General features: G+C 36.1%; 1 long non-coding RNA gene across 1 annotated transcript; it reads right to left on the bottom strand.

Annotated features, from left to right (window-relative positions):
* Positions 1-25,425: 25,425 nt before the first annotated feature.
* On the bottom strand, positions 25,426-108,191 carry LOC131383270 (uncharacterized). The gene is made up of 3 exons (XR_009213167.1): positions 107,728-108,191; positions 102,070-102,189; positions 25,426-25,521 (listed from the first exon to the last, which is right to left on the bottom strand). It is a non-coding gene; the product is annotated as an uncharacterized LOC131383270 (long non-coding RNA).
* Between the last annotated feature and the right edge of the window lie 35,988 nt (positions 108,192-144,179).

Genomic DNA, 144,179 nt, shown 5'->3' with positions numbered 1-144,179 from the left:
CCTATTGTTTTTTTCCTACTGTTCTTCTGGGAAATGTTGTTATGAGAAATGTTCATGTTAGTGTCTCTTTAAGAAATTGTTTCTTTTCGGAGCAGGATGCCTGGCTATGCCTGATAATGGTAAATAAGATGCCAGCCAAATTGGAATTAGAGGGAAAGCATATGCAGGGACTCCCTGGATCCATCTTAGTCTTGAGCTTCAGACAGTGAAATCAAAGGCAGTTGACGAGGAGGGTCAAGGCTGAGCGTAGGTAAGTACAACTGCTCCTTCCAGCCTGATCCTCCTCTGGTCATCAATGGCAGTTGCACATGCATCCATGACCAAGGTGAGCCTGAGGGATGTCTCGGACTCTAGGATAGCAGAGGGAAAGAATGAGAGACACTTTTTTCTCCCCCTCTCTTCCCAGATGGTTAGCACACCACCTTCAGCCTGCATTTTTCTCGAGTACATCTTGAGACATTGGGACTCCTCTGATACTCAGACTCTGAAGAGAAAGTGCTTGCAATTTTTCAGTACCAAGGCTTGACTTGGCTATAATTTGGAAGACAGGGAGGCCTAGCCAACTGGGGGATGCATCAATTGTAATACTATCCTACAGCTAGATCTCTTCTGCTGGAGAGAAGGAAAATGATCTGAAATTCCACATATACTGGCCTTCTTGCCCTGTGGGATAATCCCAAGCTCTGTCAGCAATGTAGAATCGACCCTGCACTTATAACAGTGATATCTATCAAGGCAGATTCAAACCACACATAGGAGAAAAACCAATCTGCATCTTTAGATAAGGAGTCAAAGGCACCTGCACCAGCCCAGGTCCTAGCTCCTCTTGGATCATCTTGTACCCTTTATGTAGGTCCCCATTTAGACCCTCATCCTATTAGAAGAGATCAATATGGACTCACTCTGGAGTCACTTCCTCCTTTACAGGAAATGCCTACTGGATATGATTATTTCAGAGTACAAGTCCCCCTTCTTTACAAGATTTGAAGCAAATGAAAGGGATCTAGGAAAATTTTCTGACAGCCCTGAGAGGTATATTGAAACATTTCAGAACCTTACTCAAGTGTTGGAGCTTTCATGGAAGGATATTATGTTACTCCTCATTCAGGCTCTTACAGCTTCAGAGAAGCAGGCAGGCTTACAGGCCGCTGAGACATTTGGAGATAAAATGATTGTTCATTATTGTGGCACCTCCGAAGAAGGGGAATAAATTAGGGAGCCCTTTCTGATAGGCAAGCAGGCAGTACCCACTGATGATCCTGGATGGGACTCAGACACTGTTCTAGGAAAGTGGCAAAGAAAACATTTTCATGCACGGATATGGGAAGGTCTGAGGAGAACTGCAGCCAAGCCCTTCAATTACACTAAGTTATCAACCATAAACCAAGGGACTGAAGAGAATCCCTCCATGTTTCTGAAAAAATTGAGAGAGGCTTTAATTAAACACACCTCTCTCTCTTTTCTGACTCTATAGAATGACAATTGCTTTTGAAAGATAGGTTTATAACCCAAGCAGCCCCAGATGTTAGAATAAAGCTGCAAAAGTTAGCTATTGGACCAGACAGTACTCTACAGAGTCTCCTGAAAGTTTCTACCTCATTCTTTTATAATCAGGACCAGGAGGAAGCCCAAGAAAGGGAGAAAAGGAACTAAAAAAAGGTGGAGCTACTAATAGCCACCATACAGGCATATAAACCCCAGGGTCCCCAGGGAGCTTCTCCTTCTATTAGCAACTGTTATTGTTGTGGCTTCTTCATTCCCATAGTTTGGTGAGTGGAAGGAAGGATTACCCAGCGGCTTTTTCACTCCCACTGCTTGGCAAATGGGAGGGTTGCAGCTCTTTTATTCCCACTTCCTGCAGCTCAGCAAATGGAAGGGTAACAGCTCTTTTGTCCCTGCTACCTACACCTCAATGAATGAGTGTTCACTGAGGGTTATAACTCTATCATTCCTATCACCCAAAGCTTGTTGAGTTTTGGATTCTTGTCCCACAACCAAGAGGAATAAGGTATGCCGACACCAGAGAGTGAGTAAGGAAGAGAAGAATTTGTTTGAGTGACAGAAATAAAGCTCTCAGTGGCAAGAGGGAACCCTGAAAGCAGGTAGCCATTTGGGAAGCTGATTCTGTGATTTTTATAGGCTTAGAGTGGGGCAGTGTGTGCTGATTGGTCCATTGGTGGCCTTGAAAAAACACCATTCAATTGGTTAAAAGGCATCATCCAGAAGGAACCAATCAAGGGAGAGTGGGTGAGACAAGGAGAGAAGTTTTCACTCTGGTCATGGAATCTATCCAAAACTGGCAGTTTGGTTTTCAGGTTCAGGCTGTCTTTGGCTTGAAGGTCAGGCTTCACTGGGGACTTGTCCTTGTCTGCCTAGGAATTTGTCTGTTTCCTGTTGCTGTCATGATCAGTGTGACCAAAGGGGCCACTATGAAAAAGACTGCCTTAGAAATCAGAAGAAGCCCCAACACCCTCTCCAAGCTATAAGGGAGACCACTGCAAGGTGGACTGTCTCTGGAGATGTAGGTCCCGAAGTTCAGAGCCAGCTTCTCAAAAGGTCTGAAACGACCGATAAGTCCCAGGGCTCTCCTCCCCAACTCTGATGGCTCAAACTTCCATTACATAATCCAGGAGCCCCAGGTGACTCCTGAGGTATTAATAGAAGAAAAGAAGGTAGACTTTCTACTCAATACCAGAGCTGCCATTTCTGTTCTCCTCTCTAATCCAGGCCTTGCCTCCTCTCTTGGCATGGCCACGAGGGGCATCTCAGGAAAGCCTTTGAACAATATTTTCCTCAACCCCTTCATTTTAGCTGGGGAGACCTTTTGTTTACTCATGACTTTTAAATCATGCCTGACTGCCTGACTCCTCTGTGAGGCAGGGATATTTTAGCTTGTATGGGAACCACCATCCTTATGGCTCCAGGGAAGATTCTTTGCCTCCCCTTGGTGGAGACTGATATTAATCCAGAAATTTGAGCAATCCAGGAAAAAATTGACCAAGCCACAGTGGCCATACCAGTCCAAATCAATCTCAAGGGTCCCACTTCCTTCCCTAACCAAAGACAATATCCCCTAAAAACAGCAGCTAGGAAAGGGCTAGAAGTAATCATTAGTAACCTAAGGATTCAAGGCCTTATTAAACCCTGCAACAGCCCTTGTAATATGCCAATATTGGGGGTACAGAAACCCAGTGGGGAATGGAGACTGGTCCAGAACCTCCACCTTATTAATGAGGCTGTGGTTCCAATTTATCCAGGGGTTTACAATCCCTATACTTTGTTAACTCAGATACCCAAGGGAACTAAATCATTTACAGCCTTGGATTTAAAAGATGCCGTTTTCTGCATACTGTTACACCTCAACTCCCAATATTTGTTTGCATTTGAGGATCCCTCCAACCAGACCTTTACTCAGGTAACCTGGATGGTGTTACCTCAGGGATTCTGAGACAGCCCTGACTTGTTTGGGCAGGCATTGTCAAAAGATCTTTCTGAGTTATTTCATGCTCAAAGGTAAAGTCTTATAATATGTAGATGACATTCTCCTCTGTGCCTCAACTAAGGACATTTCTCAGGAAGGCAGTAGGGCTCTTCTCAATTTTCCTAGTTGATAAAGCATATAAAATTTTAAAGTCCAAGGCTCAGCTCTGTCAGACTTCAGTGAAGTACCTTGGCCTGGTTTTGTCAGAAGGGACCAGGGTACAGGCAAGGAGAGAATTGAATCCATTTCCTCCTTCCCTCTTCCCAAGACGCTGTGGCAATTAATGGGATTCTTGGGCATTACTGGATTCTGCAGGCTATGGATACCTGGGTACAGAGAAATAGCTCACCCTTTATACCAATTAATAAAAGAAACCTAGCAGTTAGGAACTCACTCCTTCATCTGGGAACCTGGGGCTTTATCAGCCTTTGACCAATTAAAGCAAGCCCTACTTGAGGCACCAGCCCTAGATAGTAGAAGAATATCTGTCTGCAGGTAAGTAGTGTGCAAAACTTTTGGCACCAATCAAGTGAAAAGTTTGCTCAACTTTAATTTTTCAGAGTTGTGTAAGCTGAAACAGTTGAGATGTCTATGGTGTCAGCTATTGTTTGTGCTATTAATCTTCAGGCCTCTTCAATTACGACACAAGCAAGATTATATTTTTTCTCATAAGTTGATGTGGATGGCCTCTCACTGTGAACTTCATTTTCAAGATTATCTTTTCCCTTCTTAAAATGAAGTATCTATTTGTAAACTGATGATTTCATTGTTCCCATAAACTTTTTGTAAAGCATCACTAATTTCACCATTCTTCCACTCAAACTTCACTATACAGTTGATGTTTGTCATTGCTTCAATTTTAGCAGAATTTGTGTTGCTCTCATAGGGGCCTTTTTCAAATTGATGCCTTATCCTCAGTGCTTCAAACTAGATCCTGTTCAGACATGTCATGACAAATTGTTGTGTATTTATTTTAGTATAAGTAATTGAAATCCATGCACAGATTTTTATAATAGCATTTTCCATAAAATTTTGGCTTGTATCTACAAGAAACACACTTTAAATATAAACATATAAATAGGTTAAAAATAAAAGTATGGAAAGAGGTGTATACCATGCAAACAAAATTAAAAACAAAGCCAGAGTAACTATATTACTATCAATGGAAGCAGACTTTAGGAAAACTAAAATTAAAGAAAGACAAAGAGGAATACTATGTAATGATAAAGTGGCCAGTCTTCCAAGAAAACTCAATAAATCTGAATGTGTATTCACATTATAGTATAATTTCAAAATACATGAAACAAAACCTGATAAGAACTGAAAATAAAATGTATCCAATTCACAAAGACAGTTGAAGACTTTAATAGTCATCTTTCAATAACCGATAGAGTAAGTACACACAAAATCTGCTAGCATATAGAGAGACCTGAACAGTACTATCAATCACCTTAACATTGATAGAATATTCCCGCCAACAATAGTAAAATACACATTTATTTCATGTACTTCAAATATTCATCAAGATCTGTGTATTAGGAGCCACAAAACATATGCTATTAAATATTAAGAATATAGATATCATGCAAAGTTATGGTTTTAGACCATAAAGAAATTTAAAAGACTATAAAAGGATTAAACTAGAAATCCATTACAAAAAGATATCTAGAAAATTATCAAATGTTTGCAATTTAAAAAATTCATACTTCCATGGGTCAAAGAGGAGATCTAAAATAAATGTAAAAAGTATTATGAAGTAAGTGAAAATAAAATTACAATATATTAGTGTGTGCGGGATGCCGTTAAAGCAGTGCTTTAAGAGGAACTTACGGCATTAAATGCTTACAAGAGAAAAGATGGAAGTTGCAAATCATGAAGCTAAACATCTTTCATAAAAATCTGGGAAGGCCAGGCACAGCGGTTCACACCCATCATCCTGGCACTTTGGGAGGCCAAGGCGGGCTGATTGCTTGAGTCCAGAAGTTCAAGACCAGCCTGGGTGACATGACAAAACCCTGTCTCTACCAAAAATACAACAATTAGCCAGGCGTGGTGGTGTGCACATATAGTCCCACCTACTCAGGAGGCTGAGGTGGGAAGATAACTTGAGCCTGGGTGGCGGAGGTTGTGGTGAAATGAGATTACACCACTTCACTCCAGTCTGGGCAACAGAGGGAGTCCACAACTCACAACAAAACAAAACAAAACAAAAGCTAGGAAAAACAAAATGAAAGCAAATTACACATTAAGCAAATCAGGAAACGAAATAATAAAGATGGATAACAGCAGAATCAAATACATTTAAAACTAAAAAAATAGAAAATTCAACCAAATCAAAAGTGGCTCCTTTGCAAAGATCAGTTACAATAATAAACATCAAGATTGTCCAAAAAAAGAAGAAAGAAAAGAAAAAAAGTCACAGTATACCAATATCAGGAATGTAAAAGAAATCATCACTACAAAGTCCATGGACACTGATAACAAGGGAACAGCATGAAAAACAAATAGATAAAGTAACTATTTGAAAGAAACTGTAATGAACTGCATATTTGTGTCCCTGCCAAGACTCACTGTTGAAACCCTAGTTCCAATGTGATAATAATTGAAAGTGAGACCATAGTTGATGAGAGTGGAGCCCTCATGAATGGGGTTAGTGTTTTTATAAGCAGAATCCAGAGAACTAGCTAGGCCTTTTTTCTGCCATATGTAAAAATATGAAATCAGCAATCTATAATCCAGAAGAGGGTTCTCACCAGAACTCGGACATGCTGGTACCCTGATCTTGAACTTTTAGCCTTCTGAACAATGGGGAATAAATGTATATTCCTTACAAGCCACCCAGTCTATAGTACTTTATTATAGTAGCCTGAACTGATTAAAACAGATATGATCTACAAGACTTCACCCAAGAAGAAATAGATACCCTAAAGATTATTACAATAATTGAAAATCTGGATTACTACTTATAAATCTTCCAATGAAAGAAAATTTCATGTACGCACAGTTTCACTGATGAAGTCTAGCAAACATTCAAGAAAGAAATAATTCAATTTCTATACAATCTTTTCTAGAAAATAGAAGAGCAGGGAATGCTTGTAAGTTTATTAAATTATTTTATAAGGCCATCGTGACATCAAAACCAAAGATAATAAAACATTACAAATCATTATAAGTATGTATGAAAAATCTTCAAAATTGTTATAAATCAATTCTAGCAATATACAAGTAAAGTAAAACAACACTTCACGACCAACCATAGTTTATTCTGTGACTGCAAGACTGGTTTAATATTTGAGTATCAACCAATGTATTTTATCATATTATTAGGTTGGTGCAAAAGGTATTGGGGTTTTTGCCATTACTTTCAATGTCATTACTTTCAACGGCAAAAACCGCAATATCTTTTGCACCAACCTAATAGACTAAATAAGAAGAGACATATGATTATTTCAACAAATGCAGAAAAAAAACTTGACAAACTCCCAATTTCATTAATGATTTAACACTCTCAGCCAACTGGGAATGATGTCCTCAGCCTGGTTAAGAGCATTAACAAAGGACCTGCAGCTAATATCATACGTAAAGACTTATTTTTCTGCTCTAAGATAGAAAACAAGAGAAGGGTGTCTTATCACTGCTCTTATCACTGGTCTTATCACTGCTATTCACCAACACACTGGAAGTCTTGGCACAATAAAGCAATGAAAGAAAATAAAGGCATCCAGATTGAAAAAGAATATTCAAAACATTCTGCATTCACAGACCATATGATTGTGTATGTATGTAGCCCCAAAGAGTCCACAAAAAAGTCCTAGAATTAAATGAGTTTAGCAAAATTGAAGTGCATAGGTCAACTTATTTAAAAATCTATTGTATTTCTCTATACTCGCAAAGAACAATTGGAATTCAAAACATTAAAAAAATACAATCTTCAATAGCACCTTCCATAGCCATTATTCTTACCCCTCTGACACACACACAGAAAAAATACAACTATTGCCCCATCTAGCTATATATTTTATTCAATTTATGCCCAATTACTGCCAGATAATGAATTTCATATTGTCTTCTTCAACACAGCAGCCTAAAATTGAGTTGTGCTTGTAAGAAGATCAACCCACTAGAGACCCTTTTATTATGTATGAGAAAGGCCTGAGGACATAAGAGACCTGAGTTTCATCTGGAGAGTTGCCTGTTACAGTGCAGTCTCCAGCTACCTTATGCACATCTTACCAACAGGCAACTCATGTTTTAGTTGGTTGTAATGTCTCTGAGTAGATAGACACTGGAGATAAGGACAGACACAGCAAGGCAAGCACAGCAAAACACCATCTCATATTTTCCAAAGGAAAAATAATATCACTTAGGGAAATAGAAATACAATATACACACACACACGATATACATGCACAATCTCTCTATACACACAATATATATACACACACACATATAATATGTATGTATATATAAAACAGCTTTTCTGTCTCTTCTTCACTGAGTATTCCTCAAATACGAGAAAAATAAGATAAGATAGAAGTGGAAAAGAACAAAATTGAGGAAGGTTACAATGGAAGTTATAAAGGTAGCTAAGAGAAATTACTATTTGAAAGACATCTACCTTATTATTTAAAGATTATTATGATTTTTATGTTAGAGTGGCATTATCCATTTTACCTTTTTTAAAAAATAGAGTCATACTTAATTTTGTTATCAAAGAGTGTCACTGAAAAGTTGTATTCTCCAAATTCATTCCGAGTTTGTGACAGTAGGGAAGGCTGCCACATTGTGGTAAAACAGGATCCTCTTCCCTCAATAATATCAGTAAAATGTGTGTGTAATAGTATCCCATTAAGACAGATGTTATGCTCGTGACTTCCCTTCTTAACACCAAGATCTTACAAAATATACCAGGTTTTGTTTGTTTGTTTTACTCTTAGCTGTGTTCATTTATACCTCAGCAAAAATAAAACAAGTGTTTTCAATATTATGTTTCTTGATAAAATCATTTACTTTCACAAAAAGATATTCTCTCTATATGACCTTTAAAGTACTTCTCTTAGAAGTGTTTGCAATAACTGTTCTCAAAATTACTATTCCCTGAAAATATTTATTTTTGTTCACATTCAAGATACACATACACACACAAATAAATCCATAGTGTATTTAAATGTAAAATACAAAGAACAGCTGAATTTCTTACACAATTGAGCAACAATTCATTTTTGAGCAAATATTATGTACTTGGCTCTGTGAAGAATGAAAATAAATTCAGATGGTGGTTTATGCCCACTTCAGGCTTAGTATCTAATTAGAGAGACATGTTTAATATGTGTTAAGCACTAACAAAGTAAATATGTGTGCCATCTTTCATACTGACCAAGAAATCGATGCATCCAGTTTCTTCCTGGAGGAACTTCACATAAAGTGATATCCACAGCTTCTCTCTGACTCCAGAGGAAAAGGAGAAGGCTCGTCTGACTGGGAAATTTAGGAGAAGGAGTTCAGCCTCTTTCTCCTTGTCTTATCCTATCCAATCTGCCTGCTGGCCCAGAGCATGCCTAACGATCAGGTTTCTGTCAGACTGTATGTTGTAGTTGTCCAAATTTGTGCTAAAATAATAAGTTAACAGACTCAAAATTAGCTGCAATCTCAGTGCAGCTTAAACTCTAGGTCAAAACTTCCAATTCAACATTTTCTTGTAATAAAGATGATATTTCAAGCCTTATTCATCTCATTTGGTTCTAAATTTGTGTGGGAGGAAGAAACATTAACTTCTGTCACTCTAAAACATCACTTCTGACTATTAACGCAAAGAGAAGCAACAGAAACTACAGAGCCCTAGGACATGCCAAGAGAAGGTAGAGCCTGACATGGTTTCTACCGGGCCTGACACGGTTTCTACTGGGCCTGACACGGTTTCCACTGGGCCTGACACGGTTTCTACTGGGCCTGACATGGTTTCTACCGGGCCTGACATGGTTTCTGCTGGGCCTGGAATGGTTTATACCGGGCCTGACATGGTTTCTACTGGGTTGGAAGGATGAGCAAAACTCAGTTAAGTGTAAGAGAAAAGGAATTCAAGGCATCTGGATGACACGAGGAGGAAAAATAACCACAGAGGTAGAAATGAAAGTGCTTTATAGGTTGGCCAGGGAAGAAACTGACCTGGCTTTGCTGGATAATTCTCAGGCATTTGTATTGACCATATAAAAACGAAAGCCTTGAAAAAGTAGACCAAAGAATAAAACTTGATTCGACAGGTAACAAGTAAATATTTCATGTACTGGAAAGGGGGAATGAAATGATGAAATAGTTTTTTTAAAGATAATTCTGTTCATGATATAAAGGAATTGGATGGGGGAGGGAGGGGAAATGGGCAGATAGACCAAGGGTAAAAGTAGCTGGCAGAAACCGCATAAAGTCTCAGACTTGAACAATCAGAGTGGAATGGAAAGAAAGAAGGACTTTCTTACACAAACTGCCTATGTTTCATGGGAAAATTTGCTCTGTGCACATAGCACTTTTAGAAGAGCAGAGAAAATTAGTCCATACTACGGACTTAACCTTTTTTTTTTTTTTTTTTTTAAGACAGAGTCTCGCACTGTTGCCCAGGCTGGAGTGCAATGGCACCATCTGGGCTCGCTGCAACCTCTGCCTCCCAGGTCACGCAGTCCTCCTGCCTCAGTCTCAAGAGTAGCTGGGATTACAGGCACACACCACCACACCTGGCCAATTTTTTGTATTTTTAGTAGAGGCGGGGTTTCACTATATTGGCCAGACTGGTCTCAAACTCCTGACTTCATGATCCACTCGTCTTGGCCTCCCAAATTGCTGGGATCACAGGTGTGAGCCACCACTCCCAGGCGGACTTTGTATTTGAATGGTGATAGAAATCACTCGGAAAGAGGACTGGATTACAAATGTCCTGATCTGCAGCTTTGATTACCAAGGATTGATTTAGAGAAATTGAAATTTAAAAACTTAAATAGGTGTATGGGATAGTTTTGATCTGTGTCTACATATAAGGAAACTAGGTATTAAATGGAATTTGTTCAGGTTATATAAGTTGTGTACAGCTGGGATGATACCAGGCATATGACTTTCTATGCACAGTTTTCTGTCCACTAAGCCTTGCTGCTATGGGCTTACTAATCCCAATCACATGTTATGGCGTGAATACCTAAAATAATATACAAAATAATTGTGATAAATACCAGGATAGGTTGCCCCTTAGTAACAAGTAAACATATGTGATACAGGAAGAGTTCAGGTTATTCAAAGGTAATGCCATTGAGATGTAAAAGATTGATTTCATGTCCCACATAATAATCCTGGATACCTTTGCTATTTTATATTTGTTCTCTCATTTGAAAAGGCTACATATTTAATCCAGAAAGGAATTTAATCAAGTTGCTTTGGTAGTGATCTGAGGTTTTAGCAGTCTCACCAAATGATACACAGGCCCTGTTATAGCTAATGCATCAGTGGAAATACCCCATATGTAGCTGGGACTAAAGCAGTGTAAACATGTTTGTGTAATGTTTCTAGACCCCCACGCAGCAGTACAACTCGATTGCAAACATCATCCAGAAATCTGCAGCTCCTTTTAGTCACTCTACAAAGAGCTGCTGTGTCTTCGGTTTTAGTGAACAAACAATTTGCTATGTGAACAGCTGAAGCAAGCTGTGTCAACAAGACAGAATTTGAATTATGACATGCTGCTGTGTCTATGAAAGCAGAAGAAGGGAGTACATGATTACGGCCTAGAGCATGTGGTTAGGAAGGGAGTAATGGTATTTCTCCAGCATCAGTTGCTGATGGAAAACATCTGCTTCCTTCCCTGTCCCCTTGAAAGATTCTCTTGGAAAATAGGCCCCGATGCTATCACTCAGAACCAGGTCAGTTCCCTCATTAGACTTCTGGGGCAATATTTGAATCTGTTGAGAAATCATTAAAAAATAATATGAATAACGTGTGATGGAATAAAAGGCAACGTGATAGGAAAATGTGAAAGCTTACTGCATTCTCAGCCTTAAAATATCGTCTGTGCTTTAGCTCCTAATTTTCACACTTCACAGCTGCTAATGGATCTCAGCGGAACTAAAATAAGACTGTTGAAAGCAAGATAGGTCTTTTTGTCATCTCTGTCATGTTTCTTTCGTTGTTCTCACACAGAAAGTTCTTATTTGCCTCCAAGTCCCATGATATCAGCTTGGTTGCTTTTCTTTTCATTTTCTAACGTGAGGCTCTGTCTTCTTTTTGGAGGAAAAACAGTGTCTTCTGCAGCCACCAAAATGATGGAGATAATAAACGATGATGGATATCGATTGCTTTCCATGTCTGGATTGATTGCTGCGAAAGTCATTGGAAACAAAGCAAAGTAGTGAATTTGGTGAGGTGACCTGGTACCAAGAGCTTGAGGCAAATGTTTCAGGTGTTGGAAGACTCCATAGTCCCTCAGATTTGATATGTTTCCAGACAAAACAAACAGCATTCACACAGGCCTCTTCAGATGCTTAACTAGTGTAAGGAACAGAAAATTCTAGCTGATTCATTAATAACACAAGAGATATGAAATTAAAAGGAAAGTGAGGCAGAGTTCACTGTCTTTAAAAGCACTGGTGGCTTTGCATAACATCAACCTTTCTGAGAGAAAGAAAAAACCTTTCTTTCTGAAAGAAAGCATAACATCAACCTTTCTGGGGTTTCTCAGACAAATATAGTCTCCAAAAAAGTTTTAAATTCCTTTATTCATCCTTTGCATTTCCTGTTAGGAGTCTAGAGTTAAATGTCATTTAGATATACTGACAAAACCTCATTTGGAGGTTTTAGACCTTATAACTCCATGGCCAAACTATCCTACTGTACAGTTTATCTTTCACATTTTTTCCTGAGGATGTTTCTAACTGCTGGAGTCAAATACTACTTCCCTGACCAGTTTTGTTGTTGTTATTTTTGCCTGTATTGCTTTTCTTGTTGTTCTGTTAAGTTTCTCATTTTTTCCTTCATGTTAAGGATGAGGAAATAGTTTATTTGCACAAAGTACAATAAGAAGTTTTTAATGACTTTCTTTAGCCTATTTCTATTTCCTATTTTTTCAGATTTTCTACTAGGTAAACATTATAATGTCTCCTTTCAAAAGACCTTGTTAGTAAAAGGCCAACAACGTTCATCTCATCCAACCAATGCTAGCAGGCATTCTAAATATTCTAGTTTCATTATTTCATTGTCTGTCATTATGTAGAAAATTTTTCTAGTACGCCTTCACCGTGACTTATTATCAATAATTTGAACTTATGGCTTCTGCACCAAATAATACAAACTGTAACTTTGATTACGTGGAACTTCTCATGTTGCAATGGCACTTCTGAGTAGAACAGGCCAGAAAAGATATTCACTGCCAACAAAAAATACCAGAAGAAAGAAGATTCTTTTCAGAATGTAGACGCAAAATTAGGCAGAAGGTTTATATATAAATACTTCATATCATACTCAACCAACTCAAAGTCTTTTCATTTAAAACAATCACTTCACAAGTATTTGGAATCTTCTAGGTATAATGGAAGGATTATGGGCTTTGTAATTGAACGTAGTTGATTTTGATTAGCTACATGACTTTTGAGATTTACTCTCTCTGAACCTCAGCTCTCGTTTATTAAATGGATTTAATAACAACAACTGCAGAGTGTGGTGGTGAGGATTAAATGAATTTAGGATAGCATCTGGCAACCAGCAAACACACTGAGTATCTATTTCAGGCACTGTAAATGTGCAATTAAAATATAAGTCTACTTCCCTTCTGTCAATAAATATTTTAATTTAATAAAGCATCTGACAGCAGGAATTTTATAATTGAGTTGAAAAAAGTGAATAAAACAACATTTGTGTCCAAATACCCAGTGATGGCACAGAGTAAAATTTACCAGAGAAAGAAAAGATGAGAATAATTGGAGAATCTTTGTTTGGTGAATTGAGACTTGAGTTTGGCCATGAATAATACATAGGATTAATAATGATGAAGACAAGAGGGAGGAAACATCAAAGTGAAGTAAACCACATTCAAGAAGGTGTGCTGACAGAAATTGTCACACTGCATTGGGGCAGTGAAATCTGTGTGATGAAAGGACCACTGTGTGTTGGAATAAAAATAAGATTGATATATAAATTTAGTCCAGTTTATGGAGAATTTTGAAAACTATGAAGAATAATTTAGAATTGATGTGGTATATGGTTGGGAGTGAATTTGATTCATTGAGCAGAAAGTAATCTGGTTGTAGTTTAATTCTTATACAGTTGGCAAAGAAGAGTTAGAGAGCAAATAACAAGTGAGGCAGCATTTGCTTAGAGTAGGCAGCTCTAAATTTTAGCTTCAGTTGATGGGGAATATTTGGAAGTGAGAGATGGGAAACCACAGTGATAAAATTCCTTGGACTTGTGCAATAGCAATTATAAACAGAAATAGCTATGGTATTTATGGATTCTATGAGTCGATGTGGAACAGGCTTTGTTAATATACACTGAGTTTCTAATAAATTCCAGACAAAGAGTTCCAAATGAATTAGAACTAATATTTCTCTCAGAATAAGACAAAATGAAATGACATTAAAAATAAGACAATGGAAGATGCATATATAGCAGTACTGGGACCCAGATTTAGTAAGAAATAACCTTACCATTACCAGTGTGTGACAAACATATTGGAAATAATCGGATTACTTGGGTGTTATGGCCAAACATATTGCATAATTTTCTCAATTTCTATTGTCTCACAGATATATATATATATATACACACACACATATATATACACACATATATATATATACACACACATATATGTATGCCATTTTTGTGGGTATATATAGAAAAATATTATGGTAACCACCAGCAAATAAAATATACTTTATTCTACACCTTGAATTAATTTCTTCTTGAATTTTATATAAGTTCTCATTACAAAAAGAATTTCATTTTTAGTAAAACATATGTAAACTCGGTGAGCACAACTGCTATGGCTAGCCATTAATCCTCTTAAAAAGAGAAGCAAGATGAAAGAGAAGTAAGCAGAGAAAGTGGAGAAGGAAAATACATTAGTTAAAAGAAAAGTAAGGACAAAATGCCACATAAAATGGAATCCAAGTAATGCAGTGGCATAGAAGCCATGTCAAAGATAACATTTTGAAGTAGGGAGTAAGAGTATCCCATACCTTGACACTCAAAATGGAAGCAAATTGAGAAAAAAAGCAGCATTGATTTTGGTGGCAGGTCACAGGTGGCCTTCCTGATCGCAGTTACCACAAATGGTGAAACTTAAGTGGTAGAGAAACCAGGAACTGTGAATCTAAACTTAGATAAATACAAGTGCTAAGTGCAGACTTGTCCCATAACTCATTAGAAATAACAGTTTTGGGGGGTACCATGGAATATATTGTTTTGAGGAGAAAGGGGTATTTATTTCTGAAGTAGGAGATCTGGGTAATCTTATGGGAAGAGGGAAAGGAGCTAATTCAAAAGATACTGAAAATGCATGGGGATGTGGGTCGGAGGAGTTACTGATAAAACCTAATCTTTTGTAGATGCCAAGATAAAAAGGAATCAAACATTAAAATATGATGCTGGAATAGAAGAGAGCCATTGTTTTTCTCAGAAATGAAAGGGGATTAGAATAAAAGTTTGAATACTTTTTTTAAAAAGTCAGAGTATCTACGATGGAGAACAGAGTAAGAATGGAACAAGAGATGAATATAAGGACGATTGAGCTATAGGTAGGGTTCTCTGAGTTTAGTTACAGTAATTATTATATGTAATCAATTATGTGTATGAACTTTATACAGCAACTTTCAACAAGGTGGAAGACAGAACAGAGGAAACCACAGGTATACACATGATTAAGCATTCAGGAATGCAGTGTAGGCCAAGGAGATGAGTGATTCGAGGGTGCTTTAAAGGGGACCTTGGGATGACAGATCACAATGTTCAGCCAAACCAGAGAGGTGAGTGGACTCAATTTGGTTTAACAAACATTTATGTAAGGTCTCCAGTTTCAAGACCTGGTGCTAGGTCCCAACTAAGTGAAGAAAGAAAAAGACCAGGAAAATGAACAGGTGCTGAAGGATCAGAGGTCACAATGAGAGTAAGTCAAAAAAACACAGAACAGATATGAAAGTGGAAAGTGAAGCGAATTAGAAACTGTAAGTCACAGAAAAATAATTCAAGTTCCAACTCTAGGCAAGGTCTGAGATAGGGCTTTGTCAGTTGGCAACTCTTGAAGTCATGGCAATTGAGAAAGTTAAGAAACTCTGGTGCTAGGATGCCATATAGATATTCAAAGTAATCCATTAAACACTAAGTAGAAAGGTGTAAAATAGTCTGAGAAAAAAAAACTTATCAATAAAATCAACAATTTACTTTTATAAAACAGTCAAGACTAGTGGCCACAGGAGTTGCAGATAAAAAATATGGAAGACATCATGGACTTCAGGAAAGGAAGTTTTGAATAACAGCAATGATTTCAAAAAGTATTCTAAACCAGCAAGAAAAAATAAGACCTATACTGACCACTCCTCCTAATTTACTCACTCTGAAGGGTCATAGAGTAGATTTGTGTTCAGCTTTGTAAGAAATTGCCAGATAGTCTTAAAAAGTAGTTGTACTATTTTATAATAGCACAAATAATTAGTGAGAGTTGTAGTTGCTCATCAGCTTTATCAAAATTTGGAGTTTTTATTATTTTGAATTTTAATCATTCCAGTGGTTATGTAATGATATCCCATGGTGGCTTTAATTTGCATTTGCCTGATGATTATTGATTTTTAGCACTTTTTCATGTGCTAATTGGCCATTTATGTACCTTTGCTTTATGAAATGTTTGTTTAAATAGTTTGCCTACTTATAATGAGTTGTTTGATATCTCATTATTAAATTGTAAGATTTCATTACATCTCATTTATTATTGTATCTCTCTTCTTTCATTTAGGCATTCTTTAATTTTCGTCAGCAATATTTTGTAGTGTTCAGTGTAAAGCTATTGCACTTGTTTTTTAGGCACCTTATTTTTTATTACAGATTCAGAGGGTATCTGCGCAGGTTCTGCAGGTTTGTTACATGGGTCTATTGTGTAATGCTGGGGTTTGGGCTTCTACGGAACCCATCACTCAAATCGTGAAGAGTGAACAGAGTACCCAATAGTTTTTTGATCCTCACCCACCTCTTTCCCTCCCTGCTTTTGGAGTTTTCAGTGTTTATTATTTCCATCTTCATGTCCCTGTGTACCCATTGTTTGTCTCCCCCTTAAATGAGAACATGCAGTATTTGATATTCTCTTTCTGGGTTATTTCACTTAGGATAATGGCCTCAAGCTCCAACCATGTTACTGCAAAAGACATTATTTTCTTCTTTTTTATGGCTGTGTAGTATTCCATGGTGTATATGTACCACATTTTTTTCATCTAATCTACCACTGATGGGCACCTAGGTTGATTCAATGTCTTTGCTATTGTGAATAGTTCTGTAATAACATGTGAGTGCAGGTGTCTTTTTGATACAGCTTTTCCTTTGGGTAGATACCCAGTTGTTAAAATTATCCTTAAAATTTAGGTTTGTTTTGATGCTACCATAAATGCATTTTTAAATCCTTCAGCTTTATTTCTTATTTCCTATTATTTATAAATACAATTAATTTTACACCAACCTTGTATCTTGTGACTTTGCTAAATTCACTTGTTAGTTCTATTACTTGTTTTCTAGATACTTTAATATATTTTACATTAAAAAACAATGTCATCTGTGAATAAAGAGTGCTTTACTACCCCCTTTTTTTGTCTATTTGCCTTGTATTTCTTTGCCTTGCTTTATTGCATCAGGAAGGACATCCAATACAGTGTTGAATAAAAGTGATGCAGGCAGATATGCTTTGCGCATTACTAATCTTATAGGAAAAGTGGTTAGTCTCTGACCTTTGAATATCATATTAGTCATAGTTATTCTACATATTATTTTCATAAATTGAAGTTCTTCTCTCCTATTCTTATTTACTAAGAGCTATTAGATAAATAATTACTGAATAGTTTCAGATACTTTTTTCTCCCATCTATTGACTTGATAATATGATTTTCCTCTTCCTTCATAAATATGGAAAGCTATACTCACTTTTTTTTTAATGTTAAACCAACTTTGCATTCCTTGTATAATTTCCCAGTTGGTCATTATGTGGATTTAACAGGTATTAATGAATTTGATCTGCTAATATTTTGTAGAGAATTTTTGCATGTATGTTCACAAAGGATATTGGTTTGTAGTTTTCTTTCCTTGTCTCATTTTGTTATCAGGGAAAGTATTGTTTTATTAGACAAACTGCAAGGTTTTCCTATCTAAATTTCTTTAAAAGTTTGCAAAAGATTTGCATCATATTTCCTTTAAATGTTTGATAGAATTTACCAGTAAACTCATCCTGGATTGCAGATTTCTTTGTGAGAAAGTATTGATAATTTCATGTGTGTGTGCGTGTGTGTGTGTGTATGTGTGTGTTTGAATTTTTTTAGAATTCTGTTTTTGTGTATGCATTTAATTTAGTTAATCTTCTTTGCAGTATTTTCTAGTGGTTATTCTAAGGAATTGCAATATGTATCTTTAACATTTCACCATTTGCTCAGTGTTAAAACTGTACTACTTCATGTAAAATTTAAGAAATCCCAGCCATATAGGCCCTCACACCTTTCATCCTGTCTGCTTCACTTTTCTGCCATGTTACAGTTATATAAACCACATAATACATATCTATACTTTTAAATAAAATTACATATATTTTAAAGAAATTAAGAGGGTAAAGCCTTGTATTACATTTACCTTCATATTTACTATTTCCACTGCTTTTCGTTCTCTTCTGGACATCTGGGCTTCATTTTGTTATCATTTCCCTGTCTTTTAAGAATTTTTTTACAACCTTCCTTATAGTGCTATTCTTCTGATGATGAATTAGATTATGTTTATCTGTAAAAGTCTGTATCTCCTTTTTTTTCTTGAAAGTTATTTGCAACAGGTATAGACTTCTGGGTTGACAGATTTTTCTCTCAGCACCTGAAGTGTCTTTCCACAGACTTATGCACTCCATTACTTCTTATGAGAAGTCTGCAGTAATTTATATTTTGGAGCTCTTCTTTTTAATGTGTCATTTTTTTCCTCTGGCCAATTTCAAATCATTTTCTTTATGATTTTGTTCAGCAATTTGACTTTCACTAACTTTGGAGAAACTTCTGCATTATTTCTAAATTTCCCCTCTTTATTTATCTTCTCTCCTTTTGAAACTCCAATTAAATATCTGGTAGACCTACTCTATTCCTCCAAGAATAGATCCCCATTTAATTTCTGCCTTTGCTTGATTTCCAGTGCTTTCAGGTAGTGTTTTTATTTTTTTCCCAGTGCTTATAAGCTTTATTATATTTTAAAGTTTAAGTTAGTGGCAGCATGCATGCATTCTCTGTGGAACATTTTTCTTTTTAAATACTTAGTATATTCTATGAAGTCAAATCCCTACCCTCCAAAAAGATTAGGTGAGTTTATTCAATAGTTTTACTAATTACTTTAGCACTATGGTTTCAGAAATTTCAAAAATCTCTAAGATTACATATATGCAAAATAATAATAATATTACCCATCTCAAAGTATTGTTATTAGAATAAAAGAGGTTATACGTAAAACTTATATAACTGTGTCTTGCACATGCAAGTTACTATAAACCATACATTAGGATGATATAATATTTACATCATTGTTAATATTCTCAAAAGGCAATGCTAATCTACTACTTAACAAAACATAATTTTTTACAATTATAGTTCTACTTTAAAAAGGCCTTTTCCCTAGCAATATTTGAAACTTTTATTATTTTTATCTCAGTGTGAATGAATTAATCACATTCCTTTGTAGAAGCAAGTTCTGCAGGGGTAGACCAGACCAAGAGGACTAGGTAAGTTCTCAGTGTGTGTCGGCGAGACAGGGGTAAAAGCCAGGGAGCAACAGCTGGTTTATTTTTCTTTACTACACACTTCCGTGTTACCATATGACTCTTTAAGACACTATTCTTCATATAACAACCTTTCTCCCCTATACAGATACACACACACACACACACACAATCAACAACTGCTATTCAGAACACAGGAAGTGGCTAGAGTTTTATGTACTAGTGGGAAACTTTTATCAGAATGATGAGTTGGAGGAAGATCATGAAATTTCATGACAAATTGCAAGCCAAGGACAAAGGAAAAAGAATGTGCTTTATACAAAACTTTATCTTATTCAAGTCATCTGGCAGAAACAGCCACAGTAGACAGAGCCATTAATTTCTTGGTTTAATAGTTTGAGGTGAATTGCTTCAAGGAATGTTCTGCTCAGAATCAAAGCTATCGCAGACCTTTTGAGGCAGCATCATTAAAGGCAGAGTGATCACCTCAGTGGTAATGACTGAATTTTGGATGTAACAGTGAACAAGTCATGTTGGGGATTGCTATCATCATATTTAAAGAAATAACTCTTTAGGCTAACGAGTTTATTAATGGTAAAAGGAACCAATGATCTGAAACTGGGTGGGGAGATTTAAAGGAATTAGTATTAAATGATCTAGCAGAGAAATAAAATTAATTTCAGACCCAAACAGCCTTGGGTTGTAGTAACCATGTTGTGAGACATTATAGACTAGAATAAATGTGACAGTTCTGCTCATTAAATAAGCAAAGAGTAAACAAAAGTAGAAATTCTTTAAAGTTATTCTTAATATTAGAGTCAAACACATTTATTTATGTAGATGGTCATAAAATGTACAAAAGCTTCTCAACAATTGGATGTCTTTTGCATGTTTTTACAACACACAGGACATGTATTACATTATAATGTGTGTGTGATTTGTAATTCCAGTAAAAATTATGATTTTATTTTAGAAACTCTTCTTCAAAATGCATAAACTTTGGGAGGTGTTACTAAATGGAAAATGTAGACAAAATTTATTTTACTAATTGTATGAAGGCATAAATACTAAGTGAAGAGCATGAAAATATTAGTCAGCACACGTAGGATTCCAGTAAATAGGTGAAAATATGATTGAACAATGTATTTGCAGCTGTAGCTTCTAGCCATTAGCTTCATAAATTCATGCTGAAGTTGTTCTCATCTTTATTTAGGATATTTCATATAATGCTGGAAATTGACCAAGAATACAGTTTTAAAAAGTAATAAATGTCTGCTTAAAATAATCCCTCTGTCAACAAGTGATAAAAAGGGCTTGTTCATAAAAATAATAATATTAAAATATAGTAAATATTAAATGGTGATGAGTTAAACTGCTACTGATAAGAAAATACCATTCAAAATATGAATGTTTTTGTGGTTCAGAACAGATGTTCTACAAAGCTAAAATTCATTAAATAGTAAATGTTTTTTAAGTTGATATAATCAAGTAATAATAATGGACATCTCTTCGATTTTGAACTTTGATAACATGCAGTCCTCAACAGCCTAGGCTCACAGAAAAAGAAAACTAAATAAAAATCAACTGATAAAATCATTTTAAGTTAAAATGCAATTTACACATGCCAGTGCAATAGGCTAAATGTTTACGTCCCCCCAAAATTCATACGTTAAAATCCTAACCCTTCATGTGATGGTATTAGGAGGTGGAGCCTTTGAGGGGTGATTAAGTCATGAGAGTGGTGCCCTTATGACTAGATTAGTGTCCTTATAAAATCAGCCTCAAATAGCTTCTCACTTTTCCCACCAGGAATACTAGAGGGATTAGCATTAAATAATCTAGCAGATAAATAAAATTTATTTTACTAACTGAGGACACACTGAGAAGGTTGCATTTTTAAACAAAAAAAGTGAGGCCTCACCAGACACCAAATCTGCTACCACCTTGATCTTGGGCTTCTCAGCCTCAAGAACTATGAGAAACAGATGCCTATTGTTTATAAGCTACTCAGTTTATGGCCTTTTGTTATAGCACTCCAAATGAACTAAGCCAAGAAAAGTATGCTGAATAATTCAGAGAATAAGGCAACTACAAGTATCTTTTTGTTGTTGTTATGAACCTTATAAATTAAGACTAATTTAAAAATTGTGATTTTTCTCCTACATAATAGTCTCCATATTTGTTCCTTCCCCTTAAATACTACCATCCCAAAATCCTAAACATATTTTCCTTAGGAGTCTGATATGGTTTGGCTGTGTCCACACCCAAATCTCATCTTGCATCGCAGCTCCCACAATTTTCACATGTCATGGGAGGGACCCAGTGGGAGGTCATTGAATCATGGGGGCAGGTTTTTCTCATGCTGTCCTCATGATAATAAATAAATCTCATGAGGTCTGATGGTTTTATAAAGGGGAGCTTTCCCACACAAGCTCTTCTTCTCTTACCTGCCACCATCCATGTACGACGTGACTTTGCTCCTCCTTGCCTTCCACCATGATTGTGAGTCCTCTCCAGCCACGTGGAACTGAGTCCATTAAAACTCTTTCCTTTATAAATTACCCAATCTCAAGTATGTCTTTATTAGCACCGTGAGAACAGACTAATACAGAGTCCAGAGTGTTGATGCCAACACACATACTGAAGGCATCAATGTAAGGGGTGGGCAGACTCCTTTCTTCAAATACCAGGACAAGGAAAACCTTTAACACCTTCAGAAAAATCAGACAATGTTACTAAAAAGCAAAAGCTGCTTAATGACCAGAAGGAAAAAGCAGGTATCATTTCAGAACAAGAGCCCTTATTTTAAGCAATAGAGATGCTTGTTTCTTTAAATAAACTTTTCAAAAATAATGATCAAACGTACGCTAATAACAACCACATGATAAAGATTTTTTTCCAGGTAGAATTCAGATCTTCTTCTATTAGTAATTTAAGAGTATGTTGGTAGAATTTAGCAAACTTTAAGTTCACAATCTTAAAAAGATGCATGAATTATATTTATCTCCCTGTCTTTTCTTTGAAAACAGCATATTTCACTTATAATTTATCAATTTATTCTTTTTATCTTAGGCTATATGAATGAGATGCTGAAAAATCCCATAAACATGAGAATATTGATGTTAGATAATTCAGGATCAAATTATCCGATGGTTTTCAGGTTTTTTGCCTCATTAGGAGGGTTTAATAGTGACATGTTCTCAATAAAGAACTTTAATTTTGCTGGCATAGATGTAGCTTTTGTCATTATATCTTAGAAAGGATCTTTTACAACTCTTAAGAAGTCATATCAAAACTTATTATTATTATTTGTATCATAAGAGAACAGAAACATTATTACAGAAATACAAAACCAGGTGGCAGATATTTAACAATAATTTATAGAATTACAGATTTTATCCTGTCTGACCCTAAGTTCATATCTTCTGCTCTCTACATCTAGCTCAGGGGGCCAACACCAAACCAAACACAGGAATGAACAAAGAAACCTGGGAGGGTTTATGCTCTCATTTTCCCAAATATCTGATCATAGGGTAGGTTAACTGGCAGACGATAACACAAAGGTGCTTATACAGGTTAATTGGTGATTAAATAAAACTATTAGAGGGTTTCTTAGTGAATTCCTGTCATTTTCAAAGTATTTTAAACTGGATGGAATCTCGCCAAGACTTCAAGCTTATGAAACAACGATTCATGGTTATTAAGACCAAATGCCCTAGAGAGATTAATCTGTGCTATCCCAACAGGCTGACCTTTTCCAAAGACATAGCAATTTAATTATCTACTTTGAAAAGCACAATTATAATAAAATTCAAAACCTGATTTATAATCTCATCTATAATGCATGTAAATAAGAGACTTTGAGTTCCTTTTTCTAGCACTGTTATACATGTATTTGTAACTAATAAGTACTAAATGGTTCTTGCTTTTTAAAACTATGGGGTTTTTATTAAATATCAATATTTAATAAAAATAATATTTCAAATTATGAGTGCTTTTCAGTATGTCTTTATTCTAAATTTTGTATATTACTTACATGCTGATAAATAAGAGGGTGCTTCTAAAATTTGTGAACCTGGAAACTTGACCTGGATAGAATTTCTGCTCAAGCACAAACTCATTAAATGACATCTCCCTTCATTTTCTACTTAATGATTCTGTATTTTATTTCATAGAAGCATAAATTAGAAACCACAGTAAGGTCTTGAAATTTGTGTCTCAGTATAATATGGACTTGTAAAAAACATAAATTGTGCTCTTATTCAGCTAATCAATTTTAAATATTTATTGAAGACCTATCTACTTACCACCATAACATCCCCTCCAATCAGAGAAGGGGACATACTTGAAAGCGTACACACACACACACACACACACCCCCCAAAGAACAACTCCTGTGGTACCAGTCTTCACTAAATACCTTAAATACTTCCACAGTGTGACGTCTGTTTCCTTATAACGTGTTTGAATATTGGAGGAAAAAAATTAAACGTGGTAAAAATAAGTGAAAGGATAAAAATCTAAAATTAATTTAATTTTACCTATTTTCAAATGCTTTATGAAACATTTTAGATACATGTTAGTCAAAAAAGGTAGTAATGATAAGTGTATATAGAATTTTATATACCAAAGTATAGGGTAAAATAACAACAATTCTGAGTTGTTTGGAGAAGGGAGATAAAGAATGCTCTTATTAATTTCCCAAAAAAAGTTTGTGTTTTTTTTTTTTGAAAATGCAGCATCACAAAGTAGTTAATAGCATACATTTATTTTAAAATGAGATAAAGCATCAAAAAAGGATATTTAACATATATCTAGGAGGTCTTCTAGAGGATGGAAGGGCTATGAGGGAGACTGAGAAAATGGAAATGAGAAAATGATTTTAAAAATATGAAGAGGATTTTCCAGAGCTGAAAAAGGGATGATTTAGACTAAAACATCCTACCAAGGGCCAAGCAGAATAAAGTTTTAAATGCCTTACACCATACACATCACTGAAAAATTTCAGAATACTAACACTAAATGAAGGTATAAAAAGCTTTCAGAGAACAAGAACAGGTTACCTCCAAAGGAAGAGAACAGAATATCATAGACAAGTGATTAGAAACAGTGGATTTGAAAGTCAATAGAACAGTGCTATCAAAAATTTGATAGAAATGATTTCAAACCTAGAATTCTGCATGTAAGCAAGTCCCTCATAATTTATGAAGGGAAAGTAAACATAATTTTAGAAATACAAGAAGTCAAACAGTTTATGTTCTTTGAATAATTTCTTTAAATAATTACTAAAGAATATTGCCTAGAAAAATGCAAAAGGAATACCAAAAGAAAAAAGCATGATATATAAGGAATGGTAGCTTGAAAAGAAAACCTGGAATAATACATGTTCTGCAGATAGAAAAGTAAAAAAGCAATTGGTCTAATTATAGTGAAATCATGAAAATTATAACTGAATGGCTCAGAGAAGTGTGTCTTCAAGAACGAAGTAAATTCCATTAAACAAACTTTAATGATTAAGATGGTGGAATATCTTAGCAATATGATGAGGAAATCATAATATATTTTTGTCAACAAAGAAAAAATCTTTCATAAACTCTGGAAAAAAATGCACAAGAAATTATTGGTCCAAATAATGAAGCAAATTAAATAGGTATTAAAATATGATATAACCTGTATTTCTGGGCTATGCCTTATTCTTATTCTTTTTAAATAAACAATTTGATAGAAGTTTCAAGACATCAAAAAACAGAGACCAGTCAAGTCTAACTTTTTTTTTCTAATAAAACAATGCCATATGAGTCAGGCAAGGCTATCGTATGCCACCTAATAAACCCTGGTTTCTCATGACTTTTAACACAATACAAGTTTATTTTATTTCTTGATTTCATCACAGATGAATAAACCCTGGTGTCTCATGACTTTTAACATAATGCAAGTTTATTTTATTTCTTGGTTTCATCACAGATGAATGTTGATCAAGTTGCCCTTCTTTGTACTTTCCTGCAAAATTGCTACCCAGAGAACTATGCTCCTTCCATTGTGTGGGTCTGCAATTCAATGTTCTTGATTTCTAGATGCACTGACAAGAGAAATATTGCAAGATATTTGAGAGGTCTGTCCTAGAAGTGATATCTATCTCTTTCACCCACATTCCACTCAGTTCTATGGCCAACCCAACTTCAGGAGCATATGGATGTGGGTGAACATGACAGTTTCAACTATAATTGCCAAGGAACACTATGGTATTATCTGTATTGGTTGACACCTTTTAGTCTAAGGAGGGAAATCACCAAGTGGCACAGTTCACTTGGTCTTAAAGAGACATGAGTTTATCTTCACCTTGACACAGAGCTTTGCAAGATTAGCCAGTCAACTCTGTGAAAATAGTGCAATTGTTTCAATCTCATCTATTATTCCCAGGAGCATTAATTATGAGCTATGATGACCCCTAATCACAGCTCTATGACCTCATTTGAGATAGTGTCACTGGGTAGATCCTTCTTTATTCTTAAACAGAAAATCTTAAAAGGCACAAGCATAATATGTGAGAAGAATTAGATGTTTCACATGAATTCCACATTTTAAAATCTTTCCCCCCTTAATACAAAATGCATAATATTTTTTCCAGAATGCAGAAAAAAGATCTTACTGAGACTCATATTTAAAATGATGGTTTTCAGTTCCAATCTTACTCTCTTTCACGAGAATGAAAAATATTATTAATTATAGAGAGTGCTAAAGAATTTCAATCTTCCAAATCAGGCATGATGTTGAGCAATGGAAAATATAAAATAAATCCATCTGACCTTAAAACGTGCAACATTCTCCTTTGAATGCCCCAAAGGATAGCATTATTTTTTCTTCAGGTCCAATTACTCTAGTTAGCTGCAGAAGTGGTATGTAAATGAACACCAAATTGGCATCAGGGTTTATTGAATTTCAATTTTTAGATCCTATAGGTGAAGCCTAGAATAATTAATTAAAGTGACAGAACAAAACAAAAATGCTATAAACTTAGGTGATGTAAAAGTGAAATGAGGCAAATTAGGTATTTAATTATTCAGGTTAAAACTGAAGAGTAATTTTTTTTTAAATTTATAGAACAAGGACTAGAGCTTAGAACCAGAGCAAAAAGTAACAAATACAAGTAATAAAATATAATATCTTACATGGAAAGTTGGTAGCAGGAGACAGGTAATCATGGTGAATTGTCTAGTTTTCTTGTTGGAGAAACAAGATAATGTACAAATATAATAAAGAAAATATATAGATATAGTATGTTATTCAGATTTTGGTTGTTAACCAAAAACCAAATAGCAATGATTAAATCTGGCCACTTCTAGGAAATGAGAATGAGGCGATGAGGCAAATAATATTATTTTTTACTTAATAATCTCTTTATTGTTTAATTTTTTCGCCATGTTAATATCTTACCTTACAATAAAAAGTAACAACTTTGTGATTATAATAATGTCATAAGGTATACACCACACTGGCCTAGGCACTCTTTCTTGGCATGGATTCAAACATGGCCATGAAGTGATTGCATTCATAATTCATGTGAAATATTAAAAGGTAACTTGTTGAAGCCTCTTTGAGATAGATGAATCACTACTAGAAATATATTTCTTAACACTATTTTAATGCCTTTGATAAATGAAAGCTCACTATATTCTAAAGTTAGGATTCCACTTAGTATAACTCTAATCATTTTTATGTTCCTTATTACATATCAAAAGCTACCTTATATCAATGTTGTCCATCTATTCTTGGGTTAATTACTAGCAAAAATATTTGAATTGGGAGGATTAAATATTAGAAATTAGACTTACAGAAATATTTATATTTCAAAAGTGGCAATAAAACACATTTATACAAATTATACCAGTTTGTTAACAATTCACTAAATCCCATTTAACCACTATAAATGAGCACCGAGGGATGCATCAGTTTTGTCATCTGGTGGAATCGCTCTCCCCTGCTAACAATAATAGACATTGTTATTAAAGTGTACTATGATCCGTGAAGAAGTGCCAACAGCGTATTTTAATTCAATAGAAAATTACCTCCACTGCTACTTTAAGGACAAACAAAACTAAGAAGGGACTAATCTACATCTCCATACTGTTGAAAATGTGTGGTCATTTAGAGGAGATTTATGCTATTGAATATCTACTTTATAAGCTCTTCCAATAGCAGTATCAATCTTGGATTTTCTCTATTATTATGAATTTACGATCATCTTTACTTTGTTGTAATTGCGGGAGTTTTGCCTCCTATTTAACTGCTCTTTATCTCAAGGACAAAAGAATATGTCAGTGATGTTTTCATTCTAATAATCCATGTTTACAGATTACATATATCCTTTATAATATGTGTTATAATTTATCTGCAAGAAGAAATCTAAACATAGAATGAACTATAAACTGATAGCTCAGCAAAAGTCCTTTGTGCTCAAACATTTTACATTCCTTCCAAGGGGAAAGAGAGCAAATAGATTCAAAAGTTGATAACATCCCCTCTTGCTTCAGTATTTAGGAGAGACTCTGGCCGCAGTTTGTAAGTGCCTACACCAGCACAGCAAAACCACGTTTCACTGCAGCTTTTGCCACCTGAGGAAGTGGGCCTCACACAGGCCTGCCACCCTCGAGGTCCTGTGGTCCAGTTAGCTGAAGCCTCTTGACTCTTACCGTTCAAAAGCAGCTGGACAGGACACATGCATGTGTGTGTTTGCTCACATTCACATGTTTATGGATGTGAAACTCTAAATATCATCAAAGCTTTCATATTTGATGGTTAAACTTTACCTATCACCCCCGAATTCCTTAAAATAATCAAAATGATATTTGCTTTTAGGCAAGCAAACATATTATAAGAATAATTTATCTTTTTCAAAAATAGACAAGGGGGTTCTGGATAGATTGTAGAGGTAAAGAAGTAGTTTATTTTATTCTCCCCAATATCCCTATAAAAACAGATGGATGACATCTACTACAAACTCAGACCATCATTTATCTTCACAAATGAAGAAATGAAAGTAGCTAGAGCCAGGTGTTGAACCCAGGCAGAGCTACTCCAGAGCCCAAGCTCTTGCTGACTATGCTATGCTACAAAATGCGTAGGAGGCTCCCATCACCGTTTTAAAGTTCCGTGGGTTTACTTGATTACCTTTATATAAGGATGGTGGTATGATATGAGCAGAAAAGTAGGATCACTTCCTTTTCAGTGTGTTGTAGGCAGGAAGAAAAATAAGCTTTTACCAGGCAACTTTCTCTTAAAAGTGTCATTTATGTACGTGTGTTTGCTTGTTTGTGTTGTTCCCGTTACTTTCAACAGGGACCACTGGAATATGTTCTGTGATCATCTGGGATCAAGGGATTGCTCAGGCAGATGCCAGCACAACTTATCACCAGAAAGTATCCCTCATCTCTACAACTTCATGGTGACAGGAAAAGGAAATGGTTGAAAATGAATGAATCCGAGCATTTAGAGTTGCAATTCTATAATTTGCTGTACAGTGCAAAATTAGAAAATTTTTGTAAAATTTTGCAAAATTATGTAAGCATAATTACATACAAAACCCATAAAAGAGGTACTGTGCATTTCTGATATAAAGCTGTGGTGACCTGTTATCAGAGAACTAGTGAAGGATTTTAACCAATATGAATGAAGGAATTGCTATCTAATTTTTCTTTGTTCCAGGGACTGTATATTTCTCATTGTTGCTTCAAAACTTCTATTCCTTGATTGGCAAGTTTTCATTTCAGTACCTTTATTACTTGTTCTTAGTCTACATTTCCACATTTCCACACTTTAAATCTATTTTATTTATTTATTTATTTTTAGACCAAGTCTTGCTCTGTCGCCCAGGCTGGAGTACAGTGGCATGATCTTGGCTCACTGCAACCCCCGCCTCCCAGGTTTAACAATTCTCCCTGCCGCAGCCTCCTAAGTAGCTGGGATTACAGGCACCCGCCACCACGCCCGGCTAATTTTTGTATACTTGGTTGAGACAGGGTTTCGCCATATTGGCCAGGCTGGTCTCGAACTCCTGACCTCAGGTGATCTGCCCACCTTGGCCTCTCAAAGTGCTGGGATTACAGGTGTAAGTCACCGCGCCCAGCCATCCAGACTTTAAATCTAATTCTGTCCTTATAGATGTGCAAAAATAACTGCTGCTGCCTGCCTTATTACTGTGGAAACAGCGTTCTGATTTTAAAATCTGAGCTCTCTTTGTTCATCTGTATTGTTGCAACAACAGCCTTCTCTTTGCTCCTAGGAGTGATGACGTTTTTTATTCTTGTGTCTTTGGCACAGAGAGACACACTTTTGCATCTAACCTGAACAAAGAATTTCCTTGAGATATTTCCTGTGTTTCTGAACCATTAAACTTCCTCCTAGAAACACTACTTCAACATTAATTAATTTCCAGTTAATTCACTTGTGAAGTCACTAAGGCAAAATGAAAACATCAGCATGAGTTTTCATTCGTTCTTCCTTCTCACCAGACATGAAGGGCCTGGCCATACAGCTTGCTCAGGGGGTTGGCCACTATACTGGACACCAAAGCTTAGAGTTAGGGAACGTAGAGCTGTGAGAGTCAAATGCCAATGCACCATGTCAAAGAGTACCAGATTAAAAACAGGTAGATAATCACACTTCAAATCAATAGTGCAATTCAGGCAAGGAAAACAATGGTTCCTGGTTTGAAAAAAATGCAAGATCAATACCATGAGAACTTGGTGAAGAATTTCCAAAGCAGACAGTGGTGAAGAAACAGAAGAACATCAACAAAACAACACACAGCTAGGAGACTTAACTCATTCAAAAGCGCCTGTACCTGGGAGATTTAGAAGTGTTTTTGAATGAGGACTGAAATAGACATTTTTGTTTCTTTTTTTTTTTTTTTTTTTGACTCTTTAAGCAAGAAAATCATTTCAATGGTAAGAAATCAGGGTGAGACCTCTGTTATGAGAATTTAAATTATAATTTGGCAAGCCAATTGGAAAGTACATTTCTGTAACAAGGATAGAGTCAATATAAAAATATAATAACTTTTCTGTTCTCTCGTATCAGCTGCTCTTGGTGAATTTAAGATATGTAAGAATTCCACAACCTTTCTGATGCTTTTTCTTCATTTCAAAAATAAATTTGCGCATTGATGAGGAATTTGTGTGTCTTTCAAAATTTCACCTAGAATTTTCAAATATATCTAACATCTCATGAAAGGAGAAGCTGTGTATTATACCTATATAAACACAAAATGGAACATAATAATTACTTTTGTCTTTACATGGCAGAGTTAGTGTATTTTTCAGGTATCATATTAACACTAAAAAATTTCAGCCCTTCCCTGAGCCTCCTAAACAGAATCTGTTTTTATTTTCTATTTGTTTATATTTTTAAGTATATCCCACTTATGAAACACTTACATTTGAATAATAAAATTTACCCTTCTGCATTTGAGTGAAAAAGGGAGTCTTTTATTCAAAGTATTTTTAAAAAATATATAAAACATGTTTCTTTTGGCCTAAAAATGTAGAAAAAATTAACCAACATATGCCTAGTCTTGAAGCCTAGCTATTCAAGGATAAAAATAATAATTTAATTGAAAATTCAATTCATTTAAAAATGTTATTTAATTTTATTTCTGAGGCAGAAGAAAACATTCATAGTTAGTTCTGAATTATCATTGAAAAGCTTACTCTTCTCTCTAAATTCTCATTAACTTTACCATCATTATAATGTCCTCCAATCCTGCTTCACGCAGGAACATAGAGAGCTACCAAGTCTACCAGATGGGACTCCTTCTTTAATGGTCTGTTGAAAGATGGGAATCACTCTTTTCCCTCTAGGATCTGAGCAGTCTGCTGCTCTTCGGGGCCCACATTCTGACAGCTAAGGAAGTGAGAGGCCAAGATCCGAATTACTTATGAAGTGTAAATAGCATATCTGGCACGATGGCACTAAAAATGCCTGCTGAGCTATTGAGTCAGCTGTCGAAAAATAGTGATGTTGGAAAGATGAGTGCTTGACTTTTAATTGTAGCTACCCGTACTGCTTTCACCAGAAATAAAAACTGCACTAAAAGCTTAGCCATTTCTCCACTCCCTACCTCCCACGACAAGACAAGAAAGTGTAAAGGGAAAATACAGAGCAACATGGCAGTGTAAATCCAGATTTGTAAGTTTACCAGGTAATAAAGCCACCAGAAGAGAGAAGTGTACTAGGGAATGCTTTTGTACTATTGTAGACAAAACAATGCTTGAGGGAATAAAATGCTAATAAAAAACCGTGAGTTATGATTATTCCACATGATCATAGTAGCAGAGCTCTCCCAAGGAGATGCATTCATACTCCAATAGTTAGGGAGGAATATTTCTCCTTTCTTGTGAAAGAAGTACATATGACACTGCAAAATCATATTTGAGCCATAAATTCACCCTTCCTTGTCATCTTTTATAAACATGAAATAATTGTTTTGGGTTAGCACATTTAGTAATTCATGCAGCCAGAATCTAAATATGTCCTTCAAAAGACAAATTCAAATTTGCTCAATTTCTATCTGCATAGATTTTTGTCACTGTATCCTGTAACAGCCAACTTATGTAATTGATGAAATTTCTAGAGTGTCTCTGGATAATAACACAGCTACACAGCCCATGATTTTAGTTCTTATCTAGTCATGATTTGGTTATTTGAATAAATCAAAGCAAGATTACACTTACTGTCTGAGAAGCAGTGGATATCGTGGAAAATATTCAGACTTGGAAATAAGTTAGCAATAGTTATTTTCAAATCTTTGCTCAATGATTACTTGATGACAACTTTCTGTACATAAACCTTAATTTTTACATTCATAAATTTAGGATTATTTTGGCAGAGATTTGTGAAAACTGAAATGGTAAATTTTAGGTTCCTAGCACATAGCAGATGCATAATATACACTACACAATATCTTTATTATTTTGTAGTTGTGTTATGACAGTAAAAGTCATGATAGGAGGGTTATTTTATTGCTGCTATGACAATATCAGAAACTTAGCACATAAACCAACAGAAATTCATTATCTTCCAGTTCTGAATATCAGAAATTCCACAGCAATCTCAGCAGGCTAAGGTTAAGGTATCATTAGCAGGGAGTATTTTTGTCCGGGGCCTCCAGCAGATAATTCATTTTCTTTGCCTTTTACAGGTTCTAGTGGCTGCCCACATTCCTAGGCTCATGGTCCCGTCGTCTGTCTTCAAAGCCAGTAACATCAACTTTGTCGTTTGCTGCTGCTGTCTCTCTGGTTCTCATCTCCACTTCTCTCTTCTCCTTCTAAGGATCTTTGTGATTATATTGGGCCCTGCAAGATGCTCTACCTATTTAAGATGGGTTGATTAGCAACCTTAATTACATCTGCAACCTTAATTCTCCTTTGCCATGTAACATAATATGTTCACAGCTTCCAAAGATTAGGATGCATTAGGGCCATTATTTTGCCTACTGCAGATGGCCACAGATACAAGCAATGTCTAGATTGTGCAAATGCAAACAAAGCCAGATATGCGATTCCCATAGTCAGACTGATTGTTTATGTTGTCTGAATTATTGTTGAGAAAAACAGTTTGGTCTAGTTATGGCCTGAAGACTTATAAAATTAAATTCCTGTTTTCTTTTTTTCATGACTGAATCATGATTCCATTTTCTAGTGATGCCTCTGTATTTACTGCCCATCAATAATAGGCCTATTATAAACATATATACCCACCTAAACCAGCTGTCCTTTCTTACTGCAAATCAATATTAATTTCGTTTTGGGGCTTTCACCAGATCAAAAAGACGGGTAGAATATAGCTTTTTCCCTTCTCATTTTTTTGACCTTATCTTAAGGAAGCCTCAGGGAAAAAGAAATCTATTTGATTTATATATTTATGACACATGGTAAAAGATAAAGGGAAAATCAGTCACTATTCTAAGCAGAATAAAAAACTAAATTTTAGTTTTCCTTTAAGATACATGAGGCCATTCTCTTAATATCCAAATTTTTTTTCGTTAACATCGATGTGATTCACAAAAGTAACTGACAGCAAAAAATAGTATTTGTCACATATTTTCATAAGTGAATTGCTTAAAAGATGTTATAGAGATATCCCATTTTAGCTGAGAAATTTCTCCCAGGCAACTTCTGTCTTCAGGCAAAGGACAGAAAGAACAATTCTCATTCTACCGCCTACTGCAAATAATACTCGGAGCCTCAGTTTCCATAGCTTTCTGGCAGCTGACCTGTCCTGATAAAGAAATGTGTTTCAGACACCTTCACCAGATGACTAAACTGAACAATCATAAGTCAAAAATTGACCGGACTCCAGGAACTGAATCTCGGGGTTCTGTGTAGTCTGAAGAACTCTGTAGTCTATGACAACCACTGCCATTTGGAGAACTGATTACAGAGAAATAGAAAAAGTCTGGCAAATTTATTAATTTTCTCAATAGCCATTAAAAGCTGATAACCTTGGGTAAATTAGATTGGAAATTTTGTCATTCTCCTCTCTGGATTAACATGTGGCTTAGTATAAAACCCAAACAGATAGGGTTGCACATTTGCTTCCTCAGTTGGGGCCTACACAATTGCTCTAGAATTCTTATAGGACCCTTTGACTAAAGGCTTGAAGTCTTAGTTCAGTGCTCATCAAAAGTAAATGAGCATGAAACTCACCATGGAATCTTGTTGAAATGCACATTCAGTAGGTGTGGGGTGGTGCCTGGAGTTCTACATTTCTGACAAACTCCCAGAAGAAGTTACAGCCAGAGCAACACTTAGTCCACTAAATCCACTGCACTGTGGATTTCTCTACTTTTATTTCTGTTAAATGTTCTTAATGCATTTTGTCTTCCTCAGTCTGTCCATAGCATCTACAGTAATGCAAGACATTTTCAATTTTGCTGATGGATTTCACAATGTAGAATAGGTCATAACCTAAATATGTATTAAATATGTGTTATATTTAACATGAAGAAAATATGGCTGGCATATACCCTTTTAAAGAAAGTTTTCTTAAAATCTACTTTCCAAGAATCTCTGGTTTCAATTTCTAAACTGTTATTTTTCTATGTTTTAGTATCTAAGTCATTATAAGACACATTTGAACATGTATTATGTATCCTGAGAATAAAAGATGAGCAAGATAATTTTATTGTTTTTAATGATTATAGATGAGAGGATGGGAAAAGGAACTCTGAATCATTGGAGAGAGCTAAAAAGATCTCCCAGCAAAATATGTTCCTAACATTTCTAGATGGCACAGTCTAGTTAGGGGGTACAAGTCAACCTTCTACGAAAGCCATCAAAAAAAAAAAAATCATGATTCATAATGATTGCCATAAGGACAATCTAGAGGTTCATGGTTCAAAACTGACATGATCAAGCCAGAGGGTACTATCTAAAGAGAACATGTATCCAAAATGGAAAGAGAACAGAGCCTTACTAAGACTCTTTTCACCATTTGCATTGACTTATATGGGGATAAATTCAGTGTTAGAGGGGGCCAAGGATGCATCTCTAAGGAGTTTAAAGACTTGAAGGAGAAAATAAAAACATTTAACTCTAGAAAGAATTTGTAATGCTGTAAAAATAATGTCAACTGATATACTTAAACTGGTTTATAATAACAGATTAATGACTAGAAACGAAGTATACCTTCCTAGATCTATTGAAGAATATTTTCCCTTGGATAAGAGCTTACTTCATTTAGACTATAATGACTAGTATATGACTGTACAAATATGTTGTTTTAAAACGCAGGCATATTAAGACTTGAGGTCAGGAATCCTAATACACCAGGCAGTTGTAATCCTTTATAATTTAAAGTGTAGCAGACATTGTGGGTGAACCAAGCACAAAAGACAGAGCCATATACAAGAAACTATTTTATGGAAGAGACGGAGTGCACGTCACATAATAAGTAATATTTATATTGTGCCTTTATGAAGGATAAAATTTTGCCATGTGGCATTAAAAGTAATTAAAAGTAATACAACTTAATAATAGTTTAATGAAATGTATAGTTAATTGAGATGTAACGTGGGCCAAGATACAATTTTGTGCAGTGACAATGTTAGAAAATGAATTTCTAAAGAATGTTAACTATTCAACATGCCATCTTTCCTTTTATAGTTAACATCATCATAATGCTGAAGAGAAAAACTTTCTGGGTCTTGCCACTACAATTTCTGATACAGAAACTGTGTCCATATTTACTATAGATTTTGGATATCTCTGGAAAATTAGAATTGGGATCAGAGAACACGGATACAGTACAGAAAGTTTTTAATACTGTTCAGCATTGCCCAGTATGTAACGGAATTGAGTAGATGCTCAGAGTGTGCTGCTGCTCTATGAGACCTTCAAGAGGGTGGACCCCTTATTTGTTGTGCAGGAAGATAAGAGTAGGATGTGTAAAGTAGGTTCATGGTGCACTGATTACCAACTCGTCTAAGTCTGGTAAGATAGAACACACTCATACACAACAAATTACAGGAAATGGATTTATTCCTTACAGAAAAGCAGCAAAACAAAACAAAACGAAAACAGAAGCCTAGAATTTATTATGAGTCAGCCTCCAAAGCTCAGAAAAATGTCAGGGGCAGATATTAGTCTCAACTGTTTGTACTTCACAGCTGGGGGACCCTGGAAAGTAGCTTTCTCTAGGTTTTATACCACACGGTCATCTGACTCACTGAGATACATTGTTGAAGGGCATTCTTTTTCTAGAGCAACCATGGAATGGATTCCAAGCTGTTCCTGCTGGTCCCTCTCAATCTCAGGTTGTTAGATTCCCAGCACATTCTAGTTATTCTTGAGAACTACAAGTGAGAAAGAGAGAACTGGGTTGGTCAAAAACTACCCAGAGAACTGTCCTTCAGGCAGGTGTAGAAAAAGAAAGCCTAGTGGTAATCATAGGGACTTCACGTCTTCATCAAGATTCATATCCCATGTATTAATCCATTCTCACACTGCTAATGAAGGTATATCCAAGACTGGATAATTTATAAAGGAAAAAGGTTTAATGGACTCATGATTCCACATGACTAGGGAGGCCTCACAATCATGATGGAAGGCAAAGGAGAAGCAAAGGCATGTCTTACATGGCAGCAGGCAAGAGAACTTGTGCAGAGAAACTCCACTTTATAAAACCATCAGATCTCGTGAGACTATTCATTATTATGAGAACAGCATGGGCAAGACTTCTCTCCATGATTCAATTACCTCCCACTGGGTCCTTCCGCCGATACATGGGAATTACGGGACCTACCATTCAAGATGAGATTTGGGTGGGGACACAGGCAAACCATATCATCCCACCTCTGCAACTTATTAAGTATATGACCTCCGGTAAGTTACATTTTCTGTACAACTGAGGATGATAACAAAAGTTTCCAAGACATAGAGTGTCTACAATAATTTTTAAATTCCAGAAAATACATGTGCCCAGATTGTAGTCTGTGCTTTAAAACAATGTTAGATATTACCGGGGTCTCCTGTTGTAATGTAGGTTTTTCTTTTATTCATGTATACATCCCCTGTATTATCTTGTCATTTTCCTAAAGTGAGACTTTTATAATTCTTGGTTTTCTTTATGTTATTTATTTCCGTTCTTTGTAAAAACTCTATTTGATGAGATTTGTTGTACAGAAGCAAAGTCTTCCATCTTGTTCTCATGCACAGTGACTAATTTGCATTTAATGCAAGCACAGCTCTTTTCAAGCATAAGCACAAAGGCCCATATTAGAATGAACACATCCGTTTATCTGTCCACGAACAGATTTAACTTTGGCTTAAAATATGGCCTGTTTGGTTTTACTATTTAGCTTCTTAAACCAATCACTTCTCTGTAAACTGGCACAATCAATTATCTTTTGGCAGTTGCTTCCAGATTTAAAAATATTTCAAGAGCCATATTCTGCATCCACAATTCTCAAGTTAACTGTGTTTCAGAATGAAGCTGAGGCTATGAACAGAATTATGTTATGTGACAGACTAATTTTTATTTACAATTTATTTATTACCATGTTTTTACAAGTTTGCTTAATTCTCTGTGGATTGACAACAAGACAAAGAACATGGAAGGACTTAGGCATAACACCTTTCCTCACCTGTTTTATCAAGGACAGAATTTGGCCTGATTCATTTTTCAGGTGGTAGGATATATTTTTCATAAGACAGTGATCTCTGTAATTCCTATTCATATACCAAATTAATATCTTAGAAATCTGTTGGAAATTACCAAAGATAACCCATTCTGAAAATAATTACTTGCTATAGCTTTATGTGCATGTATGTGATTAAAACATAAATCAAATGTAAACTGTTTCTTGATGTTCTTCAATAAAGTTAAAAATCACAAGCAGTCAACTATCTCTTGAGCTATAATAGAACAAACACAATATAATAATAGTAATACTAATAATAAATATATCGAATATTGAAACAAAAACTTTATCTCATAGTTTAAAAGTCATTTCACTTCTATTTAAATATATGTTTAATGTCTCATTTTTTTCATATACATTTCAAGTAAATTTTATTAAGGTTAATTTACCCATAATAAAACGAAACCATTCTAGAATACAATTCTGTGAGTGTTGACAAATGTATACAGCCGGCTAATTACCACCACAACCTAGAACATTCCCACCATCCCAGAACACTTTTCCATGTTTCTTTTCTGTCAGTCCTTGCTTCCTTCAGGTTCACCCCCAACCAACAACTGATCTACTTAGGTCGCTATAGATCAGATTTATCTTTTCTAGAGGAACCATATTACATTATGTGTACTCTCTTTTGTATGGTTTCTTTTCCTCAGACTAATGATTTTGAGATTCATCCATGTTAAACATTGTTAGTTTATTCTTTGTTATTTGTGAATAGTATTCCCTTGTGTGAACATGATATAATGTGTTTATTCATTAATTGATAGTTTTTTGGGGTTTTTTTGTTTTTTTGTTTTGTTTTGTTTAGTTTTGCTATTAGGTATAAGACTGTTATAAACATTCAGTACTAGTCTCTGTGTAATCATAGATTTTCATTTACCTTGAGGAAATATCACTAGTGAAATTGCCCAGCCTTCTAATAATTATATGTTTAATTTTGCCTTTTGCTCCACATCTTCACCAACACTTAGATTTTTTTTAAAAATGTTACCCATTCAAGTGAATATTTAATGCTATTGAACCATGGCTGCATTTTCCTGTTGACTCTTGTGATGTGCTGATGCAAGTCTTTCGCCCATTTTAAAATGAGATACTGTGTCTTTTTCTTTTGAATTGTGCAAGTTCTTTATATGTTATGTATACACATCCTTTGTCACATATATTTACTAAAAATAATTTCTCCCAATCTGTTGTTTACTTCTCATTTCTTAGCAGTGTCTTTGAAGAGCAGAAATCATTAATTCTAATGATGTACAACTTATTTTTTTTTCCTTTTGTGATTACTGCTTTTTGTTTGGTGTTTAAAGATTCTTTACTGACCTCAAGTTTAAAAAGATTTTCTCTCATATTTTCTTCTAGACGTTTTTTAGTTTTAGCGCTTAACTTTAGGTGTATAATCAACTTCTAGCTAATTTTATATTTGAAGTAAGCCAAAAGTTTCTTTTGAGGAAAAGAAGCCAAAAGTAAAAAATCATATTTTGAAGATGGATATCTAATTTTTCCATCATTTGAGGGAAGATAATCCTCTCCTCCACTTGTTATATTTGTTAAAAATCAATTGGCCATATAGATATGGGCCAATTTCTGTACTCTCTATTCAATTCCATTGATATATTTTTCTGTATTTATGCTGGTATCTCATTGATTTTAGTTACTATAATAAGTCTTAATATCACCTATTAAAAGTCCTCAAATTTGTTCTTCCTTTTCAAAATTATTTTGGCTGCTCTGAGTTCTTTGAATTTCTGTATAAATTTTAGAAGCAGTTTGTTCATTTTTACAAAAAAAAACTATAATTATTTTTTAAAATCTTGTTTTGGGTTACAATACATCTATAAATAAATTGGAGAGAATTGACATGTTAATGATGAATTTCCTAATAAATCTTCTTGACATTTTATCTTCATTTATTTAGGTCTTCTTTAAATTATCTTAGCCGTATGATAGTTTTCAGTATACAAGTCTAACATATATCTTGTTAAATTCATACAGAAGTATTTCTTGATTTTAGATGTATTTGTAGATAATTTTGCATTTAAAATTTTATTTTTCAATTGTTCATTGCTATAATATTGACTTTTATATATTAATCTTGTATCTTTGTGACTTTGTTAATCTCAATATTTTTTCAAGTTGCATAAAAGGTATTTTGTAGCTATTTTAGAATTTTTCATGTATACAATTACATCATGTGCAAAGGCAATTATAACTCCCTTTAATATATCTTCTAAACTTACTAGACACTCAAGCATAGTGTTGAATAAAAGAGGTAAAAATGGATTTTTTTTGTCTTCTTCCCAAGAGAGTGAGTGGGTGAAGGGAATCATTTGGTCTCTCATTATTAAGTTTGATGTTAGCTATAGGTTTTCATAAATGGCCTTTATCAAATGGGGGAAATTTCTTTCTATTCGTAGTAGGCTAAGAAGGTTTTTTCGTTTATTACCAATGAATGTTTAATTTTGTCAAATGCTTTTGCCACATCTATTGAGAAAATTATATTTTTTCTCATTATTTTATTAATACCATGTATTATTTTTTAATACTTTTTGAATGTTAAGCCAATTTTACATTCCTGGGATAAATCCCACTTGGTCATGATGTGTTAACAATTTTGTGTTTTGCTGGATTCACCTTCTTAATATTTGTTGAAGGGTTTTGAATCTGTTTTATAATTTTCTTTTTATGTGATGCCTTTTTTGTTTTCATTATTAGGGTTATGTTAATCACATAAAATAAATCAGAAAGTGCATCGTAATCTTATTTCTTGAAAGAACTGTGTACATTGATTTATTCCTTAAATGTTGGCTGGAATTGATCGTTGAGGACACCTGGCCCTGAAGCTACCTTTGTGAAAGAGGTTTTTTAGTTATGAATTCAATTTCTCTAACACATATGTGGTCATCTAAGTTTCGTATTTGTTCTTGTGTTAGTTATGGTAATTTATAAGTTTATTTCTAGGGATTTGTCCATTTCATCTATTTTTTCAAGCTTATTGATAACAATTCTTAAATTCCTTACTATGTTGTAATGACTTTTGGAACCATGTGATATCTGCTCTTTTACTCTTACTACTGATGACTTTTGTATATTTTTTGTTTCCTAGTCTATCTAGATGTTTATCAGATCTATCGATTACAAAAAACACAAGTTTTTGTAACCTTTTCAATTAAAAGATAACATATAGATATAGTAAAACACACAAATCTTAAACATATTCCTCAGGAATATTTTACAAATGAATATACTTCCATAACCACCACGCTAGTTCAGACACAGAATTTTATCAGCAATCAAGAGCCTTTATCTTATCATCTTCCAGCCCATACTTCCCCAAAAATTAACCACTCTTTTAACTTCTACTACCTTCAATTACTTTGCCTGTTTTAGAATCTCATATAAATGAAATCATATGAACTATACTTTATATGCCTGGATTCTTGGTTAATATATTTTTGAGATTCATCCATGTTATTATGCATAGCAGTAGTTAAGTTGCCCATGAAGAAAAAAAAAATAAGCAAAAGAATGAAAAATAGACCGTAGGCTTCCTGTGTCCTTGTGGAGTGTTCTTTCCCACCATTCTCACACTCATTTGTGTGTGAATATCCAGATTCTAAAACTCTTGAGAATACAGACTATTTTCTATACTTCCCAAACAATACATTCACAGTCTTGAATTTTTACTTTCTAATAGAAATGCATTGACCTAGCTGGAGTGGTCAAGATTTGTTAGGATTTTACCAGCAAGTAGAAAAAGAACAAAGCTGGGCATTACAGAGGAGTACTGAGTCTTTTCAAGTTACCATCTTACTGACCTTGGATAAGTCACTTAATTTTTCTGAGCCTTACTTTGCTTCTCCATAAAGGAGGAATAGTATGACTTGCCTTATCCTATTCACAGAGATACAGCAGGACTCCAGTAAAAACATGCGAAAGTACTTTGTCAAGAGAAAATAAACACATTTTTAACAAATGTTTTGTTAATATAATAAGTGAAGCATTGAAGCTTAACACCCAAATCTTAAAAGCTAAAAAAAAAATTCCCAGCATTCTCTTTCTGCCAAATCTGTGCCTGTATTCAACTGGGTAGGTAGTGAGGAATGGTTGGGTTGGGCTGAGTCCATTCCCTGAGACACAAACATGCTATGACAGGAGTTATGTGCCAAGATGGGGCAAAGTGGAAAGATAGAAAGAAGTAGAAGTTCCAATATGGGTTTTTTTTTTAATTCATGAAATATATATTTCTATTAAATGCATTATCACAAAACCACTTCTAGCATTCGAAATTTTTATTTACTTTTAAGTTTACATACAGTAAAATTTACTCTTTCTGGTGCTAGCCACTGGTTTCATTAATTTTCTCTGTTGTTTATCTAATTTTGAGTTCATTGTGTCCATTCTTATCATCATAGATTTCATCTTTTTATTTACACAGAGGTTGATTTTCTTTTCTTTTTTACTTTTCTTTTCACTTTTTTTGGAAGGTGGGGTTAAAGCAGAAGCTTAGAACATTAATTTCAGACAATTTCTCTTTTCTAATGAAGCATTTAAATATGTCAGTTTCTCCCTCAGCACTATATTATTTGCACCACATAATTTCTGATAGGCTGTTTTTAGTGCTATCTAGGGTAAAATATTTTCTAATTTCTCTTGAGCTATCATTTTACTTATCAGTTTCATAGACTTACAACATTTAATTTCTAAATACTTGAAAATCTTTCACATCTGCTTTATTTATATATGACTTAAATCTTTAATTTTTAGATATTGTTATAGTTATTTGAAGTTTATTTTTTATTTTATTGCTGAAATATAAAAATCTAACTGAATTTTGTATATTGATCTTTCTTTCTTTTTTCTTTTTTTTTTTTTTCTTTTTTTTGAGACTGAGTGTCGCTCTGTCACCCAGGCTGGAGTGCAGTGGTGCGATCTCAGCTCACTGCAAGCTCCGCCTCCCGGGTTTATGCCATTCTCCTGCCTTAGCCTCCCCAGTAGCTGGGAGTAGCTGGGACTACAGGCGCCCACCACGCCCTAATTTTTTGTATTTTTAGTAGAGACGGAGTTTCACCATGTTGGCCAGGCTGGTCTCGAACTAACGACCTCAAGTGATCCTCCCATCTCAGCCCCCCCAAAATGCTGGGACTACAGGCATGAACCACTGCTCCCAGCTTGATCTTTCATCCAGGGACTTTGCTAAACTCAAATATTTGTTCAAGTAGTACTTTTTTTTTCTAAAAACAAGATTTTTTTTTATGTACACATTATGTTTCCTTCAAATAAAGAAAATTTTACCCATCTTCTCCAATCTGGATTATATTTATGTATATGTCACCTAACAGATTCGGTGTAATTTTCTGTCTTTTACATTTCTTGCAGTTTGTTTTATTGTTGTATATATATATTTTATGGGGTATAGTACATGTGCTCTTGAAACTGATGTATATTCTACTGCTGTTGAATGAGGTGTTCTTTAAATGTCAGTTGGTTCATGTTAAGTAATAAAGTTCACATAGTCGAGATTCTTTATATTATTTTTACTTGTTTTCTCAATTACAGGGAGGGAAGTGCTACAGTTTCTAATTGTAGAAACATTGGTTTCTCCTTTCAGCTTTGTCAAGTTTTGCTATATGTGGTTTAAAGCTGTTTTCCATGCGTAATGTTTAGAATTCCTAGGTCTTCTTGAAGAATTAATCCTTTGATCTTTATAAAATGATCTTTATCCCTGGTTATATTTCTTTTTCTAAGTTTGACTTTGTCTGATATTAATACAGCAATTCAACTCCCTTATGTTTAGTGTTTGCATGCTATAGTTTTCTCCCATCATTTCACTGTTAACTTATTGTATGTTTGTATGTAAAGTGCGTTTTTCCTTCCCTTAGTGGTTAATTGTTGTTTCCCAATGTCTGAAAACAGTTGTTGCATAAATATTGCCCCCTTTGTTTTTGTTTACAAAACAAAAATTTGTGTACAGTGGGATAACAAGTTCAGTACCATTATTCCTTCATGGCTGAATGTCTACATGTTTATACAGTTTTATCTTCTGATTGATGTGTCCTGGCATTTTTAGTCTATACACATTGTTACCATTATGTTAATGACTACTGTACCTCCAGAACATAATACTTTTCTTATCTCTTGGTAATCCTCATTTACACGTTGAATAACAGCTTGCATTCTGCTTTATGATTCCAAGTGAAATGAGTATTGACTATATATAAATGGCATTTATCATCATGACGCATTTGGACAAACCTCAAAGAACTAAAATACATATATCTACACACTTTAAAATATGAGCCACAAAATGGATGATAATCTAAGCTCTTCCAATCATGAAACATGGACAAAAAAGACATTCCATGCCTTAAGTATAACAGTAAATACATTCAAAGATGAATTACAAGTTGATGATAAAAAATTGCTGGCAACTAATTCCAAATGGAAAACATAATTAATTATTTGCTGAAATATTAAAAATTAATTTTTTATTTATGATATTTAGACATACAAAATAAAATCTCAGTTATATTAAGAATTACATGGAACTTATATTAAAAATCTTGAGGTAGCAATTTTACTAGCAGTTGTGGTTTAAAAGGTCTTACACCACTATAATTGAATATGCCAAATTTCATTTTAGCATGTCAGTATGGCTTCCATATTTGGGATTCTTTTTTTTTACTTGAGCTACTGAATTTATTCTGTAAAGCTTACATTTTCAAATTTGACCCTTAAACCTTATGAAATTATATATTCTTAATTCTAATAAAAGTTCTTAGTGAATAATTCCCTAAATGTTCAAATATTCTACTAATTTATTTTTCATTCCTTCCATCTTTTTTATGTAATGATATAATACCTTTTTAATTATCTTCTTGGCGCACTGTCTATAGCAGTTTTTAAGATAAGTTGATTTCTTACTACTCTAAAATTGATTTCCAGGCAGGTTGACAGTTATATTTTATATATACACACATATACTTTTAATGTATGTATATATGCACACATACATGTGTATATTTAAACATATAGATAGCTATAGATATAGAGATATAGGTCATTATTTTAAAATCAACATATTAAATCACACCAAAATTTTACAGGATGTGATCATTAGTAGAAAAGTTATCTGCTATTGTAGGTCATCTATTATTTACTATCTACTATTAATGAACAGAATATGATATACAAAAAAATAAGTAATTGCATCTTCTAATTTCAGCCACAAAGAGCAGTTTTTGTAATATTTTAAAGTAGTTGTAATAGAAAGAAATTCTGGTAAAAAAAAATCAAATTCTATGAGACCGAAAATTTCTTACATGTGCCCCTTTTTACAGAGAGCCTGTAATTTTATGGAACACTGAACTGGAGATGTGGAAATAAAAGTGTTGGGAATATGGATTTTTAAAAAATAATGTTTATTTTGAAATATTTTAAATTAGAGGAATTTTTAAAAATCACTATAATGAATACTACATACAAATTCTTTAAAATTTTTTTTTACACTTGTCTTAGTCCATCTGAGCTGCTATAATAAAGGGCCATAGACTGGGTTGTTATAAACAGCAGAACTTTATTTCTTACAGATCTGGAGATTGGGAAATCCTACATCGAAATGCTAGTAGATTTCATCTGATGAGGGCCCAGTCCCTGATTAATAAACAGCTGTCTTCTCTCTGTGTTCTTAGAAAGCCAAAACTGACAAATGGGATCTAATTAAACTAAAGAGCTTCTGCACAGCAAAAGAAACTACCATCAGAGTGAACAGGCAACCTGCAGAATGGGAGAAAATTTTTGCAATCTCCTCATCCGACAAAGGGCTAATATCCAGAATCTACAAAGAACTCCAACACATTTACAAGAAAAAAACAAACAAACCCATCAAAAAGTGGGCAAACGATATGAACAGACACTTCTCAAAAGAAGACATTTATGCAGCCAAAAAACACATGAAAAAATGCTCATCATCACTGGCCATCAGAGAAATGCAAATCAAAGCCACAATGAGATACCATCTCACATCAGTTAGAATGGCCATCATTAAAAAGTCAGGAAACAACAGGTGCTGGAGAGCATGTGGAGAAATAGGAATGCTTTTACACTGTTGGTGGGACTGTAAACTAGTTCAACCATTGTGGAAGATGGTGTGGCGATTCCTCAGGGATCTAGAACTAGAAATACCATTTGACCCAGCCATCCCATTACTGGGTATATACCCAAAGGATTATAAATCAAGCTGCTATAAAGACACATGCACACGTATGTTTATTGTGGCACTATTCACAATAGCAAAGACTTGGAACCAACCCAAATGCCCATCAATGACAGATTGGATTAAGAAGATGTGGCACATACACACTATGGAATACTACGCAGCCATAAAAAATGATGAGTTCATGTCCTTTGTAGGGACATGGATGAAGCTGGAAACCATCATTCTCAGCAAACTATCACAAGGACAAAAAACCAAACACCGCACGTTCTCACTTATAGGTGGAAACTGAACAATGAGAACACATGGCACAGGAAGGGGAACATCACACACCAGGGCCTGTTGTGGGGTAGGGGAGGGGGGAGGGATAGCATTAGGAGATATACCTAATGTAAATGACAAGTTAATGGGTGCAGCACACCAGCACGGCACATGTATACATATGTAACAAACCTGCACGTTGTGCACATGTACCCTAGAACTTAAAGTATAAAAATAATAATAAAAAGAAAGTAGTAGGGACAAGGGAGCTCTCTGAGATCTCATTTATAAGGGCACTAATCTCATTCATGACCTCATGGCCTAATTACCTTCCAAAGCTTCACACCTAAATACCATCACACTGGGCTTAGTAGTGAACATATTTTGGGGGAAATAAACATTCAGTCTATAGCAATATTCGTACCATATTTTTAGTGAGTAAATTGTACAGATAAAGGTAAACCCTTTATGTGCCTCAAATAGACTCCACTGCTTTTCCTTGCTCTCCAAAGGTAAACATTCTGAATTCACTATTTATAATTGAAGACGGCACAACATACTCAAGAATCCATACATATGTATGGATTCTTTGTATTATATTTTTAAATTTCTATAAGTGGTATCACACTATAGTCACAATTGTACAACTTGATTTTTTTATTTTGCTAAAATATTTATTTGGGATTTGTGTAGTTTTAGTTTTTTACTTTAACTGCTATATACTATTCAAATTATATAAATGTACCCCAATACACGTACCTATTCTCCTGTTGTTAGACATTTAGATGATTTCTAATTTTTCTCTATTACAAAAAAATGTTAAAATGAACATTCTTGTAGGGACATCTTGTGCCATATTTGGGATACTTTCAGACTATATATATAAAAGTGGAATTGCTGGTCCAGGTTATGTCCATCTAAAATATTTCTAAATATAGACAAGTGATTGTACAAATTTTCATGACCACCAGTAGTAAAGGAGAATAAACAAATGAATCAGTATTTTACAAGACTTTCTTTTTTCTTTCTTTTTTTTTTTTTTTTTTTGGAGTCTCACCTGTAGCCCAGGCTGGAATACAGTGGTGTGATCTCAGCTCACTGAAACCTCTGCCTGCTGGATTCAAGGGATTCTCTTGCCTCAGCCTCTCAAGTAGCTGCGATTACAAGTGTGCACCACCACAATCAGCTAATTTTTGTATTTTTAGTAGAGAAGATGAGGTTTCACCATATTGGCCAGGCTGGTCACAAACTCCTGACCTCAAGTGATCCACCTGGCCCAGCCTCCCAAAGTGCTGCGATTACAGGTGTGAGCCACTACATCTGGTCATTTATAATAATTTTATTGGAATATCTTCTTTATTATATGTAGGAATTTAAATACAATAAATATTTTTATAAGTCTTAAAGTATTTCAGAATAAAATTTAAAATTATTTTTTGGTACATGCTGATATAATTAATTAGCAGAATAATTCTTAGCAGTTAGTAATTCTTCATATGTTCAAAATTCTCCCTGATTCAATAACCTCTATTTATTCAATTAAAGTAGTACAACCCCTTTCTCCAGGCTATATTATGTTTATTTCTTCTAGAACAGTGTCAACATAAAAATTTTTTTAGTGACTACTCTCCACACTTCAATTTTCCATGGAAAGTTCTAAAAGCACTAAGTGGAATGTTTCACACTTCCTGCTGTACACAGCCTTCTGACTTCTCAGTATCATGCTGCATTTCCTTCACACTGGACTGCCCACTTAATTTGTGTTCCTTTTCATCTCAGGTTACTCCTGTGCTGTCTTTGGCCTCCTGAGATGGATGACGTCTCCTCTTTCCACACCACCTTCCTACAGTGTTCTATGTGCTACAAAAGTAACATGATCAAAGGGACCTGAGGGCTTTATTCCTGATTATGATGTAATTACTTACTGGGGTGACATCTCATTTACCTATATAATCCAGGTCCTCCCCAATCTGACTAATCATTCACAAACTTAGATATTCTTAGCTACAAAGGAGATACACATTTGAAAAGTTTTGATCTAGCCCCAAACAACTTTTAAATGTGTTTTCTTGAGTTTTTGTTGCCTCACATTACCTTGGCTAAGAAATTGGATATATTTATATTAACATAATTGCAATTCAATACTTTGCTTCCTAAATATTCCAGCCAACAGAGACTATTGAAGTTTAAAATACCAGCAAGACAACTCACTATATTCTGTTCTATTTATATTTATATTCTATTTTGTATATTTAATTCTCTATGATTCAAAGACTTGTCTATATTATGCACATTAGTCCACAAAGAATTTACTCAAGAAATTGTTGTAAGGTGACGGATTATACCATCACCACACACTAAGCAATGAAGCGAGTCATTGTTATATTACTTCAACAATCCCACTGGAAAAAAGTGAACAGACATTTAAAAGTATCTTGTATAGCTCTGCTGTTTGTTTGTTATGTTTCCAGATAAATAATCTTCTGTATTCAGAAAATTAAACCCTTTTTTCTTAAGTATTTTATTTCATGGCTTTGAGCATTGATTCTGGAGACTGACCTGGAAAGAATTTTGGTGATATGTAACAAAATAAGATACTATGCAATTATCTTTTTATCCAGCAATTCCACTTCAAAGAATCTATCCTAAATGTATGCCTCAAAGAATATGAAAATATATATCTGCACATAGTTATTCATATCAACATTGTTTATAATTACAAAATACTGGAAACAATCTAAATACTCAGATATGGAAGAATCGTTGGGTAAGTTATGTTATATACACAAAATGAAAGATCATACAGACATTTTTTGTAAATTGGTATGAGATCATTTCCATGATATATTGTTAAGTAAAAAAATAAAAACTAATTGTAAAAGAATAATTGTATTCTATTCTTCTTACAAGAAAGGATGAAGTATAAGAAAATACATTTGATATGGTTTGGCTGTGTCCCCACCCAAATATCATCTTGAATTGTAGTTCCTATAATCCCCACATGTCGTGGGAAGGATCTGTAAGAGGTAATTGAATTATGGGAACGGTTATCCCCATGCTGTTCTCATGATAGTGAGTTCTCATGAGATCTAATGGTTTTATAAGGGGCTTTTTCCTCAGCACTTCTCTCTCCTGCTGCCATATGAAGACGGACATGCTGGCTTACTCTTCCACCATGATTGTAAGTTTCCTGAGGTCTCCCCAGCCATGCAGAACTGTGAGTCAATTAAACCCCTTTTCTTTATAAATTACTCAGTCTCAGGTATTTCTTCATAACAGCATGAGAACGTAGTAATACACATTGATCTTCTCATTTATGCAAAATAAATACAAGAAGCACTAACCAGAAGCTCAAGAAATTGTTCCCTATAGGGGGTGGCAGAGAATAGAATAGAAAGATGGGGAAATTGGAATATGGTAGTAGGCATGCAGTAGAAACCACACTTCTATAAGTACACCTCTTTGTTTGTGTTTAACTCTTACACTTCAGTAATTTTTTACATGCCCATAATAACAAATAATTGAAAGAAACCAGGGTTGGCCAGGTTGCACGATATGAACAACAAAAAATGGACCTAATTATATTAGAAATGAATAACATAATAATATTTTCACACTGAAGAGGATGGAAAAGAAAATAATTTATCTAAGTAATTTTTGGGGACAATAAACATTTTTCTTGGAAAGATGGAAGACTAAAAAAACAAAAAGGAAAAAGAAGAACTGTACAAACTATTGTAGTGAGGTTAGTAAACCTTACGGAGATAAGGTTAACAATTATCTAACTGCCTGATGTGTATAATAGGATTGAACTCATAGGTAAATCTACTGTAGAAAATGAAGGCCCGGCAGTACACAGTGGCTCTTGCCTGTAATCCCAGCACTTTGGGAGGCCAAGAGAGGAAGATTGCTTGAGCTTAGGAGTTTGAGACCAGCCTGGGCAACACGGCAAGACAATATCCCTACAAAATTTTAAAAAATTAGTCAGGCTTGGTGCTGCATGCCTGTGGTCCCAGCTGTCTGGAGACTGAGGGGAGGGGATCTCTTAAGCCAGGAATGTTGAGGCTGCAGTGAGCCATGTACATGCCACTGCACAACACAGCCTGGCTGACAGAGCAGGATCTTGTCTCAAAAAAAAAAGGAAAAAAGAGAAAAGAAACTGAAAGCCCATTTTATCTCTACAGTGTAGGATTGAAATCAGAGATGTAAATATGAACTCTTGGTTTATTTTAAACAAAAACACACACAGAAAAAATAGATCTATAGCTATGCATGGGTTAGTATACATATATTCTAACTCTGTTGAGAAGTATTAGGAAGTAGTGCTTCCTGATAGTGGTGAGAACACCTAGGTATGGTCTGTCTTCACATTGCCTTCTCTCCTGTGAGTGTGAAATCTCTCTCTTCCTCTCTCTCTTATAAGAATGCATGTAATCACATTTAGGATTCACTGAGATTATCCCAGATAATTTATCATCTCAATGTCCTTACTGTAACCATGTATTTTGGCCATGTAAGATATCATTCGCCTCCAGGGTGTGATAGTTAATTTTTATGTGTCAACCTGTCTAGTCACAGGATTTCCAGAAAGCCGGTTAAACATTTATTTCTGGGTTTGTGTATGGGGGCATTTCTGAAAATGATCAGGCATTGAATTGGTAGACTAAGTAAACATGTGGCCCTCTCCAGTACAGGTGGGCATCACCGAATTTGTTACTGACCTGACTAGAAAATAAAGGTGGAGGAAGTTCAGATTAACTCTGTCTATCTTGCTGAGATGGGACATCAATCTTCTCCTGCCCTTGGAGCTACAGGTTTCGGGCCTTTGAATGATACCTCCAGCTTTCCTGGGTTTCCAACTTGCAGATGGCATATCATGGGACCTTCCAGTGTCCATAATCATTTAAGCAAATACCTTATAGTATGTCATGTGAGTCAAGAAAAGATTCTGTGCGTGTGTGTGTGTGTCTGTGTGTGTAATTTCCTGTTGGTGCTCTGTCTGTAGAACCATTCATTACTAATGCACAGGCATGAGGACATGGATATCTGTTTTTGGAGAAGAGCGAATTTTCAGCATCCCACCATATTCGCGACTCCATACCAATGTAAATAATTAAAATAAATACATAAATTTTAGAGAAGAAACAGTTCTTAATTAGAAATGAATTCTTTTTTTTAAATGTAGAAGAAATGAAAGAAACAGAAAATCACCTAGGGAAAACACTACATTAATAAATATAATAGGAAAAATATCCACTGATAGATATGACATCAAGGGGAAAAAGTTCAAGGAAGACGTGGATATTTGCATAATCTAAAAGTATTGTAAAGTATTTCTTCAAAGTATATTATCAATTACACAGTGAAAAATAACTTTATCTGGAGAAACCTAGCAGATACTACATAATAAACATATTAAAGCTAACAGCATGAGTGAACTCCCATTCACAATTGCTACAAAGAGAATAAAATACCTAGGAATACAACTTAAAGGGATGTGAAGGACCTCTTCAAGGAGAATTACAAACCACCGCTCAAGGAAATAAGAGAGGACACAAACAAATGGAAAAACATCCCATGCTCATGGATAGGAAGAATCAATATCATGAAAATGGTTACACTACCCAAAGTAATTTATAGATTCAATGCTATCCCCATCAAGCTACCATTGACTTTCTTCACAGAATTAGAAAAAACTACTTTAAATTTCATATGGAACCAAAAAACAGTACACGTAGCGAAGACAATCCTAAGCAAAAGAACAAAGCTGGAAGCATCACGCTACATGACTTCAAACTATACTACAAGGCTACAGTAACCAAAACAGCATGGTACTGGTACAAATATATAGACCAATGGAACAGAACAGAGGCCTCAGAAATAATGTCACACATCTACAACCATCTGATCTTTGACAAACCTGACAAAAACAAGCAATGGGGAAAGGTTTCCATATTTAATAAATAGTTTTGGGAAAATTGGCTAGCCATATGCAGAAAACTGGACCCCTTCTTACACCTTATACAAAAATTAACTCAAGACGGATTAAAGACTTAAATGTAAGACCTAAAACCATAAAAACCATAGAAGAAAACCTAGGCAATACCACTCAGGATATAGGCATGGGCAAAGAATTCATGACTAAAACACCAAAAGCAATGGCAACAAAAGCCAAAATTGACAAATGGGATCTAAATAAACCAAAGTGCTTCTGCACAGCAAAAGAAACTATCATCAGAGTGAACAGGCAACCTACAGAATGGGAGAAAATTTTTGCAATCTATCCATCTGACAAAGGGCTAGTATCCAGAATCTACAAGTAACATAACAAATTTACAAGAAAAAAACAAACAACCCCATCAAATGTGGACAAAGACTATGAACAGACACTTCTCAAAAGAAGACATTTATGCAGCCAACAAACATATGAAAAAAAGCTCATCATCAGTGGTCATTAGATAAATGCAAATCAAAACCAGAATGAGATACCATCTCATGCCAGTTAGAATGGCGATCATTAAAAAGTCAGGAAATAACAGATGCTGTAGAGAATGTGGAGAAATAGAAACACTTTTACACTGTTGGTGGGAGTGTAAATTAGTTCACCCACTGTGGAAGACAGTGTGGGGATTCCTCAAGGATCTAGAACCAGAAATACCATTTGATCCAGCAATCCCATTACTTGGCATATACCCAAAGGATTATAAATCATTCTACTATAAAGACACATGCACGCATATGTTTATTGCAGCACTATTCACAATAGCAAAGACTTGGAACCAACCCAAATGCCCATCAATGATAGACTAAAGAAGATGTGGTACATATACACCATGGAATACCATGCAGCCATAAAAAAACAGATGAGTTCATGTCCTTTGCAGGGACATGGATGAACCTGGAAACCATCATTCTCAGCAAACTAACACAGGAACAGAAAACCAAACATTACATGTTCTACTTATAATTGGGAGTTGAACAATGAGAATATGTGGACATAGGGAGGGGAACATCATACACAAAGGCCTGTAGGGGGGTGGGGGGCTAGGGGAGGGATAGCATTAGGAGAAATACTTTATGTAGATCACGGGTTGATGTGTGCAGCAAACCACCATGACACGTGTATACCTATGTAACGAACCTGCACGTTCTGCACATGTATCCCGGAACTTAAAGTATAATAAAAATATATATTAAACAATGAGGGTTGTCAAAGGAGATGTGCATATTAATATTAATGTTCATAACAGTTACAGCAAACTGAAAACAGCCCCAATATCCATTATGAATGATAACTGGACATTGGACATTGGATAAACTAATTTGTTATAATCATATAATGAAATACTACTCAGTGATTAAAATAAAAAGAGTGAACCACTGATATATCTGGATGAACCTTATAACATGACACTGAGCAAAAGAAGCCTGACACAATATTCATACCATATAAACGCAGTTATATGCAATTCAGAAAAAGGAAAAATACATGAATAAATATAGAAATCAGAACAGGAAGTTTGAACAGAAGCAGAAAAGGAGATTGACAGAAAGTAAGTATGAAAGAACATTCTAGAATCATAGAAATGTTTTGTTTTTGATAGGAATATTGATTAAATGGACATATACATTTGTTCAAACTCAAAACTGCACATCTGAAATCCGCACATTTATTTTATCTATTTAATAAAGTGAGGGCAAGGACCGAACTGAGAAGTGGATAGAAGAGAAAGAGAACCCACCACCCCAATTCCATTGCAAAATAAATTTCAGGCTTGTGCCTCCGTGGAAATTCCCCATACTCCAGACCCTGGACTATGCTCGCTGGCACATGATCAAAAACAAGGTCACTCCGATAATCACAAATACATCTGAATTTCTGTCTTACTCAACATTACACTGTTTTGCTTTCTTTAACAATTACCATATCCCCAAAACATTTCAAGAAAATATGTTCTATTGTTTTTACTGCTGGCAGTTTATGATACTACTGGCTAGCCACTACATACCTAGAGCTTATACGATCTGTTTGCAATCAATTTGGCAAAAACTATGACCTTGCTCCCCCATAATACTCTGGTAAATTATGGTTGTCTTATTTCATCCCTCTCCTCATCTTTCCAAGCGAATTTACATCAAAATCCTATAGATTTCCAGTTCATAAAATTATGCTTTCAATACTCTGTACACACGTATACTTCCACCCCTTTCCAGGTCATCTTAGTCCAATGACCCAGAATATGTTTTTTATTTTCTTTCATTTATTTTCATCATATGATTTTCAATTTGAATTTAACATGTTGTCAAGTGACCTTTATTTTTTCTCCCCTGGCACTAGTTAAATCAGATTCCTTTGTGTGTACAGTTACCATTTTTCTTGGTTGGGCTCCCTGAAATTATTATTTTATTTCTATTGGACAAATCAAGGCCTAGATTATTTCTCTTTTTTTAAGAAAAAAAAAGTGATAAAAAGACTAGAGCTATACTGTTTTGTAAAGAAAAGAGTTAAGTTTACCTGTAACAAAAATAGTAAGAAATGTAAATTATACTGAATTTTAAAGAAACCATATACTTTGAATAAGATTCAAAAATATATTAGACAACATAATTCGAGAAACCAAAAGAGAATAAAAATTATTCCTTAAATGTAGGGGGAAAAGGATTATTTAAAGTGAATAGCTGACAAAATTTGGATTGAATTCCCTACAATAAATGCTTTATGGAGGATCTGAAGGCCTAACTCCCCAATAATTGTAGCAACATGAAATCTGTGTGAGTTCTGAATTATACACCGAGGAGAATCTATAGGGATTTAAGTTAGGTTAGTAAGTGTCAACTTCCTGGGACTCTGAAATAAGCTGGAAATAATTTGCTAAGAAGTTTCCTGAATATGAAGTGCCTTTAATAAGATAGTTTGATGAGTAAATGAATCAGAAAATTGAGGACTAAATTTTCCTTACATTTTATACATTTTTGCAATGATAGCAAGGTCAAAACATTTGGATTACAATTTAAGAACCATCAACTCTTTAGGTAAAGACTAGTAAAACCAAGTCATTGTCAGGCACTAAAACAAAATCATGAATCATACTAATACAAATGCAGTTCATGGTCTTAGATCTCACATTTGCGAAGAAAAAACTGGGCTGTACTGTTGTGCATATTATGAAAATATGAAGATCAGCAGCAACATTCTGACATTAATTGTAAGGTGTGCAGAAAATCACATGTGCTAATAATCAAATATGCAAATTATTTTAAAAATAGTATCAGGCGAATTTAAAGGTTCTTTATTAAACATTATATACTTCCTTTGATTGAATACAATAGAGTTACAGGGAGCATTACGCATTTACACATGTTGGAAGCCTCTATTTTCTGTGCCAAAATCCTGTGTGGTTAATGTTTGCTATGATTACAACTTATTGTTATGTTTTACTTTCTTAAACATATTTTGATTAGCAATATAAGCAAATATCCAGAGCAAGGTATTGTCTTTATGAATGCCATAAATAAAGGTGTTACAGCTGAAAAGGACTTCAGATCATCATATATAACACTTTTTCATATATTAATATTTACTCATGTACTCTAGCATATGGAGTACTCATACATTCCATACATTGTTCTAGGTACTGAGCATACAAAGCAAACATGAGAGACAAGGCAATGGCCTTGACTTTTCCACTGGAAACATCTCTGCTCTCTTCTCAATAGACAAAATCTATGAAGTCATGTTTTTCATGAGGATGCTGAAAACATGCATGAACAAATCTTTTTTTCTATTTATCATTGTATTTATTTATATCTGATAATGTTATGATGACTTAGCCCATAACCAGGCTAAACATTTCTGAATCATTTCTGCTTGTTCACTGTACTGCAATACAGAAAGATTTTGTTTGCTCTATGAAATTATTTATTATTATCTTTCATTTTCCTTCTGGATTACCCTGTGAGTATGTAAAACCAGTATCTTCATCATTTATGCTCTCTTCATGTTCTAGAAAAGAATGAAACTTAGAGGTTACTCTACTAAAATCCAAGTTTATCATCAGGTAATCTTAGTAAGTGCCTGATATCTAAATATAATTTTATGCTAATATATAGTTCTGCCTTTCCTCTGGCCCACTCGCCTTCATTCCTGATGCAAAGTCCTGCTGGAGGAGCATCAGGGTGGAACCAAAGGTTATAAAAAGGTGAAGTAAATGCCCTAACACTTAATTTTACATAGTTGAAGGTTTTATTTGGCTCTCTGCATGTTTTATCTGCTGCATAAAAACAATTAATCTCTTTCAGACTCAGGCATCTTGCAATTTTGAATTTTATTTTGCAAAATAGAAAACAGTCTTTACTCTGTTGTTCCTTATTGGTGATTCATCAAGTTGATCTCCTCACCAGAATCTTTTATTTTAATATTTTATTGTAAATATTAACAATAAAGGATATTGAAAACTGAGAAATTTTTAATCACCGATTATCATAATAACTAATTAACATACAAACATGGCCTCTTAAACCTTTAGATCACATAAATCGAAGTGCAGCAACCAGTTAGTTGCACATACATTAAAATAAAATTTTCTACCAAATTAATTGACTATTGAAAAATACACTAGTATATTTCATAGTATTAGAGAATTTCAATTTATCAAGAGTCAGTATTATATTAAAGTTTCATTAAGGGCCAAAGAAAGTTGTCTTTCAAATCTGCTCACATAAACATTTAGGTTATGTTTTATTTTCAAACCATAGCATTTAATTGGAGGAAAGGGAGAGGAGAGGGAGGTGTCAGTAGGTTTGCAAAGAAGTATTAATTATTAAATCAAAAACAAGTATGTTTGGAAAGAAAACTAACATTTTCCTTTGCACTAAGAATAATAATGCACCCCAGAAAGTATATATCTACACAGCAGTAAATAAAGGCTTCCAGGTGGAAATACTGTAAGGATTATCGGAACTTTTTTGTTTAAATTTTAACTGCCATGTCAGTGGGAAGGCTTTTTATAACAAACAGAATCTCCAGCACAAAATGTATTAAAAATCATTAGCTTCCTTAACAGGAAGTCAAGAAGAAGACAGATGTCATGGATTGTGGATTCACTAGCTTAATGATGTCATCAGGGACTTAAGTTCTCTCCATCCCTTGGCTCTGCTGTTCACATTGTTGGCTTCATTTTAAGGCTAGTTACCCTTGGGATCATAAAGGATCTCAGCAGCAACCAAGAATATGCTTTCTTAGTAACATCCAGTAGAAAGGAATCTCTTCCTTCCTCAGAGAATGTGGCCCTTGCCATAGGTTGAATAGCCAGAATTTGAATAATCTGGAAAATGGCATATGCTTGTTGACTAAAGCAAATCAGGAACCACCCAGCTTCTCCAAAATAAAATGGGCTGACTCGTTTGTCACCAACATCTTAACAAATTGAGGTTCTACTAGGAAGGAGAAAGTGGGGAATAGATTCAGGATATGCAAATAGCTATGCTTTCTACAACTGTGGTTCTGTCCCCTCCATGTGATTCTAAGTACATTCTTGATATCCCTTCATCATAAGACTAGCACAACAGTTCACATATGGTTGGTGCTCAACAGATGCTTTGTTGTCCTGCCTGATGGGGAATTTAAAGAAGCATTTTCATTATAGATAAGAAATGAGAAAGAAGTGAGTAGTGAAAAGTAAATATTAAAATGCTGAAAAACCTGACTTGCTATCTTGGATTTAGTAATGGCCATGCTGGGCGTAATCAAAACGTGTATGAAAAGGTTTAGCAAAAAATGATGTGGTTCTGTCTCATAGAGGCACTGTGGACCATAAAACATAATCCATGCAATCAAAAATAATTTCAACATAAATCAAATCCCTTACTTACATTAGTCAAATACCATGAAGGAATCATAATCCCTACAAATACTCTTTATGTTCCCCTTGTTTTTCTCAGCCAGCCTCAGCCTTTATGTACTTTTCCATTCCTTTGTCTCTCCCATCAGACAAACTGAGCACTCTTTTGCTTCCTTCAGTTTGTGGCACTTTAATTCCTTTTCTTCCTATCCAGACTTTTACAAATAAAATTTTAGGGTCACTGTTCAGAAGGTGGAAAGGGCTGTTTATACTTGTACATTAACATTTTTGTCCTTACGACAACAGAAAAATCAAAGGAGAATTGAATCAAGAGAATGTGAGTAACCAAAAAAATTAAAACTCCCTGTTTACCAAAATTATTTATTCCCAAATAGTAAAAACAGATGAAATATTTGAACCAAACTAAGTGCTATTAGATAAATTAAGCAGAATGAGCATGATGTCAAACTTGTGGAAATTATATAGTTAGCACACACATATACATATTCTTATAACCACAGTTTTTTTTTTTTTTTCTTTTCCTTTTTAGTAACACTCTATTCTGATGATGATACAGAAACAGCAAGCAGTGGGACAGGAATTCTCATACCCCAGCTGCTTATAAGTATGAGACTATTTCTAGACTAGAGCCTTAAATTGCTAATGTCTTTTGATTCTGCACTTTCACTTATTTGAGTCTAACTTAAAGAAAAAGAAACACAATGTAAATAAGACAAGGCCAAATTTATTTTTCTTAATGTCAATGATAAGTACAAATTTAGAAATAATCTAAATATAGAATACAAAGGTAATGGTTAAATAATTCTAGGTCATTCATGGAATAGAACAGAATTTGGCTATTAACAATGGTATTTACAACACTGAGCAGGCACAACAAGAGATGAAAACGTCTCAAAAGAAGACATTTATGCAGCCAGAAAACACATGAAGAAATGCTCATCATCACTGGCCATCAGAGAAATGCAAATCAAAACCACAGTGAGATACCATCTCACACCAGTTAGAATGGCCATCATTAAAAAATCAGGAAACAACAGGTGCTGGAGAGGATGTGGAGAAATAGGAACACTTTTACACTGTTGGTGGGACTGTAAACTAGTTCAACCGATTCTCAAGACTAGAATAGAAAACCATTGACCCACCATCCCATTACTGGTATATACCAAAGGACTATAAACATCTGCTATAAAACACATCACATTTTATGTTTATTGGGCACTATTCACAAACAAAACTTGAACAACAAAATGTCCAAAAAAAGACGGATTAAAAAAATGTGGCAAATATACACCATGGAAACTATCACCATAAAAAGATGATTCATGTCCTTTAGACATGGATGGAATGGAAAAATCATTCATAAATATCCAAGGACAAAAACAAAACCCATGTTCTCACTCATAGGAGGAAATAGAAAGGAGAATGAAGATCACATGAAGGAAAGGGGGGTGGGGGGGGCGGGGACAGCATTAGGAGATATACCTAATGCTAAATGACGAGCTAATGGGTGCAGGAAATCAACATGGCACATGGATACATATGTAACAAACCTGCACATTGTGCACATGTACCCTAAAACCTAATGTATAATAATAAAAAAAAAAAAAGAAACTAAAAAAAAAAAAAAAAAAAAAAGAGATGAAAACGAATTGAGTTCTTAACAATGTTGTTTAGCATTTAACTCACCTAATTTTTAGCACGTCCTACTTGGACTTCTTGCTTTGTTTGAATCAATCTGTAGATACTGCCAGCCTAAAGTATTTTAACTAATTCACAAACCAAATCTAAAAATATATTAGAAAAATTGCACATTATAACCAATAGGTTTATGTAGAAATTTAAGTCTTTAAAAATATGTGTTTTAAAATATATACATTTACATACACATTTAAATACACATTTCTCTAGACTTCATAAATAAATATTTATGAATATGCATATAAGGGAGAAATAATCTCCCTTGTATTTCCAACATGTTCATTTTATGTATTCAATGCCCATTACTGAATAAAAAGTTATCTTAGTAATCTACAAATAGAAAAAATTTTCCTGAATATGATAAATATACCTATAAAAATATTGCAGATATTTCTTAGTATTTTAAATATTTTCTAACATTCCCTAATTTCTAATATTTAAAAGCTTAGAATAAACAAGGATGTCTGCTATTACTTCTACTTTTCAACATTGTTTTTCAACATCACCACTTATATCAATAACTTAAAATAGTCGTAAAATTCATAACGATTAAGATAAAACTATGTTTTTAATGTAACGTGGTTTCCAACTCAATCAACTAAAAAAATAAAAAACAAGACAAATTAGGAAGTAGACGTAGGTACCTAGATAAAAATACTAATATGGTTTGGCTTTGTGTTCCCACTCAAATCTCATCTAGAACTGTGGTCCCCATGTGTCTAGGGAGGGAGGTGATTGGATCATGGCGGTGGTTTCCCCTCATGCTGTTCTCATGATAGTGAGTTCTCATGAAATCTGACTTTTATAAGGCAGTTTTCCCTGCTCTCTCTTGCTTTTCTTCTCTCTCCTGCCACCATATAAAGAATGTCCTTGCTTCTCCATTCTCTACCACGATTGTAAGTTTCCTGAGGCCTCCTCAGCCATGTGGAACTGTGAGTCACTTAACCTCTTTCCTTTATGAATTGCCCAGTCTTGGGTATTTCTTTATAGCAAAGTGAAAACAAACTAATACAAATAGTATAATAACAACACATCCAACAACAACAACAAAATCAATGAATCCACCTAGGAGATGTGTGTGGGCTGTGGAAATGAGGTAGTAAACTTCTAATACCAATAAAGTAGAATACAATTTTAATCTACAAAAAGACATGTTTTACTATATAAAAATTGTTATTCTTAATATATGGGTCTATAAAAAGGATCTGAAAAAAGTGGAAAGATATAATCTGTTATAGAAAGGGAAGAATCAACGGTGTAAGGATATCATTTCTCCCCAAATTAACTTTTAAATTAAATGTCTTCCTAATCAAAATCCCAGTGGGAAATTAAAACACTGGTTCAAAAGTTCATCTACTGAAAAAGTGTAAAAGTGTAATTTTTTTAAAGTAAAATATTAATTATGTTAAATATTAAAAATAGATGAAAAATATGCTACTATATTAAAAGTTATAATCAATGAGTAGTAGGAGAATAAATGAATGTCTTTTTTTCTTAAATGAATTTAGATTTTCTATAGTAGACACATCTTTTGAATTTTATTTGAAATATTATTAACAGAAATCTAAAGCAATAAAATATCTTTATTTCATGAGATAAAAAGTAAGATACAGATTCAGCAATTAAGAAAAAGCATTTAATTTAATTACAAAACACAATTCCTAATGAATGCTTAATGTAAAAGATTGTGAAGCATTCAAATTTCCTGAAATATTTTAGAGAACCTTCTCTGTATCAAAGACATCTTTATACTGATATGACACTTCTAATAACACTAAAATGCTGACAATTTTTTTACATGGATGAAAACTGTAGATTTTCCTATTAAGAACGATTTCAAGTTTATAAGAAGTTATATCAAAACACATCTACATTAATGAATAATTAGTATTCTCTGTGAAGGTGGAGCTTTAAGTAAAAAACTACTCAAAATTTATTCCCATGTTTCTTGATCTCTCAAATATTTCATATTTGAACAATTTGTATAGATCAAAATAAATCAAGAAATTAATACAGAATAATGTCATATAGAACAAGACCACTTATTATATCATTTAAATCCTCTCAAATCCTCTCTCTGCTTTCTTTTACAATTAAATCTTCAACTATTTAGGTATACTATACATTTTTGGTATCAAGTTTTGTGACCAAAGATTTTTAAATTTTAGTATTATGTAAATATAATAAAAATGAGACACTCTTTTTAGTTATCTTTATTATAAAATTAATATTCTTAAAGAAACAAATGAGCAAAGAAAGAAAAATTGTATTATATGTAAACAGAAAATAAAATAAGATATATTTAATGAGGCAAAGCTAGAAAGCACAAACAGCGGAATATAAATCTGCAGTTTTTAAACATGTAGTAGGTTAATAGAATAAACATGACTCTAAAACTGAAATAGGCAGAGACAACAGGATATACGTAATAGTCAAGGAACATTGAACTCCTCAGATAATTAAGACAAAACTATTTATTTTGTCCTAACTATATCTCAGGCTGACCCTGGGGTCTGGTCAGATTCCCTTGACAAGCTATTAGATTCCTTTTCAGATATTCCAAAGGGCATCCAGGTTTCAGAAGCCAACAGAGAAGAATATCATTATCTTCTCTGTAGATAGAATATATCATAGCTGAATCACGTCACAAGATTTAGGAAACAAGATGCTGACAAGTGTGTTGTATTAGGCAGCAAACTGGATCAGATGCTTGAAATGAATATAAACCTTAGATTTTATTCAAATGTCTTAGGAGACGAAAAGTGTATCCTGGGCTGTTTTAGTTCATTCTCACACTGCTAATAAAAGCATACCTGAGACTAGATGACTTATAAAGGAAAAAGGTTTAATTGCTTCACAATTCGGCATGGTTGGGGAGGCCTCACAATCATGGTGGTAGGTGAAGGAAGAGCAAAGGCACATCTTACATGGTGGCAGGAAGAGAAGGGAGTGCCAATCAAAGGGCGAAGCCCCTTATAAAATCATCAGATCTTGTGAGAACTCACTCACTATCGCAAGAATAGTATGGGGGAAACCACCACCATGATTCAATTATCTCCACTGGGTCCTGCCCTTGACACATGGGAATTATTACAATTCAAGGTGAAATTAGGGTGGAGACAAAGAGCCAAACCATATTATTCTGCACCTGGCCCCTCCCAAACTTCATGTGTTCACATTTCAAAACCAATCATGCCTTCCCAACAGTCCCCCAAAGTCTTAATGCATTTCAGCATTAACTCAAAAGTCCACAGTCCCAAGTCTTCTCTGAGACAAGACAAGTTTTCAAAGCTAATTATGCCTTCCCCAAAATACCCCAAAGTTTTAGCTCATTTCAGCATTAACTCAACAGTTCACAGTCCAGAGTCTCACCTGAGACAAGGCAAGTCCCTTTCCGCCATGAACCTGTAAAATCAAAAGCAAGTTTGTTACTTCCTAGATACAAAGGGGGTACAGGCATTGAGTAAATACAGCTGTTCCAAATGGGAGAAATTAGCCAAAATAAAGGGACTACAGGCCCGATGCAAGTCAGAAATCTAGCAGAGCAGTCAAATCTTAAAGCTCCAAAATTATCTCCTTTGACTCCATGTCTTACTTATATCCACGTCATGCTGATGCAAGAGGTGGGTTCCCATGATCTTGGGCAGCTCCACCTCTGTGACTTTGCAGGGTACGGCCCTGCTCCTGGCTCCTTTCACAGGCTGGCATTGAGCGTCTGTGGCTTTTCCAGGTGCAAGCTGTTGGTGGACCTAACATTCTGAGATCTAGAGGATGGTGGTCCTCTTCTCACAGCTCCACTAGCCTGTGCCCCAGTGGGGACTCTGTATGGGGGCTCCCACCCTGCATTTTCCTTCTGCATGAGGTTATCCATGAGGGCTCTGCCCCTGCAACATACCTCTGCCTGAACTCCAGGCATTTTCATACATCCTCTGAAATCTTGGCGGAGGTTCCCAAACCTCAATACTCGACTTCTGTGCACTGCACGCTCAACACCATGTGGAAGCTACCAAGTCTTAGGGCTTGCACCCTCTGAAGCAATGGCCTGAGCTCTACGTTGGCCCCTTTTAGTCATGGCTGAGATGCAGGGCACCAAGTCAAGAGACTGCACAAAGCAACAAGACCCTGGGCCCAGCCCAGGAAACTATTATTTTCCTTCTAGGCCTACAGGCTTGTGATGGGAGAGGCTGCCCATGAAGATCTTTGATATCTCCTGGAGACATTTCCCCCATTGTCTTCACAATTAATGTTTGACTCCTTGTTACTTATGCAAATTTCTGCATCTGACTTGAATTTCGCCTCAGAAAATGGGTTTTTCTTTTCTATTGCATTGTCAGGCTGCAAATTCTCTGAACTTTTATGCTCTTCTTGCCTTTTAAACATAAGTTTCAATTCCAAACCGTATCTTTGTGAATACTTAAAACTGAATGCTTTTAACAGCACCCAACTCATATCTTGAATGCTTTGCTGCTTGCAAGTTTCTTCTGCCAGATACCCTAAATCATCTCTGTCAAGTCCAAAGTTCCACAGATCTCTAGGGCAGGGGCAAAATACTGCTACTCTCTTTGCTAAAGCATAACAAGAGTCACCTTTTCTCCAGGTCCCAACAAGTTTCTAACCTCAGCCTGGACCTTATTGTCTATATTACTATCAGCTTTTTGGTCAAAGCTATTAAACAAGTCTCTAGGAAGTTTCAAACTTTCCCACAACTTCCTTTCTTCTGAGCCCTCCAAACTGTTCAAATCTCAGCCTGTTACCCAGTTTCAAATTCACTTCCACATTTTCAGCTATCTTTTCAACAATGCCCCACTCTACCAGTACCAATCTACTGTGTTGGTCCATTCTCATGCTGCTAATAAAGACATACCTGAGACTGGGTAATTTAAAAGGAAAGAGGTTTAATTGACTCATAGCTCAACATGGCTGTGGGGACCTCACAATCATGGCAGTAAGCGAAGGAAGAGCAAAGGCACATCTTACACGGTGGCAGGCAAGAGAAGTGAGAGCCAAGTGAAGAGTGAAGCCCCTTATAAAACCATCAGATCTTGTGAGAACTCACTCACTATCACAAGAACGGTATGCGGGAAACTGCCCCCATGATTCAATTATCTCCACTTGGTCCCACACTTGATACATAGGGATTATTACAATTGAAGGTGAAATTTGGGTGGAGACGCAGAGCCAAACCATATCATGTGCAGAATCAGACGTCTTCTGAAAACTAATCTGAAGCCAAAGTTGGATAAGACAGAAACCTCAAATATATTTATTACAAGACATAAAACTAAAGAACGGGGATATAAGTCAGGAGCCAAGAAACATTTTTAAATATACTTTTTAAATTTTTTCTATTATCTATTAAAAATTTTGTGGATACATAGTAGGTACATATATTTATGGGGTGTATGAGATGTTTTCATCCAAACATGCAAGTGAAGTAAGCAAATAATGGATAATGAGGTATTTATCCCCTCAAGCATTTATCCTTTGAGTTACAAACAATCCAATTACATTACTTTGGTTATTTTAAAATATACAATTAGGTTATTATTTACTATAGTCACCCTACTGTGCTATCACATAGAAGGTATTTTTCCTTTTTTTCTGCTTTTTGTTTGTTTGTTTTGTTTTGTTTTTTTGGTACCTCTTAACCATCCCCATCTCCACCACAATCCCCTACTAACTTTCACAGACTCTGGTAATTATCCTTTTACTCTTTACATCCATGAGTTCAATTGATTTGATTTTTAGATCCTACAAATAAATGAGAACATGCGATGTTTGTCTTTATGTGCCTGGCTTATTTCACTTAATCAAATGACCTTCATTTCCATCCATGTTGTTGAGAATGACTGGATCTCATTCTCTTATATGGCTGAATAGTACTCTATTGTGTATATGTACCACATTTTCTATATCCATTCATCTGTTGATGGACACTAAGTTGCTTCCAAATCTTAACTACTGTAAACAATGCTGCAACAACAGTTGGAGTTCAGATAATCTCTTCAATGTACTGATTTCATTTCCTTTGATATATACCCAGCAGTGGGATTGCTGGAGCACATAGTAGCTCAATTTTTAGTTTTTGGAGGAACCACCAAACTGTTTTCCATAAAGATTACACTAATTTACATTCCCACCAACAGTGTGCAAGTGTTCCCTTTTCTCCTCAACAACTTTTGTTATTTCCTGTCTTTTGGATATAAGCCATTTTAACTGGGGTGAAGCTTTTAAATTTGATGTTATTCCATTTGTCTGTGTTTGCTTTGTCTGTGCTTGTGGGAAATTGTTCAAGAAGTCTTTGCCCAGATCAATGTCCTGAAAATTTCCCCCAAAGTTTTCTTATACTAGATTTATAGTTTGAGGTCTTAGATTTAAGTCTTTAAATTATTTTAATTTGATTTTTGAATATGGTGAGACATAAGGGTCCAGTTTTATTATTTTGTATATGGCTATCCTGTTTTTCCAGTTTTATTATCCGGTTTTATTAAAGAGGCTGTCTTTCTCCCAGTGTATGTTCCTGACACCTTTGTCAAAAATGTGTTCACTGTAGGTGTGTGGGTTTGTTTCTCGGCTCTCTATTCTGTTCCATTGGTGTATGTGTCTGTTTTTATGATAATAACATGCTGTTTTGGTTATACTATTAGCTTTGTGGTATAATTTGAGGTCAGGTAGTGTGATTTCTCCAGTTTTGTTCTTTTTGCTTAAGATAACTTTGGCTATTGTGGGTCTTTCGTGGTTCCATATAAAGTTTAGGATTTTTTTTTCTTATGTGAAGAATGTCATTAGTATTTTGATAGAGATTGTATTCAATCTGTAGACTGCCTTGGGTAGTGTGGACATTTTAACGATATTGATTCTTTCAGTCCATGAAAATGGTGCATTTTTTTCATGTTTTGTGTCCTCTTCCAATTTCTTTCATCAATGTTTTATAGTTTTCAATATTAGAAATCTCTCACTTCTTTGACTTATTTCTAGGTGTTTATGCTTGGCTATTCTTAATGGGATTACTTTTTAAATTTCTTTTTCACATAGTTCACTGTTGATATGTAGAAATGCTACTGATTTCTGTATGTTTATTTTGTATCGTGCAACTTTGCTGAATGTGATTACCAGTTCTAATAGTTTCCTTGTGTAGTTTCCAAATATAAGATTATATCATCAGAAAACAAGGATAATTTGATTTCTTTCATTATGACTTTGATGCCCTTTATATCTTTCTCTTGTGTGATTGTTCTAGCTAGGACTTCTAGTACCATGTTGCATAACAGTGGTGGTAGTGGACATCCTTGTAATGTTCCAGGTCTTAGAGGAAAGGCTTTCAGTTTCTCCCCACTCAGTATGATACTAACTGTGGGTCTATCATATATGGTTTTTATTCTGTTGATGTATGGTTCTTCTATATTCAGTTATTCGGGGGTTGGTTTTCTTTTTTATCATGAAGGGATGCTGAATTTTATCAAATGCTTTTTCAGCACCAGTTGAAATGGTTATCGTTTTATCCTTCATTCTGTTGATATGATGTATCACATTTATTGATTTGCATATGTTGAATCATCCTTGAACCCTAGGGATAAATCTCACTTGGTCATAATGAATAATTTTTCTAATGTATTGTTGAATTCAATCTGATAGTATTTTGTTGATTTTTGCATCAATATTTATCAGAGATATTGGGCTGCAGTTTTTTTCTGTGTCTGTGTCTGGTTTTAGTATCAGGGTAATACTTGGAAGTATACCCACCTTCTCTATTTTTCAGAATAATTTGAGTAGGATTGGTATTAGTTCTTCTTTAAATGTGTGGTGGAGTTCAGCAGTGTTTTCATTAATATTTATTTCAAGAATTTATTTAAATTTTCTTCTTAATTTCTTCATTGATCCACTGATCAGTCAAGAGAATATTGTTTAATTTTGATGTATTTGTATAGTTTTGAAAATTCCTTGTTACTTATTTCTAGTTTTATTCCATTATGGTCAGAGAGGGTGCTTGATATTATTTCAAAAAGTTTTTGAATGCTTTAAGACTTATTTTTTACCTAATATATGGTCTATCCTTGAGAATGATCCATGTGCTGAGGAAAAAAATGTGTATTCTGCAGCTCCTGGATGAAATATTCTGTAAATATCTGTTAGATCCATTTGATCTATAATGCAGATTCAGTCTGATTTTTTTTAATTGTTGTTGATTTTCTGTTGGGAAGACCTGTCTAATGCTGAAAGTGGGGTGTTGAGGCCTCCAGCTACTATCGTATTGTGGCCTCATTAGCTCTAATAATATTTCCTTTATATACCTAGGTGCTCCAATGTTGGGTTCATATATATTTAAAATTGTTATATCCTCTTGCTGAACTAACCCCTTTATCATTATATAGTGACCTTCTTATCTCTTCTTACAGTTTTTGTCTTGAAATCTATTTTGTCTACGAATAGTGACTCCTGCTCTTATTTGGTTTCCACTGACATGGAACATCTCTTTCCAACCCCTTTTCAGTCTGTGTGTTTCTTTATAGATGAAGGGTGTTTCTTGTAGGCAACAGATCAATGGGTCTTTTTTAATTATTATATATTTAGCCAGTCTTTGTCTTTTGATTGGAGAGTTTGGTCCATTTATATTCAATGTTATTATTGGTAACCTTACTCCTGCCATTTTGTTATTTGTTCTCTTGTTGTCTTCTCTTTCTTTCATTCTTTTATATTCAATGTTATTATTGATAACCTTACTCCTGCCATTTTGTTATTTGTTCTCTTGTTGTCTTCTCTTTCTTTCATTCCTGTCTTCCTCTAGTTAATATGATTTTCTCTGGTGATATGACTTAGTGTCTTGATTTTTCATTTTTTGTGTAACCACTGTATGTTTTTTGGTTTGAGGTTACCATGAGGCTTGCAAATACTATCTTAAAACCCATTATTTTAATCCGATAACAACTTTACACTACTTGCATAAACAAACAAACAAGCAAAAAGAAATGTAATTAAAAACTCTACCCCTTATCTTCATTCCTCCACTTTTTAGCTTTTTGTTATTTCTATTTATGTATTATTGTATTGATTATATCTTAAAAAGTTGTTGTATTTATTAATTTTGATTGGTTCATTGCTTAGTCTTTCTACTTAGGATAAAAGTAGTTCACACACCACACAGTTACAGTGTTATAATATTCTGTTTTTCTGTGTACTTACTATTACCAGTTAATTTTGTACCTTCAGGTGATTATTTACTGCTCATTAGACTTTTCCTTTCTGATTGAAGTAATCCCTTTTGCATTTCTTGTTGGAGGGTCTGGTATTGATGAAATCTGACAGATTTTGTTCGTCTGGAAAGGTCTTTATTTCTCCTTCATGTTTGAAATATATTTTCACTGGATATACTATTCTAGCATTAAAGTTATTTTCCTTCAGTGCTTTAAATATGTCATGACACTCTCTCCTGGCCTGTAAGGTTTCCACTGAAAAGTCTGCTGCCAGATGTATTGGAACTCCATTGTATGTTATTTCTTCTTTTTTTTTTTTTCTTGCTGCTTTTAGGATACTTGATTTATTCTTATCCTTTGGGAGTTTAATTATTAAATGCCTTGAGGTAGTCTTTGCGTTAATCTGCTTGGTGTTTTATAACCTTCTTTTACCTGGATATTGGCATCTTTCTCTTGGGAAGTTCTGTTATTATTCCTTTGAATAAACTATCTATTCCTATCTCTTTCTTTACCTCCTCTTTAAGGCCAGTAATTGTTAGGTTTGCCCTTTTGAGGCTATTTTCCAGACCCTGTAGGTGTACTTTATTGCTTTTTATTGTTTTTTCTTTTGTCTCCTCTGACTGTGTACTTTCAAATAGCCTGTCTTCAAGCTCACTAATTCATTCTGCTTGATCAATCCTGCTATTAAAAGACTCTAATGCGGCCGGGCGCGGTGGCTCATGCCTGTAATCCCAGCACTTTGGGAGACCGAGGCGGGCGGATCACAAGGTCAGGAGATCGAGACCATCCTGGCTAACACGGTGAAACCCCGTCTCTACTAAAAATACAAAAAATTAGCCAGGCGTGGTGGTGGGCACCTGTAGTCCCAGCTACTCGGGAGGCTGAAGCAGGAGAATGGCGTGAACCTGGGAGGCAGAGCTTGTAGTGAGCTGAGATCGCGCCACTGCACTCCAGCCTGGGCGACAGAGCAAGACTCCATCTCAAAAAAAAAAAAAAAAAAAAGACTCTAATGCATTCTTCAGTATGCCAATTGCATTTTTTAGCTCCAGAATTTCTACCTGATTCTTTATTATTGTAATCTCTTTGTTAAATTTATCTGACAAAATTTATTTGACAAAATTCTAAATTCCTTCTCTGCATTGTCTGGAATTTCTCTGAGTTTTTTCAAAACCACTAATTTGAATTCTCTGTATGAAAGTTCACATATCTCTGTTTTTCCAGAATTGGTCCTTGATGCCTTATTTAGTTCAACTGGTGAGGTGAGGTCATGTTTTCCTGGATGGTGTTAGTGCTAGGAGATATTCTTCGGTGTCTGAGCATTGAAAGTTTAGGTGAACAACATCTTGCTTGAAAGGCTGCTGCTGTGGTTTAAAAAGGGTCAACTTTTTAAAAAATTAAGTTATTCATAGTTTAGAGCATTTGAATAAAGTATGTTTTTGTAAGTAAATTTACTTTTCTCTTTATCTGAGTTCTCCAAAATTTTGATTGTTATTTTATGACAATATAGTTATCTGCACAAGTTTAGTAAGAGTCTTTTAGAACAGAACATTTGGAGACACTGTTTATCTTACGAAGACTTTGACTAAAATAGCATATTTTAAGGTAAAATTCCAGCAAAGCCAACTTAAGAGGAGCCTATATAAGCATTCAATTATTGCTGCACTGTATGTGAATAATCAGGCAAAGTATAATAAGCTCAAAACTTATTTTACACACAAATTGGTCTTACTGTAATTTCTCTTTAATAGAAAAGGAAGGCTAGAATGAAAGACAGAAATTGTTTCAAAGGAAAAGTGTAACACTTGATACAAGATTTTAGCCCTAGTGTTTTTTTTTTTTTTTTTGGAGTGCAGATTGAATCATAAATTATTTCTTGGTTACAATAACTCTCCAGAGAGTACCAGATTATAATTTTTCTTCATATCTTCTGTTGGTACCCTAATGGAATAGGTTTCTATTTCCGTTCTGACACACAAATATGCTTATGATTGTCAAAATATTAATATTATTGATTGAACCTTGTTTTACTTCCAAGGAAACAAAAATCATGGCATTCTGAAGGCCAGAGATGTGACCCTCTCTCATTTGGCATCCCACTGGGCCCAATCTGTTTTTCACTGCAAATGCCTGCTGCTAAAACTATACAATCACCCTCCCTCTAGGCCCAAGGACTGTCATGGAAGAGGTGGGCACGTGAGACTGTAAGGGCTGATTTTGAGGGACAGAATTAGATCAAGATCAAAAACTCCAAATCAAGGATGGCTGCAAAGATGCCTAAACAGCTAACAGAACAAGCGACTTTGCCTTCTTAGTTACTGTGCCTCACCCTTGCATCCAGTCAGTTTCACAACCTTGCCTTAATTTTAAGGGGTAAAAAATACTTGTCCACATCCACATCCATTCCTATCTGGCCTAGAACAATTAATGGGCTGTAAGTTATTTTGTTGTGATTATATAGTTCCTAATTGACAAAGTTTTGATTGAATATTGTTGAGGTGAAATAAAATGCTTAAATCTGTGCATTTCTTTAAACATTCAGTCATTCATTTTCTCATTAATTCAACCATTATTTATCAAGCACCAACTGTGCTTGGGTATGGGAATGCAAGTGAGAACAAGAAAGTGATATTCTTTTTCACAGAAAACCCAGAAGCGGTTTTCAAGAGTAAGTAAGGCAAATACAATTAAATGGTGATAGTTGAGATGACAGAGAATCACCAATCCCAAGCATGGTAGATCTTTCTAGAGGAGTGGAAGAATAATGTAAAAGATGTGATTCAAAAATTAGCAACCATTAGTCCAGTAAATCATGTTTTCATGTGTGATGTGGGATGGAGGGGCAGGGAAGGCATGCCATGAGAAGTGTTGGAGGTATAACCATAGGAATCCTTGAAGAACTAGAAATTAAAAAGGGTGTGGCTTGTTTGTGGGACTGAAATTCTTCACTCTGGCTGGATCTCAGAGTTTGATGTGAATGGTGAGAGTGTAAAGAGGAAAATAAAACCAGATGCAAAGAGGTTTGTACACGCATTTTGTACACTTTGTAAACCTCAAGATTATGGATTTTTTTTTCTTGAGATTGGTGACAAGCTGTAGAAAGGTTTAAAGTCAGGGGGTGCCATGATCTACTTCACATTTTAGAGCAATCCCTCTGGCTGCAACAGCACAGGTTACCTTCAAGAATGGAAGGATGGAGTCAGGAAGACCAGATATTGGGGGCAGGAGTAACGTATTACTTGTAGTAATGTAGTCCCTGTAGTCATTGTAACATGTAGATGGAGGTTGCTGCTCAGTCACTATTACAATGGCCAAAATTGATTATGGCCAAAAATACAAAATAATTATTGTACTTTCATATTTCAGAATTTAAAATCTGTATTATTTCTTTTTTTTTTTTTTTTTTTTTGAGACCGAGTCTCACTCTGTCACCCAGGCTGGAGTGCAGTGGTGCGATCTCGGCTCACTGCAAGCTCCGCCTCCCAGGTTCACGCCATTCTCCTGCCTCAGCCTCCCGAGTAGCTGGGACTACAAGCGCCCACCACCACGCCTGGGTAATTTTTTTTGTATTTTTAGTATAGACGGAGTTTCACCGTGGTCTCCATCTCCTGACCTCGTGATCCGCCCGCCTCGGCCTCCCAAAGTGCTGGGATTACAAGCGTGAGCCACCGCGCCCAGCCTAAAATCTGTATTATTTCTCTGCCTGGTCAATTATCAGCTATATAATTATCTTCTAAAATTTCCCACATTCATCAAATCTGGCCATGCTTTAATCAACACTCAAGAGAGTTACATTTAAAAAATAAAAATAGAATTGCATTACTCCCTCTTACAATTATTCACTGTCATCCCATCACTCTTTGGGTAAAGACATTTTTAACATGTCTTTCCATATTCTGTACTGCAGCAAACTCTTCAGCTTCTGGCATTATCATTTAAAATCTGCCCTCAACACTCCAACCACATTTACCTTTCCATGGCCACTCTTATCCACCAGAGTAGATTAGTTCCTCTCTCCTAGACAGTCTCATATAATTTGTCTTTTCCTTCTTATGACTGACTGGTATTATAAGCAATGATTGATAGTTCCAGAAATATAGTGAACTGAGCTGATATGAACCCTCCTTTCTTTTACAAACACACTAAAATGATGGATGAAGTATAACAACAAAAACGCTTAAATGCATAAACAATCTCAAAGGAAGAGAAGTTAAATCCCTAGGCTTCAGCACTGAAGAAGAAAATATTAAAGCCAGAGAAATGAGCAAAAACTCACACTGCCATAGTCACTGTGTTTTTTTTAAAACCCAAGTTTAGGATCTGAGGGCTGGTAGCTAGTCTTTCATGTCCATAAATGAATGCCAGGAGATAACTGTAGATAAAATTTATTTCTGTACACGAAGACTGAAGCTGCAAAAGTTGAAAAGAGAACCAGAAAAAGGTAGAAAAGACAATGAGAATATTTTTTATTTCTTTCTAGATACTAAGGAAGCATTGAAAAAAAGGCAGCTATTAAAAATAAAAACTTAAACCTCTTACATGCGTAATTATTCCAACTAAATCTTCATTTTTATTATGATGCTATAATTCTGAGGCACGAAATTAAAATGGAAACTGGTTTAGGACTGCTTCAGCCACAGCAGAAGTCCATACAAAAATCTTCTGAGACACCTGCAGGACCCCCAGCTTGCCACCAATATTAATATAAAGTCCCAGCTCTTGAGGTGTACAAGATCAGAGTACAGGACCCTTTGCATCTGGCTTTACTTTCCTCTTTGGATTAAACTCTCTCCACTGATATAGAACTTTGAGATCCAGCCAGAGTGAAGAATTTCAGTCCCACAAACAAGCCATACCCTCTTTTTTTAATATCCCTGGTACTTTAGATATGCCTGTGGCTGTGCCCCGAAGGCTTGTGATGACATGTCCCTTTTCACAAGGTGTTTACTTCATGAGACTCCCATAAAACAAACATGTCTCCCGTATAGATTTAGTTTATGTATACCCCAGATTCAGGCTGGTCTTTCTGCTACTTGGGCCTCAGTTGCTTGTCTTAATTCCTGGGTGAACAACCCTAATGATGACTCATACTCTTCTTATAGTAAAGTATCCCTGCCGTTTGCTACAAATGTCAGGCACTTCTATGTAGACCAAAGATGACAATACTACATCAATTAACAAAGAAAGACGGCCACAGCAGCATATTCGCCAGAATGGACCTGCGAATATACTACCTTTCTCAGCAGCTTCCCAAAGTGCAAAGGGACACCTTCCCCTAGGAGTAGATTTTGATCAGTCAGAGAAAAAGACAGCAAGAAGACAGCAGATAAATTTTTCTCCCTTTATTTCTTTACCAATGGACTCTTCCAAAATGCAGTATCCCATGGAGGCTGCCTGGAGATAGCATGCATGACTGAGTACAAGCTGTGCTTTGTTGGGAAGCTGTGGACATCTCCGTAATGCATTATCCTATATTTGCTCCGATTCTTTCCCTAGCTCACTTTCCTTTTTCTTTTACCTCTCCTTCCCCAGGTGGTTGCCTTCCAATATAATACAGTCATGCGCTGCATAACAACATTTTGCTAACGATGGCCTGCACGGGTAGTCCTATAAAATTATAATGAAACTGAAAAATTCTCATTGCCTAGTGACATCATAGCCATCTTAACCTTGTACTGCAATGCAATACTCACGTGTTTGTGGTGATGACGGCATAAACAAACCTACTGAGCTCCTGGTCATATAATTATGTATAGTACATAAAAGTTGATAATGATAATGAACAACTATGTTACTGGTTTACGTATTTACTATACTATGATTTTTAGCATTATTTTAGAATGCATTCATTCTACTTATATAAAAAAAAAGCTAACTGTAAAACAGCCTCAGGCAGGTCCTTCAGGAAATATTGCAGAAGGAGGCATTGTTATCGTAGGAGATGACAGCTCCATGTGTGTCACTGCTCCCGAAGACCTTCCAGTAGGACAAGACATGGAGACAGAAGACTGATATTGATGACGCTGACCCAGTGTAGGCCTAGGCTAGTGTGTGTGTATTTGTGTCTTAGCTTTTACCAAAATGAAGTTTAAAAAATTGGTATGATTATTTTTTGTTCTGAATACTTACAAAGAAACAACTTACAAAGAGAGGAAGCATCAAGGCACCTCGGTGTGTCTTTTTAAAGCTAACATCACTGAGAAAAAAAAAAATTAAAACACAGAAAAAGCTATTCTTCTTAAGAAAAAGTTTCAGTGTTTTTAACAAATCTATGAACTGATTTGCAATTTCATGATATCTTTGTTGGTAATGTACCTTCAACTATCCAATCATGTGCACATATTTTACTGAGCAGGCACTTAATACAGGCTGAATCACCTAGATATATTCAACCGATTACCTGTCTTTATTAGAATACACAGGTGGTTGCTAACTACCTCTCTTAAACTCTAATGATGCATCAATAAATAGAAAGTTATGAAGCAAATTGAGACAATTATCTAAATCATCCTAGCAAAAATTACCATTTTACCTGGAATACTAGGACAATAAAATATCATTAATTTCTGGAACTTGTGAAGTTTGCCTCTGTTCAGTTAATTAGGAAAATGAGTCTCTAAACAAATTAATAATGTAAACAAGCAGATTGTGGTCTCCACAAGAGTCAAGGGCAAATAACTGCACTCATCTATGTGTAAATTCAGTCAAGGAAGGATAGTTTTGTCATCATAAAGAATATTTTATTATAAAATTTATTATACGATATTAATTGTATAAAATAAACATTATCACATTAAATTAATGTTATTAAGGAAAATTAGATTTTGAAATATTTTATTCTCATTGCTCTATCTTAACTACTATATTTATTTGAATGTTCTAGTAGCATGTAGAACCTAATAAAATATCAACTCTACAGGGATCTGAAAATACATTGTAGCTATTATTCATCTTTGAATTTTCAATGTCAGAAAGTTCATTGTCATAGGTAACCTAGTAAGCATAAATTAATAATTTTGAATTTAATTAATTTAAATAATTGTATCATGTACATTCACCAGTTCATGTAATCAAAGTTAAATTTTACATGCCTACTGCAAGAAGTTCTAAATCCCTAATGTACATCTCTAAAAGACCTGATTTCTTTCCCCAGATTTATCTCATCTTTTTTATCCATCCATCTCTTTCTTCCACTAACTAAAGATTCTATCTCAATAGCTAAAAATCAATTGCATCACTAGACCCATTCCATCTATGAGAAAACTCCAGTTCAGAGATGTTAAGTGACTTCATTAACGCCACACAGCTAATCAGTAAGAAAGAGCCAGGAGTGGAGTCTAGAAACGTCTAATTCCAAATCTATAGTTTTAACATTGCACTATATTTGCCATGTACTGTCTGATATACAAGTCATAAAACTATTTCTCAATTCTCTGGGAAATTTCTACATGCCACTCTTGCTCAGCCTGTTCCATATACCCAGAGCCTATCACTTATGTCAGCCTTTTGAATTTTACAAATTCTTTATATCTTATTAAAATAAGATACAATTCCTTATGCCTTTTCCAATTCTTCTCAATATAGAGTGATTTTTCTTTTTGTACAATTCTTAACCATTGGACCTATTCCCTTATTATGCCATTTGTCCTTATTTACCAGCATTGTTTTTACATTTTTATAGGTATTCTCTCCTCCACTAATTTAGGGGCTCTTTGATGATAGGAATTACCTTGCTATACTTTAAATACACCAAGATTTGTTATGATTGCTGAAGAAGTAAAACCAGAAAGTATAATCTACCAATTTTATTCAGTTTAAATAGTGGCATACCTCAGAGATATTGTGGATTCAATTCCAGGCCACTGTAATAAAGCAAGTCAGATGAAGTGTTCGGTTTCCCAGTGCATATAAAAATTATGTTTTTACTACACTGTAGTCTAGTAAGGGTGCAATAGTATTATGTCCATCTTATCATTTCTGCCTATTCAATATGATATTGGCTATGGGTTTGTCATAAATAGCTCATTATTTTGAGATATGGTCCATCAATACCTAGTTTATTGAGAGCTTTTAACATAAAGGAATGTTGAATTTTATCAAAGGCCTGTTCTGCGTCTATTGAAATAATCATGTGGTTTTTGTCTTTGGTTTTGTTTATGTGATGGATTGTATTTATTGATTTGTGTATGTTTGAACCAGCCTTGCATCCCAGGGATGAAGCTGACTTAATGGTGGTGGGTAAGCTTTTTGATGTACCGCTAGATTCGGTTTGCCAGTATTTTATTGAGGATTTTCACATTGATGTTCATCAGGGATATTGGTCTGAAGTTTTCTTTTTTTGGTGTGTCTCTTCCCAGTTTTGGTATCAGGATGATGCTGGCTTCATAAAATGACTTATGGAGGAATTTCTCCTTTTCCATTGTTTAGAATAGTTTCAGAAGGAATGTTACCAGTTCCTCTTTGTACATGTGGTAGAATTCAGCTGTGAATCCATCTGGACCTGGGCTTTTTTTGGTCACTAGGCCATTAATTACTGCCTCAATTTCAGAACTCACTATTGGTCTATCCAGGAATTCAACTTCTTCCTGATTTAATCTTGGGAAGGTGTTTGTGTCCAGGAATTTATTCATTTCTTCTAGATTTTCTAGCTTACTTGCACAGAGGTGTTTACAGTATTCTCTGATGGGAGTTGGTATTTCTGTGGAGTTTATCAATTTTTATTGTGTCTATTTGATTCTTCCCTCTGTTCTTCTTTATTATTCTAGCTGGCAGTCTATTTATTTTGTTAATTTTTTCAAAACACCAGATCCTAGATTCATTGATTTTTTTTTTGGAGAGTTTTTATTTCTCTATCTCCTGCAGTTCTGCTCTTAGTTATTTCTTGTCTTCTTCTAGCTTTTGAATTAGTTTGCTCTTGCCTTTCTAGCTTTTTTAATTGTGATGTTAGGGTGTGAATTTTAAATCTTTCCCACTTTCTGATGTGGGCATTTAGTGATATAAATTTCCCCCTTAACACTGCTGTAGCTGTGTCCCAGAGATTCTGGTACATTGTCTCTTTGTTCTCATTGGTTTCAAAGAACTTCTTGATTTCTGGCTTAATTTCATTATTTACCCAGGAGTCACTCAGGAGCAGGTTGTTCAATTTCCATGAAATTGTGTAGTTTTGAGTGAGTTTCTTAATCTTGAGCTCTAGTTTGGCTGCACTGAGGTCTGAGAGACTGTTATAATTTCAGTTCTTTCGCATTTGCTGATGAGTGTTTTACTTTCAATTATGTGGCTTATTTTAGAATAAGTGCTATGTGGCACTGAGAGAATGTATATTCTGTTGATTTGGGTTGGAGAGTTCGGTAGATGTCTATTAGATCCACTTGATCCAGAGATGAGTTCAAGTCCTGAATATCTTTGTTAATTTTCTGTCTCCTTAATCTTTCTAATATTGACAGTGGGGTGTTAAAGTCTACCACTATTATTGTATGGGAGTCTAAGTCTCTTTGTAGGTCTCTAAGAACTCATTTTATGAATCTGGGTGCTACTATAGTGGGTGCATATACATTTAGAATAGTTAGCTTTTCTTGTTGAATTGTTCCCTTTACCGTTATGTAATGCCCTTCTTTGTCTTTATTTTTATCTTTGTTGGTTTAAAGTCTGTTTTGTCAGAGACTAGGATCGCAACTCCTGCCTTTTTTTTTCTTTCCATTTGCTTGGTAAATTTTCCTTCATCTCTTTATTTTGAGCCTGTGTGTGTGTCACTGCACATAAGATGGGTTTCCTGAATACAGCACACCAATGGGTCTTGACTCCTTATCCAATTTGCCAGTCTGTGTCTCTTAATTTGGGCACTTAGCCCATTTACATTTAAGGTTAGTTTTGTTATGTATAAATTTGACCCTGTCATCATGATGCTATCTGGTTATTTTGCACACTAGTTGATGCAGGTTCTTTGTAGTGTCATTGGTCTTTATACTTCGGTGTGTTTTCGTAGTGGCTGGTACGTTTTTCCTTTCCATATTTCGTGCTTCTTTCAGGAGCTCTTGCAAGGCAGGCCTGGTGGGAATGAAATCCCTCAGCATTTGCTTGTCTGGAAAGAATTTTATTTCTTCTTTACTTACAAAGCTTAGTTTGGCTGGATATGAAATTCTGGGTTGAAAATTATTTCCCTTCACAATGTTGAATATTGGTCCCCAATCCCTGCTGAGAGATCCACTGTTAGTCTGATGGGCTTCCGTTTGTAGGTGACCTGGCCTTTCTTTCTGGCTGCCCTTGAAATGTTTTCCTTCATTTTGACCTCAGAGAATCTGATGATTATGTGTCTTGGGGTTGATCTTCTTGTGGAGTTTCTTAGTGATGTTTTCTGTATTTCCTGAATTTGCATGTTGACCTGTCTTGCTAGGTCAGGGAAGTTCTCCTGGACAATATCCTGAAGTGTGTTTTCCAGCTTGTTTCCATTCTCCTCACCTCCTTCTGGTACTCCAATCAATTGTAGGCTTGGTCTTTTTACAAAGTCCCATATTTCTTGGAGGCTTTGTTCATTCATTTATATTCTTTTTTCTCTAGTCTTCTCTGCATGCCTTATTTCAGCAAGGTGGTCTTTGAACTTTTATATCCTTTCTTCCACTTGATCAATTTGGCTGTTGATACTTGTGTATGCTTCATGAAATTCTTGTGCTGTGTTTTTCAGCTCCATCAGGTCATTTATATTCCTCTCTAAACTGGTTATTCGAGTTAGCAGCTCCTCTAACCTTTTATCAAAATTCTTAGTTTCTTTGCATTGGGTAGAACATGATCCTTTAGCTCAGCATAGTTTTTTATTACTCATCTCCTGAAGCCTACTTCTGTCAAATCATCCATCTCATCCACCATCCAGTTCTGCACCCTTGCTGGAGAGATGCTGCAATCACCTGGAGGAGAAGAAGCACTCTGACCTTTTGGGTTTTCAGTGTTTCTTTGTTGATTCTTTCTCATCTTCGTGCGTTTGTCTAGGTTTGATCTCTGAGGCTGCTGACCCTTGGATGGGGCTTTCGTGGGGGCTTTTTTTTGTTGTTGTTGTTGTTGTTGTTGATACTGTTTATGTTGCTTTCTGTTTGTTTCTTTTTCTTTCAATGGTCAGGTCCTCCTTCTGTAGGGCTGCTGCAGTTTGCTGGGGATTCACTTGAGGCTCTATTCATTTGGTTCACTCCTGTGCCTGGAGATGTCACTCAAGGAGGCTGGAGAACAGCAAAGATGGGTGCCTGCTCCTTCTTCTGGGATCTCTGACCTCGACGAGCACCAACTTGATGCCGGTAGGATCACTCCTACATAGGGTGTCTGACAACCTTTTTTGGAGGGTCTCACTCAGGTGGCACAGGGAACAGGATCTGCTTAACAAAGCATTTTGTCTCTTGGTGGAGGGGCTCCCTAGGGGCTCAGGCCCAGGGAGATCCAGGTTCTGTCCCTGAGCCCCTGGCTGGAGTTATTGGAGTTGCTGCAGGGAAGCCCCACCCAGTGAGGAAGGATGAGTCAGGGTCAGGCCTGAAGAGGCACTCTGGCCACAGTTGGCCACAGCCAGTGTGTTGGGCTGTGGTGAACATGTCTTGGGACGAAGTTGTCCAGCCTCCCTGGCTCCAGCAAGGGAAAAGCGTGGCCTGGAGCTATAGAGATGAATGTAGCCCTTCCCCCACCCAGGGAGCTTAGCATGTTAAGCAGTTGTGAGTCCCAGTGCTGGCTGCTGTCCTTCTCCCAAAGAGCTCAAAGGGCTGAGACAGCAGGCAGCTGCAGCTGTGGTGGTGGTCGCCCTTCCGCCCGGGAGCTCAGTAGGCTTGAGTAGATTCCAGCTGAGAGACCACTGAGAATCTGTGAGACTCCAGCATTGGGATGCTGGGCCCCGGTGGTGTGGGTTCACGAGTGGGATCTTCCGATCAGTGGATTGATCAGTGGATTGCCCAGTTCCATGGAAAATGCAAGGCTTCCCTGGCTGGGTAGGACGCTCACTCACTGCCTCCCTTGGCTGAGGGGTGGGGCTCCCTTACCCTGTGTGGCTCTCAGGTGAGCAGTACACCACTCTGCTCTTCCTCCCTCTCTGTGGATCACACCAGCCTCCTAGTCAGTTCTGATGAGAGAACCCAGGTACCTTGGTTGCTGGTGAAGTATTCACATGCTTATTATGGTTCTTTTCGATGGGAGCCTCTGATTGCTGCTGTTTCTAGTCAGCCATCTTGCCGCCTCCCGCCTTGACTCTTTTAAGCCAGAGGTTTCTTATTTGCTCATTAGATGTATACCCATATACATCAGAAACATCACTATAGCACATATAGCATTACATAACGTATTTCTTAAATAGTAATATTTGAAAGTCAAAAATATTACTTGTACCTTGGGCTACAGAATGGATGTTGTGTTAACAGTCATGAAAATCACATTAATCTCTTTGTGTATTTCCATTAGAGCTCTTTGGTGCCCAGGTACCTTGCCAATGAGTAGTAATATTATGAAGGTATCCTTTTCTCTGAGCAGTAGGTCTCAACAGAGTGCTTCAAATACTTAGTAAACCATGCTGTAAACAGATGTGCTGTCATCCAGGCATTCATCTTTCATTTCTAGAGCACAGGAAGAGTAAATTTAGCATTTTCAGAATGAAAAGTGAACACTGGCTGCAAATAACGTCACTAGCTACATTAGCCTGTAAAAAGCGAGTCTGTTCTTTAAAGCCTTGAAGGCTTGACTTCTCCTCTCTAGCTATGAAAGCCCTAGATAGCATCTCCTTGCAATGTTCTTTTATCTACATGGAGAATCTGTTGTTTGGTGCAGCCACCTTGATCAATGATCTTTCTTTCCTAGGTCCTTGCTGCAGCTTCTACATTAGCACTTGCTGCTTCACTTTGCACTGTTACTTTTTGGAAACAGTTTCTTTCCTTAAACCTTAAGAACCAACCTCTGCTAGCTTCAAACATTTCTTTTGTGGCTTTTTCACCTCTCTCAGCCTTCCTATAATTGAAGAGTTAGGGCTTTGCCCTAGATTAGGCTCTGGCTTAAGAGAATGTTGTGGCTGGTTTGATCTTCTATGCAGACCAGTAAAACTTTCTCCATGTCAGCAACAAAACTGTTTTGCTTTCTTATTTGTATGTTCACTGGAGCAGCACGTTTAATTTCCCTCAAGAACTTTTCCCTTTACCACTTGGCCAACTAGCACAAGAGGCATAGCTTTCTCCCTAAGCTTAATCATGCCTCCCTTTTAATTTCAAGTGAGAGACTTGCAACTACCTTTCATTTGAACATTTAGAGGCCATTGTAGGGTTATTAACTGGCATAATTTCAATATTGTTGAAATTAGGTAATAGGGATCCCCAAGGAGAGAAAGAGAGCTGGAAAAATAGCCAGTGGGTGGAGCATTCAGAACACACACATTTATTAAGCTATTCAAAGTGTACGGGGACGGTTTGTGATGTTCCAAAACAACTATAATTTTAACATCAAAAATCACTGACCACACATCACCATAGCATGTATAATAATAATCATCATAAAAATAAATGTTTGAAATATTGTGGGAATTTCCAAAATGTGACAGATAGATGTGAAGTAAGCACATGCTTTTGGAAAAAAATGGCACTCATAGACTTGTTCAGTGCACGGTTGCCATAAGCCTTCAATTTGCAAAAAAATTCAATAAAATAAGATATGCCTCTACAAATTTTAACTGTATATATTTTTTAAGACTAAAATGTTTTTAACAATTTTTAAATTGCAAAAATGTGTTCACACCTATATTACACATATTTTCCTAGTTTAAACTGTAGTTCGTATATTATCTAAAAGTGCAAATAATATTTTTTAATGAACTTAGAATATTTAGTAATATTCTAAGTTTGGAAAGCAGGGATGAAAGAGAATTGGCATACACACTGTGATAACTGGAGGAACAGAGTGGGTATTATATTTGCTAAGCAGTCTGGGGGGTCTTTGGAGAGAAAATAGGAAAGGGATTAGACTTCACCTGCACTACACTGGACTCAGGTCCTGGGACATCACATTTAGACTACCACGAAGGAAGATGGGTAGAAGCTCTTTTATTGTCTAGGTGAGAAATGTATTCACTGAAGCAGAAAAGACTTAATGAACGTGAATTGATTTTAGAATGAGAAGAATAATTTTAGATTGAAACTTGTTGACTTTTTTTTCCTATTCAAGTCTGAGGCAACTGTACACAAGTTTATCAAAAACAGGAGCTCTAAGAAACTGCAAAAAGTCAATAAACATAAATGCTCTTCTGTTTAAAATAGTTAAAAAATCAGAAACTTCTATCATTGTAGCGATCTCAAGCATGATTCCAACACCTTGGTAGAAATGGAACCATTTGTTGTTTTAGTAAAAGAAACACAAGCAGTGATGAAGATTAGCAGATTACTATCAGTAATAATAAAAATAGGTGATTCTACAGTTGGAGCAAAATATTTTGGGCTACATAATGAGAAGCCAGAGCAGAGCAACAGAGCTTGGCTGTAACATTACGGGAAAAAGTGATACCCACAGGCAAACATCAAAGGCTGGTAAGTAGAACCAGCCAGCCACCCATATCCCTTATAGGAAATGGGAGGAACTACGAGAAGTAACCAGAATTCCAACAATTCTTCTTGGAAGAACTTACAGACAAAAAGTGTGTCTGCTATTATTATTGTTGTGATCAACCTTTCCTCATTGCCCCATTGTCTAATGCAAAAGTATGTGTTACACATGTAAAATAAGAAGTGCAACGATTACAATGTCATTATTAACTTTTTAATTTTCTTTCAATTATTAAAAAAATAACAAATTAACAAAAATCTAACTTTTCTGAGCCATAAGTCTGAGTTTAAAAATCAGCAGAAGGGTTCTCTGTTGGGCTTTGACTTTCATAAGAACTTCATGATAAACTCCCTGGCTGACACCGTCTTTTGAAAACATGCTTCTCCCCAGGAATGCCCTAGCATGTGCACAATGTGACATGCTGACATTGACCATGACTATTTCCTGTCCTTTCCGTTTAGGCTTGAGTTCATTATATCACCTATTTTCTTATCCTTTCTGGCCTCTACACATTGAATGTCAACTTCTAAACAGCATTAAAAAAAAAAAAATAGTACCACCTGTCTCTGTTCCCAGAAGTAGTCTCATTGGATAGGAAAAGGTCAAAATTAAATTTTCATCCTAGATGAATATTGTGCCCAGATGCTAGCAAGGAGGCCTAAAGTCATTATGAAAAACCTAAAGTGCATATATCAATCTCTAGATGAGCTGATTCATTTCAGATTGTACACTAGCATCCTTCTTTCTCCTGTGTACCTGTTTGGTTAATTATTTCTCCCTGTTATACTATAAATTCCACAAGGTAACCCTGTGGCACCTTTTTTTTTTTGGAAAATAAATCATTATCTTTTGTCAAAGGCATGCGTAATTGCAACAAAATAACAGTTCAAAACTGCTTACAATTGGCTTTTTACATTTGACAAATACTGAAGAGAATAATTGCCTAAAGACAATGTATAACCTTGATTTAAATGACTTATTATGCATACTTCACACGTATGCAGTGAAAATAATCTACCTCCCTCAAAACAGTTCCCCCTGCTGACAAATGAATTTGTTAGATGGAAAACAATGTACATTTATAATTCCCTTGTCTGTTTTATAACTTCATGTATCTTACATCTACTCCCCTTTTACCTCATTGCCCTACTTTTTAAGCCAAGAACTCATTTTTCATCTATGTTAACTTTGTAAAATGAATACACAAGTCTAAGGAAAATAAAATACACAATACAAACAGGGTAAGTAAATGAAAATAAGAGTAGTATTCATGTTCTTTCCCTCCCTGTAAATGTACGTAACATTGATGCTCTTGTGACGTCTAGATAGAGGGGAGGTAATAGCATGTACTACTGCCAAATAGCATTTAAAGTCCTATCGAACCTCACATTACATATATCCCAATTAAGTAAACTATAGTTTTGCTTCTTCCCCCCTTTCACAACAGACAAATGATTACTCTCAGAATGTTATGAGGGTTTTGCAAAAACATTTTCAGGATTTACAAATATTCTGGTGGGTTCATTTCTTGTGACTTTCAAGCTTTCTATCTTAAATGTTATCATATTGCTAATCAAATGAATTAAAAACCAAACGGGATATTGGGAGAGGGAGGTTTTATTCCCCTCACTTAAGAACATCATTAAACAGGAAAGGAAAATGCCTATTAGAGGGCAAACCAAAAAGACTTCAAAATAGTTGAGAACACCTGTCATGCTTTTTTGTTTTATTAGCTGCTTTTCCCTTAGTAAAATGGAGACTGCAACCATCATTAAATTGTATTTAAAGTTGTGCAGATGGTGGTCAATATTAATAGACGCTTAGTTGTATCAAGCTGTCAAAAAGTCCAAAGTAAAAATTGCTCAGTGATGGAATATAAGTAGAGAGGAGTCTTCCAATTGGTCTAAGCAGTTTGATAAATGAAGATAGAAAGCCAAATTATTAAGGATCAGAAGTAGAGGGCAAAAGTAGCTGTCTCGCAAGCATTGCATTTGGACCTTTTATCAAAAAGAAACATTGATATAAATACAATATGAATCTTGTGGCATAGGAAGGAGGAAAAACACCTCTGCTAACTCAGTGTCTCTCAAATAGGAATCCGTGAATGAAAACCCAGCAATCTTTACAGGGTTCTACAAATTTGGTATGACAAGTTTTTCAAAATTATATTCATATTTTTAAATAGCACATTTTTACAAGATGTAATTAACCATCATAAAATGTAGTATACTGAGGTACTTCAAAGGTGACATTTGAATGTCATTGGATGTAACCGGATCCAAATGGATATTTGGATCCAGATATATAGATAACCATTAGATCAGATAGATATGCCCACATATACATATATGCATATGTATGTATATGTGGGTCTATCTATATATCTGTACATCCATTCATATATACATGTATATACATGTACTTACATACAGCGTCTATGTGCCAGGTACTAATCTAAGTGTACAAGAGCAACAAAACAGACAAAATCTTTGTTCCCAAAGCACTTGTATGTTTTTTTTGTTTTGTTTTGTTTTGTTTTGTTTTTTTTTTTTTTTTTTTTTTTGAGACGGAGTCTCGCTCTGTCGCCCAGGCTGGAGTGCAGTGGCGTGATCTCGGCTCACTGCAAGCTCCGCCTCCCGGGTTCACGCCATTCTCCTGCCTCAGCCTCTCCAAGTACCTGGGACTACAGGCACCCGCCACCACACCCGGCTAATTTTTTTTGTATTTTTAGTAGAGACGGGGTTTCGCCGTGGTCTCGATCTCCTGACCTCGTGATCCGCCCGCCTCGGCCTCCCAAAGTGCTGGGATTACAAGCGTGAGCCACTGCGCCCGGCCCAGCACTTGTATGTCTTATGAGAATGTATGGGGTAGTAGCAAGTACCATCCAAGGAATCAAACAGGGCAGTGTGATGACAGAACCTGCCTGAGTATTAACAACAGAAAGGTAGTTCAGGAAACCCTTCTACAAAGGGATGATATTTAAACTGAAACATGCATGACGAAATGGAGCATGCCAAGGAAAAAAAAAAAAAAAACAAGGTGAAGAGAAATCCAGTCTGAGAGTTTTAGTTCAAGGGCTGTCAACAGGAACAAGTTTTATGTGTTTTAGAAGAAGAGAGAAGTGTGAAGTGGGTGGGATTTGGTGAGTGTCCATATTAGACAGGTGAATAAAAATCAGGCCATGTGGTCCAGGATAAAAAGTTTTTGAATCATTGAAAAAGCATCCGTGTTTTTAAATTTTAATATTGCTATTTAAAAGATCACTCTGGCTCCTAATTGGGTAATGGATTATTGAAAGGGAAGGGAAACGAAGACCCTATTCAGGGGTTGTAGCAATCTATTCAAGAAATAAGCACAGCTTATACTACAATGCTAATAGTAGATACAGAAAGAAGTAGGTGGATTGATTTGGTGAATGTGGGCGAAAGAGAGTAGGGTTTGGGGGACAAGTCTCTGGTAATCCTCTGCTCACACGGACAGGCTGTGTTCTCATTTACCCAGTGGCAAAGAAGCAGAGTTAATCAGTCTGATGGGAGAAAGGATGCTGAAAATAAGAAATTCAAGTTTAGACATTTCAATTTTGAAATGTTTATTATTGGTCATCTAAATGAAAAAGTCAAGTAGGCAAAAAAAAAAAAGGTTCTCAAGTTTCATGGCAATGTTTAGGACAAATCAATGACATGAAAAAAGAATGATAATGCCGTCGGATGCTTTAGAATCATTTAGGAGCCTGTGAGACACTCTTGGAAAAGTAAATGTCCTAATTTATGAACACAGTGCTAAAGTCCTTTGTAAAATGCAGAGCACAGTATCATTCTTTTAAACAACTCACTGGAATTAAAAAATGTTTAAAGCTAAAACCTAAAAAAGCCACACATGAATAACTTTTATTCAATTTAATAATGTGAACATACTTGCATTTGTAATCTAAATGTTAATAAAATATAATATAGTTAATTTTAAATTATCTTCAAGATATTTCCAAATAGTACTTTCTAAATACATCTTTTGACATTTTAGTATCCATTTATATAGATTCACTTTAAATGTTCAATTTCCACTTGCAAATTTTTTTTTTTTTTTTTTTTTTTTTTTTTTTTTTTTTTTTGAGACAGTTTCACTCTTATTGTTCAGGCTGGAGGGCAATGGCGTGATCTCAGCTCACCACAACCTCCACCTCCCTGATTCAAGTGATTCTCCTGCCTCAGCCACCCAAGTAGCTGGGATTACAGGCATGTGCCACCACACCCAGCTAATTTATTTATTTATTTTTATTTATTTATTTATTATTTTTGTATTTTTAGTAGAGATGGGGTTTCTCCCTGTTAGGCTGGTCTCAAACTCCCGACCTCAGGTGATCTGCCTGCCTCGGCTTCCCAAAGTGCTGGGATTACAGGTGTAAGCCACCGCACCTGGCCCCAAATTTTTTAATATAATTAAGGACCTTCTGTATTAAAACTTATTTATGTATTCCCCTCTTGTTGGATATTTATGTTGTGTCCTAATTTTGGTAGGAAGTGTTAGATATTTTTGACGTTTAAATGAATGTCATGTTTAAATTAAATGATTAGTTTCAGATAAAATGCTATCAGAAAGCTTGTCCTACTTTTATTAAAAACCTTTTGCTGTGTCAAAATGTTATTCATTCTTCACTTTCCTCCCTCTTTCTACAGAAATTGCAGTTAAACTTTCACCAGTGATTTTTCAGTTAATCCGTTTATTGCAGTTTATAAATAGGTTAGATTTATGTTGATTATCTTATTTAAATAAATTCCTTGTACATTTTTCTCCTTCAAATTAAAATATGGTTTTATTTAACTGCTTAGCTTTTAAATAAAAATGTTGGAATGCAATTTAGTTTTAAGAGTTGAACGCTTTGAACAAGTCACAACCCATTATATTTTTGTGGATGGAATACAGGCAAAAGACAGAAAAGCAGACATTTGCTGTTATTTTTAAAGTGTGACTTTTAAAAAAATCAAATGTACAGATGAATCTGGGGAAATAAACATTCTTTATGGATTTTCTCTGATGCTAAAAAATGACTTCATGATAGTTTCTAACAGGAAATAATTCCTTTTATTAAATTACATGTTTCTTTGGTTAACATTAAGCCATGGTTTTTTAATTTAATTAATTTTTTTTTTTTTTAGATGGAGTTTTGCTCTGCTGCCCAGGCTGGAGTGCAGTGGTGTGATCTCAGCTCACTGTAACCTCTGCCTCCTGGGTTCAAGCAATTCTCCTGCCTCAGCCTCCTGAGTAGCTGGGATTACAGGCACTCTTCCACCGCACCCTGCTAATTTTTGTACTTTTAGTAGAGACAGGGTTTCACCATCTTGGCCAGGCTGGTCTCAAACTCCTGACCTCATGATCCACCCACCTCAGCCTCCCAAAGTGCTAGGATTACAGGCGTGAGCCATCTCACCTGGCCAGCCATAGTTTTTTAACCAGCTCCTGCCACTGGTTTGCCACCCTTACTTAGGGGATCTTCTTGGCAGGAGGTTTTCCTTATGAGTAGATGGATGGTGTAACCCCAACCACTGCCCTATCATGTCCAGTCTCCACAGAGAATCCAGAATGGCCTCATTAGGATATGCATCACATCAGCATTCCCCACCATGCTTCTACCTTAAATTTTCCAGAGATTTGTTAATTTTATTTAACAAAAAATCCAACTCTTTACCAGGGTCTACAAGCTCATATATATTTTGTCCCTGCTTCCTTCCCAAACAAAAAATCCAACTCTTTACCAGGGTCTATAAGGTCATATACATTTTGTCCCTGCTCCCTTCCCAAATTCATCTCCCACCAGATCTCCCCCTGAAGCTCTGCATACACTGGCCTTCTTTCTCTTATTTGAAAACAAATGGACTGGCCTCTGCCTGAAGCATGCTTTCCTTTCTGCTTAGAATACTTGATCCCCAGTTCTCTGTGTGTCAGGCTTCTTCTCATCACTTAACTCTCCACTTAACTGTAATCTCCTGAGACATTTTCCCACCCAATGGAAAGGTACAACAGTACCTGGCACATTGAACAGAGTTGGCAAACATTTATTAAATCAATGATTGAAGTTAGTGATATGGTTTGACTGTGCTCCCATCCAAATCTCATCTTGAATTCCCACATGTTGTGGGAGGGAGCCAGTGGGACGTAACTGAATCATGGGGGCAGGTCTTTTCAGTGCTGTTCTCATGATAATCAATCAGTCTCACAAGATCTGATGGCTTTGAAAAACAGAAGACTCCCTGCAAAAGCTCTCTCTTTGCCTGCTGGCATCCATGTAAGACTTGACTTGCTCCTCCTTGCTTCCCCTATGATTGTGAGGCCTCCCCAGCCATGTGGAACTGTGAGTCCAATTAAACCTCTTCCTTTTGTAAATTACACAGTCTTGGGTACATCTTTATCAGCAGTGTGAAAACAGACTACTACCGTTAGTTTGAGAGAAATTTTAAAATGTTTTAATCTAGTAAAATTGGCTTCTATCACCTTTAGCAAAGGCTAATGAAATTCTCACTTTGTACCCTTTTTAAAACCTGTCATTAAAATCCTCACATATTTCTCTGTTGATTTACTGCTATGAGGTAGATGACATCATCTGGTCACTTAGCTAGTTACCAAGAAAATTCTGGAATAATTATAGGCAATGAGAAGAAGAGAACTAAAATATACCTAAAAACCCATTATGTTCTGAAATTTTGGATAGTTTAGTTCATTTATTAGACATAGTTCATTAAAACAGATATAACTACTCTATGGGCAGCACACAGTTCCCCCGGGTCCATCCTATAGGACACCTAGAGATGGCTTGACAAGTGGTTGATGCCTTGAACAAAGAAACTAGTTTTCCTTTTCTCTACTAGAGAGCTTTGAGAATGAAACATGTGTCTGAGGTAGATATTATTATTTCCTTGCACACATAAAGAAACTGAAGCTTAGGAACCAATAACATCTATAAGATTAAAGGGTGTGAATGTCAGCACATTAATTCAATCTCTTCAGTCACATTTTCTTCACCTTGCCAGGCTTTGCTACCTCCTGAAATAATTTTTGATATCTTCTCTGGAATGTTCTACACACAAATAAAAAACAAAGTGTTAAAAACAAACTTGTGCTCTTCTTCATATTATGTCTATTTCAGAGGGTGAAACTGTCGTTTACCCAGTGAATTACTCCCCATCTAAATAGACAGTTATTAAATCCTGTGTGCCCTGATTTCTAAGTATCCCTTGTTTTGGTAACAATTTTGCCAGGGATTTGCCTTCATTTCCTTTATCTCTACCATAGTTTAGTCTTTCATCTCCGAGATTTCAACATAGAACTAGAACTGATCCTTCACTTCCACTTTATCATCCCTCCAAATTCTACTCTCTTGACTGAAATGGACCTTGCTAAAGGAAAATGTCACTATTAATTTTTTTTCCTTAAAATACTACTGGCAGCTCTCAATAGCCTCCAAGATAAAGTCTAAATGCCTTGGCTTAGTTTATAAAATTCTTCATTTTTAGGAGCCCAGCTTCTGCTCAGTACTACCCAACACTGAACTACTTGAATTTTGTAGTATATTTTATAGGTTTCTAAGTATCCATTCTTTCAGGCCCCACGGTCTAGATACCTCATCTTCCTGACTGATTTCCAATCTTGCAGCTATCAACTCAAATGTCATATCTTTGGGAATGTTCCTGGACTTCTACATTTGAATTAGAGACCCTTTTTCCGTCCCTCTTCACCTTTGAATACCTATTTCTCAGCTTTTATATGCTGCATGGAAACAAAACAGTTAATGAGCTCTTGTGGGCAGAATGATTCTCCTTCAGTTGAGTGCCCCAATACCCAAACACTTTGCATAATCCCTAGTTTAGAGACTCTTAAAACATGTTAATTAAAAGCATTAAAAATGTGTAAATGAAAAAGTACTTTTTCATAATTCACAATTTTGCCTGGTTATGATCCTTAGTAGACATCTAGGAAAAGTAAACCCACTGAATGAGACAATCACTGTATTTCTGCTAAGTCTAGTTATGCTTGTAGTTACCTCCTGGTTAAATTCGACTGGCTTCTAGGTGGTCTACCTGCTGCCTCATTGTCGTTCCTGCAGCATTCTTCCTCAGGAATGAAGCTCCTTAAGGCCTCATGTCAGCCTTATCACAGAATCTCAGGAAAGTTGGGATTGAAGGGATAATGAGGTTACCTAGTCCAATCTTCAAAGGAGCCCATATCATCTATTTTGACAGGTGTAGTATTCAATGATAATTTATCTATCTGTAAATGTGCCATGACAAATTTTATGGAAGTAATGAAATTTTGGTAATCCAAGACAGCTCCACCGTGATCTCTGCTATTGAATATGTTTTCTTGGTGATAAGGAACCTAGGGAGAAGAGATTAAAACTGCTATTTTAATAAGATTTCGGGGGGAGAGCTCCAGATTTGTGATATGATAGTAAATTGGCTGCAAGTGAAAAAAAGAATATATGAAATCGGTTGTTATAAAACAGAACCATAGTGAAAGATTTGCTAATAATTTTATGATTGAGGACTCTGTATCACGGACTTTCTCTTCATTTAGAGACTTGTTATAATTCAAACAAAGAAAAGCTTGGCTGTTCACGCAGGAGGAGGGAGTAAAAGGTAAATAACACATTTAAATAACTGAAAGTTCTCAAGAAAGGTTAAAGGGAAGAAAGTTTGTAATCTTCTCTTAATAAATTTCTTTCTTTGGTTCAAGACCCAGAGAGACAAATGTGATCATTCTAGCCAATTACAGGAATATATCCTAAACTTTCCTTACCTTTACCATTCTTCTATTTTTAACTTGCCAAGTTTTCCTTCTTTCTGAATCCCATATAAAAACCATTAACTAGAGTTGTTAATACACTTGGGCAATTTCTTTTATTTTCATGAATACAAAGTTAGAAATAAAAATTACCCCCAATACATTAAAAAGGGCATTGTAAGTTCTATAACTAAAGGACTTAAAAAAACAGTAAAAATATTTTCATCCTGATTGCAAAATATCATCCTAATTTTATTGCCATATAACCTGGAATTTACACTTAAATAAAGGGGAGACTAGAAGAAATTCTGAAAGTCAATATAAAATAGATTATTCTAATTACCTAATTTTCTCATAATCTGACAACTTTACTGCCATTGTTAAAGCGCAGACTCTCATCATGTCTTATCTATCCAAATACAATGTGATAGCTCAAAAATGCAAAAATATATGTCATGTTAAAACATATTTTGCCATAGCAATATTTTCCCAGTTTCTTGTCTTATTAGCACAATTCATATTAAATGGAAACTAATAAATGCATTTTCCAGAAAGATGTAAAGAGAACCAAGCTCGCAAATGCACACGTTAGCCCAATTCCAGAATGGTTTCCTCTCTGTGATTGCAACTGATAATTTCACTTTATTACAGACTTTACGCAACTTCTCTCACATATAAAATCTTAGATGGATTTGGTGCTTTCAGCATCTTGAAAATAAAGCTGTCATGTCTGTTTATTCCTTTCTTTCAAAAGGCTAACATCAATACATGATTTGGGTGTCAAAATAAGTCCTACATGTAAAACAGAAAAAGATGAAGGAAAAGTATTCCTATGGCTAAAGAAAAAACAAATGATCACGAGTTGGTCCTATCATCTCATAAGTAAATGCAAAATGGTAGAGAACTATAAATTAGAGATGAGGGGCTTTCCCTAGAGTGGATGGCACATTAGGACACTATATCTTACATTGGTTAATCGGTTTCAATTACCTCAATTATTAGAGTCTGTTTTAAACCTTCCCAATAATATAATACTTAAACAGATATTGAAAATATCTCTGGTTTTTATAATAGGATAAATTTCTTTGCTGTCTCTACCAAGCTGTGATCCAAAGGAAAACGATCACTCAATACCATGGAAGAAACAGCATTTTTGGTTCATATTTGTTTCTTTCTTCTTGATGTATTTATTTATCAAGTAAATGAAACCAGTGAAAAATGATGTTAGACATTTCTGTGACAATGTCTTAATGCCAACTAAGGACAATGTCCTTAAATGCCAAAGACCTGGACACATACCCATGACTAGGAAAGAAGATTCTAGAAATGTCTGGTCACGCCAAGAGATGATTTAGTTGTTCTTGCTTTTCTCATTAAAACTTTCAAGGTGAATGAATATGTGCTCCTTAAAAAATCACGATTTAAAATCCCGCTTGTTTGAAACATTTTCAAAGTCAGCCCATTGATACTATCTTAACAGACACACAGCTGGAACTTTTCTCCTATAAATCTAATGATTTTTTCTTTAATACTTTCCCTCCTTCAGTTCCGCCTTTCTAGACAGCACAACATACTGAGTGGTGATTTATACCAGGATACAGGCTGTTCTTGCCTTTTCTTTGTCCAGATTGTATGAAGGTCACAGTGAACAACAACTTCTCTCATGTACTTATGTGATATTACAGAAGCCAGGGCTTCTCTCAGCTTGAGTTTATTATTTGGAGATTTGAGTCCAGACTTCTTTAGCTGCTTGATTTATTTTTTGCCTTCCCTTAAATTAAAAATACTGCTGGTGCCTATATTTCACTGTATGTTTTCATCAAGTTTTTAAGTTTTATTTGCTTTTTTAGATTGCTTCTCCTATGACATCAAGGGGAATGGAAATTGCAGTTTCTTTATCATATTAAATAAATATCATCTCAATATTAAACACAACTCCAGTCTTTATCCATTGGCTTTCTTCTTTCTCTTTTAAGAAACATGGAAGTTTGGGATTGGAAGGAAACTAAAAGTCATCAACCTCAGGTTCTATTTAATGTCGAACATCTGGAGTTCTGCTCAAACATGTCCTGCAATGCGGATCTCATTTCCTGACTAAACAACCCATTCCTCTTTCCAAAGTCTCTTACTGTTAAAAGGTTTAACTTTGTAGCAAAACTTAAACTGTTACTTTCATCCATTTTTTGGTATCTTTCCAGAAATATAGAACTTCTAAGTCATCTGTCCTAAAACATCCTTGAAGACAGTTCTTATATCTTCTTTCCTTTATCTGCTCCAAATACTTCCACACCTACACCACAGGTCATTAAGCAACCCACCCAGTGGTAAAGCTTTCTCTTATCAATTTGCTCTAGGTTATCAGCCTTCCTGACATATAAGCCACTAAATCCACACAGCTACATGCAGAATAGGACATAATCATATCAACATTTCATATATTCTATGTATTATATTACAATTAGTGTAATCTAAACTTAGAATTACCTTTTTTAAAAACCACACTGTATTGTAATTTCTTGCCAATTAAAATCACTAAAATCAAATTATGTAACTTCTATCTTATATAACCTAAGTAGGGTTCTGTACCTAAATTAGAACAATTGATCACATCTGTTTTGATTACATTTGATCTTGTTGGGTTTAATCTAATCTTTCTTAGAGAATCCTACCAAAGTACCAGGTCAAGGCACAGTGGGACTCAGGTCAGGACTATAAATCATGCTGCTATAAAGACACATGCACACATATGTTTATTGCGGCACTATTCACAATAGCAAAGACTTGGAACCAACCCAAATGTCCAACAACGATAGACTGGATTAAGAAAATGTGGCAAATATACACCATGAAATACTATGCAGCCATAAAAAATGATGAGTTCATGTCCTTTGTAGGGACATGGATGAAACTGGAAACCATCATTCTCAGCAAACTACCGCAAGGACAAAAAACCAAACACTGCATGTTCTCACCCATAGGTGGGAATTGAACAACGAGAACACATGGACACAGGAAGGGGAACACCATACTCCGGGGCCTGTTGTGGGGTGGGGGGAGGAGGAAGGGATAGCATTTGGAGATATACCTAATGTTAAATGACGAGTTACTGGGTGCAGCACACCAACATGGCACATGTATACATATGTAACTAACCTGCACGTTGTGCACATGTACCCTAAAACTTAAAGTATAATAAAAAAAAAAGAAAACTAAAGCAAGATATAATGAAGACCGAGAAGCCTTTAAAAACAGGCAACTTGTGAATAACCCTACCTTTTACTTGCTCATGGAAAATCTGAAAAAGAAATGAAATAAAAAGAGGAAGAGAATTATTTCCCAGCCTTTAGACTAGAAAATGTGTGTGCTTTTGTGTGTAGCAGAAAATAGGAAAATATAGTGTCAGGCACTAATTTAATCAACTATGTGTTAATTATTGTATGAACCTAGAAAAAGTTAAATCCTTATCCTTATAATACTTGTTTATGAGTCAGCAGTATAATTATTAGATATACATCCAAAATATTGAGTCATAGAAGTTAGTATTTCTATGTGTTGAATATAAGAGTTCCTAGGAAAAGCAGGTTACGTAATCCATGCACCATTCAGAGAAAAGAGCCCGTATGTAAATTTAGGTCTTTCTGTACATTTAATCAATTTCAAGACAGTAAAAGAATTAGCATGACTATGTTGTCGTAAATAAATAAAGCAATGCAAATGTTCTCTTTGTGGAAGAGGTAGGGCAGAGTGGGCATGGGTTCAATTGTCTTACTAAACACAGAAAGTGGAAATTTTATTCCCAAAAAATTTTTTGAGTACCAATTATAGAATGTACCAGTCAGTATTCTAGTCACTAGGCTAACAAACTAACTCCTCACTGCATGGAGCTTACAATCAGAGAAATAACAGAAAAATTAGTCAAATATTCACCAGATTATGAAAATGAGAAAAAGAAGAAAAAAGAATGAAATGTGGATAAAGAAATTCAAGTGGATGTGGTATTCCATTTTTAAATAGGATCACACAGTAGTAATGAAATGAAACATTAGAGTACTATTTGAAAGAGGAGGTAAAATGAGTCAAACCAGTATCTGGAAGAAGAACATTCCAGGCAAAATGAACAGCCAATGCAAAGGCTGGAACATCCCTGGGGTATTTAGGAAACTGCAAGAAAGCAATTGTGTACTGAACCTGGTGATCAACAGGCAAAATAATAAGAAGATGAGGTGAGAGAGATAATGGTGGCCCCAATTGTAGAGCCTTATAGACCTTTGAAAGACAGGCTTGTACTTTGAGTGAGGTGAGAAGGCACGGACAGACTGAAGAGAAGTGATAATTTGACTTACATTTTAAGAGGATTAGTCTGGCTGCTCTATTGGGCATAGATTGTGGGGTGAGGGCATGTTAGTGGAATCAGGGAAAGAAATGAGAAAGCAATTGCCATAATCTATATGAGAGGCGGTGCTGTCATAAAACAGGGTAGCAGCAACAGCGCTGGTGAAGAGTTGTCAAAATTCCCGAAAATATTTACAAGATAGAGTATGTATTAATATCAATTACATTGGAAAGTGTTTGAGAAAGAGAATGACATCCATGTGGATCTTTACTCCTTTAATCTTATCCCCAAGAAAAGTTCAAATAAATCAACTTATGGAATAGTGAGATCTCCAAAAAAATTACAGAGCCAAGAATTCAGCTGTATTTTTTATATCAGAGAATCAATCTTTGATTAAGGTAAGAGCAAATAATTCCTCCCTACTTTTGCCCCATGTATTATTTATAATATGCTAAATATTAACCTGGTCTTATAATTATGTGATGGATAAAACGAAATCCAAAAATCTCAGCTAACATAACAAGTAAACATAAAAAACTTAATGATTATAAAATTGCATGTATGATTCTTAAATAACAAACTTCAGAGACTTGTTCTTCTGAACAAGACTGAAACTTTTCCCTTTTCTTCAGTTTTTTTTTTCTCCTGCTGTCAGTGTGGTGAAACATGCCTATTATTCCAAAATAGGAAAATATTTACTGTTGCTTTTTGGCGGTAGAGACTGACACTATATGCTTGTTTTATAGTCTAAAATTAAGGAAGAGATAAGTTACAAACAATGAAATCACGTTCTGTTTTCCTGAAGGTTATAAACATATATCATCTGGTAGGCAACTTTATAAACTGGCTCATGGTAATTTCCACCTGCTTCATAGTACTCACATTGTTGTAAAATCCCTTCCCCTTGAGTATGAACTGGATCTTGTGACTTGCTTGGAACAAAGAATAGGTCAAAAGTGATAGATATCACTTCTCTGATTAGGTTACAAAATTCTGTGGCTTCCATCTTGCTAGCATTTTCTCTTACTGGTACTCCCTTTTATGCCCTCTCCTCAGCTGGCTGGTATGTTGTAAGATGCTCTCTGGAAAAGCTCAAAGAACAAGGAACTAAGAAAGGCCTCCAGGCAACAGCTCGCGAGGGACCGAGTCCTGCCAATGATGGGGATTCTTCCCAGAAGAGCCTTGAGATGACTGCAGCCCTGTGAGATTGCCAGAACCAGAGGATCCAGAGAAGCCACACCTAGATTCCAGATCCACATGGGAAATAAAAAATCTGTATCGACTTAAACTGCTAGATTTGGGGGTAATATGTTATGTAGCGACAGATAACTAACACACAGTACATTTAGTCCATAAATTAATTTAAAGAACTATGAAAACAAGAGTGAATAAACACTTTTAAGTAGATCACTTAATTAATATGTTGACTTTTTAATGCCATTCCTAAGAGAGAAGGGTCAACTATAAATGAAGCAACAAAAATAGGCTTTTGAGAACAATAAACTCAAGTATATCAAGTTGAGGGAATGATTCAGTCAGAATGAGAACATAGTAAACAGCTGAAATGGAAGCTATAGCTTTCCACTTTAGTTTAATACCTATAGTTATATAATAAAAGTGTGGCAGCAACTATGAATTCATTATCATTCTACCCTGTTAATGTTTTGTGATTTTAAGACTCTTTAAACTCAGAGGAGTGTGTTAGATGCCTTTAAGAGTTTGACAAATGGATAGAAATCTTCCTGTTTGCTATTCCTTCCCCTTTTATCTCTGTTTCCATCCCCCAACTGCTAAAATTTAGTCTCACGCTTAAATTATATTGAACAAGAAGACTCATTCCATACTAATAGGCTATAAAGTACTATAAGGCAGATATAATTATCTTCATATATTATAAAGTTAGACATGGAATATAAGCATAGTTTAATATAAATATTGAGTAAAACTATTAATGACACATTCTCTGAGAAGTGTGGTCCATCTCCAGTTACAAACAATGAAAGGATTATAAAGATGGGTTTTTCCTAAGGATTTGATTTCTATGACTCAATGCAACATTCTTGCTTTACACTCAATTACCTTAAACAGTAAGTTCTTGTACAAGTTTAAAACAGAATATTATTCTCAATGCAACTAGCAACCACCCATTAACAGTGGGAAATGGGATAACTAGATAGTTCTCATGCCTATTTTCAATGTCTTTCACAAGATGTGTGTGACATTGAGCTTTATTCTCCTATAGTAGTTCTTCTGGCTACAATTCTCAAAATGTAGAAGACTTCTTTATGCTACAGCTTATAGTAAGCTTATTTAGAAACCCAGTGCTGCTACTTGTTAGCAATGTAATGTTTGGGGAGTTACCTAATACCTTTGAACTTTAATTTTTGTATCTATAAGATGGTAATCATAAACTAGAGCACAAATGGTTTTTTTAATGTTCATGCAAGATAATAAAAATGGAACTTACTAACTCAAATCTTAATTTAAAAGCATGAGAGTATTAATGTATTATTATGTACTGTGCCACACTACAGTGGAGGAGAAATGAGTACATGAATATTTGCTCTCTCATTTGTGGAAAGAAAAGGGATTATTATAATAAATATGTATTAAACCTAGTAGCAGACTGGTCATTTTAAAATTTGTCTTTCTGCTGATATATTGTTAGGAGACATCATGGAAATGTACCTTATTCTAATAAAACCAGTAACATCAAGGAAGATACGTTAATATCTCTTACAAATAAAGAGTTAACAGTAAGTGGTCCAAATACATTGAATTAAAATAGCAGCTTGTGGTCTTCGCATTTGTATCTTTAAATTCAATCTCAAAATAAATTACTGGAAGTTTTCTCATGGAGCTCACTAAGTCCTTGGTCCTGTATTAGCTCTTGCCATGCACCCTGAGAAGCTTCCTGTGCATTTGACTGCACAGAGATAAAAGACCAGGTAAGCATATTCAAAATACATTTTTTTTTCCTTTAGTGAATAGACAGTAAAGACCTCTGAGATCCTTGTATACCGCTTTTTAGACCACCTAGAATAACTATTTACAGTTGAAGATGGAATTTGCTTAAGAATGGTAGCTAAGGAAAAATGACTTTAATATGAATGAATCAGGTGTCAGTCGGTTTCTGGCACTGTAGGCTCATTTGGAACAATAAAAATCCAGCACTTACTGCACATAGTTTATGATAATTAAGGCCTTCCAGACTGCCCACTTAGTCCTTTAAATAACTTTCTAAACCATACTGTCCTTTATGTCAATAAGAATGCTATAAACATTTAACAAGAAATTTTAGGTAAGATCTGATTTTCTTCAACAATTTAGTTTTAATTTTTTTTAATATATGTAAAAGAATTTTATTGTTAGAGGTGACAGAATAAAGGCATTTCTGTGTCACTTTCTTCTCTGAAACCTATAACTACAAAATGCATGAAGCTCAAACAAGGATTTTCTGTCTTCACTGAAAGCATGAATAACCAACTTGATTGCAAGCCTCAATCTATAAATAACTGCCAAAAACAGTGATATTGGGACCAATTTGTGTCATGAGGCCTAAACTACATCTCTATATATCTATGTCTGTTTCTGTATGTCTGTGTCTGTGCCTGTGTCTGTGTGTCTGTCTTTGTCTATATCTACATCTACACCTACATGCTAATGTGTACCAAACTAGATGGTACACACTGAAATGTCTGTAACCCTAAATAGTTGAGGATGACTCATCATTTATTTGAGATGAGAAGCTTAATGATCTGAATGGGTTATGAAAAAATCCGCGAGCCTTATTCCACACTGCTGGATGGCAGAAAATGAGGCCAAACAAGGAGTCATCAACACATATTCACAAGAACAAGGCTGCACATAGAAGGAGTGAAGGGGACAATCAGTGTCACAATAGCTGAGCCTGGAACACTACATCCAAAAATCTAAGGCAGTTGAAAACAAAAGCTTATGAGACAATGACTCACTCTAGTCCAAACTTATTTCCGTTTCAACTGAAATGCTCTAAGCAATGAGTTGATGATGGTGTACACACCTGCTCATATTTGATGGGGTAAGAAAGTATTCAGAGACATAATTCCTTCTCATGTTATTCTTCGGCAAAGAGCTTATCCTAACAGCTCTTTTGGCCCCGTTAGAAAATGAGACTTGGAACCAACCCAAATGTCCAACAACAACAGACTGGATTAAGAAAATGTGGCACATATACACCATGGAATACTATACAGCCATAAAAAATGATGGTTCATGTCCTTTGTAGGGACATGGATGAAACTGGAAATCATCATTCTCAGTAAACTATAGCAAGGACAAAAAACCAAACACTGCATGTTCTCACTCATAGGTGGGAATTGAACAATGAGAACACATGGACACAGGAAGGGGAACATCACACTCTGGGGCCTGTTGTGGGGTGGGGGGAGGAGGGAGGGATAGCATTAGGAGATATACTTAATGCTAAATGACGAGTTAATGGGTGCAGCACACCAACATGACACATGGATACATATGTAACAAATCTGCACATTGTGCACATGTACCCTAAAACTTAAAGTACAATAATAAAAAAAAAATAAAAAATAAAAAATATGAAAAAAAAGAAAATGAGACAAAATCAGAACGGAATCTGCATGAAAACTAGATAGAGATATTTTAACATAAAAGGAGGACAAATGAAGGGTTATCTATTAGAATAAGAGTTTGTAAGAAAAAAATTAAAATATTTTATATAAATGACATCAAATAAATCTAAAAAGGTGTTTGTTTAAGACAGAGTCTTACTCTGTCCCCCAGGCTGGAGTGTAGTGGCACAACCTCGGTGCACTGCAACTTCCACCTCCAGGGTTCAGACGATTCTCACGTCTCAGCCTCCAACTAGATGGGATTACAAGTGTAAGCCAACATGGCTGGCTCATTTTTGTATTTTTAGTAGAGATGGGATTTTGCCATGTTGGCTTGTCTGGTCTCAAACTCCTGGACTCAAGTGATCTGCCCACTTTGGCCTCCTAAAGTGCTGGGATTATAGGCGTGAGCCAACGCTCCCGGCCAAAAAGGCCTTTTTAAGACAAAATATCAAAGAAAAGATAAAAATCAAATAAAAATAATTTAAAAAGAGATAAATAAGCAAAGTAAATCAAAGGTCAGCATAAAAAAAAGAAAAAAACATGAAATTAAAAAATCATCTTACAAACAGCAGGATTTACAGTAGACAGAGCTGAAAACATAAAATTGGACATAGAAAAAGAGTTGAGGTAATAGAACCAGATCAAAGTATATTCACATATCACTGGCAGCCAAGAACTTTCAAATAACTTGTCCTTGCATAAGACTTCATAACCCTAGGATAGCTCAGGTTCAGGGAGGGACTCATGAATGGCCAAGGATGAAATTACCAACATACACTGAGCTGGAAAATCTCAGTCAAAAGTTGACATAATAGGATCAAAATATTTATTCACATCACATCAAAAAAGAAAATAAAATGCAACTTACTTTTCTATAGCTGATGCAATTTTCCTCACGTTTCTCAAGCTCTTGGACAATGGTAAAACTTTAACTTACCCATTTATTTTCTCACTGTCTCTTCTGATATACGCAGACTTTAAACAATCCCTTTCAGGTAAATGCTGACTCCCTCACTCTGCTGCTTCTTTCCATGTCCTCTTAAGATGCCATCTTGCTCTGCAAAAGAGATTACTGAGTCTTTATGAAGGTAAAACAGAGGGCCTCACATTCACATTTAATCCTTTTGCTGCCCTTTGAATCTTTGATATTCTCTTCAATGACGGCAGCCCTTGTCACCTTGTTACATCTTGCCCTAGGGCAGTGACACCACATACAACCCAACTATGAGGCTGTCAAAGTTGTGGCTAATACATTTTAGACCCAGAAAAGAAAAGTTTCTGCCTTGTGTCCTACCTATACCTTAAAGAGTTGCGCTCTGGACCTATTCTAACTGCACCTCTCTCCTGGGGTGAGGAGTCCATTGAGTGATGGAGGCATGAGCCTTGTGCTCACCTTCTAAAACATAGTCTAAGTACATTGGATCTCAGAATTCCATGACCAAATGGGCCCTGAGACCATTTCCAAGCTGAGCACAAGTCTCTTCGCCTGGTCCATCCTTCTAGGGGCAGTCTGTAGCACTTATGTACAGACCTGGGCCGACAAACTTTAAAGTGGCCACATGATCACTGCTTTCTGGTGTTCACATCTTGTATAATCCCCAACACTCTCCCCCTGAGTGTAAGAGGAACCTGTGACTAATTCTAACCAAAAGAGTATGACAAAGGCAATGAGATGTCACTATGTGATTGCATTATGCTATATGACAAAAGTGGTGGTATATCACTGTCATGATTGATTCGAGTGATTAGACTAGATGTTGCTGCCTGACTCATGAGAAAGCCTTACTCTCCTTATTGCCTTCTAGAAAACAAACTATGAATCCTATACCCTCAAGGAAATAAATTCTCTCAACATACTGAGGGGGCTTGGAAGCGAATCCTTCCCCATTTATGCCTGAAGATGAAGATGCTGCTAGGCTGACACCTTAATTGCCATGATTGTAAACTCCTACTTAGAGCACCCGGCTAAACTGTGCCTTGATTACTAACTCAAAGACACTGTGGGTATAGTTTGTGGTATTTTTTTGTGCAACATAGAAGACTATTACAGCATCCCTAGGCCAAAGAGGTGGCCAGGGGGAGGGTTGTTGGGAGAACTAAATGCAGTTTGGATATGTAGTATACAGGTGAGACCATTGTTTCTCCATCAAGAAAGTCAGCTGTGAAAAACTGAAAAATGATCATTTTGTTGTAGGAGGAACCCTGCATTACTGAGGCTATAAACCTTATAGCTAAACTTTGAAGGCAAAAGGCTAAAAGGATACATTAACGGGAAGTAAACATACTGATTTACTAGCAACCAAATGAAAAAAGAATTCAAATAAAATCAGCAAGATATTTTCTTGTTACTTTAATAGAAAACTTTTTAAAATTTAAGTTTGGTGTATGCTGAGTGTAGTTTGCTAGATGTAATCATAACTCATGATCTTAGCTGGCATTCCACCAAAATGGTACAATTTTGAAAGTGCTGCATAGATAAATAACTTTGGAAAATGTCACGTTAGATTACCATGAAAGCAAAAATATCCTGAGGCTGTCCGTACAACAATCACTATAAAACATGTCTACCTACTGCAAAAAGGAAAGCAAAGTTAGATCAAGTGGTCTAAATATAAACATATGTAAACATCTAGCAAAACCAGGAGATTTAACTGAAGTTGCGAGGTAAAGTGAAGAGGAGAATTCAAAGTTATTATGGCTTCTTCTCTTCTCTTATTTCAAATAGTAGTAGACAAGGAAACAGGAGAGGAAGAAGAAAGAGGCAGACATGAAGGTTAGTGCAAGGAGGTCATTTGTGTAAATAGTTGGGACATTTAGTTTTGAGGATAAGTTGTGCTTATTTCAAGTGTCAGAGAAATCTAGACATGTCTGGTGGCCTAGTGAGGTAGATGCATAAGAAGCTTTTTTATTGAAGGAACAATATGCCCCCTTGAACAGCCCGGAAAGAGAACCTAGCACATAGGTGATGTCCATCGAAAATGCCCGAGATGTTTGTAAACGTCCAGTTAAAAAAAAGAAACCTCCAAGTGCTGTTGCCAAGTGACTCACTAAATCTGAATAAATCTGGAGGGAGACTGGGTGGTTAGCAAAGAAAGCCTGTGAGAAGCCAAAAGGTCAATCAGCATCTTCTAAGTTTTGCAGAGAACACAGGACACGTGGTTTCACCAGCCGTGCCCCAGTAGAGCAGTGAGTAGAACCACATCTGGTGGCAACACAGGTCTTTACCAGGAGGACAGGGTAAGAAAATGCAGAGACTAATGTGTGAGCAACAGAAGAAATGCCCAAATTCTGCACCCAGCTTCAATGGGAGTGACTGAAGCGTGCAGACTCCGGGTGGCTGGGGTACGCTGAGATGTGTTTGTCCACACAGGCAAAACACCACACATGGACTACAAAAGATAAGCGAAATGGACTTAAAGGGAGCTAGAAGCACAGAAATTCAGGCTGGCAAAAAAAAAAAGAAAGAAAAATAAGGGACATGACTCAGAATATGTTCCTGTTTTGTATGCCCAAGATTAATGTGTCCCGGGAGCAGGGGTGAAATGGTCAAATGTGAGTCTTATCTAAAATCTGGCTTATAAATCAAAGTTAATTTTTACTTTAAAAATCCAATTACTTTTTCATTTGTTAGAATTTTATATATAGGGCAATGCCATGTGTGTAAACACATTGTGTGTGTTTGTGTGTGTGTGTGTATTTGTTTATGCATAAAATATCTCTGGAAAGAAACTTGAGCTGAAACAATGATTGCTTCTAGGGAAGGAAACTGGGAAGTGGTTTAGGAAGGGAAAGTTGACTTATTTTTAACTTTGTACACAATTATGTCTTTTGAACATTTTTACCATGCACATATTTCCTATTCATAAAATCCATAAAATTTAATTATGAACAAAATAGAGCTAAGTCATCATGTTAATGACTTTTTCAGAAACTAAAAATATTATATATATATATGTCAATAAATGAGAAAACAGCTAATCCTTGTCTTTTATTTATTTATTTATTTTTAAATAGGAGTAAAGATGAGGTTACATGGGTAAACCTATTGTTTCAGAGTAGACAACAGTGTGATTATAAAGATCCCGTCTGGGCACAGTGGCCCATGCCTGTAATCCCAGCACTCTGGGAGGCTGAGACGGGCATATCATCTGAGTTCAGGAGTTCGAGACCAGCCTGGTCAACGTGGTGAAACCCCAGGTGTACTAAAAATACAAAAATTAGCCAGGCATGGTGGCAGGTGCCTGTAATCCCAGCTACTCTGGTGGCTGAGACAGGAGAATCACTAGAACCCAGAAGGCAGAGGTTGCAGTGAGCCAAGATTGTGCCACTGCACTCCAGCCTGGGCGACAAGAGTGAAACTCTGTCTTAAAAAAAAAAAAAAAAAAGATTCCAAAAGTCTTACCAGCCAAAATCCATTTCTCCCTTTAGCCTTCCTGGATCACCATAAAAATGATTTGATTATGGGATGATAACTTTTTAATGTCTCATTTTTATTTTTCCCTACCTTCTAGGAAACTCAGGTGGGCAATGCTAACTTGTAGTCCCTGGTACAAATAATTTTCTATTTCTTCTATACAAATTCTTATCTCTTTTTATCTTTTAGATTAGAGTGGCTATTTTATGTAGTGGTTTTTATTAGTAATCACCTTGAATATGCTCTGGTAGTAGAAACTGCTTAAATTTTAAGAAGTAAAACCAAGTAAAATAATGGATTGGACAACCCATTCCAAGACAATATTTTCAAAAACTCTTAGCTAAAATTATATGTATTAAGCTTCCTAGAGTTCATATGGCAATGCGTATAAATTCCCTTTACAAAAAAAGTGTTTAGTCCTCAGTAATCTGTCTTCAGTTACCAGAGAAAAAATGCTTTGTTGGTCAGTCTTAAAAGAAAGCTAATGACTTCCTGGGCAGGATAAATATAACAGCACATCTTGAAGACATATTGAGAGCTGGCTTACTTTGTAAGTTTGCTCACCTGGGAAGTTATAAACTTAAATTGTCCTTCAAGCATTTTTGAGAGACACTGAACCAGGCCTAAGCACTCAGCAGCATGGGCAAAGGAAGTTTGTATTGGGACTTTTCAAGGTCTGATCTACCTGGTCATATGTCGTTTTCAAGTAAGGGTGCTTTTGCCGCACCACCCCTACTCAAGAGACATTTGGTAATTTCTGGATATATTTGTGGTTGTCACAACGTGGGGTGGAAGGCGAAATTGACATTTATTAGGTAGGGGCCAGGATTACTGCTAAACAACCTACAATGTATAGACTAGCCTCACCACAACAAAAGATTGTTCACTTCAAAATGTCAGTAACAGCCAAGTTGAGAAATCCTGGTCTAGATCTATTCTTCTCTTGGGTTTTGCTGCCTCTCTAGGTGTTGTGCAAGACAATAGGGCACACCTTTCTCTCTTTGCTTTGCTTGATAGTAAGGAGAAAGTGGAGAGCCAAGAGTGGACACACTTCTCACGTTCGGCCTACTTTGGGCTACAATGCTGATACATCAATGCTCAGGAAAACTTTCACACTCTGAGGCTGAGGTATTGAAACAAACAAAATAGTTCTCTGCATGTCATTCTACCAGATTCCTTCCCTGAGGTAAGAGCTTACAGCATGCCATTTGCTTGAATAGAGGGGAAGAATAGGGCAAAATGCAGGCAGGTAAAAAAAAATGGATTAATATTGTTAACAAAATATTATTTCACCCCTCCATATGACAGAAATGTTACAAGGTTTCAGGGAGAGAATGTGTGGGGCATCTGGTTTCTTCTGGCATATAAATAGTCTAAAGAAAAGGTGAGAACAGAATACATGTAAGACAAAGGTGCTACTTTGGATGGCAGAATTAGGTGATTATGAAGTCATTGGATGAAATTCGGAAAGCTCAAAAAATCTAGATAATTAAATTCATGGTTCTACTTCAAACCAATGTTTTGTTTTGGGCATTATCTACTTACTCAAATCTTTCTTTTAATTAGGGGAAAGAGTAGTATTAACAGTCATCTTTTTTCTTTTTGCTATCTTGTATTTTCCTAGGGCTGCTAATGAATACAAAATTTTTAAGGAATTGAAAAGCAGATATATGGGTTTGGCTAATCTCCATATCTGCTAAAGTATTCTCTAAATGTGTAACACATTAGAAATATACATCATGTTTCCAAAGACAAGGTAAAAACAGACATGAAACAGAACACACACAGATGTTGAAATTCTAAAATATTAGCAGCACACTTTCACTAATCTTCACGTATCTCACCTCTTTTTAAATTTTTCGTTAAAAATGATAGACGAATATTTAAGAACACTTTGATATTTCTTTTTAAAACAATGCCTATCTAATAATTGCATGTAATGATATACAGTCAATTTTTTTAGTGCTATGTGTTGGAAAACGGAATTCATTGATACGATAAACATACACTAGATGTTTCCTCATCATTAGATAAGGAAAGGACAAACAAATTTCTTTTATTTTAACACTTTCTTCTTCTAAGGAAGACTGTAGCAAGAAAATATATTCTAGGTACAGGTAGAAACAGAGATCATTCATGTAGAAAGACAAAGGAAGAAATACTAAGGACTACGGTACTTACAAAAACTTCACTGTAATGTTCTTTAACTCACACAGACACTAGTAAGCTAGTAGTGTGGTAACCTGGTGGATCCGGCACAATTGCCTTCCCAGGAAACTACTGAGAGGTGACAACGCGCTAGCAGCCCTGGCTCGCTCTCCGCGCCTCCTCGGCCTGGGCTTCCGCTCTGGCCGCGCTGGAGGAGCCCGTCAGCCTGCGGCTGCGCTGTGGGGGCCCTTCTCCGGGGCTGGCCGAAGCCGGAGCCGGCTCCCTCTGCTGGCGGGGAGGTGTGGAGGGAGAGGCGCAGGCGGGAACCGCGGTTGCACTCGGATCTCGCGGGCCGGCGGGGGTTCTGGGTGGGCGCCCGCTCAGCAGACCCCGCCCTCGGTGCAGCCCGTCGGCGCCTGCGGGGCTTGATGGGAGGACGAGCTCCCTCTGAGCTGCCAGAGTGCCCGGGATAGGTGCTGCCAAGTCCGCGGGGCAGCGCCAGTGAGAGGTGAAGCAGGCTGGGCTTCTGGGAAGGGTGGGGACTTGGAGAACTTTTCTGTCTAGCTAAAGGATTGTAAACGCACCAATCAGCTCTCTGTAAAGTGGACCAATCAGCTCTCTGTGAAGTGGACCAATCAGCAGGATGTGGGTGGGGCCAGATAAGGGAATAAAAGCAGGCCACCCAAGCCAGTATTCAAGTTCTTACTACTCAATGCCCTAAGGAAAAACAAAATAAACAAAATCTGGAAAATAAAACAAAATAGGATTTTCTTTTATTTTAAGAGAGGACTTTTAAGATGTGGGTTTTTCGAAAAAAAACCTTTCCCTGGAGGTTTCAAATATTCAGTATTTAGTCTGAAATTATGAAGATAAGAACTAACAAAGCATACAAAAAATGTCAATTAATAATATTTTGCTCATGTCAAAGTGTGGTAAGGATTTTAAACGCAGCTGTGTGCTTGACTATTTGTAGCAAGGGCATGGCAAGAAGCTAACTACTGAGAGGCTATGTAGGGACAAGCTTCCTATACCTATATATATTTTTCCTGACTCCATAGTGTAGGGACATAATAAAAATCTAAAGATGCTCAATTTTCATGATCTTTTGGAGCAGTGTTTTCTTCTTACTTTCTGAAATAGATCCTTCTAGGTACTTTTTAAAATATCCTTTTCAGTACACCTTAATTACTGGACTTTCTCAAATGTGTCCTAGATTCTCATCTTTGTAAGCAACACTCTTTCTCAAAAAGACCTCAATTATCGTATTTTTTTTTAACATCCAAATACACACAACTGCCAAATTCAGATTTTAAGCTCAGATCTCAAGCTTCCCTAGGTCTTGTATATCCAACTATTATGCTTCTGATAATGGTACTTGGGCTTGCAATTCCTCAAGCAAATGCCAGATGATGGTGATAATGTTGTTTGTTTGCATAAACTGTAGGTAAAATACCTTTTTTCCTCTCTATAGTGAAATATGTCAGCAATTTAACAAAATCTAGGAAATTTGGTTTTATATTTCAAGTAATGAAATCATATTAGTGATGGTGTTCAGGACATACCGTCTCAAAATATGGCATCTTGGCATATGGCATATTGAATTTGAGAAAATGGCAGAAGCAGGAAGGTCTCAGACCTTCCCCTGACACTTTCCCTTGAAGCAGGTTATAAAACCTAGAAAGGATTTTCTGACCTTTTCCCAAAGCAAGTCATGAGACCCGCATGTGAGAGGTGCCCTTGCTGTACTCAGAAAAAAAAAAGGAGCATCCTTAGCTCCAAAGAGCACAGAGGAAATTGAACCAACTGGCCTTGCTAAGTTTCCCTCAGTATACCACACTTAGTTCATACTCTATCCTATGGTATTTATTCACAACTGTTCACTCTTCATCAAACCTATTGTTCAAAAATACCCAGGTTTAACTATTTCATTGGGTCTTCATTTTTTTTGGAGCTTCCCATATATGTAAAATTTTTATTAAATAAACTACGCTTTACACTTGTTAGTCTTTTGTCACAGAGGCCTCAGCCATGAACTTAGAAGGGTAGAAGGAAAAAACATTTTTCCTCCTCTCCATTTGGTTTTTATAAGAGACAATAAAAGGAACACTTATAGGAGAAAGACATGAAAATTCAGCAGCCTAGGCTTACAGCGCCTACCTCTAAATAACCCAATGACTTTCATAATAGCTATTTATCTCTGTCAGTGCGTTTAGAGAACTTATGGAAACCATCAGATATCAGAATTCAGTGCAAAAGTAGAAGTGTCAGGTTTTTCTGTAACTCCTACACTTGCAGTTTACTCTCCCCATAGACTTGTAATATTTATAACGATAAGGAAAAAACATCACTTTCTGTTATTGCTTTATGCCTATTTTACGTAGTACAGAATAAACCTAATAAAATGATGTTGGGATTGTTCCATAAGGTATTCTAAAACCTCTTCTTCCTAGTAGTTGAATTAGAATTTTTAGTCATTAATAAGACACATAGCATCATAAAAACACAAAATCTGAAATAAAAAGAAAGATGTTTTGTCCAGGAATCAGAAAAATATTTTGTCTCAGTTTTGCCATATGCTCCATGAGATCTTGTACTAAGCTTGTCTCACTTACTGCTGACTCTTCTGGGCACCGTGGCACCATACCTAGCAGCTAGCACAGTAGCTAAGAATAAGTAGGTGCTTTGTTGACTAAATAATTAGATTTTGGAAATTTTACTTTCTATCAAAATACCACAAATTACTCTTCCATAAAAATGGAAACATTTTCTGAGATCATATCGTTAATATGAAGAGCAAAGGAGATGATGTATTGTTTTCACGGTCTGTAAACCCTTAGTGTCGTGTCAAATTCTCTGATGTTATTCTTTTTGTTACTAACTAAAGCAACTGGATTCAACAACAACAACAGCAATACAAAATGCTAGAGCTAAAAGCTTTGTAACTAACTATGTCTTCTATCCTGTACACCCCCTACTGCCTTCCCTGCTTAGGCACATAACAGCTTTGAATGATCTGAGCTACCTACGTTCTGCTTGATTTTGCCTCTGCTCCTGAACATGGACAAACAGAATCCAACAGCTTATTTAATGAATGTCACTATAAATTCCTGGTTAGATTGCAATAATACCTCTAAAATCTCTATTGCTTAAAGCAAAGGCATATTTCTTCTTCACACTTTAGTTTCTTTGGTGTGGGTTCTTTTCCATGTTGAACTCAAGACACAGCAGCTACTGTTTGGAGCATTTGTCAGTTGTTGTGACAGGAGAAGAGAGGTTTGGAGGGTTTTCACTGGACATGTAAATCTTCTTTCTAGAAGTGGCACTCAGATACTCAATGAATTCATTGTCTGGGAACAGTTGCATGGGGAATAAGAAGCGAAAGTCTGCCATGGGCTCAGAGGGAGAAGAACTCTGGGGAAATACAGGATGAAGAACACTAATAGCTATTGCACCCGGATCTTCAGAGAATTCCCTCAAATCCTACTTGTCCTTAATCTTTTCTGTTTGACTTCTGTTTCCCACAAAAGCAATTTCCAACTTTCTCACTTGTTTTCAAACTTCCAGTTTACCAACTATCATCCAGTCCCTTAAGATGTCTGTCCACCTAGTTCATGGAAAACTGGGAGCGCTATCAATACCCACTGGGTGGTAAGCTCTGTGAGAACAGGAATCACACCTGTCTCCTTTGCAATTACCCTTCTGCCTACCATGGTAGCTGTTGTCAAGTAAATATTTATTGAAGGGTTTTTAATTATTACATAAATCTGGACTCTTCTGTCTAGGTTTCAATGATCATTTTTCAATTATTACATAAATCTCTGATAGGCTAATCAATGGCCCATCAAGAGATATATCCAAGTCTGAATGCTTGCACCTTTTAAATGTTAACTTACATGAACTAAAGAGGTCTTTGCAGATGTGATTAAGGATCTTGAGATGAGAAGACTTTCCTGAAAAATGTAACCATACACATCTTTATTATATGGAAACAAAGGGATATTGACACACATAAGCACAGAAGATAAGGTGAGAAGATGAAGAAGAGAGAGATGTGAAGATGCTGACCTTGAGGACTGAACTGTTGTGGCACCTTGGTGCCAGCCAAGGAATGCTGGCACCCATCCAAACCTAGAAGAGGCAAGGAATAGAGTCTTCCCCGGAGCCTCAGGAAGGAGCTTGGCCCTGCTGACCCCTCAATTCCTCTGCCAAGTGATAATGATTTTTAACTTCTGACCTTCAAAAGTGTGATGGAATAAATATGTGTTGCTTTAAGCCATGAATTTTGTGATAATTTGTTATAGGAAACTAATATACATTGGATAGGCTTAACATTTTTATTTTCTAGAATTTGTGCACTGAGCAAAGAAAAAAATTCCTATACTTGAAACTGTTTAATACTAAACCTAGAAGTAAAAAATGTGTTTTGATTTTTATCCACATATACTTGTTACGTTTTGAGGAGTTACAACACTTGCAACGTTGTTTTACTTCCTTGAAATGAGTAGATTTATAAACTTTAGAGTGGAGTCTTCAGAATATCAAAATCAGACTCTGTCTGAATGCACTTGACTGTCTCCCAAATTTCAATGGTTTAAAATATATTCATTATAATTGCTGTGGTTTGTGGAGGTAAAATTGTATATGGTTAAATTTCCACAGTTGCGGTAGCATTGAGGCTTACCAAAATTATGAGTTTGTTTATTGGGTTAACTCCCAGCTCTCTGTTCTTCTGTTTTTACAAATTAATAATATTCTATATGTACTGGTTTTGCTTCTGCGTCAGTTCCTAATTTTCTTTTCTTCAAATTACCAAAATATATTGGCATTGCTACAATAAAATGAAAACCTAATCCTTTGCAAAATATAAAGAATATGTAGAACTCTACAAAGTCTTTCAGACTTTCTTTAGAAGCCAGGTTACAAGCATGTAATGTTTCTTTTTCAGGTATGAAAGCAAATGCGATAGTCACATTCAAATGACAGTCACAGAGTCTCATAAAAGCTAAAATACTGAACTGCAATTTAGGTAACTGTTAACAATGGGTTATGGGTTATGTGAAGAAATTGAAACTTTCTCTTACACATCTGCTTACTTGCTCAGATACCTTTGCACTAATTTTAAACTCTCAAAGTATGTATACTTACAATTCTCTAGTAGTATATAAAAATATTTACATCCTAGGCAAATTACTTTATATTCTAGTATTTGTCCATTAATGTTTTATTTGTTTCATTACAACAATATTTTATTTTTATAAAAAAGAAAGGATTTTTAGAAATCTACCATGATAGATTTGTAAAATGTAGATTTCTAAAAATCTTTTTTTTTTTTTTTTACTAATGCAATGCCTTTTTGTAACAATTGGATGCAATTGTAAGTTGCTTCCTAGAGGAATAAAAAAATAATTTGTTATGTGATACTTTGTTGGTTTATAAAAGTCATATTGCTGCTTTTGGAACGGATTTGCTAACAGCCATCAATGCATTGGGAGGTTTCAGCTTACTCTCCTATTTCTGCCTGGTCCCAAAACCAGCAGCACAGAGATAATTCCTTTGTTTCTATTTAGATTGTGAATCCCCTGTGCCTCCCGAATATTAATCAGTGTTTATTTCACTTCTCTTCCCCGCCTGCCCTCTACAGTCTTCACAATATAATAAGACACAGCTGATGCTGTTTGTTTATTCCTGTTGAGATATTTTTAACATCCGACTTTTTCTCTGTTACATTCAGCTTCACCCACTCTCACTCCAATCCTAGTTCTATTTCTCTTTGACAGGCCGCTGAGGGAGCCTCATATATGCACAAAACACCCTTTGAAGTTGAAGGGAGCTTCCCCGTTCAATAGTCTTCATTATCCAGGATGCCAAAAAAGAGTAAGTGCCTCCCAAACAACTGAATATAGGAGCTGTGTCTCCTCTGTGTTGGACAGGACCCTCTTCTCCCCATTTCTTCCAGAACCTAGAGTGGTGCCAGGCCCCCTGTGGGTGTTCCTTAAATGTTAAATGAATGGATGAATGAAACCCAATGTGAGACTACAAGAAGAAAAACACAAAACTAAATGTTAAGCACAAAAGCAGTCACATTTTCCAGTGGAATCAAAAGCAGGCTGTTTCTGATCAAGTAGTGAGGCATTTAGCAAAAAGAAGCAATTGCAGATGGAACCAGTAAAGAGATCCCAGAAGAGAGCTGACTGCAAACAAACAGGATCAGTCTCATTCTTATCGTGTCTATATTTCCCAAGACAGCAAGAAAGACCCCGGTTTTTTTTGGTTTGTTTATTATTATTTTTTTGAAACACATTTAATTCTTCTGGAATCTTTTAGATGCTATAAATCAGCAAAAAGTTGTATCATGGAAAAGCTACAGTGAACCTAGAAAAATGAAAGGTGACAGTGGGTGGCTGGTAAACTAAAATCCGGAAGAACTGTAAAGCACAAATTGGTAACTGCTACGTGGACATCTTTTTCCACATTTTTGTTACCACAGCATGACAGCACTTTTTGAATGTTCATGAAGCAAGTACTAAGAAACAGGTTCCAGACATCATAAATATTTCAAAAGCTATTGAGAAAATGAAAGACTAAACATATAAGACAGAAATAAAGTGAGAAACAAGGGATGAATTCGGAAAACAGACACTACATCTAAAGATGTCACTCGAAGATTAGAGTCTTTATTGCTCCAAATCAAAAAGTTCTGAAGGGAGGAAAAGAACCTCATTTATGGCACTCATCTGTACCTCTCAGTGCAGGCAGAACAAAACCAGAATCATAGAGACAACCAAATATTGGCCACTGTGACAAGGAAGAATGTGATCAGCAAATCAAAATGCTACCCATTCACAATAGCATCAGAAGAAGAACAGACAGAGGTTTCTCAAAACCACAGAGAGCAAACCAATAAGAAAGGCAGGGTATACAACTTGAAGGAGGTGGTGAATACATAAGACACATGAAAACCAGCATTCAGATACCCAAATTCTATTTTCTCACCAGGCTTTGTCACAGCAACTGAATGATGTTATCTTGGGAGCCATAGAGGCATCAAAGGGCAGTTGCTCTTATGGTTTATATGAGGAAATCTCAGGTGCTTCTTTCCTAGGGTGAATAATGTGGTAGGATTTGGGCATCACAGGAGGAGAATTGTGAAACGCGCCACCTCTATCCCTGCCTATTTGCACTCTTCCCTTCGTAGGGTGCCCCAAAACTGACTAATGAAAGCAGTAAGACACTTCCTTCCCCCAACAGTTGGACATGGAGATGAAAACACCCACAGCTGAGAAAGGAAGCCTTTTAATTATTTCAAATGTACCAAAGCTGCCTATTTCCATATGCAAATCTCAGTCAACTCATTTCAGGAGTACTTTCCCAGAAAGATTCTCATTTCTGCAACTCCACCATGTATATGGGTAGAGTTCTCCTAGTGATGACCCCTCTTTCAGGAGTAATCCCTGCTTAATGCCATCTTCAAAGAAACTTCCTAACTTGGAATTAGTTTATCTTTACCCATGCATGAAGTTCCTCTTTAATAGCTATTCTCTTTCATGGCACCCTCTATATGCCAGGCTTTACTATGCTGGACTAGAAAGCCATTCTCTCCCACCTCTGAATATTCTAGTACTACTCATCCTTTAAGACCTAACGAGACCAGTGCTTCCTTCAGGAACCCTTCCCTAGCTAACATCTGCCTCCCACCCCCATCCCAGCTTCTTCAGGATTTAGCAACTTTTCCTTCCCTTTGTTCATGGCAGTTGCAACGTTTGTTGTGTAGGCCAGAGATATTTACACAGGAGTTACTTTCTCCACTGTATCGTAAGCTTCTTGAAAGAGGATCAATGAATGTTCACCTTTAAGTGTGATTTATGAAAGAAAGAGTAAACAAATAAAGAAGAGTTTATCGTTCCCTTTACTTATGTTCAGTGACATGGTATCAGTGCTTCAGTACTTGATACCAGGTCCATTGCAGACACCGCTCTTTTCAACTTGGCCTAGACGTTCTGTTACCAGAAAGTGGTCCTGATCCACACCCCAAAAGAGGGTTATCGGATCTCGTGCAAGAAAAAACTGAGGGTAAGTTCACAGAATAAAGTGAAAGTAGAGAAGTAAACAAATGAAACATTGGCTACTCCATAAACGGAGCAGTGGTATGGGCTGTTTGAATGAATATAGTTATAGTTATTTCTTGATTATATGTTAAACAAGGGGTGGATTATTCACGAGTTTTCTGGAAAAGGGGCATGGATTTCCAGAACTGAGGGTTCCTCCTCTTTTTTAGACTATATGAGTGACTTCTGGATATTGTCATGACATTTGTAAACTGTCATGGAGCTGGTGGGAGTGTCTTTTAGCATGCTAATGCATTATAATTAGCATATAATAAGCAGCAAGGACAACCAGAGGTCCCTTTCATCACCATCTTGGTTTCGGTGGGGTTTGGCCAGCTTTTCTATCTCATCCTATTTTATCAGCAGGGTCTTTGTTACCTGTCTTTTGTGTCAAACTCCTATCTCGTCCTGGGACTAAGAATGCCTAGCCTCCTGGGAATGCAGCCCAGTAGGTCTCAGCTTTATTTTTACCTAGCCCTTATTCAAGATGCAGTCACTGTGGTTTGAATGCCTTTCTGACAATTTCAATAGCTAACGTAGGCTTTATTCATGGAAGGTATGATTCCCTTTACACGGATACACCTTCATTTTTGCAGACCCTACAGGGCCTCCAAGTTTAGCCCCATGTTTATTCTCTGTATCTTGTAACTTTCTCCCCCTTACACTCTGACTTCTGTATCTACTGGCTTTTAAAAAAATCCCCAATGTGCCATGAAGCCCTTGCAAAAGCTGTTTCCTTCCTCTTCCAAGGAAACAATTTCACTTCATTTTCCTGTTTTTTGTTTGTTCGTTTGTTTGTTTTTGTCTATTTAACTGTTAATCATCCTTCAGATTTCAATAATTACTACCCAGGAAGCCCTCACTGACCTCTCAACCTGACCTCAGTTCCTTTTTTAATATTTTAATAAATATTAAAATTGTGTTCAGTTACTTCAGATCACTTTTTATATTCAGTAATTGTATATTACACATAGTCAACACCATGATTATTTGCAGAAAACTTGGCATCCCACTCTGCTATAAATTCCCAAACAGCAAGGACCATTTCTGGTTTCATTCTGCTTATCTTCTCTACTTTCTGCATCTTGTAGAATACCTAGCAAGCAATTGGCATCCCACAAATGTTTGTTGAAAAAATGAATGAGTGAATAAACAAACACTTTGTATTATAAACATTGGCTATACCTGTAAGATAATACATTTCAATTTCATAAATTTTGGCTCTTCAAACCTATCTAGGATTGAATTCATGCTCTTTTACTTGTCACCTAGTTAACTTGAAAAATCAGTCAACCACTCTGATTCCCAATTAGTCTAACTGGAAAATGAGAGTGATAACACCTGCCTCACAAAGTTGACGTGTACTCAAACGTGCCTGGCACTAATTGAGTATGGTAGATGTTCAATAAAAGCCAGTTCCCTTTTTCTTTCCCCAGTGAATTCTGGAGCTTAATTGCTATGGCTTATTTGACTCCATATAATCAATTACCAGGATTGGAAAAGAAGATTTTTAAACATACAGGCTTCATAGTCAAAAGACTTTGTATTTGTTTGTTTTCATTCATTTAATGAAGAAGTAGCTGTGGCTTTACAGGTGATGAAAATGAACTTTGATTTTATTCTGAGCACAATGGGAAGTAAAGAATTTTCTTAAGAGATGCAATGAAGTTCTCAACCACTCAATTTAGTTCTACAAACTGAGAATGACAATGAGACGCATAGAAATTTGTGGCATTAGACTTTTGCCAGAAACAAAAATAATCTAGAATGTGTTACACTAGTGAACTATCACTAGCCTAAATCTTTGAAAGAATAGGAGAATATAGCTACAATGGTACGATTGCAGACATGTTCTAAAAGTTTCTCAAACAGTTGGTACTAGACTAGGTCAGTGGTACGAACAGTTAAATATGTCCAGTTCCCACAATCCCAAAGCTGGATAGGCCTACAGTTTTTTATGGTTATTTCAAGAGTACCCATTCCTTGCTATCTTCTCTCTTCTCTTTGTCTGAAAACCATGGAACTCCAGAATAGACTTGCAAATGTAGCAGAAATGGCCATTTTAAATATTTAACCCAGGGACAGTAATAACTTAGGCACAGGAGGCCTACATTGTTGCATTCGAGAAATTTTATGAAAGCTATTTGCCTAAATTCTCTCCTTTCAGGTGCCACATTGACTAAAATATTGCCAGAAAAGATGCCACCTTTTGGGTAAGAATTTTTTTTTCCTTCCCAAGAAAAGAGAAAATAAAGAAAGAAACAAATTGCAACATTCTAGGATACAAACTTTTGAATTAATTACTGTTCTGAGTCAATTCCACATAAAACAGTACTTCAACATTTACTTTCCAACATATTTTTATTGGAAATTGCTATGTGCTAATTACCATAATCAACAAGATAAAGGCTGTTCTTATGCTTACATTAACAAGTAAAATGATAAATGTAAAAGACAATTTCAGAAATACATGTGATGATATCCAAGGGTAGCGTGATTAACCTGGAAACCTGGTTACCTCAAAAAGAGAAGGGGTAATGAAAGTAGGTCCACAAGGGAGAGAGAGATCAGGACAATTATGTCACTAATTAGTCTCCTGGTATGATGTAGAAAGAAAAGAAACAAGTATTTTTTACATTATCCTTCTAAAGAAAATCTATCTTTCTAAGAAACGAATTTTATCTTTAACTTCTGGTAGAAGCAGTATAAACTATTGTCTTGTTTTTTCATTTTTTCCTGTTACCTAGTTCTAATACAGAAGAGAAGCATAATTTCATTTTTAATTCAATACTTTGAATTAAATGTTTGAGAAACATAAAATGTTGTTAGAAAAATGGAGGAAAACATTATATAAATTCTCTTGTTAAAAGGAAATATTTGGATGCTTTCAAAATAAAGAAGTTTATCAACAATAGTAACTAGCTGGGGAGAGTGGCTCATGCCTGTAATTCCAGCACTTTGAGAGGCCAAGGCAGGAGGATGACTTGAGTACAGGAATTCAAGACCAGTCTAAGCAATGTAGTGAGACCCCATCTCTAGAAAAAAATTAAAAATTAGCTGGGCATGGTGGCATATGCCTGTAAACCCAGCTACTTAAGAGGCTGAGGTGGGAGGATGGCTTGAGTCCAGGAGGTTGGAGCTGCAGTAAGTCATGATGGTGCCACTGCACTCCAGCCTGGGAAACAGAGCAAGACCTTGTCTCAAAAAACAAACAAACAAGCAAGCAAAAAACAGTAGTACTAGAAACATACTATAGTAAAAAAAAGATTTGTCATGCAAGTCTGCCTCCCAGTTCATGCCTTCTCCTGCCTCAGCCTCCAAGTAGTGGGATACAGGTGCCCGCCAACAGCCCGGTAGAGACGGGGTTTCACCGTGTTAGCCAGGATGGTCTCGATCTCCTGACCTCATGATTCGCCCGCCTCAGCCTCCCAAAGTGCTGGGATTACAGGCGTGAGCCACCGCACCAGGCAACATGGTCTTATTTAATATACTTTTCTCATAAAAAGCTCACTTATATTTTAGAAATTACTTCAGTAGCCTTCTAAAGATAGAGAAGTACCACTACTATTTTTATTAGTCATTTTACAATAGACATAGAGTTTTTGGTGGAATTTAAAATAAAGTATTCCAAACAATTATAACTAATTCATTTAATTACATATTTTTCATTACTTCCTGTAACTGACAGTCTTATTTTATTTCACATGATACGTTTATCTTGCCTTTTATAGAAAAAAAAGTTGAGAATGAAACCTCAAACTCTTTATTTATGCAAAGTGTAAGCTTGCTGTAGATTTTTATACCCAAGTCTTCCCTCTTTGAGAGAGTTAGACAAGATTTCATCATATTTATTTACCCTTTTTTAACAACAGATGTTTTTGTTTATTTGCCTGTTTTTGTGATACGAGTCGAAAATTTCTGAGTACTCACTAAGCCCCATTCTTATTAGAGAGAATATATGTATATTACAACATATAAAAATGACTGAATTGAATAAACTGTAAGCCAACAAAATAAATTGTCTGATAGCACATACTCCCTACCCCTAAATCTGCCTGAAATGTGAATACATTGGTTGTTGAAACCAAATATGAGCAAGGAATATATCTGTTACATGTATTTTAACCACCTCTGAAGCCAACTGCATGACCCCATTTTCTGCAAATTCCAACTTATTTCTCTTGGCTCATGTTTGGGTAGCATTTAGTTTCCATAACTTCTTGAACTGATAGGTCATATTTAAGCACCTTTCTCACTGAAATAAAAATATAAGACTGATTCATTTATAAATAATATTAAAGCTGGCTGGGCTCAGTGGCTCATGCCTGTAATCCCAGCACTTTGGGAGGCTGAGGCAGGCAGATCACTTGAGGCCAGGAGTTCAAGACCAGCTTGGCCAACATAGTGGAACCCCATCTCTATTAAAAATACAAAAAATTAGCCGGGCGTGATGGCATGCACCTGTAGTCCCAGCTACTCCGGAGGCTGAGGCACGAGAATTGCTTGAACCTGAGAGGCAGAGGTTGCAGTGAGCTGAGATCACACCACTGCACTCCAGCCTGGGTGACAGAGTGAGACTCTGTCTCCAAAGGGGAAAAAAAAATTAAAGCTATTAAATATGTAAAGTAGAGCTAAGCACCAAACAAGGTGCAGGATAATGATTGTCTGCAAGTATTTAAAGGTGTCAACATCACCAGGAAAGACGAATCATTTAACATAGAACAAGATGTTGGCAACATTAAAAGACTAGCATAATATTGACAGGATGTGGACAATGAATAAGAATTCATGAAGCAGAACTACTTTTGGAAATTGAATTGTAAATTTTCTTCCCCTAGTTAAAAGACATGATATGACACAAGAGTTTCTTCTGCAGGCAGAAGGGCCTGAGACAACTCTGTAAGTATTCATTAATAATTGCCCATGATTTGGCCACAAGCCATTTATTTCCTTTATGATCAATGATCCTACTCAGTATTGTTATTCTCAATAGTTTGCAGATCCTCTGTATACCCTTGCGAGGTAGAAGAAGATCATGTCAAACAAAGCAGCCCTAAACCGTGCAGTTGTCTGTCTGGGAATGCACTTGGATACTAATTTTCCATCATCAATAGAGAAGGTTTAGCCACACCAAAAATGTTTGGCTCTCTCCCAACACCACAGTTTTGTAAAACTATGGTCAGGAATAGGACTTGGAACTTCTTCAAATCTGCATGCCTAAGGTACAAAAGAGCAACTACATTCCTTATGACTCTACAAGGTCAAAATTCTTAGCTACCTTTTTCCTTTTTACCATATTTTTATAGCAATCATATTTTAATTATCTCAAAATTCCTTCTGTTAATAACAAAAGAGAAAAACAGTTTGAATTTAAAACAAAATCTCATTATTTCAATAATGTGTAGCTCTATGGAGCCGTGCCTCTTGCCATTCATTTTAGAGCTGGTATGGTTCTGAGCTCACTCCCACAAGCTAATACTGATTAAACAATCTAGTAATCCCATAAAGACATGAGAGTGTCCAAGTATTACTTAACTGAGGTCATCCTGGCGCTCTCTGCATCCTTTTCTCAGCTAATTATCTAAGGTGAAATTTATTCATACCTACCATGTATGCAAAGACTGTAGAGATAGGTGAATAAAGTGACTTGTCTTAGAGCTCTTGAGTCTTCCCCTAGAAGTTAAAGACATTGTGTGGTTCTCTCCACTCTTGAATAAATATGAAAATAAAAATATATTGCTTAGTAGAGACAGCAAAAGCCCATATTATACACCTGTGCTCTTTGAAGACCAACTGGGCAAATTCAAGTGCTATATAAAACCTGTGTAGAAATGAAGGTGAAATGAAAAGTGGTACCAGTTCCTAGGTTGAGAAACTCCTCTCTCAACCCCGCACCATAGCCCAATACCCACCAGAAAATTCTTTGCAGCTCTGTAAGAGTTAGTTTAGGTCATTGATGAATAAAGTACAGAGCCCTAAAAATATTTAGAAAAAGTTAGGTTTTTAAAAAGTCTCGGCCGGGCGCAGTGGCTCACGCTTGTAATCCCAGCACTTTGGGAGGCCGAGGCGGGTGGATCACGAGGTCAAGAGATCGAGACCATGGTGAAACCCCGTCTCTACTAAAAATACAAAAAAAAATTAGCCGGGCGTGGTGGCGGGCGCCTGTGGTCCCAGCTACTCGGGAGGCTGAGGCAGGAGAATGGCGTGAACCCGGGAGGCGGAGCTTGCAGTGAGCCGAGATCGCGCCACTGCACTCCAGCCTGGGCGACAGAGCAAGACTCTGTCTCAAAAAAAAAAAAAAAAAAGTCTCAAAAGTTGAAGTAAGTGATTTTTTTATTTTTAAAGTAATAATGTATAACTGTCTCATTTATCCATTTCACTTGAAACATGCTAATATGGACTTCAAAAAATGTTTTCAACCATGAGAAAAATCTCAGTTCTATTACTCATGAATTTTTTATATCGCTTTCAATTGCATAATGCAGGAGGTTTGCAATTTTCTTAAACAAAAATGCAAATTTAAAATCTAAGTTTTTATTTTTTCCCCTTCTCACTCATTTAGGAAATAACTGTAAAATCCATTTCATCGAGATCTTCACAGGTATTCTATAAGAACAAACTAAAAATAAAGCCTATACGTGGCTATGATGGTTTTGAAGATTTTGGTGGATCAGGCCAGGAAAATTGTGATTGTTTGGGAGTACCTGTAGCATTTCTCAGGAGCAGTCTCAAAACCAATTTGATAAATACATAAAAACCCATCTGAAAGAACTGATAGAAAATCATTTTGGTATTTCATTAGTCAATGTTTATGAAAGGGCCATCGGTTGTGAGATTAGCAATAAATATTTTGCCATTACTTTCAAAGGCAAAAACAGCAGTTACTTTTGCACTGACCTATTATTATTATGACTCATAAAGATTTAGCAGAAAATGTTGAAGAAAACCGAGATAGATATCCTACCAATTATTTACAGTATTTTAGCATCTCAATCAGTGATCATTTCTTTTCTGAAAGTCCTTACAAGTTCACCTGTATCTAAAGACAATCAAGGTTTTAGTTGAAATGTTGCCACTGCCTAGTGTCAAGTATTTCTCCTGGGACTTTTTGGAGCAATGAGGTACAAGCTATAAATTTCCACTGAGCCCGTGATTTCTGTCAGCTCCATAGAGTGCAGCCACATGACATATGAACTGCAGTGAGCAGAGATTTTTTCCTTGTGTCCTGCCTGCCTTGTCTTTCCAGTTGTTATTTTGGGAATTTCTAAGCCACCATTATCTCTTGATAAACTTAGACAACTTTTAAAAAGCAGTTATTTTTCTGAATAATATCATGTGTCCATTTCATTTCACTCTGCTTACAAATACCTTCTTGTAAAAAGTCACAGAATTCGAGGGCTTACAGTTCTCATAAGGTTGGGACACACACACCACCTCTGTTTGAGAACCTTTCCCCAGCTCCTACAGGCCTGCTGGCTTAGACACTTCTGCTTTCCTTTTCTCACCCTAGCACCTGCCTGCTATATTTGAGCTTGAAGCAATGTACATATTCTCAGGTCTATGGATATGTATGAATACTTCTTGCTTAAGCATTGACAGCCTTAAAATGGAATAACTTCCTAAGTGGATTGCTGTGAGTTGTCCGTTTACTCATAGAGCTGCAACTATTAATTTTAAATAACCTGTCTCTATATTCATGACCCCTCAGTAAAAATGTATTGTTTCTAGGGCTTATACTTCATCCCATAAAAACAACTTTATGCAAACCAAAAGGAGCAAAATTCAAGATCAGAAATTGACTTGAGTAAAACGAAAAAGGAGTAGAAAGAATATACCACAGATTAGAGATGGAAAAAGAGCAGTATGTCAAGAGCAAGTGGAATGTGGCTGAAAAAATGGAAACGACAGACACTTCAGGGACAACTGGAAGGAGAGTCATTGCATTTTGAATATATATGAATCTCAGGTAATTTCTATAACCCAGAAATAAGCACCTGCTCCAAAAAGGGAAACTGGTAGTTTGTGTGAGCTAGCAAAATATTAAGAGGGCAGTTAATCTATTACCAAGAGCCTAATAGAGCCCAGATCATATTCTACAAGATCTGGTGGCAAAATATGACAATATCCAAATGCGCTGACCATTATTTGCAGACTGGAATAAGTCACAGCAGCAAAGGGACCACCTTCTCTCTAGTATCATTCAACTAGAACTAAAAGAGAAAAGCAGGGTGATTACTCTGGGACTAACGAGGGTCAGATCAAGAAATTATTCATGCATTCTCTTGAGTGGAGGAAGGGAGAATTGGAAACAAAAGATGGCAATACATTCCGTGAATGGGAAAGAGGAATTCAAGATGACTCCTAGGTTTTCAGCTTGAGCTGCTGTGTGGATGCTACTACCACTTGCTGATATAAAGATAAGGTGGTAAAATCATGAGCTCCTTTGTGAACGTTCTAAATGTGAAATGTTGAATAGATATTTATTGAAGACGTCAAGTAATGTGACATCTACAGCTCTAAGTAGAGGTAAGTGAGACAGAGAGGTTTGTCAGTCGTCACCAAATAGATTTAAAGTGTCGGGAACCGATGAGATCATAGAATCATTTAGTGAAAAGAGACATGGGCCCATTTCAGCATTTAAAGACAGGATATTAAACAAAGAGCCATTGAAGAAGAAACTAAGATAGATGGAAAGAGAAGACCATGATGATATTATGAGAAGGCAAATGATGAAAAGTTGTTGTTTGTTTTTGACCAGGAGGGATTGACCAACTCTATCCAACAGTACTGAGAGGTTGTTTATGATGAAGTACAACATGAAGATTGTTGCTGACCTAGATGCTTCAGTGGAGTTTTGGAGAGAGGAGCCAGGTTCAAAAGAGGTAAAAAAAAAAAATGTGTTATAACATGGGATAATAAGGATAAAAATCTCATTTAAGAAATTTTATTGTAACAGTTGCAAAACAATGCAGCAATAGTCAGAGGTGGATATGAAGTGAAGGAATATTTTTAAAGACAAGAGATATTAAAACAGAGTGATAGGAGTGTAATGAAATATGAGGAAATACTACCCCGATATATTTGAGTTTATAAACAAGTTTCAGCATCAGAAAATGTAAATTCAACTGTTGCTAAACAAGAAATGGAAACTTCTTTCAACCTGGACCTGTCAGACTGTCATTCCTAAAATCTGGAAGTGGGGTACTGAAATATCTAATAGAAATCTTTGTAAGGCCTGACTGTACATTCGACCCTTATGTTACAACCCTTGTAGTTTTTAAAGTGTCTCTTTTGTTTGTTTGTTTTAATGAATTTGAGTGGTTTTCTCTATAAAATGCAAAAATTACTAAGAACACTGAGTTAAACTAAGTTAAACTTTCCCAAAGTCCTCAAAATTTATGATATAAGATTTTACTACATGAACCTGAAATAAAGAGACATAAATACGTTTCCCAACATATCTGACCATAAGACATTCTTTGGAGAATATTTCAGGAAACTAGCGATTACATGAAACAATTTGCAATATTATAAATTTGTTGCTTCTGTCTTAAGTTACTTAATGTTTCATCTTCATATTTTGCTTCTGGCTTTGTTCCATTCTGGTGTAATGTCTGCATTCATCTTTTCACCTTCTACCTATGTCACCCGAATTCCGTTTGTCAAACTTGTACTTTTTTCCCTAATTTTTCCCCTGACTCCCTCTGAGACTTTGGAAGCCTTATTTAGATTTGCTATTTGAGATGAGAATGTCATTGTCTTGCATAAACCTCTCATTTTTATGTTTGGGGAAGTGTCTCCTCAAAATATGGTACTTATACCAATTTTTAAAAATCTAGTTAAGGATAATATTTATATTTTCTTTAATATATAACAGAAGAGAGATGACATAAAACACATTAACCTTCTAAATCAATACTGTCATTTTCAATTTTCTTGAAGTAGAGATATCACACATCTCCCTTTACAGAACCCCCACATGCTCAATTTTTTATATCTTTCAGAAGCTTGGAATGCTCAAAAATTCAGCACATACAAACACTGATTTCTTTAAACCATGAGGTGGTATTTGCCTTTGTACTGCACAGTGACATGTTTCCATTTTAATGATGTTTGAATTTAGCATAGGAATTGGATTCCCTTTTAAATCCACTACACATTGTAATTCCACCTGCTTATCTGTATCTCTTACTAAAGATTAAACTGTTAATGCTCACGATGAGGGAAAAACAATTAAGAACTTCCAAAAATGTACTGTTTAGTACTGATATTTATATCAAACATGTGTTGCAATGACTGGTGTTTTGCATTTCAAACCCTGGCTTATATACACTTCCATGCATTTATAGCCTTAATCAAGGCAAAAACCATTTGCTTTTTACATAGCAATTAAAGCACAGAAAACATTCAGAATTTTGCTAAATGGCTTGCTCTAGTTTATTATAGTTTACCTTGTCTTTATTATAGGAGGAGCTATTATTTCTGCTCCAAGCTCTTGATCTCCCTGGGGAGTGGAAAAGAGCATCTGCTCTGGAACAGAGCTGAAAGTAAATCCCTAGGAATGGGGATGTGGAGAGAAAAAAAATAGGAGGAGAACTCTGAGCGCATCAGAAAGTCATAAAGAAAGCTCAGCACCATAATCAGCTTGCAGCTATCACAAAAGACTTTGAGAGCAAGCTCAGGTGGTTAGCAGTTAGTACACTCAGTTTCACAAAAACGAAAGAAGGGGTGAACAAGGCAAAACCAAAACTACATAAAATAAGAGAATCGAGTGTGAGGCAGAAAATGGAGAGGGAAAAAGAAATTGAGAAAAGAGGAGAAAGGAAAGAAGAAATGGATGAGAAAGAATTGTAGGATTTTATAGCTGAGTCTCAGTATGAGACAACTGGGAAAAATGGTTACCCAGTAACAATCTTAATGGACATTTGGATTTTTCATGGCTAATACGCCTGTGTGTATCTAGACTGGTTAACTGTCTAGGCCAGACTGAATCGTTTTATGAGTATAAAACATCAGTGGTCCATCCAGGTTTGAGTGTTCAAGTGATAATTTACTTATTTTAGGGAAATAAGGAAATATTTTTACTTGTTTTACAGAACTACAAATCAGTGTATTAAAAGAAATATATACCTACCTTTTTTAATTTTATTATTATTATACTTTAAGTTTTAGGGTACATGTTGTGGGGTGGGGGGAGGGGAGAGGTATAGCGTTAGGAGATATACCTAATGCTAAATAACGAGTTAATGGGTGCAGCACACCAACATGGCACATGTATACATATGAAATATATACATATCTTATAATTACATATAAATAATGCACATGTATGTATGTATATACATACACGCACACACATACGTCACTGAAAGAGGGGCACTATATGCATGCAAGATTCTTTCCCCTTAAAAAAGGGCTAGCTACACTTAAAAATTGACATATATTTGTATACTTGGATTTTGATTCATGCAATTCCTACATGAAATGTTTGAGGTTAATATTTGCTCTCTTCTTATCTAAAACAGACTGTTTTCACAATAGCTATGTAAGCCTTCCTTCATTAATACCCCATTCAGTAAGAAAGGGCTTAGTTTGATTTATATGAAACCATTTTGAAAGTACTGTAAAAGTTTCAAAATTAAAATGGTTTCTTAATTTTAAAGGTTATGCTTTATGAGGAATATAAAAGATTAGAATCAAAAGATAAGACTGACTTTGATCTTCAAAGCCAAGCTGTCTGCTTGCTGCATGAGGCTTGCAGGAAAATATGAGCACCTTCTCAATGTTTGCATGGTATGTAACTAGACCTTAATAACCTTATAGGCTGCTGTTTATAACACAAATCTGGCTTTTGGATAAGTTGATTGATTGGAATTTAAATTCATGGCTTACCTGTGGTTTCAGGTAGTTGAATAAATGAACATTAGAAAAATATGGTAAAATCTAAACTTTAAATTTGGAAAAAGAAATATTGTTTTTACTAGATGTGTTTACACCATTTGCATGATCTGCCCTTACACACACATGCACACACACAAAATGTAATCACAATATTTCTAACCCATTTTTCTCTCCAAGTAATGAGATTCACCTAACATTTCCCAGTAGCTCTGCTCATCTGATCTAATTCCTCATTGACATAACCAGGACTCATTTAATTACAAGAGCTAGAAACTCAATGCAAGCAATTCGAGCAAAATACAAAAATTTTGGCTCATAAAATTGGTACAGAGTGAACTGGTATAAAAGAACTATCTGGTATCATTGACTTAATAAATATCAAGAGTGTGTGTGTGTCTGTCTCTGTCTCTCTTTCTGTCTGTCTCACAGATGCCCACATCATGGATATTTTTTCTGCACAAATTTCATTTCTTTTGTTGTTGATAGACTTTTCCCATATAAGGTAGATAGTGGCTCCCAGAGGCTGATTATTTGCACATAATTACAAGAATTTTCTCTATCCCTGCTCGGCCCCCTGCAAAAAACTCCTGATTAGTATTTTGATTGCACTACTTGGTTTGTGTATGTGTGCCTTTTTCTGGACCAATCTCTGTGGCCATGAGCATGAGGCCCTCTGAGCCATTCATGAGCATGTGCCCCTCTGTTAGGTGCCTGGACTTGTAGCCAGAGCATAATCTACCTGCAAAAGGATGAGAAGTGAAAGTGAAAGAGAACAGATATGCCTTCCTGTCTGCAGTCATCATTTCTCCTTTGAAATGTTTCCCCAATGTTTACAACTGCCATGTGATCAATTCAGAAAGAAATTATTATTGAAAAATAGCTATGAATCACAACAGCCATTACTAACACAAAAATAATAATAATAATAGCTATTTCTTATTTCAGGCAATTGCACAAGATATGTTCTTCTATTATCTCATGTGATTTTCCTCAAAATATTATGAAATAGACTATTTCTGTTTTACATAATAGAAAACTCAAATTGAATGTGAATAGCTCAAACCATTTAACCAAAAGTTATAAAGTGTATTCAATTTTGGATTGTATGTAGAACAATCAAAACCTCAAATAGCACACATGGTGATAGTATAGCATAAATTTTAGGCTTCTGAGGGCCTTAATCAGTACTGTCAATGTGATGTCATGTAAGACAACACCAAAAACTTAGCAATAATTATAATGTAGTCAACACTACATATAAGAATAAGACGTAGTTTCTGTGTTGGTTAGGATTAGGTTCAATTGAGTATGACTGAATCTGTAACAATATCGACTAAGACACAGTCTTATTGTTTTTTCATGAAAATGAAGTGTGGGGAGAGGGACATGGTCCTTGCTGGAACAGTGACTTTATTATCATTGGAGAGATCTATCCCTAGTGTTTTGCTTCATGTTCCAGCATGACTCTTCAATAGGCAGCTGTGACATTCAAGCTATCAGAAAGACTGACAGTTACAGAGTGCAGAGCGAGGTGTGTCTCCCTCCATCTCAAATACATTCCAGATGTTGTACATAGCACTGTTAGCCAGCACTTTATCATATCGCCACACCTAACTACAAGGGAAGCTTATAAATAGAGCTTTGTTCCATTAGGTCACGTGCACAGCTAAAATTTGGGATTCCCTAATAGAAGAAGAGGGAAATGGAGCAGGCAACTAGGAATCTCTGCCAAGAACTTTCATATACTTTTTTCTGCAAAGTGCCACTGACACCACTCTTGAAGCACAACTATTATCGCCCTGGTCCTGTTCCTTTATATAGTTAGGGAGCAACATTCTCACCTATTATATTAAACGTAAGGTTTTACTTTGCAGTTTACTAGAGTTACATTATGCTTTTTATTTATGATTTTAAGCAGTTTGTTCTAACTTCTCGGTAAAACCTGTTTAGCTCTCTACATACTGTCAAACCTTACTGCAAGAATATGTTCAACCATAGTAAAAAAAAAACCAAACACTTTACACTGTGGTAGATTGCATCCAAAAAAATGGCTGCAAGAGCATTTCTTGTTTTGTGTATTCTTCCAGAACAGTGTCACTCCCTGAAGAGGCAATGTCTATTTCCCTTTTCCTTGAAGTTGGGAGGGTCTTTGTGACTATATTGATGAACAGAATGAAGTAGAAGCAATGCTGAGGGTTTTCTGAAACTAAGTCACAAATGCTGAAAAAGCTTCCACCAGACTCTCTCTCCTTTGGAATGCTTGACCTTGGAACCTAGCAGCAATGTCGCAAGAAAGTCAAGCAGTCATGTGGGAAAACCATGAATAAGTCTTCTGACCACAGCCTTAGCTGCTTGAAATGTCCCAGTTAACTGTATCAACCATCAGATTAGTCAACGAGTGAGCCTTCTAATGATTATAAACTCCAGTTTTTGAGCTATCACAGCTGATACACACTGGAGCAGAGCAAAGCTGTCCCCACTGAGCCCTGCCCAAAGTACATATTAGTAAGCAAAGTATATGTGTCATTGTTTTAAGCCATTAAGTTTTGGAGTGGTTAGTTATACGATGCTTGGTAACCAATTAAGGACTAGTAGAATAGAAGTATGAGGGGGCAAACTAATAGAATGGAAGTATCATCCAATCATCTCATTTTAATGGTGAGAAAACCCTGGGAGAATTCACAGCAAGTAAGTTACTTACAGCCATACTGTTATGCAGCATAATATATCCCAGAGTCACTCTCAGGCATTCTAATTCTTCCTATGCAGTTTTTTTTTTTTTTCACTATGATATCATATCTGAAATATTATTTGCCATTTTTCTGTATCAGATTTATACTTTTAGATGTGAACTATAACTCAGTAATTCTCAACCCCGAGTGAATGTCTGAATTACTTACTGGTCCTCTGGAATCAGAATTCTCTGCCCCATTACAGGCCTATTGAATGGAAATCTCTGGGCGTGTTTGTGTGGGCGGGGGGGCGGGGGGTGCGTGCATGCAGACCCACACACCAATTCTACACCTAATCCTATGGAGCAGACGCTGTTGAGACTTCTTGGTATAGATCATATTCCTTGGCCGAATGTTTCTTTGTTTTTTGCTTTTTTGCCACTTCTTTTTCTTTTTGTAGCGATCAGGGCCTCACTGTATTGCCCAAGGAGGCCTTAAACTCCTAGGTCCAAACCACCCTCCTGCCTCTGCCTCCCCACGTGTTGGGATTACAGGCTGGGATTGCAGCTGTGAGCCACCACAGAATGTTTCTTTGTAACAAAGAATCAACAGGTAGAAAAAGTTTCATATATTCAACTCTGGATCTGTCATTCCAAAGTCCTCAGACCCTATTGCTTTTATTTGCCTAAAACAAAATGGAATATTAACAAACTGTGTTTGGCTGAAAAAGATACTTGTTATGTGACAGAATCCCTTTCTAAATTATATTTTGCTAAGAATCCTCTGTGCATTAGTCCTTCTCTGACTCAATTCATTTCAACACATTAGCCAGGAACTATGCTTGGCAATAGGAATTCAAAAAGAAAAAAGATCTGCCAGCATAATGAGGAAGATTTTCAGAAAGCTGACATTCATTTTTGTGTGATAATGCCATAATAGTACACACAGGCTGCTATGGAACCACAGAACAAAGGCCATTATTCCAACCTAAAAGCACTTGAAAAAAATCATATAGGAGACAACACCTGAGGTGACTCTTGAAGGTCAATCATAAATGTTAACTAGACAAAATAACATGTTATTTTAGGGCACGTAATTCAAGAAAAGGCTAGTATACAGCAGGGGTCAGCAAACTTCATTCAGCCTATGGGCCAAATCTAGCCACTACCTATATTACAAATAAAGTTTTGTTTGAACAGAGTCATGCCCCATTGTTACAACAAAGTTTAGTTGTCATGACAGAGACAGAATGGCCCACAAAGGTGAAGATATGTACTAGCTGTGCCTTCACAGAAAAAGTTTTCTGACCTCTGGTTTATAGAGAACAGTATCTTATATATTATCATATATTCAATAAATTACAAATGTTAAATATAAAAATTTAAAATTTAAAGGAGAAAAGGGAAGAGTTTTGCGTATATAGTCATAGGTTGGAGACATGAAGGGCTGTTAGGGTAAGGTGCTTGTGGTTTGCTTTTATGTCACAGAGACCAGATTAAGAGTTTTAAGGAGCAGAGGGACATGATCAGATTTAGCAAGATTTCCCTGGCGTGTTGTGGAGATGTTAAACCCAAGACAGGATATGAGGAGCCTGTTAAAAAGTAAGGTATCTTAAGGACTTTAGGAGAGAGAGAAAACAGATGAACAGAAAAGGATCTACAGAAATCCTTTAGTAGGTAAAATCACCATGATTTATTGAATCTCATCTGTCCTCATTTTAAAACATGTTTGCGAATTATTGACACTCCTTCCTTCAAAAGGTGAAGCCTAATTACTCTCGCCTTAGTTGTAGGCCCAACCTAGGGACTCCTCTCCAATGAAAAGAATGTGACAGGAGTGATGCCGTGTGGTTTCCAAGGCTAGGTCACAAAGAGCATCGCTTCTACTGGATTCTCTCTCTTTTGGATCTCTCTCTCTGACCCTCTGCTCTAAAAAAAAGCCAAACAACCCATTGTAAGAATAAGAAAGCAGCCCTAGGACAGTTCCATGTAAAGAGAACCTGATGCTTTTCCCAAATTTGCCAGCAACATCAGTGAACCACGCTGGGATGGGGTCCGACAGCATCTCTAAGTCTTTGGCTGCCTCTAGGCCTGGACAGCATCCTGACTGTAACCTCATGAGAGACCGTGAGCCACAGTCGCTCCAACGAGCTGCTTCCAAATTCCTGACTCAAAGAAACGGTGAAGGAAATAAATGTTTGTTGTTTTCAGTCATTGATTATGGGGATAATTTGTTATGGGGCAACATATAATTAATATGTCATGATTTACTGAAATGGGTAATGCAGGAGGAGGAACAAAATGGGGTGGGGGGGAAGTGCTATGGCCCTGATGATTTGAAGGTCACGTGGGAGGGCATCATAAACATGTCAGGAGAAACTCTGATATTCTTCTCTAGTCTGACAGTCGGGGGAGGCCAAGGATTAAACTAGTATTCCTTAAGGTACCTGTAGCGTACAATCTTGAAACTCTCTTCAGTGCGTTTTTATTTTAGTAAGGATATTTCCCTTTACAGCAAGGTGTTTGTTCTCTTTGCTTCTTTGTCCATTGGTGTGTAACATCTTTTGAGTCAGTAAATAACTGCTGTAAAAAGGAAACATTTCTAAAATAAGAAAACTGGCAAAGATAAGACTTTTAGTCTTTTAGCTTATATTTATAAACACTCTGTTAAAGAAACAAGCTCTCAACTAACAACCCATGTACCTGAAAACTAGAAAAGGTTTCCACTGAAAGCTAAACTGCAGATGCTCTCAGTGAGTTGGAGAAATTCAGACACCAGGGTTTGATAGCATTTTCCTCAGACACTCTAAACATATTCAAATGCAATATTCTCCAGCTAGAATTTTCATGGCTATGTGCACTAGATAAGGTCTGTGAGGTTGTGGAAGTGTCCACATATAAGCATACCAAAGATAGAAAATGACTCTACACCGTTATAATATTAGGCTCAACTTCTAGCTTCCAGCATAAATATATCCCTAACACCATAGTTTGAATGTCAGCAAAATTGCTCTCTGCCACGGTTGAGTGAACTGGCATAAAAATTATATAGTTTAATATTTATATATCAACAAGGAACATCTACAGAAAATATGCTCACTCTAGTTCATAGAAGATTGACTGTGGACATCATAAGCAAGGAAATTACATATCTCAAAAACCATTACAGATTTAAGAAAATACGAAAGTCAATACAATTTCAAAAATTAGGAGTTACCAATTTAATTCTTTAAAAATTAGATATGTAAAAAGTAGGCTGCACAGGGGCAGCCACTCTAATGTTGCCCCCTCAGTGAGTGATCCAAGGTGACCCAAGGTTTTGGCTCTCTGGGGTGTCAGTTTGTGAAGAGGAACCCAGGCATGTTACACACCTTGGGTTTTGTTCTCCTCCTCTACAAGGAAAATGCACTAAGTTGTCTCAGGGCAAAAGGGAATTTGTCACATTTCTTTTCTTTGAATTGGTAGGGGCACAAGCACTTGGGGACTGAAAGTCTGCAGGCTCTTCTGAGCTGTTGTTTAAATGTTTCACAAACATTTAATAAGTGACCCCTATTCATCAGGCATACTAGGCACTTTGAACATGTGTTGATAGCCTAAGCTACTTCCCTTGAGTAGCTTATGGTCTCAGAAGATTGGTCACCTTTTGGCGTTATTAAGGGCATTGTATTTTTCACGTTCACACAATCAGATACACACACACACTCACGCACAATTAACAACAAACAAACTGAATCACTCCTGCCTGTGTTAGACACAATGAGTTCCGTTGATCCCCTTAACACCCACAAACTGTTGCGCCAATTTACAATAATAACCATATGCAGCTTCACATTTCTTCAAACTTTTACTTGCCATTCTCTGCCTCCATGTTTCTCTTTATCTTCCATCTTATGTCCTCTCCTAAAATCCAAGAAAATCCTCAATGAACTACTGAAAGACCTTTTTATCCTGTATTAAAGGTTAAGCCTATTCTGTGGCTTGTTGGGGTCTGGGTGAGGAGCAGGATTTTACTTAGTAGATCCAGAAGTTAGAGTAACTTTTTAATACGGAATAGAATAGAAATTAATTTCTCACCATCGTGGGAGATAGATGTGGTCAGCAAGGGGAAAGCTAGACTGACTTCCATTTGCTGTGGTCAAAAAATAACATAGAGATTTTATTATCCAAAACTAGATGATGCTAATAGATGGAGCCTACTAGTTTATCCCAAGAACTGCCATTGTATTAGAACAGGGTCATCCCATCTGAGTTTAATTTTCTAATGAAAACAACACCAAAGTGTTCCTGAGGTCTTTGTGAAGTGTTGAAATGCTGTACCCCAAGTAGCTAAGTGGTGGGAGAGAGGGGGTAGCTGTCTGCAGGATTGTCTGAGGGGGGGTGAAATTAACAGCTCACCAATCTGCTCAGATGGAATTCCTGTGAATCATAAAAATGACACAGCACCCACACCACACATTCACTTGGAGTTCTTTACAGCCCACCCTCTCCTCCTCCAATACCAAAAATGCACAAATTAGCACTACATAGAATTTTGGTTGCATTTGTGAGGACTGAAACTCTGAGATAGCTCTCAGTTAGTTTAGAAAGTTATGTTAGTTTATGTTGCCAAGGTTGAGGATGCACACCCATGATACGGTCTCAGGAGGTTCTGCCAACATGTGCCCAAGGAGGCCAGGGCACAGCTTGGTTCTATGAATTTTAGGGAGACATGAGACATCAATCAATATATGTAAGAAGTACATTGGTTCCGTCCAGAAAGGCAGGGACAACTAGAAGCAGGGAGGGGCTTTCCAGGTCACAGGTAGGTGAGGGACAAATGGTTGCATTCTTTTGAGTTTCTGATAAGCCTTTCCAAAGGAGGCAATCAGATAGGCATCTATCTCAGTGAACAGAGGGATGACTTTGAATAGAATGGGAGGAAGGTTTGCACTGAGTAGTTCCCAGCTTGACTTTTCTCTTTAGCTTAGTAGTTTTGAGGCCCCAAGATTTTCCTTCCACACATTGCAACATGGTTTAAAGACCAAATCCAAATCCAAATTGCAAGCAAAGACAGTTATCCCCATGAGCCCTCAAACATGCCGAATGAAAAGTTCTTTCCGAAGACCTACAGGAGAATGATTTTTGAGCATTTGTATTCTAGTAGAATTGTTTTTGTAAGTATCTACCCAATTTCCTTTAAAAGAGTCTCCTGAGGCACTTTTTGAAGACTAGAAGAAAATGAACAAAGGGTTCTTGTAGTTTATTAGAGGGGGAAAAACAACTCCTATTTAAAGGATCTCAAAGGCAAAAGAGGGATTTTAGGTTGAAGGATAACAAATATTATGCAAAGATTTTAAAATTTGTTTTATTCCAAGGAAAAGAAAATATTAAAGTAACCCAACCAACATTTTCTTGGGCATTAAAAATAATGATGTTTATTGTAATTCATATTTTGTCTTTGCTTTTCATATCTGCATTATAAATATGCACCTTACAAACACATCGATAATGGTTTGGCTGTGTCCCCACCCAAATCTCAACTTGAGCTGTATCTCCCAGAATTCCCATGTGTTATGGGAGGGGCCCAAGGGGAGGCAATAGAATTATGGGGGCAGGTCTTTCCTGTGCTATTTTTGTGATAGTGAAGAAGTCTCATGAGATCTGACAGGTTTATCAGGGGTTTCCACTTTTGCTTCCTCCTCATTTTCTCTTGCTGCCACCATGTAAGAAGTGCCTTTTACCACCTGCCATGATTCTGAGGCCTCCTCAGCCATGTGGAACTGTAAGTCCAGTTAAACCTCTTTTTCCTCCCAGTCTCAGGTATGTCTTTATCAGCAACGTGAAATGAACTAATACATATATTTTTCAGAAAACCGAAGCTATACTTGTATAGCTAGTTATTTTTAAAAGTCCTTTATGTTCTGAAAAGGTGCTATGACTTGTTCTCAATCTATGTGAAAAAAAACCTGAGCATATTAAAAAGTGTTTGCTTTCTGTCCTTAAATGAGTTGTTAGGTATTATGTGTTGAAACTTCTGACAGGGGCAAAGGGCTGATGGAAACTTGTAAGGACTTACATTATAACTCAAGTAGGTATCATTGCATTATGCTATTAGACTTCAGGCTATAGTAGAATTGCATAAGCAAATTATATTTGTTGTCATAAATCAATGAATAATGCTTTTATTAATTATTTGTTGAGTCTTGCTTTTGGTCTCACACAGAACTTTAATTTTGGAATGATTTTGGGACAGAAAACAAAACCACACCCTCATTAGGTCATAATTGCTTTCTAACTTGATCTCTGGAACATTATTTACATAAGTAGATTTTACTTATTAGTCTTGTTAGCAATGAAGTAATCATATGTGTTATCCAAAGTTAAACATGATGTACTGTTGGCTTTTTGTCAATTTTAGAAGGGATGTAAAACCTTGGCATATAGCTGAAATGTTTTACATGATAGAAGATATTTTATTTTTCTTTATATAACAGTCTAATATTCCTACATGCACAATAGACTCTTCTGAGAGTGTATGAAAGTAGAGGCTGGGCGCGGTGGCTCACGCCTGTAATCCTAGCACTTTGGGAGGCCGAAGCAGGCAGATCATTTGAGGCCAGGAGTTCGAAACCAGCCTGGCCAACATGGTGAAACCCCGTCTCTACTAAAAATACAAAACAATTAGCCAGGCGTGGTGGCAGGCACCTGTAATACCAGCTGTTTGGGAGGTTGAGGCAGGAGAATCACTTGAACCAGAGAGGCAGAGGTTGCAGTGAGCCAAGATTGCACCACTGCACTCCAGCCTAGGCGATAAAGTGAGACTTTATCTCAAAAAAAAAGAAAAAAGAAAAGGGGGATAGAGAAAGCAGTTATCAAATAGGTTAGAATAAAATGGTTTGGGTGAATTGATATCTCACTTTAATATTTTAATTTTGTTTCAGGAAATTTTAGGTGAGGCAGGAGTTCATCAGCATATTTAACAAAGCCATGAAGTAAAAAGGCTATCATGGATTGACCAGCTAAGCAAAAGGCTAACAGTAGGAGGCTGTTGAAAGAGGTGAAGGTGGAAAAAGTAGCACTAGCTACACTATGCTAGGGAGAGCTGCACTGGTCCAATTACTCAACAGTATTTGTCAAGACCCAACCATTGCAAAGCACCATTCCAGATGCCATATGTCTTAAAGTTCGGGTTATAAGGAAGAACAGAAAAATGAGCAGCTATTAAACACCTGTCTTTACATACTATAATTTCACAGTAATCGTAATCTATTAGAAGATAAATATTGATATTCTTATTTTCCATAGGTTCAGTGAAATCAGGCAACCTACTCTCAGTTCATTCCCTACATAAAGTGATATATCTTGTACCTGTGATTTAAACAAGTTCTTATCCAAAGATCCATACAGCTTTGTCAATGATAATGAGGAAAATTTACAAATATTGTGGAAAATAGCAACCTTTGTATCCCAAATTATTTAATGGTACCTAGATAATTTTTCAGACACAGACAAATTTGAGCATCTAATTATGCAGAGATAAAAGTTTTATGTAATAAATGAATATATACCCTGATTAATACCTCTATTTCTTTTATGAAAGATATGAAGTACATGGTAAGAATAAGAGATGTACAACTTTATAAATGTTTTCATTTATTCTATAAAAGATTTAATATCTAACTTTAGCCCTCAGTCTGACTCATACTTTAGCTACTACTGGAAAAATTCAGAAAAATTGACAGATATTAAAATTATCTTGACTGTAAAACTTAATTTTTCTCAAAAATTTTCCCTGGGTTGATGTTAAACTGTTAACCTTTGAGTACGAGGTTTAAGAGGTTTATGAAAATAGTACTGCGTCACAGATATGGAAGGAATCTCTACCTCTAAATCCTGAAATGTGTGTTTGATTGGTTTAATGGGTGTAATGTTGGCCATTGCTCTGGATGTAACTTGTCCCAGTTTCTGTTGGCTGAGAGTGAGCCATGTGCTCATCTAATCCCCTGTGGGACTGCTGCACCTAGAAACAGTGGAGTGCCACTTATGCCTCATGGGAGACACGGGGCATTGCCTTTGACCCTCTTGTGCCTAAATATTTTGTGACACCCTTTCTATTCTGTGACTAACACACACCACAACAACACAGGAAAGTTTCCTATGAAGCTTATCATCTCCTTAGTTTTCATCTAGGAAGTGGGGCACATATTAGCTTTATGATGCCCAAACTTAAAAAGGATACTATGTAATATTCTGTCTTTCAGACTTATCTATGAGTGAAGGTAGTTGTTGTGGAGGGGAGGTAGGATGTCTGCCTCTAACCTATAGAATATTCCACCTTCTTCTTTTCATCTGCCCCAAACAGAAGGTATTTTATATCACATGGGAAGGGAGTGGGACATTGCTGACTCAGGTCATTTGAGCTTAAAGGGTAGCAATTTGCCACTTTTGTTGTCTTGTCTGTTTTGACAACTCTACCCACAAGCGCCAGGGCAACAGTGGCTCTAAGAACCATACAGGGGACAGTTACAACTAAAAGGAAGTGTATGGTCAGCAGCGAGTACTTGGAATCAAATCATATTTCTACCACCATTTATCTTTTGCAACTTAATGCATATACTCAATCAGTAATGCAGATATTAATGAATTTTAAAAATATTCCATTTTAAACTCAGATCATTATATTCCAGACACCCCGATGGAAAGGGAAATATTTGATTAGTCATGCAGATGTTTCTAGATATTTATTTAGTACTGTATATCCAATAAAAATGGCTGAATCTGTTTTCATTCCGGGGACTGTTCGGGAACTGTGTATACTATCGACATGGAACACCTTATTTTAAATTTTGAAACCAGTGGAGATATAGGCAGCATCCTTGACGGAACCAGAGGGTAGGAGGAAATGATGTAATCTGTGAAAAATTATAAACCAAACAAACAATACTGACTTATTTTTATCTTCTACTGTTCATTCTACCCAATGGCTAGCTATATTTTTTAAATTGCTTGTGATATTCATTTAATGAAGTCATTTTATAAAGACAAAAATACGATGCTGGTACTTTTCCTGTAAATCAAAACTATTTCTACATGCCTAAGTTACTGGGATTATTTTAGACACAAAAGTCAGGAAAATAATTTCCAAAAATACACATATTTTCTAACTGCTTGTTTCATTTTTATGAAATTGAGTTCTTCTAAAAGGCCTGATACTATACTAGCCTCAAACAGGTCATATATCAGAAAAAGTCAATAATGCTTGGATGATTTAATCATTTTCATCCTAAAATTTTTGCAGAAATTTTTGAGTAATAAATATTTTGACAAACACACATAATTTTTCTTTTATGAAAACTGAAATCATTTTTAGGGGACATAGAACATTTTTTAAAGGCAAAAATAAGTTTATGCCATAATCAATCACTCAGCTGCAGCTTTAAAATGGTTATTTATAAATTGCTTAATCTGCTTGCCTTATTTAATGAGTATTTTCATTATTTATTTGATTAATGTTGTAAACACAGTATTGATTCCAAGGGTAATGCTTTTCATAAAATACATCTGACCATAAAATTGAGCAGTAAAAGTTAAAATATAAAAACTCCTAGATCAGTTTCATCATCCCTTTAGAAATGTATGTAAACCTTGAGCTTTAGGGTTATAGACACAGGGAGAATCAAAATACTCGATGCACATATTCTCCAATATGTGAGACTTATTAGGGGTAATTATTCTATTGAACATTTTTAATTCTGCTTTTAGGAAGATATTCTAATTTAGAATATTCTCTCCTCCTGTTTAATAAAAAGTTATTTCTTATATGCAAAGAATATACATATTGGAATATAATTTTTGAAATTATTTTGTCCAATGCTTTTTTTTTTTTTTTTAAAGAGACAGGACTTCGCTCTGTCACCCATGCTGAGTACAGTGGTATGATCATAGCTCACTGCAGCCTTGAATTCCCGGGATCAAGTGACCTTCCTGAGTAGTGGGACAACAGGCATGCACCACTATGTCCAGCTAATTATTTTAATTTTTGTAGGGACAGGGTCTTGCATTGTCTCCCAGGCTGGTCTCAAATTCCTGGCTTCAAGCAGTTCTCCCACCTCTGCCTCCCAAAGTGCTGGTTTTACAGGTGTGAGTCACCATGTCTGGACCCAATACTCTTAATTTAAATTTGTGGATGCTGAGACTCAGAGAGATCAACAAACTTGTCCAAAGCATCATCATGTGTAATTAAGTAATTTAACTTTTCCCACTTTACACACACCCTGTTATCTCTACACACACACACACAATCTAATGCAGTTTTTAAAATGACTTATTTAATGGTGAGTTATTATCCTATTTCTCTTCCTTTGGATGAAGCTTCACTCCTAATACAATTTATTCTGTACATTCAAACCACCATCAAAATATTCTACTGAACACACCTGTATGGGTTTGGCCTATGAGGGATTTTAGGTATTTATAAAATTTGAATCATTTCCAAACTATCTCTTGTGTAGATCTTTCTATTACCACTGCTAACTTAGTCCTGACCTTCTTAATTTCTCTTCTATATACTGTAATGATCACCTTACTGGTCTCTGTCCCCAATCAATACTACACACTACTGCTAGAGTTATTGCCCTTACCCTGTTGTAAAACATTCATTTCCTATTGCTTAGAATAAATGCCAATTACTTAGCCTAACATTTAAAAATTTCCATTATATGACCCCAACCTATATTTCAACCTTCTCCCTCTACCTCTACTCTCGCGTGCCCTAACTCCCAAATGACATGTGGCTGTTATCTATTTGCCATTCCTTCTGTTTGCCCAATATGTTTTTCCTATTGATCTTAACTCAAGTTTTCTCATTCATCTGAAATTATGTAGTAGATTTATTTATGACTTAGACAAAAATCTCACCTCCTTACAAGCCAGTCACAAATGTCACTATTCAAAATTCATCCCCTCACCTACACTGTCATAAAATTGTTTAAATGTTAATCATAGCACCTATGACAGTCTTCTACTAAATGTATTCATGTATAGCTGTCTTTGTCCCTAAAATAACAGCAAGCATATGGAGGCAAGAGAAAATTTCCACTTTGTTTTTGTTAATCCACAGAGTATTCAACAACAAATTTATGTTGATTGAATTGATTTGATTGAAAATTTGGGTGGTTTTAAAATACATGTTTTCTTATCCTCTTAATATGCTACACCACATAATGTACTTTTCTTGCTAACTCAGGACAACATTTACTAGCATTTATTGTACTGGGTTATAACGCCCGCAAGAGCCACTAAGGCATGTCAAATTCTTTGCCCCTAGAGTAAATAGCTACTGACTGCAGTGATTTGATTTGGGGAGTTTTATATCCTGGGGACTCCTTACGCCAGCAGTTTTATTTTAATCAGTCGCCTGGGGGTAGGCCTGAAGGTGTTACTATCCCTCTCCTACAGAAGGAACATCAGGTCTTTGTAGTAGCAGTTTGCTTCTAAGACTTACTGTCCTTTCTGGTTGTTGGATGAAATGCTACATGCACCATTGCTTCCAAAGAGTTAGACTTTTTCTCATTGAGAAATAAGAAACAAAACTTTGGGCTAGAAAAGGTTGGAATTTCGGTTTTTACAGCCCCACTTCTCACTGGGATGGTTGCCCTCATTTTCACAGCAGGGGAGACTGCACTGAGGCTGGATGTTTTCAGGAGGGCAGGACAGTCACGCCACTGTGGCCCATTCCCTCGCCCTCTTTCATGTGTACGGAAATGGAGTGGAACGTCTTTCTTGGGCTGGACATCCTCAGCCCCGCGGCCTAGCTATTCTTGCTTCCTCCTCAATTGAAGTGGACATTGTAGCACTACTGTTTTTTGGCTAGAAGGTCATGGGGCATTAGGTCACTGGAGCCCTCAAGAGACATAAAATATAGCAAGGGCAAAAATCCAATGCCCGCTGAGAGAACAGGGATTTGATTTCTTATGGGAACTTCCAGTCATGTTCCAGTCCCTCCAGTTATGTTCCCTGCCCCCGCCACCCCAAGTTATAATTTCTTCAGGACTCAAGAATAGTCACTGTTCATTTCTCTTTTGGCTTTTCCCTCCTGTACTTTTTCAAGCAGCCTCAGTTCTTCCAAGTGGATATTTCTTTCTTCCCAGAAAGTTACTAGATGTATTTACTTCATCTGAGCTGTCAGAACAATTTATCAATCTTTTCGCTTTAGGTTTTTCATAAAATGTATACTTAAGATTTCTTTCAGAATTTTTCTCACGAACAAAAATCATCGCAGGTGGCAACTGGGAACACATAAATTGTATTCACCGAAGGAACGAGAAGCACTGATTTGTTCCTCTCCTCCATTTCCTTCTGGAGCTCAGCTCATGCTTTGCTGCCAGAAGGAAATGCTTTTCCAGAGTGGTTTTTATGTGGTCATAGATTCAGGTCAGACACTGCATTTCTGCTTCTTCAAAACAATGCTTTCTATAAAAATAATGACAAGCCTAGCAATCTGGAAATCTGTTCTTATTCTGCCTTCATTGCAAATTCATAGCGACCTTAAGTAAGTTACTGATATCTGAACCTCAGTTTCCTTCAAATGAAGATAACAATCTCTGGCCTCCTATCTTATGGAGTGATGTAAAGATCAAGTGAGAACATCCAAGAAAAACATGGAAATCTATAAAATACTAAAGATAAAGAGATAATTAATGTGACCGTACTTCCTAAACTATAAAGAAATGTGTAAGAGCAATTAAGCTCATTGATCATAATTGTTCCCCAAGAGTCCTGAGCACACTGGCTGTGGGTCAGGAAGAGCAACACTGCACATTTAGTTGCCACTTTCTTGTCCTTGCTGTGCTAAATTCACCTCCTGCCTGCACTTCAGGAAGCCTTTCTCCTCATGATGGCCCAGTCAGTATCTCGCCTGCAGCCATAAAACTGAGCTTATCTCAAAGGCAAATACTCAGGTTTAGTAAATACAGAAACACTCCTGGAAACACATCCAGAGTACCTTCCTGCCTCTATTTTCAGGGACCCAATGGCCCTCACATTATTTTGATATTTATGCCCCAGGAAGATTGTGGATATTTAAGGCTCACATGGCGTGCAGATCAGTGGAGGGGGAAAAAAAAGTCTTATACCTCCCTAGTTGGACCGTCAGTTATTCTTTCGGAAAATTACAGAGTGGAAAAAATCTGAGGGCTTGAAGTAGATCTTGTACTTTATATCTCAAGATTCTTGATTTGTATGGAAAGCCTGATGTTTCCTGGTTAATTTTGATCTGAAGAAATACTGCTAGCTTCCTGCCACATGGTAGTGAAAAATAATACCAGCAGACCTAAACACATAAAAACATTGAGGTGAACACAGTCTTGCTTCTTTCCCAACCCCACCTCAAACTTGTCATTTATACAAGGCAAGTCGCAAGAACATACATCTGACTTTGGACTGGCCTTTCAGAGAATGTTCCCTCCATTCACAGAACTGGAAAGGTTTGCCATATTGTTTCAGATCCATTTTTCATTCAGGAATAAAACAGATATTTCAAGGGGGTTAAGTAGGTATAGGATCTCTATGACTGGTGTTTTGTAGTTTCCTATTTAAATACAAACAAAACAAACAGACAAAAAAAAAACAACCCAAAACAACCTATTAGGTAGATTGCATTTTTCACTTTTCACATTAATTTTAAACAAATCAAGGCTTTAAATTAAGAGATGTACTTAACAGTCACAACTAGTGAAAGTTGAAGCCAAAAGTTAAAGTCTGTACTCTTTCCCAAACATTACTGTGTCTCTCTTAATTCACTAATTAATGATGCTCATAAATAGCATATA

This window comes from Hylobates moloch, unplaced genomic scaffold (assembly GCF_009828535.3).
Source record: "Hylobates moloch isolate HMO894 unplaced genomic scaffold, HMol_V3 SCAFFOLD_4, whole genome shotgun sequence".
Classification (NCBI taxonomy): Eukaryota; Metazoa; Chordata; class Mammalia; order Primates; family Hylobatidae; genus Hylobates; species Hylobates moloch.
Note: the sequence above shows the minus strand (reverse complement) of the source record. Positions and strands in the feature narration are given on the sequence as shown.